Source organism: Saimiri boliviensis, chromosome 17 (assembly GCF_048565385.1).
Source record: "Saimiri boliviensis isolate mSaiBol1 chromosome 17, mSaiBol1.pri, whole genome shotgun sequence".
Lineage (NCBI taxonomy): Eukaryota > Metazoa > Chordata > Mammalia > Primates > Cebidae > Saimiri > Saimiri boliviensis.
Genome location: NC_133465.1, coordinates 48,115,102 through 48,224,518, shown reverse-complemented (window position 1 = coordinate 48,224,518; position 109,417 = coordinate 48,115,102). Strand labels below are relative to the sequence as shown.

The 109,417-nt window shown below is 49.5% G+C and overlaps 5 protein-coding genes and 1 pseudogene across 16 annotated transcripts; 3 read left to right on the top strand and 3 right to left on the bottom strand.

Moving 5' to 3' along the window:
* The first annotated feature begins 12,775 nt into the window (after window positions 1-12,775).
* Window positions 12,776-67,293, top strand: EZH1 (enhancer of zeste 1 polycomb repressive complex 2 subunit). Of its 6 annotated transcripts, XM_074388744.1 has the most exons (22): window positions 17,290-17,305; window positions 23,246-23,415; window positions 26,379-26,469; window positions 28,254-28,374; window positions 29,113-29,241; window positions 32,016-32,135; window positions 34,289-34,409; window positions 35,823-35,999; window positions 37,112-37,214; window positions 37,699-37,862; window positions 38,246-38,337; window positions 44,483-44,663; window positions 45,394-45,590; window positions 48,339-48,430; window positions 49,386-49,426; window positions 50,227-50,352; window positions 52,131-52,309; window positions 53,129-53,224; window positions 53,628-53,709; window positions 54,463-54,543; window positions 55,615-55,699; window positions 55,981-58,280. In XM_074388744.1, exons 3-22 carry the CDS (start codon window positions 26,465-26,467, stop codon window positions 56,039-56,041), a joined length of 2,253 nt encoding a protein of 750 aa, XP_074244845.1. In that variant the 5' UTR covers window positions 17,290-17,305; window positions 23,246-23,415; window positions 26,379-26,464; the 3' UTR covers window positions 56,042-58,280. The 6 variants fall into 6 exon arrangements, with proteins under 6 accessions (XP_074244846.1, XP_010328897.1, XP_010328898.1 ...); XM_074388745.1 differs by lacking the exons at window positions 17,290-17,305; window positions 23,246-23,415 and adding an exon at window positions 12,776-12,861; XM_010330595.3 differs by lacking the exons at window positions 23,246-23,415; window positions 55,981-58,280 and adding an exon at window positions 67,237-67,293 and having other exon boundaries at window positions 17,258-17,305.
* CNTNAP1 (contactin associated protein 1) lies at window positions 58,639-75,374 on the bottom strand. 3 transcript variants are annotated; one of them, XM_003942745.4, is made up of 24 exons: window positions 74,782-75,374; window positions 73,792-73,893; window positions 73,485-73,678; window positions 72,901-73,048; window positions 72,616-72,819; window positions 71,883-72,067; window positions 70,973-71,116; window positions 70,042-70,303; window positions 69,413-69,562; window positions 68,974-69,145; window positions 68,408-68,514; window positions 67,823-67,942; window positions 67,290-67,493; window positions 66,939-67,095; window positions 66,727-66,854; window positions 66,241-66,426; window positions 65,506-65,727; window positions 65,008-65,247; window positions 62,902-63,255; window positions 62,627-62,754; window positions 61,150-61,243; window positions 60,716-60,961; window positions 60,563-60,610; window positions 58,639-59,990 (listed from the first exon to the last, which is right to left on the bottom strand). In XM_003942745.4, the coding sequence occupies exons 1-24, from the start codon at window positions 74,843-74,845 to the stop codon at window positions 59,722-59,724; spliced, it is 4,128 nt and encodes a 1,375-aa protein (XP_003942794.1). In that variant the 5' UTR covers window positions 74,846-75,374; the 3' UTR covers window positions 58,639-59,721. The 3 variants fall into 3 exon arrangements, with proteins under 3 accessions (XP_003942794.1, XP_074244844.1, XP_074244843.1); XM_074388743.1 differs by lacking the exon at window positions 74,782-75,374 and adding an exon at window positions 74,293-74,733; XM_074388742.1 differs by lacking the exon at window positions 74,782-75,374 and adding an exon at window positions 74,020-74,286.
* Window positions 75,375-75,395: 21 nt separating this feature from the next.
* Window positions 75,396-78,773, top strand: CCR10 (C-C motif chemokine receptor 10). The gene is made up of 2 exons (XM_003942748.4): window positions 75,396-75,870; window positions 77,041-78,773. Exons 1-2 carry the CDS (start codon window positions 75,847-75,849, stop codon window positions 78,103-78,105), a joined length of 1,089 nt encoding a protein of 362 aa, XP_003942797.1. The 5' UTR covers window positions 75,396-75,846; the 3' UTR covers window positions 78,106-78,773.
* Window positions 78,774-80,626: 1,853 nt separating this feature from the next.
* PLEKHH3 (pleckstrin homology, MyTH4 and FERM domain containing H3) lies at window positions 80,627-96,644 on the top strand. 4 transcript variants are annotated; one of them, XR_005581347.2, is made up of 13 exons: window positions 80,627-81,270; window positions 83,246-83,301; window positions 83,642-83,721; window positions 83,821-84,012; window positions 84,108-84,265; window positions 84,373-84,493; window positions 85,260-85,566; window positions 86,147-86,354; window positions 86,582-86,718; window positions 86,985-87,117; window positions 87,314-87,750; window positions 88,072-88,263; window positions 88,759-96,644. XR_005581347.2 is itself a non-coding variant. In XM_039476008.2 (13 exons), the coding sequence occupies exons 1-13, from the start codon at window positions 81,109-81,111 to the stop codon at window positions 88,933-88,935; spliced, it is 2,376 nt and encodes a 791-aa protein (XP_039331942.2). In that variant the 5' UTR covers window positions 80,627-81,108; the 3' UTR covers window positions 88,936-96,644. The 4 variants fall into 4 exon arrangements, 2 of the variants coding, with proteins under 2 accessions (XP_039331942.2, XP_039331940.2); XR_005581348.2 differs by having other exon boundaries at window positions 86,582-86,709; window positions 88,759-88,846; XM_039476008.2 differs by having other exon boundaries at window positions 86,582-86,709; window positions 87,314-87,775.
* On the bottom strand, window positions 90,044-97,821 carry LOC101039363 (tubulin gamma-2 chain). Of its 2 annotated transcripts, XM_003942751.4 has the most exons (12): window positions 97,531-97,821; window positions 97,139-97,251; window positions 96,769-96,936; window positions 96,379-96,447; window positions 95,856-95,882; window positions 93,734-93,813; window positions 93,288-93,414; window positions 91,473-91,559; window positions 91,208-91,357; window positions 90,797-90,949; window positions 90,552-90,713; window positions 90,044-90,437 (listed from the first exon to the last, which is right to left on the bottom strand). In XM_003942751.4, the coding sequence occupies exons 1-12, from the start codon at window positions 97,577-97,579 to the stop codon at window positions 90,240-90,242; spliced, it is 1,383 nt and encodes a 460-aa protein (XP_003942800.1). In that variant the 5' UTR covers window positions 97,580-97,821; the 3' UTR covers window positions 90,044-90,239. The 2 variants fall into 2 exon arrangements, with proteins under 2 accessions (XP_003942800.1, XP_003942799.1); XM_003942750.4 differs by lacking the exon at window positions 95,856-95,882 and having other exon boundaries at window positions 97,531-97,820.
* A 10,664-nt stretch (window positions 97,822-108,485) lies between these two features.
* Window positions 108,486-108,792, bottom strand: LOC120366823 (ATP synthase F(0) complex subunit g, mitochondrial pseudogene; annotated as a pseudogene).
* Window positions 108,793-109,417: the final 625 nt, after the last annotated feature.

Below are 109,417 nucleotides of genomic sequence, written 5' to 3'. Positions count from 1 at the left end.
AGGAGGGAGCAAGGAGGTGCAGAAAGCAAAACAAGCCATTTTCACTGGGTTAGGGCTAGATTAAAGGAGCCCACTATGGGTTAGGACTGGGTTTGGGGTCAAGATTAAAGGGGACAAAGGCAAATGTTGGATTTAAAATAGAGCCTGGGCAATATAGTGAAACCCTGTCTCTACAAGAGAAAAAAAAAAGCCGGGCGCAGTGGCTCACGCCTGTAATCCCAACACTTTGGGAGGCCGAAGCCGGTGGATCATGAGGTCAAGAGATCGAGACCATCCTGGTCAACATGGTGAAACCCTGTCTCTACTAGAAATACAAAAAAACTAGCTGGGCATGGTGGCACACGCCTGTAATCCCAGCTACTCAGGAGGCTGAGGCAGGAGAATTGCCTGAACCCAGGAGGCGGAGGTTGCGGTTACCCGAGATCGCGCCATTGCACTCCAGCCTGGGTAACAAGAGCGAAACTCTGTCTCAAAAAAGAAAAAAAAGCTACAAAAAATTTTTAAAATTAACCTGACATAGTGGTGTGCACCTGTAGTGCCAGCTACTCGTGGGGTTGAGGCAGGCGGATCACTTGAGCTCCAGAGGTTGAGGCTGCAGAGAGCTGTGATTGTCTTCAAGAAAAATAAAAGGACAGTATAGCATTTTATAATAGATAAAAGAAGAAAAAATTGATGCAGATTCTGAAGGTAGGTTCTGCCTCTGTCTTACTGCACTTGGGCAGGATATTTCACATCACTGGAGCTTAACATTTTCATATATAAAATGACCTTAAGATCAAAAAAGAAAATATAGATACTTTGGTAGGAAGTTCCTATTTATTTTATTTTTATCTTATTTTACTTTTTAGGAACAGGGGCTCACTCTCTTGCCCACACTGGAGTGCAGTGGAGGTATCATGGCACACTGCAGTCTTGAGCTTCTGGGCTCAAGAGATACTCCTGCTTCAGTCTCCCCGGTAGCTAGGACAACAGGCATTTTTTTTTTTTTTTTTTATAGATATGGGGTTTTGTTTTGTTGCTGAAGCTGGTCTCAAACTCCTAGCTTCAAGCAATCTTCCTGCCTCAGGCTCTTAAAGTGTTGGGATTCCAGGTGTGAGCCCATTACACCTGGCCCTCAGGAAGCTTTTTTTCTGAGACGGAGTTTTGCTCTGTCACCAGGCTGGAGTGCAGTGGCATGATCTCAGCTCACTGCAACCTCTGCCTCCCAGGTTCAAGCGATTCTCCTGCCCCAGCCTCCCAAGTAGCTGGGATTACAGGCATTTGCCACCATACCTGGCTAATTTTTTGTATTTTTAGTAGAGACGGGATTTCACCATGTTGGCCAGGATGGTCTCCATTGCCTGACCTCGTGATCCGCCTGCCTCGGCTTCCCAAAATGCTGGGATTACAGGCATGAGCCGCTGTGCCCAGCCAGGAAGTTTTCTTTTTAGCCTAGGGTTGGGGTTGAATTTGCATCATGATGTGGAGACCTCCAAAGGAGAGCTTATTGTAGTCATTCCTGAGCTCGGGTATCTAAACTGTCTAGTTGGAGAATCTGGGAATTTTCTCTTGTTTTGATTTTCCTCTTCCACTTTTCCATGTGAGTTGGATGTTTGAATGTTTTTATTGGCCTCTGAGGGCATCCTGGTAACTGAGGGTCTTTAGGGTAACTGAGGGTCTTTTAGGTAACTGAGGTAACTTTAGGGGTCTTTGGAACTGAATAGGGACAGGAGAGCTCATCTTCCTTTTCCATGTAGCCATAGGAGATAGTCCCATGATCTGATGATCTGTAGCAATGGGTGGAGGAAGGGCTGTATTATGAACAGAGGCTGGTTTTGTCATGGGAAGTCCCTTGTTTTTCACTCCTGAGGGCCCTCACTTTCCCTTTTTAAATCCCTTTGTGCTTTTGCTATTAAAAAATGCACTTTTTTGGACCGGGTGTGGTGGCTCACACTTGTAATCCCAGCACTTTGGGAAGCCAAGGTGGGTGGTCAGATCAAGACCACCTTGGCCAACATGGTGAAACCCCGTCTCCACTAAAAATACAAAAATTAGCTGGGCATGGTGTCGCTTGCCGGTAGTCTAAGCAACTTGGGAGGCTGAGGCAGGAGAATCCTTGAACCTGGGAGGCAGAAGTTGCAGTGAGCCGAGATCATGCCACTGCATTCCAGCCTGGGTGACAGAGGAGACTCCGTCTAAAATATATATATACACTTTTTGTCTGGGCGCTGTGGCTCACACCTGTAATCTCAGCACTTTGGGAGTCCAAGGTGGGTGGATCACCTGAGGTCAGGAGTTCAAGACCATCCAGTTTGATTAACATGGTGAAACCCCATCTCTACTAAAATTACAAAAATGATCTGGGTGTGGTGGCACATGCCTATAATCCCAGCTACTTGGGAGGCTGAGGCAGGAGAATTGCTTGCACCTGGGAGGTGGAGGTTGCAGTGAGCCAAGATTGTGCCATTGCACTTCAGCCTGGGCAACAAGAGTGATACTCCGTTTTTAAAAATATATACACTTTTTATCCCAGCACTTTGGGAGGCCAAGGCTGGCGGATCACCTGAGGTCAGGAGTTAGAGAACCAGCCTGATCAGCCTGGAGAAACCCCATTTCTACAAAAATACCCAAACAATAAAAACACTTTTTTTTTTTTTTTTTTTGAGACAGAGTTTCGCTCTTGTTACCCAGGCTGGAGTGCAATGGCGCGATCTCGGCTCACCACAACCTCCACCTCCTGGGTTCAGGCAATTCTCCTGCCTCAGCCTCCTGAGTAGCTGGGATTACAGGCACGTGCCACCATGCCCAGCTAATTTTTTGTATCTTTAGTAGAGACGGGGTTTCACCATGTTGACCAGGATGGTCTCGATCTCTTGACCTCGTGATCCACCTGCCTCGGCCTCCCAAAGTGCTGGGATTACAGGCTTGAGCCACCGCGCCCGGCTAAAAACACTTTTTAAACCACAAGTATTAATAAGTATATACTAGTTGTGAAATATTTAACCCAGAAAACTTTGTATCCTCACTCCTAGCTCATTTCCCAAATATTTTGGATTTTTTTTAAAGCATAAATGTGATTTTATATCATTATTCAGTGACTTTTTTTCTTCTCTTGAGACAGAGTTTGGCTCTGTTGCCCTGGCTTGAGTACAGTGGAGCAATCTTGGCTCACTGCAACCTCCGCCTCCCAGGTTCAAGTGATTCTCCTGCCTCAACCTCCTGAGAAGCTGGGATTACAGGTGCACGCCACCATGCCCAGCTGATTTTTGTATTTTAGTAGAGACAGGGTTTCACCATGTTGGCCAGGCTGGCCTCGAACTCCTGATGTCAAGTGATCCACCTGCTTCGACCTCCCAAAGCACTGGGATTACAGTCATGAGCCACCACACCTGCCCTCAATGACTTTTAAAAACCGTGATACTATTGCTGGGTACGTAGCTCATGCCTGTAGTCCCAGTTACTCAGGAAACTTGAGCCCAGGAATTGGAGACTAGCCTGGTGATATAGCAAGACTCTGTCTAAAAAATTAATAATAACAACAAAAATAAAGACGCCAGGCACAGTGGCTCACACCTGTAAACCCAACACTTTGGGAGACTAAGGCAGGAGGATCACTTGAAGTCAGGAGTGCGAGAGCAGCCTGGGCAACATGGCAAGACCCTGTCTCTACAAAAAATAAAAATAAATTAGCCAGGCTTGGTGGCGCACATTTGTAGTCCCAGCTACAGCAAGCTGAGACAGGAGGATCCCTTGAGCCCAGAATTTCAATTGAGCCATAATCATTCCACTGCACTCCAGCAGGGGCTACAGAGTGAGATCTTGTCTCAAAATAGAAAAAGAAGAAAGAAAGGGGAAGGAAAAGCGGGGGGAAAGGAAGGAAGACTTAGTAACATGTCTTGGATATTTTTCCATGATACTATATATATATACATGCCTCTTTCTTTTTAACTGTACATAGTATTGCCTTTAGTCTTTTCTTCCTTATACCCAGTGAAATCTAATTTTTTTGTTATTTATTTATTTACTTATTTATTTTTGAGACAGAGTCTTGCTGTCACACAGGGTGAGGCACAGTGGTGTGATCTCAGCTCACTGCAACCTCTGCCTCCCAGGTTCACGTGATTCTCCCGCCTTAGCCTTAGCCTCCCAAGTAGCTGGGATTACAGGCGCCCCCCCACAAGGCCCAACCAATTTTTGTATTTTTAGTAGAGGCGGGGTTTCACCATGTTGGCCAGGCTGGTATCAAACTGCTAACCTCAAGTGATTCCCCCCACCTCGGCCTCCCAAAGTTCTGGGATTACAGGCATGAGCCACCACACCTGGTTCAGAAATCTAGTTTGGTTTTTTGTTTTTTGTAGTTTGTAGTTTTTTTTAGACAAGAGTTTTGCTTTTGTTGCCCACGCTGGAGTGCAATGGTGCTATCTTGGTTCACTGCAACCTCTGCCTCCCGGGTTCAAGCAATTCTCCTGCTTCAGCCTCCCGAGTAGCTGGGATTACAGGCACCCACCACCACGCCTGGCTAATTTTTATATTTTTAGTAGAAACAGAGTTTCACCATGTTGGTCAGGCTGGTCTCAAACTCCTGACCTCAAGTAACCCACCGGCCTTGGCCTCCCAAAATGCAGGGATTACAGGTGTGAGCCACTATGCCTAGCTGGAGATCTATCTAGTTTTTAAGGTTCTTACACATTTCCTTATTCTTCTGCCTCCACCACTTAGTGCTTGGAAAGAGAAGGATCGGTTCTTGTCCAGCTGGACATTGTCCTGAGACTTCTGGCCCCAAAGTAGGATAATTCCTCATGAGCAGGGATCCTACTACTGTCCTACTTCCATTTCCCTTCTTGCTACAGGGCCATCCTGCCTGGAGCAGGGCAACAGGTGACTTGACCCTTCGAAAGAGTGGCATCTCTAATCTTGAACCTCCACCCCTACCACACACACAAATTCAGAGCCACCCAGGAGGAAGAAAAAGTGCTAGGACCGTCTACATTCTGAAGCTATATGTGGGGCATCCTGGAATAAGCATCTCTGTGGTGCACCGACATTCATTCATGCTGGTTTCTCCCCCAGCTGTCTGAAAAATGAAGAGCAGAGCACAAAAGAAGATGTGAGAAAGAGTCAGGGTCGGGGAAGCCAGAAGTCCTGGCTGGTAGGGGCTGGTCCTTCCTAACTAGAGAGAAGAGACCGACTTCCTGAGAGGGAAAGGAGACAGCAGGGAGAACTAGAGGAGCTATAGCCATGGAGCCAGTGAAGGGAGAGAAGAGGAAGGATTGGAGTCACAACTGCTCCATCTGTCCCCAGACTCCCAATCTTCAGAGCCATCGCTCCCACACCTGGGAGGAGCCTGACTACATTTCAAGGGGGAAGATGATCACTGGGCCGGGAGTGGTGGCTCACGCCTGTCATCCCAGCACTTTGGGAGGCCCAGGCAGGTGAATCACCTGAGGTCAGGCATTCGAGACCAGCCAGACCAACATGATGAAAATCTCTACTCAAAATACAAAAAATTTGCTGGGTGTGGTGGCTGTGCCTGCCTGTAATCCAGCTACTTGGGGGGCTGAGGCAGGAGGAATCACTTGAACGCGGGAGGGAGAGGTTGCAGTGAGCCGAGATTGTGCCATTGCACTCCAGCCTAGGCAACAAGAGTGAAACTCTGTCAGAAAAAAAGGCCGTTGGAAAAAACAGGCTCTTTCCAGAGAAATTAATCAAGTCATATTACTCATCAGCTGCTGGGTATCTAACAGTCACTACCATTTATTGAACACTTACTACAGGCTACACAGTGTGTCTACTGACACGTGCTGAAAGCTTTGCATATCTCTTTTTTTTTTTTTTTTTTTTTTTTGAGACGGAGTTCCGCTCTTGTTACCCAGGCTGGAGTGCAATGGCGCGATCTCGGCTTACTGCAACCTCCGCCTCCTGGGTTCAGGCAGTTCTCCTGCCTCAGCCTCCTGAGTAGCTGGGATTACAGGCACATGCCACCATGCCCAGCTAATATTTGTATTTTTAGGAGAGACGGGGTTTCACCATGTTGACCTTGATGGTCTCGATCTCTTGACCTCGTGATCCACCGGCCTCGGCCTCCCAAAGTGCTGGGATTACAGGCTTGAGCCACCGCGCCCGGCCTGCATATATCTCTTAAAGCCACACCACTATAACATCAGAATTATCTTCTCCATGTGTGAAATGGGGAAACAGGTGGAGAAAGTTTTACGGTCCCAGAGCTAGTAATTGGCAGAGCCAGGGTTTAAACCCAGGATAGCTTGATGTTAAGGTTCATTTCTTAACCATTCTGATTTATTACCTCCTCTCACTCCAGATCAGAATACTAATTTCTTACTGGATCTGGAAAGGAGGAGAGAAGGATAGAGAGTTTCTCCCAGGACCAGATGGACTCCTTGACAAATAGGAAGATCCCCAGACTATGTGCACACACCCTTCTCCTCCTTCCTTCTCCAACCCTGGCTGGACCATGACATCACATGGCAGAGGCTGTTTTGAAAAAGAATCCAGGCCAGATTTACAAGAACGATGCTCAGGCAGTGTGACTGTCAAGGACCGTGGCCAAATGACCCACAGCACACACCCAGCAGTGCTGAGAACATAGCTAGTCCCTTGGCACCTAGGGCTGACTCATGGTTGCTGTAGGACCCAATGCCAGCTGCCAGGATTGCTTTCTTCCTCCATGTATTAGGACTGTCCTGTGAAACCCTCCTCAGGAACCTTTCTACCCCATCTCAGGACCCTAGGACCCTGGATACTGTATAGCACAGGGTACTCACGTTTTGTTTACCAAGCCTTGAAGATGACAAGCAATATGCTCATATGCTCAATGCATCAGACAAATTGTTTTATTTAAAACTGAAGTATTAAATTAAGTATTGGGCTGGGCACAGTGGCTCATGCCTGTAATCCCAGCACTTTGGGAGGCCAAGCGGGGTGGGGGGGGTGGATCACGAGGTCAGGAGTTCGAGACCAGTCTGACCAAAATGGTGAAACCCCCGTCTCTACTAAAAATACAAAAATTAGCTGGGTGTGGTGGCAGGTGTCTATAATCTCAGATACTCAGGAGGCTGGGGCAGAGAATTGCTTAAACCCTGGAGGTGGAGGTTGCAGTGAGCTGAGATTGTGCCACTACACTCCAGCCTGAGCGATAGAACGAGACTCAATCTAAAAAAAAAAAAAATTATTATTATAGCAACTCACTTTACAGACAGAAAACTGAGGCTCAAAGATTAAGGGCCAGACATGGTGGCTCACTCCTGTAATACCAACAGTTTGGGAGGCTGAGGTGAAAGGAGCATTGCTTAAGCCCAGGGGCTTGAGACCAGCCTAGGCAATATAGAGAGACCCCATCTCTACAAAAAATTATCTGGGCCCAGTGGTGTGTGCCTGTAGTCCCAGCTACTTGAGAGGCTGAGGTGGAAGGATTGCTCGAGCCCAGAAGTTGAGGCTGCAATGAGCATGATCATGCCATGGTACTCCAGCCTGGGCAGCAGAGCAAAACCCCACATCAAAAACAAACAGGACAGGTGTGATGGCTCACGCCTGTAACCCCAGCACTTTGGGAGGCCAAGGCAGGTGGATCACCTGAGATCAGGAGTTCCAGACCAGCTTGGCCAACATGGTGAAACTTAAAATACAAAAATTAAAAATTTTTGTATTTTACTAAATACAATTTTTGTATTCTACAATTTTTGTATTCTAGTAAAAATACAAAAATTAGCTGGGCGTCGTCGCAGGTACCTGTAATCCCAGCTACTTAGGAGGCTGAGGCAGGAGACTTGCTTGAACCCGGTAGGCGGAGGTTGCAGTGAGCTGAGATTGCGCCACTGCACTCCAGCTTGGGCCACAAGAGTGAGACTCCGTAGGGAAAAAAATGAAACAAAAAAACAAACAGAATTAAGTTAACCTCTTCACTGCATCCCGGAGGAAAATACATTTCTCTTGTGCTTGAACAGCCATCAATCAACCCACATTAAAAAAAAAATGAACACAAATCCCATAAGAAATTCTACTGAGGGCCTGGCGCAGTGGCTCAGGCCTGTAATCCCAGCACTTTGGGAGGCTGAGGCAGGTGGATCACCTGAGGTTAGGAGTTCAAGACCAGCCTGGCCAACATGGTGAAATTCTGCATCTACTAAAATACAAAAATTACCCAGGTATGGTGGTGCATGCCTATAATTCCAGCTACTTGAGAGGTTGAGGCAGGAAAATAGTTTGAAACCAGGAGGCGGAAGTTGCAGTGAGCCGAGATTGCACCACTGCACTCCAGCCTGAGTAAAAGAGCAAGACTCAGTCTCAAAAAAAAAAGAAAAGAAAGAAAGAAAAGAAAAAGACATTCTATTGAGAACCCTCTAACTGATAAGCCACCCGAGGACATTAAAAAAAAAAAAAAAAAAGAGGCTGGGCAAGGTGGCTCATGCCTGTAATCCCAGCACTTTGGGAGACCGAGGTGGGCAGATCATCTGAGGTCAGGAGTTTGAGAAAAGCCTGGCCAACATGGTGAAACCCTGTCTCTATATAAAAAAATAAAATAAAGATTAAGTAACTCATCCAAGCTAAAGCCTAAGCACCTAACCTCTGCTACACAATACCTGATAGAAGTCAACCTGCTAGAGAGAATTGAATAGGAAAGAAAAAGGAAGATTGGCCAGACAGGCAACCTGACAGGGCTCCTCATGGCACAGACAGCTTTCCCCATGCACTACTGCTCTCTCCTGATTATGCTTACTTTGTCTATAGACAGTACTTTTCCACATTCTTTCCTGCAAGACTCTAACACATTAGATGGACAGTTGAAAAAGTAATACATTATTTTCTAGCTCATAAGCAAGGATCTAACATGTTAAGCAAACATAGCACTAATAACACGTGTGTTTAATGTATGATGTCTGTAATATGAGCATAAGTAATACTATAAAAGGCAATATTTTTCTCATCTGGAAAACGGAGGTGATAATTTCTGTAAGTTACAAGATATAAAGCATAAAGCACTTAAAGCACAACTTGGCCCATAGTTAATACTACATTATTCCTTTTATTTTTAGATGGAGTTTTGCTCTTGTTGCCTAGGCTAACATGCAGTGGCACAATCTTGGCTCACTGCAACCTCCACCTCCCGGTTCAAGCGATTCTCCTGCCTCAGGCTCCCAAGTGGCTGAGATTACAGGCATGCACCACCACACCCAGCAAATTTTGTATTTTTAGTAAAGACGGGGTTTCTCCCGTTTTGGTCAGGATGGTCTCAAACTCCCAACCTCAGGTGATCCACCCACCTCAGCCTCCCAAGGTGCTGGGTGGGATTATAGGTGTGAGCCACCACATTTGACCAATGCTACATTATTCTTATTACTGCCTTAGTGCTTAGGAGCACACACTTTGGAGTCAAGTAAATCTGGGTCTGCATTCCAGCTCCATCGCTTATTTGGCTGTATCAGACTTTGTGCGGCCAGGCGAGGTGCCTCACACCTCAATCACAGCACTTTGGGAGGCCGAGGCAGGCAGATAATCCGAGGTGAGGAGTTCAAGACCAGCATGGTCAATGTGGTGTAATCCTGTCTCTACTAAAAATACAAAAAATTAGTCAGGAGCAGTGGCGCATGCCTGTAATCCCAGCTACTGGGAGGCTGAGGCAGGAGAATCACTTGAACCTGAGAGGCGGAGGTTGCAGTGAGCCAAAATTGCACTACTGCACTCCAGCTTGGGCGACAGAGTGAGACTTTGTATTAAAAAAAAAAAAAGCAAACTTTGGTGCACGTTACTTAACTCCTCTGAGCTTGGCTTCTTATCTGCAAAATGAGATTACTATCATGTATCTGGCTGAGCAGTAGAGAAAAAATACGTGAAGTATTTGGCCCAATGCCTGGCACTCCTAAGCATGCGATAAATGGAAGTTACTATCATATTATTATTATTATCATATTATTATGACAACTATATTTCCATGATATTCTGGGATCTTTACAGTTTCATAATTTTGCTCTTTTTACTATAAAACACTCCTTTTATTGAAAAGAACATAGACTTTGGAGTCAGACAGGCTTAGCCTGGATTTGAATTGCAGCTCTCCTTCTTACCAGCCTACGGCCATGGAAAATGTTGTCAATTTCCCTAAGCCTCAGTGTCCTTCTCTGTAAAGTGGGGATAATACCTGACTCCCAGGCATTTTGCCAGGATTACATGAGATTCCTACCCAGTGCAATGTCTAGCGATAATATAAATGCTAAAAGCCACTTGTTAAATGTATAGATATATGTGATTTATGTGATTTGGTTTTGTTCCTTTACATACAGTATCGTGGATATAGTTTGTAGATGTGTGTACTGTGAATACAATGGTCACTTCTCTTGTTCCCAAAGTATCTGTGTAGGCTGGTGTTTCAGCCTAGACACAGAAGGGTTCAAAAGGCCATAGCATCAGCAGCGTGGGACCCTGCTGATAGGGAAGAGAGAAAGGGAAGTCACAGAACCAGGGGAAACTCCCTTTTCCTGTCTGGCCGGGATTTGTTTGTCTTCCACACAGGCTGTATGTTCCCTGTTGATACGGGGGTCTGCCGAGTGTCCAGCTTTGATTGGCATCTCCAGTACAGAGAAAGTAAGGAGCCCCTTAACTTTCAGGAGTTCTTTTCCTCCTGACTTGCAGACTAGAGTCCCAAACACGTTCTCTTTCTGGCACCACTGGTGAGAGCAGAAAGCATTGGAGAAAATCCAGAATCATGATGTCAGAGCGAGAAGACCTCAGGGAAGAGAGGCGGTATAGAGGAGTGGTTCAGAGCATTGACTAGGGGGGTCAGAATGACCGAACCCAAATCCTGGCCATACCACTTACCAGCTGGATGACCTGGGGAAGGTTATAGGATCTCTCTAAACCTTAGTTTTCCCAGCTGTAAACGGGATAAGAACATTCCTGATTCATATGAAATCAGATGATTTGTATAAAGCTCTCAGGACAGTGTCAGGCACACAGTAAGTACTCAGTATTTGAAAGCCATTACCATTTTCTCTTGTTCTGCCAGTTCATTTTCACAGTTGAGGACCCTAATGGCCAGAAAGGAAGCACAGCTCATTAGCTGTCCACCCGATCAGAGCTACTTCCCAGGCAGGGCTGTGCCAAAGGCGTGTTCTGAGGGATCAAGACCCTGCATTAACTGTGCTGAGAGCAAGGACCGGCAGCACCACCCTAGCTGTGGGGTTGGAGCTTTGAGTGTATGTGCATTAATAGGCACATACCCCATGACTCCCACCCAAATGAGTGCCCAGAAGAGAAAGTCCCTTCCTGCTGGAATTATTTATTTTGTAATTCACAAAGACTAAGGAAGCCCTTTCTGATATTTTGGCTTGGAGGCTCAGAGTTTAAATTTGTAACAGCCATGGACAAGGGTTTATTGTGGGCCTGTTCTTACTTGCTGAATTGAATTCATTATTATGATCCCTAAGCAACTAGGGGTCAGGAGCTAAGTACCTAAGGCAGAAAGCTAGGATTTTGCGATCAGAGGACAAAGTGTCCAGGAATGGAGAGGCTTCAGAAACTGAGCCCTGTTTCCAGGCTCTGTTATGTCCAGACCTCAACTTGCTTTGGAGCCGCCTTCACCTCTAAGTGTTCAGGGAGGGGTCTGGCACTTCAACGGGCCCCACCAAATCCTGGGCAGCAGCCCCAGTTTCTGGTGACCTTCGTGCAGCTTTTGGGTTGTGCTTCGCTTTGTTTTCTTGTTTGTTTCTTCACGGCAGGGTGGCCTTTCCCTGCTTCTGGGTGGGAACTGGGGGGAGGGAGGATGGTTTGCTCCCATCTCCACAGCTGTGTTTACACTTCCCTATGAGGGACTGTCTGGGGCCCAGCCTTTCCTCAGTCCTCCGTGTCCCCTCCGAAAACTGCTATTTGATATCTCTGTGGGCATTACAAGGGAGAAGCACAACAGGCCAAGGGGTCACCATCCGAAGGGGGCTCAGGTTGGAAGGCGGGAATGCTAGTGCAGAGAGCTCTGTTTGAACTCTGAGAAGCATCATCTCCTTCCCTTTCTACCAGTGACCTGAGGACCAGCAGGGGCCGAAAGTACACTTAGAACTTGCCCGTCCCAGAAGGACTAGGACATGTGACCTGTTGTTTCTAATCATGGGCTTAAACAGAATCTTGCTTTGTGATGGGGATGTGAGTGCACAGAGCGGAGCGGCCTTCCCTAAGGCTTCGCTGGGGCCGGTGGTCAAAGATACAGCCTGTTAAAGCCAAGAAGATCATGCTAAAATATAAGCAAATTAAAAAGGATTTAAGAAAATGGTCAAGTAAATAATGCTCTTCTTCTCCAGGGACCAAGTTGAGCTGGTATTAATCAGTATACTAGGGTTGCTGGACTCTGGGCCAAGCCCAGGAGAGTAGCTGCCAGGGCAAATCAGGCATCGGGTTTCAAAAATTAAACACATAATTTTATTTTTCTGCAGTAGGGAACTTTCAGAAAAAGAACCAGCCCTATTAGGCTATTCAGCACACTTTGTCCAGTTGCTTTTAGCCCCAGAGGCCTCCAATTTAAGAGCAACATGAGCAACTGGAAGCCAGGAGTGACACAGTTATTCCCTTCTGCCATTAACTGCCTGGGGGCGGGGCCGGGAGGAGTGGGGCAGGGGTGGTTGTACTGTTTTTCAAAGGTCCAGTTGCTGACCACTTGCCAGCAGTTTTTCTACGAATTTACAGGACAAAGACCTGAAGGGCTGAAAAAAAAAAAAAAAAAAAAAAAAAGATTTGTAGAGGAAGAGCTAGCCAAAGGTTGGCTGGCAGTATCTCAGGAAATGTCAGCTAAGAAAGGGTCTGGTCTCAGGAAAAACTGTCCCATCACAATGAGGAAGAACCAACCGGCAAACAAATTTTCCTCCAAGAACCTCATGCTTATTGGTAATGTGAAAAGTTGTTATTATTATTATTGTTATTATTATTGAGACAGGTTCTTATTCTGTTGCCCAAGCTGGACTGCAGTGGTGCAATCACGGCTCACTGTAGCCTTGACTTCCCAGGCTCAGGCCCACGCAACCATGCCTGGTTAATTTTTTTGTATTCTTTGTAGAGATGGGATTTCACCATGTTGCCCAGGCTGGTCTCGAATTCCTGAGCTCAAGTGATCTGTCCGCCTAATTCTCCCAAAGTGCTGGGATTATAAGTGTGATCCACTGCACCCAGCCGAAAAAGTTGTGATTTTTGTTGTTGTTTTTGTTGTTGTTTTTGTTTTAGAGATGGGGTCTTGCTATGTTGCCCAGGCTGGAGTGCAGTGATTATTCATAGGTGCCATCCTACTACTGATCAGCACGGGAGTTTTGACCTGCTCCGATTCCGACCTGAGCTAGTTTACCCCTCCTTAGGCAACCTGATGGTCCCCTGCTCCCGGGAGGTCACCATGTTGATGCTGAACTTAGTGCGCCATAGCGCACTACAGCCCAGAACTCCTGGACTCAAGCAATCCTCCCACCTCAGCCTCCCAAGTAGCTGGGACTATGGGACTACAGGCATGTGCCACCACACCCGGCTTTTTTTTTTTTTTTTTTTGGAGACACAGTTTCACTCTTGTTACCCAGGCTGGAGTGCAATGGCATGATCTCGGCTCACCAAAATCTCTGCCTCCCGGGTTCAAGCGATTTTCCTGCCTGAGCCTCCCCAGTAGCTGGGGTTACAGGCATGTGCCACCATGCCTGGCTAATTTTTGTATTTTTAGTAGAGACAGGATTTCTCCATGTTGGTCAGGCTGGTCTCAAACTCCCACCTCAGGTGATCCCCCACACCTCAGCTTCCCAAATTGCTGGGATGATAGCCGTGAGTGACTGTGCCCAGCCCGGAAGTTGTTTTTATAATTCTTCAGTGAATGAGGGTTATGAAGCCCTGTGTGTAGTCCTATCATGGTGGAGGTGAAAGAGGTTTACAGTGTAGCAGTGAGTGTAAAGTGATACTGAAGTTGAAGGGCTGGGAAATCCAGGAGGGCTGGAAGGCTTAAAGAGGAGGGGGGGCTTAGGTTGGGCTGTACATCAGATTCTGATCTACAGCTTTAGCATAAACCCCTTCAACTTCCTTTCCACCTCAAAATATTTCTGGAACCAAACTTTGGTAGGTCAAAATGTCTTTGTGATTATTCTCTTGTTACTTGGCAACCTCTCTTAAGGCCGTGTTGTCCAATCCTGTGGCTTCAGTTACCATCAATATATTGATGGTTTCCAAATCTCTCACTAGTCTCTCTCCTGACATTCAGATCTTCTGAACATCTCTCCTTAGTTAAAACACTTTCTTTCTTGGGAGGCCGAGGCAGGTGGATCACGAGGTCAAGAGATCGAGACCATCCTGGTCAACATGGTGAAACCCCGTCTCTACTAAAAATACAAAAAGTTAGCTGGGCATGGCGGCGCGTGCCTGTAATCCTAGCTGCTCAGGAAGCTGAGGCAGGAGAATTGCCTGAACCCAGGAGGTGGAGGTTGCGGTGAGCCGAGATTGCGCCATTGCACTCCAGCCTGGGTAACAAGAGCGAAACTCCGTCTCAAAAAAAAAAAAAAAAAAAAAAAAAAACACATTCTTTCTTCCAACAACTATTAATATACAATGGCTCTCAAACTTCACTACACATTGTAATCACCTGGATGCTTTAAAAACTCTTGAAGTTTTGTACTGATCTGGCAAGAAAAACAAAAACAAAACAAAACAAAAAAACTCTTGAAGCTCAGGCCATGCCCTAGACCAATTAATCAGACTTTTGGGTGTAGGAAATGGGCATCAGTAGTTATTAAAGCTCCTCAAGCTCCCCAGTTGTGAGCCAAGTTTGAGAACGACTTATCTAGAAGGCAGTGGGAATAGAAAGGAATGTCACTGCAAATTCCAAGTATAAAGGAATATTTGCCTGACTTAGTAGTTAAATGGATAGCGGCAAGGGAAAAACAGCAAAGTTAAAGTTTTTTATAGGAGGGAAAAGAACACTAAATCTGGATGGAATCCAGCGACCTGAGTTTAAAACCTAACAGGATTATTCATCTGTGTAAGGCAAGTCTTTTTTTTTTTTTTTTTTTTTTTTTTTTTTTTTGTGACGGAGTTTAGCTCTTATTGCCCAGGCTGGAGTGCAATGGCGCAATCTTGGCTCACCGCAACATCTGCCTCCGCTTCCTGGGTTCAAGCAATTCTCCTGCCTCAGCTTCCCAAGTAGCTGAGACTACAGACGCCTGCCACCACGCCCAGTTAATTTTTGTATTTTTAGTAGAGACGGGGTTTCATCATGTTGGCCAGGCTGGTCTAGAACTCCTGACCTCAGGTGATCTGCCTGGGCCTCCCGAAGTGTGAGCCACCCACCACACCCGGCAAGACAAGTCTTTTAACTCCTTTATGCCAGAATAACCTTATGTGTAAACTGAAGTTGTCCTATGTATACTTCACAGGGTTGTTATGAAGATTACTTGAAAAAAATGAGTATTATAAGCTTTTCTAATTATACGCTTTGAGACAAAATCAAGATGTTATTTTGCATTTTTAATTTTTGATTGTAAAAATTTGTATTTTGAAATAATTTCAGATTTACTAGAGTTGCAAATATGGTAGCATTCCTATATGTCCATCAAACTTCCTGAATTACAATGATTAAAACCAGGAATAAGATTGATAAGATACTATTAACTAATCTAGGACTTTACTCTAATTTCATCAACTTATCCCACTGGTGTTCTTTTTCTCCACCAGGACTCAATCCAGGATCACACATTACATTTAGTTGTTATATCTCCTCAGCCTCCCAATCTGAGATGTTTCCTCACCCTTTGTCTTTCATGACCTTGACACTTGAAGATACTGGCCAGTTATTTTGTAGATTGTCACTCATTTTGAATTTGTCTGATGTTTCCTCATAATTAAATTAAGCTTATGCAGGCAGGGCATGATGGCTCATGCCTTTAATCCCAGCACTTTGGAAGGCTGAGGTGGGTAGATCACCTGAGGTCCAGAGTTCGAGACCAGCCTGGCCAACATGGAGAAACCCCATCTCTACTAAAAATACTGTTAGCCAGGTTTGGTGGTGCATGTCTGTAATCCCAGCTACTTGGGAGGCTGAGGCAGGAGAATTGCTTGAACCTGGGAGGCAGAGGTTGCTGTGAGCTGAGATTGCACCTTTGTACTCCAGCCTGGGCAACAAGAGTGAAACTCCGACTCAAAACAAACAAACAAACAAACAAAAAACAAAAAAAATCAGCTTATGCTTGTTTGTCAAGAATACCACAGAAATAATTTTGTGTGCTTCTCATTGCATCATGTTGAGAGGGTCCTGGTAAGAATACCTTTCAGCCGGGAGCAATGGCTCGTGACTGTAATCCTAGCACTTTGGGAAGCCAAGGCAGGAGGATGGCTTGAGCCCTGGCGTTCAAGACCAGCCTGGGCAACACAGCAAGACCCTGTCTCCTGAAAAAAGAAGAGGGAGGCGGGGCGTGGTTGCTCACACCTGCAATCTCAGCACTTTGGGAGGCCGAGGTGAGAGAATCACCTGAGGTCAGGAGTTCCAGAGCAGCCTGGCCAACTTGGTGAAACCACATCTCTACTAAAAATACAAAAATTAGTCTGGCGTGGTGGCATGGGCCTGTATTCTCAGCTACCCCAGAGGCTGAGGCAGGAGAATGGCTTGAGCCCAGAAGATGGAGGTTGCAGTGAGCCGAGATTGCACCACTGCACTCCAGCCTGGGCGACAGAGCTAGACTCTGTCCCCCGCCCCCCCTCCCCGCAAAAAAAAAGGAGAGGAAGAAGAAAACAGTACCTCTCACCATTAGTGATGTTAACTTTGATCACTTGGTTAAGGTGATGTCTTTTAACTAGTAGGTGTCTTGTGGGGATTTATTTTTATACAAGGCTATAATTTTGATTCTAAGTGACTAGAACAACTATGGACAGAAATAGGGAGATAAGACATAAATAAAGGACTTACAGCCCATAGGCCGGTGTCTGGGGAACTGGTAGGGGTGGAGCATTGGTATGAAGCGTCGGTATGAAGGTGCTCTAGGTTGGCGTCAAACGCTAGAGTGAGATGTGGCTTGTCACCAGCATGTGGGGATGGCGCATCTGCTGAATGGGGTCTTCCGGAAGATATTAATGCGAAAGTTTCCCCAGAGCCCTTCCTCTCCCCTCCCAGCGCCGTTTTGTAAGCCGTCGGGCTGGCTGAACCCGCCAAGACTCCTGAGTGCGGGTTTTTGGTGGCAAACGACAGACGTGCGTCCTCGTGGCACGAGTGGGTCAACGCGCACGCGCCGGGAGGAGGCGCGGGGCGGGGCGCGGCGCAGGGGTGGGAGCGCGGCGCGCATGCGTCTTAGCGGCGGGTCCCTGCGGCTCGGGATGGAGGGTGAGTGAGTAAACAAGCCTGGGCCGGGCGGTGGGGCCGGGCCTCCTCCCCTCGCCGCCCGGGGCCTGAGAGAGGGAGAGGCGGAGGGATCAAGGAATTGGAAGGAACCCGAAGGACACACTGCCTGCCTGGCCCGGGGTAGCAGGCGCCTCTCCCCGTTCCGAGGGCTGAGGGAATTGGGGGCGACAGGGCGAGGGAGCCCCAGGCGAGGACGGCGTCTGAGGCTGCGAGGGCTGTGTGCCCGGGAGGAGGAGCAGCGGGGGCGGGCTCCGGGACGGGGAATCCCGTTGGACAGCGGGGTGGGCCGGTGGGCGGGAGACCCAGCGCCCAAAGGGCGAGGGTGGGCGGTGGCACCTGCGGGGGCCTTTAATAGGGTGGACTCTGGGGACCTGGAGCTGCGCTTGGTGAGGGCTAGAGACCGGAACTGAGCTTGCGATGGCTTTCGGGGATGTTGAGGAAGGGGTAGTAGTAAAAACAGGGCCGGGACTAGGGCGAGGTGAGTAAGGCTCCCAAGGCACGAAGTGTAAAGGAGTACTGACTCAGGGTCGTGCTAGTGCAGTGAGCGCCTCCTCACGTGCGTCCTGGCCCTGAGCAAGAATCTCCTTCACTCCAGACTTTCGGTCTCACCCAATGATCGCTTATCCCCACCTTTCTCCCGAGATTCAAATGATATAAATAAAAGTGCCTTGAAGCAAAGACAAGGTGTTGTATTTGGGACAGCCTGTTAGGAAATGTGGGGCAAACTTTTATTTCAATAAAAAGTGACTACTGAGGAATTGTTTGTTGACCAGGGAAGGAAAGGGGTGCGGAAGGATATTAGTGCCCTCCGTGGAATGTGGAGGCATATGTAGGGTGAAATAGGGTTGTAAATGGTGTAGCCCAGCTCGGTAGGAACCTGAGGCTTGGCAGGGGGAGAAGGACGGCAGAGAACTCAGGTAGACTGGCAGTTAGCTGTGTGCAAGGATGGCGCTGAAAACGTGAGTCTCTTTCTCCATGTTTGCTGCCATGCTGCCGTTGAAAAGAAGAATTCCCACACCCAGTGCATTTTAAGTTTAGGAAACTGATATGGAAAGAGGTTTCCAGCCTGAGAAGGTGCTAATTCTATTAGAGGTTTCTATGAAAGCTTGTCTATTTTAAGCCCTGGAATCCCCAGATATGCCTTTAATAAAAGAGATTACTTACATAGGAGAGAGTGTGTGTTAATTAGGAGATAAGGACTTTAGGCTGGGCCTGGTGGCTCACATCTGTAATCTCAGCATTCAGGAGGTTGAGGCAGGAGAACAGCTTGGGCCCAGCAGTTTGGGACCAGCCCGGGCAACAATAGTGAGACCTCATTTCTACAAAAAAAAAAACTAGCCAGCAGTGGTGGTCTGCTTCTATAGTCCCAGATACTTGAGCCTGGGAGGTCAAGGTTGCAATGAGCTCTGATCCTGCCATTGCACTCCAGGCTGGGTGACAACTTGTGAGACTCTGTCTCAAGAAAAAAAAAAACCAAAAGCCCGGGAGCAGTGCTTCACGCCTGTAATCCCAGCACTTTGGGAGGTGGAGGTGGACGGATCACTTGAGGCCAGGAGTTTGAGACCAGCTTGGGCAACGTGGCAAAACTCCATCTCTACTAAAAATACAAAAATTAACCAAATGTAGTGGCACACGCCTGTAGTCCCAGCTACTCGGGAGGGCTGAGGTATAAGAAGCGCTTGAACCTGGGAGGTGGAGGTTGCAGTTAGCTGAGATTGCCCCACTGCACACCAGCCTGGGCAACAGAGTGAGATGCTGTCTTTAAGAAAAACAAAGAGGCCAGGTGTGGTGGCTCAGGCCTGTAATCCCGGCACTTTGAGAGGCCAAGGCAGGCAGATCACTTGAGGTCAGGAGTTCGAGACGAGTCTGGACAACATGGCGAAATTCATCTCTACAAAAAATACAAAAATTAACTGGGCATGGTGGTGGGCACCTGTAAGGCCAGCTACTCAGAGGGCTGAAGCATGAGAATCGCTTGAACTGGGGAGGCGGAGGTTGCAGTGAGCCCAGATTGCACCACTGCACTCCAGCCTGGGTGACAGAGCAAGACTCTGTCTCAAAAAAAAAAAAAAAAAGGTTGGGGTGTGGGAGAGAGAAGTACTTAAAAACACACATAGATAATAGGAGAAAGGTCCATGTATAAAACTGTAATAATGTTATCATTGTCAAGGTTTATGCTTAGTGTTGTATATCACAAACATAATGAATCAACTCCAAAGGCAGGGAGGTATGTTTTATTCACTGATGTACTCCAAACACCTAAAACAGTACCTAACACATAGTAGGTACTACTATTGAGTATAATAATAGGTGCTCAACATGTGTTAGTGGAATAAATAGTGGGGAAATTTCTGGCACTGGGAGTCAGGTGATTCAGATGCTAGTATTACCAGTAACTGGCAGAATACTTGTATGCCAATCATGGAACTTGATGCTAAGGCCCAGCTTAAACCTCCTTAAAGTGTAAATGACTTCTTCATTATGATGGTTACATTAGTGCTCTTTGAAACAGCACTAGAATAAGCAGGCTGGAACTAAAAATGAAATTTTACTCCCAAGAAGACATTTGGAGAAGGGAAAGGTGAGAAAAATGTAGTCGGGCTTGTTTCTTAGATATTTGCCTTTGAATTATGCCTTTAAACAACCAATTTAAGGCTGGGCACTGTGGTTTACGCCTGTAATCCCAGTACTTTGGGAGGCCAAGGTGGAAGGATCACTTGAGTTCAGGAGTTCAAGACCAGCCTGGCCAGCATGGCAAAACTCTGTCTCTACAAAAACATTAAAAAATTAGCTGGGCGTGGTGGTGTGGGCCTATAGTCCTAGCTACTCAGAAGGCTGAGTTGGGAGGATTGCTTAAGCCCAGGAGGCAGAGGTTGCAGTGAGCCAATATCAAGCCACTGCATTCTAGCCTGGGCAACAGAGCAAGACCCTGTCTTAAAAACAAAACAAAATAAAAACCTGATTAAGAATATTTTCTTTATTTTTAATTCTTTTTTTTTTTTTTTTTTTTTTTTTTTGAGACAGAGTCTTGCCTTATTGCCCAGTCTGGAGTGCAGTGGCACGATCTCAACTCACCACAGCCTCTGCCTCCCGGGTTCAAGTGATTTTCCTGCCTCAACCTCCTGAGTAGCTGGGACTACAGGCGTGTGTCACCATGCCTGGCTAATTTTTATATTTTTAGAGTAGAGATGAGGTTTCAGTATGTTGGCCAGGCTGGTCTCAAATTCCTGACCTCGTGATCCACCTGTCTTGGCCTCCCAAAGTGCTGGGATTACAGGTGTGAGCCACTGCGCCTGACCTATTTTTAATTCTTAGGATCTGAAACCTGGCTTCCTTGCTCCTTTACGTAGTAGTTCCTGCCCTTTGATTTGCTCTTTATATGAACATGTTGGCCAGGCGCTATAATCCCAGCACTCTGGGAGGCTGAGGCAGGTAGATCATGAGGTCAGGAGATCAAAACCATCCTGGTCAACAAGGTGAAACCCTGTCTCTACTAAAAATACAAAAATTGGCCGGGCGCGGTGGCTCAAGCCTGTAATCCCAGCACTTTGGGAGGCCGAGGCGGGTGGATCACAAGGTCGAGAGATCGAGACCATCCTGGTCAACATGGTGAAACCCCGTCTCTACTAAAAATACAAAAAATTCGCTGGGCATGGTGGCGCGTGCCTGCAATCCCAGCTACTCAGGAGGCTGAGGCAGGAGAATTGCCTGAACCCAGGAAGCAGAGGTTGCGGTGAGCCGAGATAGCGCCATTGCACTCCAGCCTGGGTAACAAGAGCAAAACTCCGTCTCAAAAAAAAAAAAAAAAAAAATTATCTGGGTGTGGTGGTGTGCACCGGTAGTACCAGCTACTTGGGAGGCTAAGGCAGGAGAATTTCTTGAACCCCAGAGGCGGAGGTTGCAGTGAGCTGAGATCATGCCACTGCACTCCAGCCTGGCAATAGAGTGAGACAATGTCTCAAAAAAGAAAAAAAAAAAATACCATGTAACAATTCATGTTATTAAGTATATCTTTTTCTAGTCTTGGATTAGGTTTAAAAAGTTTCCACTTTAGGCCCCTGTGCTGTGGCTCGCCTGTAATCCTAGCACTTTGGGAGGAGGCCAAGGGATGGATCACTTGAAGCCAGGAGTTCAGGACCAGCCTGGCCAACATGGTGAAACCCCATTTCTATTAAAAATACCAAAAAATTAGCCAGGCATAGTGGCACACCCCTGTCATCCCAGCTACTTGGGAGGCTGAGGAACGAGAATCTCTTTAACCTGGGAGGTAGAGGTTGCAGTGAGCCAAGATTGTCTAGCCTGGGCGACAAAGCAAGACTCTGTCTGAGAAAGAAAAGTTTCCACTTTGTTCACTATTTCTTTCTTTCTTTCTTTTTTTAAAGATGGGGTTTCACCATGTTGGTCAGGCTGGTTTTGAACTCCCAACCTCAGGTCATCTGCCCGCCTTGGCCTCCAAAGTGCTTGGGTTACAGGCATGAGCCACTACACCTGGCCTTGTTCACTATTTCTACTCTGTTCACTAGTAGCTTCCCAGAAAAGATTTGAGGTAGCAACACTAAAAACACACTAAGTCCATTTCTACATAGGATAAACTAAAGAGAAAAAGAAAAAGAACATGTGGAGAAAAGTGAAGATAATTATATCAGATAGGTTGGGATTGAGTGGGAGGGTTAAAAGTTAAAAAAAGAATTGTGCTTCTCCATTCTGGAAAGTCCCTCGCTTTTTTTTGTTTGTTTGTTTGTTTTATGTCCAAACTGTGTACACATTGGATTCTTCCCTACCTCTTTAGTCTGTCAGTCAGTCATCAGTTGGGACTTGAGTACACTACACCCTAAAGTCATGAGTTACTTAATGGGTAGTTGAGTTCACTACCTTTGGTGTGTTTTATTCTGTAACTCACCTACCCTAATAATCTGATTCAAAATAAACTAAAAAATCTATTTTTATTGGATGATATAAGCAGTCACTAAATACAGTACAGGATTAAACTTTGGGCTGACATAGTACAGAGCCAGTCAAGATAGGGCTCTGGCCTGTTGGGAGTTTGTTTTTACTCTTCTGAGCCGGCATTCTGGCTGGGCATAGTGGCTTACATCTGTAATCTCAATGCTTTGGGAGGCTAAGGGCAGGGGGATTGCTTCATGTCAGGAATTCAAGTCCAGCCTGGGAAACATAGCAAGATCTTGTCTCCACTAAAAATTTTAAAAATTAGCCAGGCATGGTGGCATGTGCTTGTAGTCCCAGCTACTAGGGAGGCTGGGACCAGAGGATCTCTTGAGGCTGGGAGGTCGAGGCTACAGAAAGCTATGATCATGCCATTGCACTCCAGCCTGGTCAGCACAGCGAGACCCTTTCTCAAAAAAAAGTATTAAAAAATTAAAAATTTTAAAAAATTAAACCAGCATTGTAAATCCTAGGAGCCAGCATTTTCCTCTGGGTCTCTTAAAAACTAATCTGTCTTCTCACATCAGCCTCCCAAGTAGCTGGGACTGGAGGCACACGCCACCACGCTCAACTCATTTTTGTCTTTTTTGTAGAAATGGGGGTCTCACCATGTTGCCCAGGCTGGTCTCAAACAACTGGGTCCAAGAGATCCACCTGCCTTGGCCTCCCGAAGTGTTGGGATTTCAGGCTTCAGCCACCATGCCTGTCCTAGATTTTAGATTTATTTTAAAAATTGTAAAGCTAGTATAGGGAGTTCCTATAAATCCACATCCAGTTTCCCCTATTAATAACATCTTATATTACTATACATGTAACATTTGTCACAGTTAATGAACTACTATTGATTATATTATTATACTTATTCTTAAGTCACTTGAGTTAAAAAAATAAAAAATTTAAAAAATTAAAAAAAAAAAAGGTGGAATTGCCTGCAGATTTTTCTTTCTTTTTTTTTTTTTTTTTTTTTGATTGAGACAGAGTCTCACTCTGTCGCCCAGGCTGGAGTACAGTGGTATGATCTCGGCTCACTATAACCTCTGCCTCCGTAACCTCTGCCTCCCAAGTTCAAGCAATTCTCCTGCCTGAGCCTCCTGAGTAGCTGGGATTACAGGCCCATCTCGGACTCTCAAAGTGCTGGGATTAAACGGGTGAGCCACTGCACCTGGCCCTCATTGTAATTTTCATCTGCATTTTTCCAGTGACTAATGGTATGGAACAACTTTCTATGTGCTCATTTGCCATTCCTGTTATCTTTTCTGGTGAAATATCTGTCCAAATTTCTGCTCACTTTTTATTGGTGGTTTATTTTACAGAGCTATAGGACTTGATTATATAAATTTTTTAATTTCTTGATCAAAACAGCATATGTTTTGGTGTTTATCTTCAATGTGTAAATGAACATGTTGAAAGGGTCGTAAGTACTAAGTACCTAAGTGGAATGTAAGTGCTGTTTTGCGTGTGTAAGCAACTAAGTAATAGATCTAGTAGAATTATAAAGTATTTTTTTTGCCCAACATGAATGAATTCATCTCTCCAAATCTGCTTGTTCTAGTGAATGCTGAGATATTTATTTGTTCACTTTCTTAAAAACTTTGAAATGATAATTGTTGGTTAGGATCCAGCTGCTGTGAAAACTCATCTTATGGCTGTGTTTCAGGCGTTTATTTTAATCATATCTGTCTGTTTCAAATAGTATTCTCATCTTTCTATGCACTCTGTGGGGACTGACCAACTGCCAAATAAACTTTTAGAGACATTGAAGACCCATAGAAAAGCCAAGTAAGATAAATATTGGCTCGTGGACAAATGAGAGTCAAATATCACTTTAACTGTAGAAGGAGGAAGTGTGGCTTACTTTACATTGTGATTGGTTAAAACTTAATGGCATTTTTGTGTATATGTATGTATTCCTCTGGCCAAATAAAACAGTTGAGTAAAACTAGAAATGGTGCCATTAATCATTGTATTATTATGATATGTTTAACTGTCATCTCTTGATAGTCGATAGATCATATTTCAGCTATAGCTCTTTAATTTAAAAAATATACATATTTTTGACTCTGCCTCCCAGTTTCAAGCAATTCTTCTGCCTCAGCCTCCCAAGTAATGGGATTTACAGGCATGTGCCACCACAACTGGCTAATTTTGTATTTTTAGTAGAGACCGGGTTTCTCCATGTTGGTCAGGCTGGTCTCAAACTCCCAACCTCAGGTGATCCACCCACCTTGGCCTCTCACAGTGCTGGATTACAGGTGTGAGCCACCATGCCTGGCCTTATTTATTTACTGTAGAGATGGTGTCTCACTTTGTTGCCCAGTCTGGTCTCAAAGTTCCAAAGTGTTGGAGTTATAGGCATGAGCCACTGAACCTGGCCTGATCATTTCATTTTCTTTTTCTTTTTCTTTGAGACAGGGTGTCACTCTGTTGCCCAGGCTGGAGTGAAGTAGTGAGATCTCAGTAGCTCACTGCAGCCTTGATCTCCTGGGCTCAAGTGATCCTCCTGCGTCAGCCTCTTGAGTAGGTAGAACTATAGGCACACACTACCATGCCCAGATGATGTTTTTGAATTTAAGTAGAAGTGAGGTCTCACTGTTACCCAGGCTTGTATCAAACTCCTGAGCGCAAGCTATCATCTCACCTTGGCCTCCCAAAGTGCTGAGATTATAGATGTGAGCCACTGCACCCAGCCTCTTTTCCTTTAAAAAATGATAACAACAACAAACTTTAAAATATACAGATAGGATCTCACTGTGTTGGCCAGTCTGATCTCAAACTCCTTGCCTCTTAGCAGTCCTCCCGCCTTGGCCTCCCATTGTGTTGGAATTACAGGCATGAACCACTACACAATGCCTGATCAGTTCTTTTTATTTTCTTTTCCTTTTGTTTTTGCTTTTGAGACAGGGTCTTTCTCTGTTGCTCAGGCTGGATGCAGTGGTGCGATCATGGCTCACTGCAGCCTCAATCTTCTGGGCTTAAGCGATCCTCTCACCTCAGGAAAAAAAAAAAATTTTTAGGAAAATTTTTAAAATAGGGTGTGAAACTTTAGTTTCTGTTTCACATTTTGGCTCTTTGTATTTCCTAGCAATGTTTTGTTTTGTTTTGTTTGAGGCAGAGTCTTACTCTTGTCGCCCAGACTGGAGTGCAATGGCATGATCTCGGCTCACTGCAACCTCTGTCTCCTGGGTTCAAGCAGTTCTCCTGCTTCAGCCTCCGAAGGAGCTGGGATTACAGGCGCACACCACTATGCCTGGATAATTTTTTTTTTTTTTTTTTTTTTTTTTTTTTTTTCAGTAGAGACAGGGTTTGACCATGTTGACTAGGCTCACCATGTTGACCAGGCTGATCTTGAACTCCTGACCTCCACCTCCCAAAGTGCTGGGTTTACAGGCATGAGCCACCGTGCCTGGCCAGCTCCTTGTAATGTTTTTAAAATTTTTTAATGTTAAATAGAACTAGTTATCTAAGACACGCAGGTAGTTATAGAGTAAAAGCATCCTCCTGTGGATTTTATTGAATTTTCACATGTATTTAGTGTTTGTTCTTTCTCTAAAATAATTGACAGCCCTGTTGGCTGAGCCTAGAAATTGTTTCAGAAAAGCATTATGGGCTGGATGCCATGGCACACACCTGTGACACCTGTAATCCCAGCACTTTGAGAGGCCGAGGCGGGTGGATCACTTGAGATCAGGAGTTCGAGACCAGCCTGGCCAACATGGTGAAACCTCGTCTCTACCACAAATACAAAAAAAATTGGCTGAGTATTCTGGTGTGTGCCTGTAATCCCAGCTACTTGGGAGGCTGAGGCAGGAGAATCGCTTGAACCCAGGAGGCAGAAGTTGCAGTGAGCCGAGATCGTGCCACTACACTCCAGATTGGGCAACAAATCTGTCTCAAAAAAGGAAAAAAAGCATCATGGGAAAATAGAATTTAGTAAAGTAAAGGCCTCTTCCCAATGGCATCAAGTATTATTGAGACCTAACTTAGACATGCAAAAATAGTGTAGGAGAGACCTTTAAGTTTTCCTGCCTTTGGGGAAAATCCTACTGAGGGTGTCAGGGTCTAACTTGCCACAGCAACTTGATGGAACCACTGTCTATTCTGTTTTGAAAAGCTGGACACCTGTTCTGCTGTTGTGTCTTGCCATTCTCCTGAAGAACAGAGGCACACCACAAAACCCAGTACTTCCCCTTGTGTTCTATGAGGTAGGTAAAGTATATTACAATACATACTGCTTTAAAATGTTGAGCCTTAATTCAAATACCAAGAAAGGGGGGATTTGCATTGTTATCAATTTTCATATGTCTTGCTGCTGACTTGGAGATAAAATTACGCTGCTGTCATATCCTACTTTTATTGCTAGGCATGTGGTAGATATAGGCAATTTGGCAGTATGATTTTGTAACATGGGTGGGTCTTTCCATGAAACCCTTGGATGCAAGTTGGTTCTTGCTGACCACTCTTCTTACTCAAAGTAAAGAGTAGAGTTCTGGCCAGGCGCATTGGCTCACATCTGTAATCCCAACACTTTGGGAGGCCAAGGCAGGCGGATCATGAGGTCAAGAGATCAAGACCATCCTGGCCATCATGCTGAAACCCTGTCTCTACTAAAAATAGAAAAATTAGCTGGGCATGGTGGCGTGCGCCTGTAATCCCAGCTACTCGGGAGGCTGAGGCAGGAGAGTTGCTTGAACCGAGGACTTGGAGGTTGCAGTGAGCTGAGATCGTGCCACTGCATGCAGCCTGGCAAAAGAGCAAGACTCTGTCTCAAAAAAAAAAAAAGAAAGACAAGAGTTCCATTTTCTTGGAAGTAATCCAAGTTCCTAGTACCTGTGGGAGAACTTCCTGAGTGCTAAATTAAAAACAAGTTACCACAGGAGGACAAAGGCTAAGCTTTTTGATAACTGGACCAGAAATTGCTAATGTGAAATTTTATTGTTGTTGTTTTGGGGTTTTGTTTTGTTTTGTTTTGTTTTTTGAGATGGAGCCTTGCTCAGTTGCAGTGGGCCGAGATCCCACCTCTTCACTCAGGTGCACACCACCACGCCCAGCTAATTTTTGTATTTTTAGTACAGACAGGGTTTCAGCATCTTGGGCAGGCTGGTCTTGAACTCCCTACCTTGTGATCCACCTTGGCCTCCCAAAGTGCTGGGATTACAGGTGTGATCCACGGTGCCTGGCCTTGTTGTGTTTTGTTTTGTTTGGTTTTGTTTTTTGAGACAAAGTCTCACTCTGCCACCCCAGCTGGAGTACAGTAGCATGGTCATGGCTCACTCACTGCAGCCCTGACCTCCTGGGCTCAAGCAATCCTCCCACATCAGCCTCTGAGTAGCTGGGACTACAGGTGCTTGCCAACACACCTGACTAATTTTTATATTTTCTGTAGAGACAGTGTTTCACCATGTTGCCCAAGCTGGGCCCAAACCCCTGGGCTCAAGTTGTGCTCCCACCTCAGCCTCCAAGTGTTGGGATTACAGGTGTAAGCCATAATGCCTAGCCTCTTTTTTTAAAATTGAAACTTTCTGTTGAACGCACACATTTGAGTTCATTAAATTTATATTTTGCCGGGCGCGGTGGCTCAAGCCTGTAATCCCAGCACTTTGGGAGGCCGAGGCGGGTGGATCATAAGGTCAAGAGATCGAGACCATCCTGGTCAACATGGTGAAACCCCGTCTCTACTAAAAATACAAAAAATTAGCTGGACATGGTGGCGCGTGCCTGTAATCCCAGCTACTCAGGAGGCTGAGGCAGGAGAATTGCCTGAACCCAGGAGGCGGAGGTTGCGGTGAGCCGATATCGCGCCATTGCACTCCAGCCTGGGTAACAAGAGCGAAACTCCGTCTCAAAAAAAAAAAAAAAAAAATTTATATTTTTATGAGTAAGTTTAATGAGAATGAAAGCACAATTGACCATTTTTTTTTATTTGAGGAGTGCTTCATTCCCAGGCAGTAAAATGCCATTTCTCATCTCTGTCTCTTTTTGATTACAGCAAGATGGAAATACCAAATCCCCCAACCTCCAAATGTATCACTTACTGGAAAAGAAAAGTGAAATCTGAATACATGCGACTTCGACAACTTAAACGACTTCAGGCAAATATGGGTGCAAAGGTAAAAAAAAATAATTCCCAAGTGAAAGTTTATATATTTCAATATACTGATCCAATGTAAAGGAGTTGGAATTTTTTTTTAACTTTTGTTTTGAAATCTTAACAGGGCTGGGCATGGTGGCTTACACTTGTAATCCCAGCACTTTGGGAGGCTGAGGCAGGTAGATCACCTGGGGTCAGGAGTTTGAGACCAGCCTGGCCAACATGGCAAAACCTGTCTCTACTAAAAATACAAAAATGAGCCAGGCCTTGTGTCACACACCTGTAATCCCAGCTACTCAGGAGTCTGAGGCAGGAGAATTGCTTGAACCCAAGAGGTGGAGATTGCAGTGAGCCGAGGTGATGTCACTGCACTCCAGCCTGGGTGATAGAGCAGGACTCCGTCTCAAAAAAAAAAAAAAAATCCAGGCACAGTGGTTAATGCCTGTAATCCCAGCACTTTGGGAGGCTGAGACGGGCAGATCACTTGAGGCCAGCAGTTTGAAACCAGCCTGGCCAATATGGTGAAACCCCATCTCTACCAAAAATACAAAAATTACCTGGGTGTGGTGGAGTTTGCCTGTAATCCCAGCTGCTTGGGAGGCTGAGGCAGGAGAATCACTTGAACCTGGGAGGCAGAGGTTGTGGTCAGCTGCCACTACTCTCCAGCCTGGGCAACAGAATGAGACTCTATCTCAAAAAAAATTTAATCAGTTAATTAAATCACGGTATATCTTAATCTTTCCCATGACTTTACTAGGCTCTGTATGTGGCAAATTTTGCCAAGGTTCAAGAAAAAACCCAGATCCTCAATGAAGAATGGAAGAAGCTTCGTGTCCAACCTGTTCAGTCGATGAAGCCTGTGAGTGGACACCCTTTTCTCAAAAAGGTACTTTGGGAAGTTTAAGCTCAGTCTTCCTCTCTTCTGTGGGCTTAAAGCTTTTTCATATATATATATATATATATATATATATATATATATTTTTTTTTTTTTTTCCTTCTTAATTTTCTTCTTCTTTTTATTTTTATTTTTTTATAGAGACAGGGTTTCCCAGTGTTGGCCAGGCTGGTCTCAAACTCCTGACCTCAGGTGATCCACCCGCCTTGGCCTCCCAAAGTGCTGGGACTACAGGCATGAGCCACCGAGCCCAGCCCAACTTTTTCCTATATTTGTGATGGAATAAGTAAGACAAGGTTTGGTGGCTTACACCAGTACTCCCAGCTATTTGGGAGGCTGAGGCGAGAAGATTGCTTGAGGTAAGGAGTTTGAGATCAGCCTGGGCAACATAGACCCTGTCTCTAAATTTTTTAAAAAATATTAGCCAGACATGGTGGTGTGCACATGTAGTCCCAGCTACTTGGGAGGCTAAGGCGGAAGGATTGCTTGAGCCCAGAAGTTCAAAGTTGAAATAAACTATTATTATACCACAACACTCCAGGCTGGGTGACAGAGCAAGACCCTGTCTCTAAAAACAAAAACAAAAAATTCCCTGCAACATGCATGAAAACAAAGGAAAGAAAATAAATAAGTAAGGTTAACAGATACAGCTATTTTAGTCAACTTTGAATAATTAAGATAGTAAATCTGCAGCTCCAAGAGTAATCTTGGGGCCAGGTGCAATGTCTCACAACTATAATCCCAGCACTTTGGGAGGCTAAGATGGCAAGATCACTTGAGGCTAGGAGTTAGAAACCAGCCTGGCCAACATAGTGAAATACCGTTTCTCCTAAAAATACAAAAGTTAGCCAGGTATGGTGGTGCACACCTATAATCCCAGCTACTTGGGAGGCTTAGGCCTGAGAATCTCTTGAACCTAGGAAGCAGAAGTTGCAGTGAGATCACACCACTGCACTCCAGCCTGGGAGAAAGAGTGAAACTCTGTCTCAAATAAATAAATAATAAAAGAGTGTTCCAGTTAAGAAACTTTGACTGGACATGGTGGCTCATGGCTATAATCCCAGCACTTTGGGAGGTTGTGGTGTGTGGATCACCTCAGGAGTTTGAGACCAGCCTGGCCAACATGGTGAAACCCCATCTCTACTAATAATACAAAAAAATTAGCCAGGCGTGTGGTGCACTTCTATCCTAGCTACTAGGGTGGCTGAGGCATGAGAATTGCTTGAATCAGTAGGTGGAGGTTGCCGTGAGCCAAGATTGTGCCGTTGCACTCCAGCCTGGGTGACGAGTGAAACACCGTCTCTGAAAGAAAAAAAAAAGAAACTTTCTGGAAAGAAATTATTATTATTATTATTTAGAGATAAGATCTCACTGTGTCACCCAGACTGGAGTATAGTGGCATGATCATAGCTTACTGCAACCTTCAACACCTGGGAAATAGATAATATTTTTAAAATATAAAAAGTAAATATTATCTAGGCATGGTAGTGCATGCCTATAATCCCAGCTACTCAGGAGGCTGAGTGGGGAGAACCACTTGAATCCAGGAGTTTGAGGCTACAGTAAGCTGTGATCTCCAGCCTGGGTGACAGGGTGAGACTCTGTCTCTTAAAAAAAAAAATTAAAAAAAGCAAATAGTGTATTGAGGGCAAATATCTTTGCTAAAGCAGAGTGTTACTAGAATTTCTATACCACTTTGCTTCTCCATGTACTATCTCTTATCACCTATGCAGCTAAGTTGATGTCCACTGTCCTAAAGTTTAGGTCTTCAGAAAACTTCTTCATCTCTTAGGACTTTTAGAGGCTCTTTACTGTTGTGTACAACTCAAGGAGAGACCAACAGTTTGAGTTGAAGTAAACATCAGTTGAGTATGGGAAGTACTGTGCTGAACTCTATAGAGGATACAAAGGTGAATAGGAGTCCCTGCTTTTGTCCAGGCATAGTGGCTCACAACTGTAATCTCAGCACTTTGAGAGGCCGAGGCAGGATGATTGCTTGAGTCCAGGAGTTGGAGACCAGTGTTGTCAACATAGCGAGACTCTGTCGTTACAAAAAGAAAAACAATTAGCTGGATGTAGTAGTACATGCCTGTAGTCCCAGCTACTCAGGAGGCTGAGGGTGGGAGGATGGCTTGAGCCTGGGATATAGAGGCTACAGTGAGCTGCGATTGTGCAGCTGCGCTCAGCCTGGGCAACAGAGTGAGATCCTGTCTCAAAAAAAAGAGTTCCTGCTTTCCACAAGTTTGCAGTCGAGGGATTCCTTTTAGGAGATGATGTTATAAAACCCTCAATTTATTAATTTGTTTAAAGTTTTTTTAATAATTTTAAATGCCATCTGAATTTTTAAATTTTAATGTATTAATTTGTAAGAACTAAAGGCTACTAGGATCATTTTTTTCTTTCTTTTTTTTTTCTTAAGACAGGGTCTGGCTTTGTCGCCCAGGCTGGAGTATAGTGGCTCACTCAACCTCCACCTCCCAGGTTCAAGTGATTCTCATGCTTCAGCCTCCCAAGTAGCTGGGATTACGGGTGTGCACCACCACGCCCAGCTAATTTTTGTATTATATTTTTGTAGAGATGCGGTTTTACCATGTTGGCCTGGCTGGTCTTGAACTGACCTCAAGTGATCTGCCTGTCTTGGCCTCCTAAAGTGCTGGGATTACAGGCGTGAGCCACTGTGCCCGGCCAATTTTGGAAGGAAATTACATTTCTCTCTTGGGTTATATGCCCATCTTTCCCTCTCCATGTCGTTGCTTGTATTTCAGTGTACCATAGAGAGCATTTTCCCTGGATTTGCAAGCCAACATATGTTAATGAGGTCACTGAACACAGTTGCATTGGTTCCCATCATGTATTCCTGGTCCCCTCTCCAGCAGAACTTTATGGTATGTATTGAAAGCACTGTGGTGGTTATTTAAACTGTATGATTATCTTATGTTGATATGCCAGAGCTCCTCTTAAGTTAAAGATTGTCCAAGTACTTAACAAAGCTTGGACATGCAGGGCAGAACAAGATTGTAGTTATTTATTCTAAACAGCATATATTGCAAGTTGTTCTAACCTGTCAGATTTTATGCTCTCTGATGTGTATTTTGGAATTGATGCTGGTTTTTTTTTTTTTTTTTTTTTGAGATGGAGTCTTGCTTTATCCCCCAGGCTGGAGTGCAATGGTGCGATCTCGGCTCACTGCAACCTCCACCTCCTGGGATCAAGTGATTCTCCTGCCTCAGCCTCCTGACTAGCTGAAATTACAGGTGCCTCCCAAAATGCTGGGATTACAGGCATGAGCCACCTTGCCCCGCAGATGCTGGTTCTTTTTTAAATGAATAAGATTGGGCAAGACTTCAATTTTCTCTTACTATCTTGGCCCAATATTATGTACAGTTAAATGCAGCCTAAATCAGACTCTTGAGGCTTGAGCAGGTTGTCTGCTGTGTCGATGGAGTAATCCTTTCTGAATTCTCTAAATGCAGGATGCTACAAAAACAACTGAAACAACAGTTGTGTACATAGTCTTTTCATTTGGACCTTTGTGCTGACTCCTACTAGGATTATTTGTGGTTTTGATAATCAGTCCTCTCTAAATACTGCCATTGCTTGTCATCTGCCCGGTGACAGATAGCAGTACTACTGGTTGGAATGAGGTCCAGGTTTATAGAAGGGAATCATCTCTTAGGATAAAACTTCAGAATAATTTTACTTGCTACTCGGGGGTTTTAGAATGACTGTATTCTCTGCTGAGCACCCCATTCCTTCAAAATTATTTACTATTGTTTATTGCCAGAAAATATCCATAGCCTGGGCTGCAGTTGACCTTAAATTCTCATTGAGTGTGATTGGCATGAGTTATAATCATAATTTTTTTTTATTATGGGAGAATCTTAGTCTGTTTTATAGGCTACCCATCAGCCTTATGGTTGCCCAGTTTATTTTGTAGTTAAATTGCAGATTATAATCTGAGAAGCTTTCTTTCTTTTTTTTCTTTGAGACAGAATCTTGCTCTGTCACCAGGCACCAGGCTGGAGTGCAGTGGTGGGATCTCGGCTCACTGCAACCTCCGCCTCCCGAGTTCAAGCAGTTCTCCTGCCTCAGCCTCCTGAGTAGCTGGGACTACAGGCGTGTGCCACCATGATCAGCTAATTTTTGTATTTTTTTTAGTAAAGACAGTATTTCACCATGTTGGCTAGGATGGTCTCGATCTATTTACCTTGTGATCCGCCTGCCTCGGCCTCCCAAAGTGCTGGGATTACAGGCGTGAGCCACTGCGACCAGCAGAAGCTTTCATTTTTATTTATCCATTTATCTCTCTACTTATGAAAACAGTTAGAAACTTTTTACACTGTTGTTTGGGTGATGTTTGTACCTATTTCATAAAGATGTTTACTGAATAAAATAAGATTATAGATGAAAGCACTGCAAAAAATATGCTGTCAAATTCTCGGTGTTGGTGAAAATATCATTGTGACTATCAAGCTAAACATTTGGTAGTTAATATTATCAACCAAACAGAACTTTTTTTCTAAGCGTGACATTACTCCTACCATTTGAGTTTTTGTTTGTTTGTTTGTTTGTTTGTTGTTTTGGAGATGGAGTCTTGCTCCGATGCCAGGCTGGAGTGCAGTGGTGTGATCTCGGCTCACTGCAGTCTCCGCCTCCTGGGTTCAAGCGATTCCCCTGCCTCAGCCTCCTGAGTAGCTGGGACTATAGTTGCATGCCACCACACCTGAGTAATTTTTTGTATTTTAGTGGAGGCGAGGTTTCACTGTGTTCGCCAGGATGGTCTCCATCTCCTGACCTTGTGATCCACCTGTCTTGGCCTCCCAAAGTGCTTGGATTACAGGTGTGAGCCACTGCTCCCAGCCCCATTTGAGATTGTTTTGGCAAAACAAAATGGACAGTTCAATTCAGAAAACTTTTGAACAAAGGCATTTTTTAGGAGACTCAAGCAGCAAACAAAGCTCAGCAAAGATTCTACTAAATAGGAAAGAGGAGCTGCATCGTGGCTTCATGGAATGAATTACATCCGATTTGATTTCAGGTAGAAGATGAAACGGTTTTGTGCAATATTCCCTACATGGGAGATGAAGTGAAAGAAGAAGATGAGACTTTTATTGAGGAGCTGATCAATAACTACGATGGGAAAGTCCATGGTGAAGAAGGTAGTGGTGCTGAACTCTGGGAGAAAATTTTGTTAAAATCAGTCCTCTTTGGCACCTCATCATCTTGCCATTTTGCTTTTATCTTCTGTCCCATGGAGTACGCACTAAAGAATATTTCAATGTCATCACATGGCTGGGAGTTAATTTTTTTATTTTTATTTTTTTAGAGACAGGGTCTCACTTGGTCACCCAAGCTGGAAGACAGTGGCACAATCATAGCTCATTGTAGACTTGACCTCCTAGGCTTAAGTGATTTTCCTGCTTCAGCCTCCTGGGTGGCTGGGACTACAGGCATACTCCACCACACCTGGCTAAATTTTAAATTTTTTTGTAGAAATGGAGTCTTACCACATTGCCCAGGCTGGTCTTAAACTCCTGGCCTCAAGCAGTCTTCCCACGTTGGCCTCCCAAAGCTGTGGGATTACAGGCGTGAGCCACCAGCCTGGCCCAAAATACCCTAGTATTTTGATTATTTCCTTTTTTGCTTTTTGTTTTTTATTACCCTAGTTATTGCTGATTCCAGCAGCAGAAACAGAAATAAAAATTATTTAAAGTACTCTAGTTAAATTTTAAATGGAGTTGGGGCATGAAAGGATTATATAGTAATCAGTGGCTGGAGAGAAAGTTTATTATATAAATAAGTTTAATCTTAGAACTTAGGAGTTTTCCATAAGTACATCCAAGACCGTTTTGTTCTTTCTCTTTCTCTGAGAATGGTAACGAGCCTCTCCGTCATATTTCTTTGATCCAGGTATCCCCTGGATCTCCCAGAAGTTGGTTTTAATAATCTGAATTTCCTAAAAGCAAATTGTTTGGATTTAGTTGTAATTCTAGAAAAGTCTGTTCATGTCTAAGAAATGGAAGGAGAGACTCCCCATCAATTTGTAAACCAACAGCATCACCTGCTGTTTTGACAATTGTGGGGGCTGTTGTGATGCTGTTGAACTACATTATTTGTCCTCAGCGCCTCCTGGTGTTCAAAACTTATATTGTAGTAGATCTCCATAAAGTACAATTTTAGGAAAAAGTGCTGTCTTTTGATTTAGAGATGTCATTACTGACCCATCAGCTGCAAAGCCAAGAGAATTTTCATTTTGTTTTCTTTTTCTTTGCCCTACTGGAGATTGTTTGACACTTTTGTGAGATTTTGAACCGTAAATTCAGAGTTGACTTGTCACTGAGATGTGAAGTTCTTCAGTAAGAAAAAAGCCTATAACTGTATTCTTACTCTAGCCAGCTGAACCATTGCATGTGTAGGAGCCAGTCAAATGACTGTAACTTCCAGAAATCCCATATAAAAATGTACACCTGTTACTTATCTGGGCCTCTGGAGTGAGTACAAGAAAACCTGCCTAGGAGGACTCATGGAATGCAAAGTGATCACTGCTCATCCTTCTAATCCTTTTGCTTCAGAGATGATCCCTGGATCTGTCCTGATTAGTGATGCTGTTTTTCTGGAGTTGGTAGATGCCCTGAATCAGTACTCAGATGAGGAGGAGGAAGGGCACAATGATACCTCAGATGGAAAGCAGGATGACAGCAAAGAAGATCTGCCAGTAACAAGAAAGAGAAAGCGACATGCTATTGAAGGTATATAGCATGGGCTCCCTTATTCTGTTTTTAAAGTGATGGTGATAGGGAAGAAGGAAGAATGGAAAGGTTTGTTGCCTATTAAAGGCTGCTGGTGCTTCTTGTTGGTTTACTTAAAAGGAGACAACGATCATTAACTGATAGCTTCAGATAGCTGTGACTTAGGTGAAGAATAAAGCAGCAGAACTGATAGAATAATCATTGTTATTCATTTCTAATTATATGTGTTATGTGAAATGGGGATCATGCATATATATATATATATATATATATATATATATATTCAATTTTGTATCCCTTTTTACTCTTATGAACACTTTTCCATGTCACTAATGTTTAATTAATTTAAAATTTAATAGTTTAATTATACTCTATGTTATTTAATTATACTATATGTCCAGGGACATAGTGTATTTTCTCTTACTATATTATAATTATAGTATCAGTCAGTTCTTCAGCATCTACTTTATGATAAGATTCTTCTATGTTCAGATCTCTCCATGAACACTCTTTTCGCTTCCAAATTCTTATTTTTATTTTTTAAATTTATTATTTATTATTTTTTTGAGACAGAGTCTTGCTCTGTCACCCAGGGTGGAGTGCAGTGGCACAATCTCGGGTCACTGCAACCTCTGCCTCCCCAGTTCAAATGATTCTTGTGCGTCAGCCTTCCAAGTAACTGGGACTACAGGCATGCACCAACATGCCCAGCTAAGTTTTGTATTTTTAGTAGAGTTGGGGTTTCACCATGCTGGCCAGGCTGGTCTCAGACTCCTGGCCTCAAGTGATTCACTCCCCTCGGCCTCCCAAAGTACTGACTGGGATTACAGGTGTGAGCCACCTCATATCCAGATTCTAATTGGGACTGCGGATTTTATTGTTAATATGTAGACTCTAACTTCCTTATTTACTTGTAGCCTGTATCATTTACTTGTAGCCTGTATCAGTTAAGCCCAGATAGCACTGATGTTTATGTAACTCCAAACAATCAGTGGTTAGGTTAACAAAGCAGCTTTAATCAAAATGCTATGACAAAGGGAAAAAAGATCACACAGCTTTGTTTGCATGTTCTGATAATCACACTCAGGCACTTTTTATCATTTTCAATTTAGGCAACAAAAAGAGTTCCAAGAAACAGTTCCCCAATGACATGATCTTCAGTGCAATTGCCTCAATGTTCCCTGAGAATGGTGTCCCAGATGACATGAAGGAGAGGTAGGGAAAGCTGTCCCACTTAGGCTGTATACCGAGTGCTTAGATAAAACCTTTATTCCCTGCTAATTTTTGGTTAGTAAAAAACTTTGTTTATGGTAAGTGCATTATGATTTGCCCATACTTTGATTATTTCTTGCTTACTCAATTACATCTAAATGCCCCTTTGCTATATTAAGGGTCATTGTATACTGGCTTTTGAGTAAGTCTGACCAGAGAACTTTTACTCTGCCACTTTTCTGGAGAGTTACACCAGCACCATCTTATCAAATCTTTCCCTCCCTTTATTTTCCAACATTTGCCCAACCCAGCATAATTACAATGGTACACCACTTTTGTTATCTACCATTCTCTTATCAACCAGACCTATAAAAAACACCCATCTTCCCTTAGCAGACCGTAGGTAGGCTACTGTCAGTACCCAGTCTGTATTTCCTTGGTGGAGGCAGTCCCTCGGAGGAACTCTCATCTCTCTTTTCTTAAATAGGTATCGAGAGCTAACAGAGATGTCAGACCCCAATGCACTTCCCCCTCAGTGCACACCCAACATCGATGGCCCCAATGCCAAGTCTGTGCAGCGGGAGCAATCTCTGCACTCCTTCCACACACTTTTTTGCCGGCGCTGCTTTAAATACGACTGCTTCCTTCACCGTGAGTGGGGCTACTCTGTTTGAAATGCTCTCCTCTCTTCCATCCCCAGCCATCGTTTCCTTCTCTTTGTTCTGTTTCGTATAGAGTTCCTGGCTTCTGAGCTAATGTTTTATAAAGGGCCAGTTCTACTTTCCCTTGTTCAATGATAGTGCAACATGCTTTGCATGATAGGGACAGACTAACTAGCAACATATCTGTTCCTCAGTACCTCCTAGCTTTGAAAGCATTGTGTTGATGTCAGAAATTACTACATTTTATGCACCCTGATGGTACCTGTTTATATCGAATTCTGACTCTTAAAATAGCTCCCTAATTCAATTTTCTTCCTCCCCATCTTGTCAAGTGGATGGACCACTGGAAACAAGACAGTTTTTGTTTTCCAGCTTTTCATGCCACCCCTAATGTATATAAACGCAAGAATAAAGAAATCAAGATTGAACCAGAACCATGTGGCACAGACTGCTTCCTTTTGCTGGTATGTTCTTAAGCTGTTCTGGCATTGTTAACTTTGTTGAAGATTGAGCAGGAAATGGTCCTCAACTTTCTGCCTCTGGGAACACAAGCCAAGTGAGCCAGTACATAGTACTCTGGGGGTCATATAGCACAAATAAAACATGGCTTTTGCTCTTAAGGAGCTCCCCAGTTACTGTGGGACTGCTCTTAAGGAACTCCCCAGACATGATAGGACCCTAAAGTTAGTCTGATGGAGTGCAGATTCAAAGATCATTAAAGGCTTGCCTGTGCTAAGTACTCTCTGCTTAGATTTCAGAGCCTAAAACCGTATTGTTAGAATTGGAGCAAAGTATGTGCTGGGGGGGTGGGTACGCACTCTAGTTTCTTTGCTGTCTTCTTTTTTTTTTTGAGACGGAGTTTCACTCTTGTTACCCAGGCTGGAGTGCAATGGCGCGATCTCGGCTCACCGCAACCTCCGCCTCCTGGGTTCATGCAATTCTCCTGCCTCAGCCACCTGAGTAGCTGGGATTACAGGCACGCGCCACCATGCCCAGCTAATTTTTTTGTATTTTTAGTAGAGACGGGGTTTCACCATGTTGACCAGGATGGTCTCGATCTCTTGACCTCGTGATCCACCCGCCTCGGCCTCCCAAAGTGCTGGGATTACAGGCTTGAGCCACCGCGCTCGACCTGCTGTCTTCTTAAAATGCATGTAACTATGAGAGGAATAGCATGTGACGATGCTGATGTCTTGTTGTGATCAACCAGATGGACTCTTCCCTGATGGGCAGACCTTATGAAGCAGCATAAATGGTCTGGCATAGCTGCAGGGAGGCAGTATACTGAGAGCTAGAAAGAAATAGATCAGCTGGACTTGCCAAAGACACAGTTTGGCTCTCTACATAACAGGATGAGCCTAGGCGATGAATAAAATACCTTGATAAAATTTCTGCTACCTATTAAAATTATATAGGTAGCCAAGTGCTTTTGGAACCATCTTCAGTGGGATAATAGATGGAAAGATGGTAGAGAATGCTATTGGGGATGCCTGTGGAAAATGGGTCAAATTGTAAAAGCAAAAGAATTTTTTTTTTTTTTTGAGATGGAGTTTTGCTCTTGTTACCCAGGCTGGTGTGCAATGGCGCGATCTCGGCTCACCACAACTTCCGCCTCCTGGGTTCAGGCAATTCTCCTGCCTCAGCCTCCTGAGTAGCTGGGATTACAGGCACGTGCCACCATGCCCAGCTAATTTTTTTTGTATTTTTAGTAGAGACGGGGTTTCACCATGTTGACCAGGATGGTCTCGATCTCTTGACCTCGTGATCCACCTGCCTCGGCCTCCCAAAGTGCTGGGATTACAGGCTTAAGCCACTGTGCCCGGCCCGTAAAGCAAAAGAATTTTTATTGGGTTTATTTTTTCTCTAATGTGTATGGACTTCTTCCTATGTGCCAAGTACCATGGTAGGCCCTTAACATACCTTGTCTTATTTTCATCCTATAACAGTATCATGAGGTAGAGGAAACTATGGATTACAGAAGTTAATATATTTTGCCTAAAGTTTGTTGATAAGTCAGTGGTGTGGCAGTGATGAAATTCAAGCCCTGGTCTAACTCCACAGGTCATACTTTTAAAATTATGCCATGTTGGCTGGGCGTGGTGGGGTTCACGCCTGTAATCCCAGCACTTTGGGATGCCAAGGCGGGTAGTTCACAAGGTCATCAGTTCAAGACCAGGCTGGCCAAGATGGTGAAATCCCATCTCTACTAAAAATACAAAAATTAGCCGGGCGTGGTGGTGCATGCCTGTTATCCCAGCTACTCAGGAGGCTAAGGCAAATAATTGCTTGAACCTGGGAGGTAGAGGTTGCAGTGAGCTTAGTTCATGCCACTGCATTCCAGCCTGGGCGACAGAGTGAGACTCCATCTCAAAAAAAAAAAGCAAAAAACAATTACTCCATGATTTTTGGCCACGTGTGGTAGCTCACGCCTGTAATCCCAGTGCTATGGGAGGCCGAGGCAGGTGACCAGCCTGGTCAACATGGTGAAACCCTGTCTCCACTAAAAATACAAAATTAGCTGGGTGTGGTGGTGCATGCCTGTAGTCCCAGCTACTTGGGAGGCTGAGTCAGGAGAATTGCTTGAAACCAGGAGGTGGAGGCTACAGTGAGCTGAGATCGCCCCACTGCACTCCAGCCTGAGTGAGACAGCAAAACTCCATCTCAAAAAATATTAAGAATAAAATGAAATTACTCCACGCTTTAAAAAATATACCAGGAGCAGTGGCGCGTGCCTGTAGTCCCAGCTACTCGGGAGGCTGAGGTGGGAGGATCGCTTGAGTCCAGCAGTTCTGGGCTGTAGTGTGCTATGCCAATTAGGTGTTTGCACTAAGTTCAGCATACGGTGACCTTTCAGGAGTTGGGGACCACTAGGTTGCTTAAGGAAGGGTGAACCGGCCCAGGTTGGAAACAGAGCAGGTCAAAACTCCTGTGCTGATCAGTAGTGGGATCGTGCCTGTCAATAGCCACTGCACTCCAGCCTGGGCAACATGGCAAGACCTCGTCTCTTAAAAAACAAAAAACAAAAAAACTCCTATATATATATATAAACACACACACACACACACATACATACATACATACATACATACACATACATACATACATACACCATGCTTTGAAAACATACCAGCATTTATATAAGTCAAAAGGGCATTGCCCTTCTCATAGGAGTCACTCTGATACCCTGTACATGTATTACAAAGATACTGCCAATGCCTGAAATGTATGTATGTTTAGCTTACAGAGATAATGTATGCACAGTTTTTCTTTCATTGCTTTTTAGGTTTGAGTACATATTTAAATATAATGTTGGACTAGTTTCTCCCAACTGTTTGTTAAGAACATTATGAGGTCTGGGTGCAGTGGCTCATGCATGTAATCCCAGCACTTTGGGAGGCCGAGGTGGGCAGATCACCTGAGGTCGGGAGTTTGAGACCAACCTGACCAACATGGAGAAACCCCATCTTTACTAAAAATACAAACTTAGCCGGGCATGGTGGCGCATGCCTGTAATCTCAGCTACTCAGGAGGCTGAGGCAGGAGAATCACTTGAACCCAGGAGGCGGAGGTTACAGTGAGCCAAGATTGCACCACTGCACTTTAGCCTGTGTGACAAGAGCAAAACTCTGTCTCAAAGGAGGGGGAAAAAAAAGAACATTTTCAGTCACACAGAGAAGTTGAAAGATATCTTCTTCCTGGATTTGATTACATTTTTTTCTATATCTGCTTTTTCCATATATTATGTATGTATATCTTTTGCTGAACCATTTGATAATAAGTTGCAGACATTGTGATGCTCATTTGGTAAATGTTTCAGCATAACAACATTATCTTACATAAGCACATTATTACACATTGGACAATTAACAAGAATTATATAGTATACTATTCATTCTATTAATATATTTAAATTTTTTTAGCTGTACTAAGAATCGCTATTTTTGTCTTTTGTTTTGTTTCCAAACCAGGATCATCCACTCAGGTATCATATTTGGTTATTATATCTCTTTCTCTCTTGTCGAAATTCAATTCCAAAAAAAATGGAATGCAATGGTGCGATCCCGACTCACTGAAGCCTCCGCCCCCCAGGTTCAAACGATTCTCCTGCCTCAGCATCCAGAGTAGCTGGGATTACAGGCATGCACCAAGACACCTGGCTAATTTTTGTATTTTTAATGGAGATGGGGTTTCATCATGTTGGTCAGGCTGGTCTCGAATTCCTGACCTCAGGTGATCTGCCTGCCTCAGCCTCCCAAAGTGCTGGGATTACAGGCATGACCCACTGTGCCCGGCCTTATTATGTCTTTTTACTTGTCTTTAATCTCAAATAATTCTATCACTTTTTAAATCTTTTTAAAAGTTCTAGGCTGGTTGTCTCATAGGATGACCCACATCCTGGATTCATCTGTTGTTTTTTTTCGTGGTGTCATTTCCTTGTTCTTCCGTTCCCTCTTTCCTATAACCTAGAAATTAGGTTTGGAGACTTGATTTTATTTATGTTAAAATGTTTGGGGCTGGGCACAGTGGCTCATGCCTGTAATCCCAGCACTTTGGGAGGCCAAGGCGGGTGGATCACCTGAGGTCAGGAGTTCAAGAGCAGCCTGACCAATATGGTGAAACCCCATCTCTACTAAAAATACAAAAGTAGCCAAGCATGGTGACACCTGCCTGTAATCCCAGCTACTCAGGAGGCTGAGGCAGGAGAATCGCTTGAACCCGGGAGGTGGAGATTGCTGTGAGCTGAGATCATGCCATTGCACTCCAGCCTGGGCAACAAGCAAAACTCCATCTCAAAAAAAAAAAAAAAAAAAAATTTTTTTTTGGTCATTATATTAAAATGGTGGCTCATGCCTGTAATCCCAGTACTTTGGGGGACTGAGGTGGGTGGATAGTTTGATCCCAGGAGTTTGAGACCAGGCTGGGCAACATGGCAAAACCTCGTCTATACAAAAATAAAAAAATTAGCTGGGCATGGTGGCATGCACCTATAATCCCAGCTACTTGGGAAGCTGAGGTGGGAGGATCACTTGAGCCTAGGAAGTCAAGGCTGCAGTGAGCTGAGATTGTGCTACTGCACTTGCCTGGGCAACAGAGCAAGACCCTGTCTCAAAAAAAAACCTATAATTTTTAAACATATATATATATATATTTTAAACATATATATGTTTAAAAAATATAGGTGATGCTGTATACTTCACATGCAGTATAATATCAAGTTCAGTTAATTCAAAACTCTTTTGGAATTTCCTTTAGGCCCCACTATATATTATTCTTAATATCCTTAATAAGATATTTAGAGGTTAACCTTTATTTTATTATTATTTTTTACTTTTATTACTCAAAAAAGCTTCATTTTAAAATTGAGCTTTCTGACTCTGCTTGTGCCTTCAACACTTTTACAATTTTCTTCTCCTGGATAAGGAAAGCATGCTTGGTCCTGCACCAATACATTCAGCACACATGGACCCACCATAGGCCCTGCTGATGTGCTTTTTTGCTTTGGACAACCTCATAGAGACTTTAGGTCTCACAGCACAAACCCCTCGACGTCTGCCTGGGCACCTGCCACATGCAGATTTCAGTGCTTTCACAACCCTCTTGGTATAAAAGTAATCAATTCTATTACAGGGGATCAGGACAGCCTAGTTTTGTTAGAGGCTATATTGTAGGAAAGCCTGTGTGTATGTCAAATGCTGGACCATTCTGAGTGCCTCTAGATAATGTCCCTGGAAGATAAATCTTTATTTTGTAGAAGTAGATTTAGTTTTCAGAAACAGCTAGAAGTCTTTGAGAACCAAGTCTGATGAGAAAATATTGATGATCAAGCTGAGTGATAATTATTTCATTTTAAAAAGGGGGGGATAGCTGTAAAATAATGAAACAATATTCTGAGTTTCACACAGAGATTTGAGAGGAAGTGTCAAAATTAAGTAGTAAGATTGTACAGATTAAGCATTACACATTTTATTAAAGAAACAGAGAAAGCATGGTAGAATGGAAAGAACAGTGGCCTAGGGAGACAAGGAGCCCTGATTACTATACCCCTCTGGAACTATTAGCTGTGTAATCTCAAGCTAGTTTCTTCCCTTTTCTGAATCTCATTTCTTCATCTATAGGATAACATATTCTCAAATTCCAAACAACTAACATGCAAGTTAATTTTAGATACAACTCACTGGAAAATTGAAGACACAAATACCTAGATTATGTATTTTTTAAGATTACAGGACATTAGCTGGGTATGGTGGCATGTGCTTGTGGTCTAACTACTTGGGAGGCTGAGGCAGGAGAATCACTTGAGCCCAGGAATTTGAGGCTGCAGTGAGCCATGATCAGGCCACTGTACTCCAGCCTGGGCAACAGAGAGAGCCCCTGTCTCCAAAAAAGAAAGATTATAGGACAATCCTTTTGTGAAAAAGTATGTTACTGGGTTTTGTTAAGCAGCTCTCTCATTGTTATATGATCATACTTATATGGTACAGAAAAAAGAAAAGACAATATTACTGTATTTAAGCACAAATGTTGCGAAGATGAAGGTCTGTGATGATGAGATTAGTATGGTGACTCAGGGCCTGTTGCTATTTCCCATCTGTAATGTGTCCACTGCAGGAAGGAGCAAAAGAATATGCCATGCTCCACAACCCCCGCTCCAAGTGCTCTGGTCGTCGCCGGAGAAGGCACCACATGGTCAGTGCTTCCTGCTCCAACACCTCAGCCTCTGCTGCAGCTGAGACTAAAGAAGGAGACAGTGACAGGGACACAGGCAATGACTGGGCCTCCAGTTCTTCAGGTACGATGAACAGAAAATGAAGACTTTTTGTTTGCATGCAAGGACTCTGGAAAATCCAGGATCACTGCCTGACGCTTAACATTACTACCTCTTAAAAATGTAAATTCTTTCTAGTTTTGTAAACAATAAAGATGGGAATATTTTCTTTTATTTCTTTGTTTTTTTTTTTTTTTTGAGACAGAGTCTCACTCTGTCACCCAGGCTGGAGTGCAGTGGCGCCGTCTTGGCTCACTGCAACCTCTGCCTCCTGGGTTCAAGTGATTCTCCTGCCTCAGCCTCCCAAGTAGCTGGGATTACAGGCACCCACCACCACACCTGGCTAATTTTTGTATTTTTAGTAGAGACAGAGTTTCACCATGTTGGCCAGGCTGGTCTTAAACTGTTGACCTCAGGTGATCCGCCTGCCTTGGCTTCCTAAAGTGCTGGGATTACAGGCATGAGCCACCCCACCTGCCTAATTTTTGCATTTTTGGTAGAGATGGGGTTTTGCCATGTTGCCCAGGCTGGTCTTGAACTCCTGACCTCAAACAATCCCCCTACCTTGGCCTCCCAAAATGTGGGGATTACAGGCATGAGCCACTCACTGTGCCTGGCCTAAAGATGGGGAATATTTTCATTCCTAACTATTCTACCTTTTAAAGTAGAATGAAGTACTTCCACATTTGTGACAAACTATTAATGACAACTGCTTTCTACCTTCTTCTGATTCTGTTATTTCTTCCCCTCTCAGAGGCTAACTCTCGCTGTCAGACCCCCACAAAACAAAAGGCTAGTCCAGCCCCACCTCAGCTCTGTGTAGTGGAAGCGCCCTCAGAGCCTGTGGAATGGACTGGGGCTGAAGAATCTCTTTTTCGAGTCTTCCATGGCACCTACTTCAACAACTTCTGTTCAATAGCCAGGCTCCTGGGGACTAAGACGTGCAAGCAGGTACTGTCTGAAAGCAGCAGAACAAATGGGTCCTTTCATGCATTGCTCTGTCCAGCCTTTTGCCATCTTATCAGGCTGTGTGTCTGGAGAGAACTTGTCTTAAGTTCATTCCTGAATGAGCCTGTGTTTCTGGGCCATGAAGTAAGTTTCCCAAACATGGCCCTTCTGCAAGTACCAGGCCTAATGGTGCTTAGGGACCCTCCTCCTTGCTGAATGCTCACTTCTGTCTAGCCTCTAACGCTTCTGGGTCCTACAACCTTTTGCTTCTTTTTTTGGCTCTGACCTCCTTTCTAAATGTCTACCCCTTTCCTAGAAGGGACTCCCAGGTCTTACTGTGGCTCTTGTTAGTGAGCACACTCCTGCTGCTGCAGCTGCTGTTCCCTCCACCACTTTGCCAGCTCACTCAGTTGTTTATTCTCCACATTTTCTATCACTAGATTATCTTTATTTTATCTTTGAGACAGGGTTTCACTCGGTCACCCAGGCTGGAGTGCAGTGGGATGATCATAGTTCACTGCAACCTCTGCCTCCTGGGCTCAATCAATCTACTCACCTTATCCTCCTAAGTAACAGGAACTACAAATGCAGGCCACTACGCCTGCCTATTTTTTTTTTTTTTTTTTTTTTTTTTTTTTGAGACAGAGTCTCTCTCTGTTGCCCAGGCTGGCACAATCTTGGCTTACTGCAACCTCCACCTCCCAGGTTCAAGTGATTCTCCTGCCTTAGCCTCCTTAGCCTCTCAAGTAGCTGGGATTATGGGATTACAGGCATGCACCACCATGCCCGGCTGACTTTGTATTTTAGTAGAGATGGGATTTCACCATGTTTTCCAGGTCGGTCTCGAACTCCTGACCCCAGGTAATCTGCCTGCCTCGGCCTCCCAAGTGCTGGGATTACAGGCATGAGCCACTGTGCCCGGCCATTTTTTTTATTTTTTATTTTTAGTAGAGATGAGGTTTCACCATGTTGGCCAGGCTGGTCTTGAACTCCTGACTTCAAGTGATCCACCCGCCTTGGCCTCGCAAGCCCAGGTAATTTTTAAATCTTTTGTAGAGATGGGGGTTTCACCATGTTGCCCAGGCTGATCTTGAACTCTTAGGCTCAAGCCATCTACCTGCCATAGCCTTCCGAAGTGCTGGGATTACAGGTGTAGCCACCACTAGATTTTGCCCATCACTAGATTTTCTAATTATTACCCCCAGTAGCTGGGCCTGGACCTCCCCCTTCTCACTCATACCATCACAGGAAACAGTTGGCAGCAGCCACTGATGCTCTGGAGAAAGAAAAAGACTGCGGTGAGAAGACAGACTGAAGAACAAGGACAGGAAGGCAGATGTCAGGCCCAGCATGTCCAACAGGAAAGGAACCCTAATGCTTTGGCTTCCTAGCTTCTGGAGGAGACTCCGTGGCCTCTTCTTCATGCTTCCTGTACTGAGAACAATTAATAGAACCATGGACTGGATGAGGTGGCTCACATCTGTAATTCCAGTGCTTTGGGAGGCCATGGTGGAAGGATCATTTGAAGCCAGGATTTCAGGACCAGCGTGGGCAACAAAGTGAGACCCCATCTCTACAAAAAAAAAAACAAAAAAACATGCACCTGTAGTCCTAGTACTGAGAGGCTGAGGTGGGAAGACGGCTTGTGCCCAGGAGTTCTAGACTGCAGTGAGCTATGATGGCACCACTGCACTCCAGCCTGGCCAACAGAGTGAGACCCTCTCTCTAAAAAAGAAAAAATTAAATAAATAAAAAAAAAAGAATCATGAACTCAAGTACCCTTTGCTTTCATTTTGGAGCTCATACCTATTTCCCTGAGTCACAGGTTCTCAATGTGACTATCTATGGATTTATATGCAAAAATATTCTTCTCTGGATTTTCCTGAGAATATTTACAGTTTTCACAGACCTCCCTCCCCCTGCTGTTAAAGGGCCAGTAGCCAATAAGGAAAAGGAAAAACTAAAAACCAGTGCTTTAAGAGAATAAACACAGGCCAGGCGCGATGGCTCATGCCTCTAATCACAGCACTTTGGGAGGCTAAGACAGGTGGATCATGAGGTCAGGAGTTCGAGACCAGCCTGGCCAATATGGTGAAACCCTGTCTGTACTAAAAATACAAAAATTAGCTGGGCGTGGTGGCAGGTGCCTGTAATCCCAGCTACTCGGGAGGCCGAGGCAGGAGAATCACTTGAACTGGGGAGGTGGAAGTTACGGTGAACCAAGATCATGCCACTGCACTCCAGCCTCGGTGACAAAGCAAGAGTCCACCTCAAAAAAAAAAAGAAAGAAAGGAAATACATCCTATTGAAATGGCCAAGGCTCTGGTATCTTTATACCGACAGAGGGAGCTAATGTTTAGCCCAGTGAAACCATTCTTGTCCTGTCCCTTCCTTATACTCAGTTACACAAGGCACACAGAGTTGCCCTTCCTAAAAAGAAGTAGATACTGTTAGTCACCATCAGCCCACTCTTCTACCCATGGCTTGGTAGAAAGAGTAGTGAGTGACAGCTTCTGGCCAGGGGTGGTGTTACTGTGCTATTTCTCCTTCCCTGAATCAGGATAAATAATTAGGAATGAACTTCAGAACCAGTAACCTAATGTCCCACTGGCACTCTGTCTCTCCCTGACTTACAGCTTGGTGAGCTGCCTGTGAGCTCCTCAGAACCCTCCCAAGGCCAGCACCCAGCTGGGCCACTTACCTGACCCCTTTGCTGGAGGAGTGACAGGACCCGTTGGATTTCTCTTCCAGGTCTTTCAGTTTGCAGTCAAAGAATCACTTATCCTGAAGCTGCCAACTGATGAGCTCATGAACCCCTCACAGAAGAAGAAAAGAAAGCACAGGCAAGGGTTGGACAAAGTGTTTTGTTTTACAGCCAGGCTATTCCCTGCGCTCTGACCTCCCCTTGGAGTTCCCATCTGCCTCCCTCTTTAGCTGTCACACAGGCTATGTGAGCCCATCAGCCTGGGCTCACGTGACTGAGAGCCAGCCTTCTGAGTGCTCCCTGAGGGTCTGTGCCTTGGATCAGCCCTTTTCTTGTCCCCGGGTGCGGTGGACCATGACATAACCGGCTAGTTTTCTATTTAAGCTCCTGGCCAACAGGACACAAGCTGGCCTCATGGCTCCACCCCAAAGCCATTTCTTGTTGGTTTAGTTACTGCCTTACCCGTTTCTCAACTCTGACAAGAGTTTGTTTATTTTTTTTGGTTTATGTTGTTTTTCTGAGTTCTATAATAACACTGTCTTCTAGCTAACCTTTACTTAGGGTTGGAAGTTATAAAAAAAATTCTGCACCCTTCCTGGCTCCATTCCCTAATGACTATCACCTATCAGCAGAAGGCGCTGACACCAGTTCTAGATACAGAAGAAAGTTCTGTGGCTCCTCCCTTTCAGTTCTTTTGGAGAAGATTCCTGAAAGCCCTTTACACCTTTCCATCTTGAAATTCCCCCATATCTCTACCTCCACAAAGATGGAGGGAGAGATGGGAGAGAAACAACAGTTTGCAGTCAAAGAAGACAGATAGGCTTGGGCTTTCTTTTGTTTCTGTGTTGTGTTCTTTTATGTTACTTGCTTTTTTGGGAGGGGTTGTGTTTAAGTTTAAATCTTGTAGCACAGGCCAGCTGAATTTAGGGTGGACTCTAGCTTCTGTGTACCAAAGTCATCCTGTTGAGGGGTTTGGGAAGATAGTCCCCAGTCATCAAACCACAGTCCCGCAGAGCAAGTCACGTTGTCATTTACCTGCATTTACACAGCTCCCTACGGCCGTGACCAAGACCTGTCCTTCCTGTCTTTTTTAGGTTGTGGGCTGCACACTGCAGGAAGATTCAGCTGAAGAAAGGTACGTTCTATCAAGGCGTTCCTCAGCGGTTCAGCTGGAGGCCTCATCCTGTGGTCATCACCCTACCCCACCTGCAGCTGTACTTGTTGACCCTGTGCTGCTTCCGCAGATTGCAGAATTCTCTGCAGCAACCGAGAAGAGAGCCTCTTGCTGCAACCAAGAAGACCTCTTAGGAGATAGTGTTAGGGGCCTTGTGGTCTGTGACTTTACTTTTTTTTTTTTTTTTTTGGAGACAAAGTCTCACTCTTGTCCCCCAGGCTGGAGTACAGTGGCAGGATCTCAGCTCACTACAACTTCCCCCTCTGGGTTCAAGCAATTCTCCTGCCTCAGCCTCCCGGGTAGCTGGGACTACAGGCATGTACCACCATGCCCTGCTAATTTTTGTATTTTTAGTAGAGACAGGGTTTTACCATGTTGGCTAAGCTGTTCTCGAACTCCTGACCTCAAATGATTCACCTGCTTCAGCCTCCCAAAGTGTTGGGATTACAGGCATGAGCCGCCGCACCAGGCCAGTTTGTGACTTTTCTAGTATGCCATTTGCTAGGTTTCAGACCTCATTTAATGTTCAGAATAGCTTCCCTGATGTCTCAGAGCATCTCCACACCCTCCCCACAAAGCAGATCACCCCATCACAGCTTATGAACAACAGACATCCCTGCCTTCTCACTTTAGCTGCTAAGTGTGTGTCCAAGGAGATTGTTAGGACCAGCCTCCTCTGAATCAGGGCAGCTGGACACTTGGGAGGGAAGGCACCTGGAGGGTATGGTCACAGCATCGTCCTCCTCTGTTCTCTCTCCTAGATAACTCTTCCACACAAGTGTACAACTACCAACCCTGTGACCACCCAGACCGCCCCTGTGACAGCACCTGCCCCTGCATCATGACTCAGAATTTCTGTGAGAAGTTCTGCCAGTGCAACCCAGACTGTAAGTGTGCTATGTTTTCCCTGTAGTCTACCAAAACAGTCCGCCCCAGTGTGCCCGTGCTTCCCCCGTTCCTACGCCCCTTGCTGCTTATGGACCTTCTGATATTCTCTTTGCTGCATTTTAGGCATTCTATAAGTAAAATAAGTGCATGAGATCTAGGAGAGTCATTTTTGGAAAACGTTTAGGTTCATGATTCTAAAAGCAGCAATTACACAGAAATCAGATACTTTCCCAACTTTGTCTTCTAGGGGAGAATTAAGAAATGTGGGGAACAGCAGGCACAGTCACCCACACCTGTAATCCCAGTACTTTGGAAGGCCAAGTTGGGCGGATCACTTGAGGTCAGGAGTTCAAGACCCACCTGGCCAACATGGTGAAACCCATCTCTACTAAAAATACAAAAATTAGGCCAGGTGCAATGGCTCACGCCTGTAATCCCAGCACTTTGGAAGGCCAAGGCAAGCATATCACTTGAGGTCAGGAGTTCAAGACCAGCATGGCCAATTGGCAAAACCCCGTCTCTACTGAAAATACAAAAATTAGCCAGGCATGATGGTGCATGCCTGTAGTCCCAGTTATGTGGGAGGCTAAGTTACAAGAATCGCTTGAACCCAGGGACAGAGGCTGCAGTGAGCTGAGATTGTGCAGCTGCACTCCAGTCTGGGCAACAGAGCAACAGAGTGAGACTCTGTCTCAAAAAAAAAAATAAAATAAATGTGGGACTCTTTTTTTTCTTTTAAGTTACAACCCCAGTTTCCCTTTTCTGAATATTAATAATTTTTTTATTCACATATTTTTTGTTTGTGATTCTGTGTATATCTATTTTCATTTAATAGCTGGAGTTTTAATATCCGGTAGAAGACAGGCCTGGATGTCAGCTGAGGCATCCTGGTACTTACCTGTCACTTCTCATCACACCATGCCCTTCCCAACTCAAGGCTGGGCAGTTTGATGGCAGCCCCCAGAGCTTGCAGAACTTGGTGCCCAGGCAGTTTTGCTGGAAATACCTCCTAACCCATAGCAGATAGTGATCTTAGCCACAGCAGAGAAGTGGTTGTGCTGGGGAGGGCAGAGGGTGGAGGAGGATGGCATAGAACGGATGCATTCTGTTCTTAAAATGATACTTGTTTTGATGGTGATGATTTACCAGTGAAAAGCACTGATTTCATTTTCTCTCCACCTCAGTGGGAGGGAGAGCATTGTTGGGAAATCTCTAGGGGTACTTCTCGTTAGTATATCTGCTTTTTAAAGTTTTTAAATTTTTTTTGAGACAAGGTCTCAGCTCTGTTGTTCGGGCTAGAGAGCAGTGGCAGAATCATGGCTCACTGCAGCCTCAACGTCCCTGGCTCAAACAATTAATCTCCCCACATCAAGTAGCTGGGCCTACAGGCATGTGCCACCCACCACACATGGCTAATTTTTAATTTTTTTTTTTTTTTTTTGTGGAGACGGGGTCTCCCTGTGTTGCCCAGCCTGGTCTTGAACTCCTGGGCTCAGCTGATTCTCCTGCCTTGGCCTACTAAAATGCTGGGATTGCAGGCATGAGCCACCATGCCCGGCCACACCTGCTTTTTTGTCTCAAAGGCATGAATGTTGGGAAGTACTCAGTTTTCTATGGACAAAACTTGAGTATTTGATTATTGGGAAGGGAGCTTCCTCTTATTTCACCAAACATCCTTGAACACATAAAATTTACTTCTTTGCTGTCCCTTGAGTCAACCCCAAGCCCTAGCATTAGCTTATTTCCCTTCTAAACCTTCCCTGTCTTCCCTTCCCAGGTCAGAATCGTTTCCCTGGCTGTCGCTGTAAGACCCAGTGTAATACCAAGCAGTGTCCTTGCTATCTGGCAGTGCGAGAGTGTGATCCTGACCTTTGTCTCACCTGTGGGGCCTCAGAGCACTGGGACTGCAAGGTGGTTTCCTGTAAAAACTGCAGCATCCAGCGTGGCCTCAAGAAGGTGAGGCCTTTCCTCAGGACCCCACACCAGATAAAACGGAGTGGGAAAGAAGGAATAGTCCCAAGCATTCTCTTTCCACTGGTTCCTTTGAGGCTTTGTATATGAAAGTGCTTGATAACTCCTAAAAGACACACACTCACTGAATTAATAAAGGCTTCAGTCTCAGTAGGGATTAGAAAAGTGGTTCCTGGCTGGGTACAGTGGCTCATACCTGTAATCTCAGCACTTTGGGAGGCCAAGGCTGGTGGATCACAAGGTCAGGAGTTCGAGGCTAGCCTGGCCAACATGGTAAAACCCTGTCTCTACTAAAAATACAAATTTAGCCAGGTGTGGTGGCATGCACCTGTAATCCCAGCTACTTAGAAGGCTGAGGCAGGAGAATTGCTTAAACCCAGAGGTGGAGGTTGCAGCGAGCCAAGATTGCACCACTGTACTCCAGCCTGGGACAGAGTGAGACTCTGTCTCACAAAAAGAAAGAAAGTGATTCCTTGAACTGGCCAGACTAAAAAGAGCTCAGAAGTGAATGCACCATTGGCGATGTCTATTTTTACCTCACACATAGCACTGAATTCCTCTAGACTGAGGCACAGGAGGGCTCCATGGATAGAGGAAAAGGGATCCTATTTCTGTTCATCACCACCTCCCATTTTCTTTTCTCTCCTAACCAGAACAGAATGGCTTAGACCTTTTTCTGCTTTCAGATCCTCTTAAAAGTTGCTGGTTCTTTCCACCCTGCCCCCACCACATGCATGCACATCCAGCACAGACCCCCTACTCATGTATACCCTGTAGTCTGAGACTTGGCCCCTTTTTCCCCAGCACCTGCTGCTGGCCCCCTCAGATGTGGCTGGATGGGGCACCTTCATAAAGGAGTCTGTACAGAAGAACGAATTCATTTCTGAATATTGTGGTGAGGTGAGTGCTATAGTTTTGGCCCACATTCTTACTGGGGGAAGACTGATTCAAGACACTCTGATTTTCTGTGGGCCCAGCTTCTTTGAATTAATCTCTAAATAACTCAGCTAGGTTCCCATGTGGTCTCTTGGGGGAATCCCACAGAACTGTTTGCAGTACTGAAACCACTGTTCAACTCTTTGGCAACTCCAGATACAAGAGATGAGGGAGGCTCTCTTCAGCCTCAAAACTGGTTGGCCTGGGTGGGAACTGGAACAACATAACTTGAGCTTGCTCTCTTATGATTCTCATCGTGATACCCAGTAAGCACCGATGTGAGACACCACCCAGGCCTCTCTGGGGGCAGGACACTATGCCCTGAGCAGGCAGCCTAATACCCATGTTTATTTGTCTGTCTCTCTAGCTCATCTCTCAGGATGAGGCTGATCGACGAGGAAAGGTCTATGACAAATACATGTCCAGCTTCCTCTTCAACCTCAACAATGGTATGAAGTCTCTTTGTCTCATCCCAAGGTGGTCTTTCTTTTCTTTTTTTTTTTTTTGAGACCGAGTCTCATTTTGTCTCTCAGGCTGGAACAGTGGCACGATCTTGGGTCACTGCAACCTCTGCCTCCTGGGTTCAGGTGGTTCTCCTGCCTTAGCCTCCTGAGTAGCTGGGACTACAAGCACCTGCCACCATGCCCTGCTAATTTTTTTGTATTTTTAGTAGAGACTGGGTTTCATCATGTTGGCCAGGCTGGTATCGAACTCCTGGCCTCAAGTGATTCACCTGCCTCAGCCTCCCAAAGTGCTAGGATTACAGGCATGAGCTACCATGCCTGGCCCCAAGGTGGCCTTTCTACCAGATTGCCCTTGCTGTAGTCCAAGTTTAGATCAGCTCAGAATCTTCCAGCAGATGCATAGAGTGAGGGGGCAGGATCACACTCGGAGATTCCACAGGCCACAGTGCCCTTGCTTTGGGAGAACCTCCATTTCTGGGTTCTGTTTGTAATAGCACCAAGTGCCTTTACCTGAGAAATCTCACTGCCCAATAGATAAGAAGATCCATAACTCAAGGAGGGCGAGACCCAAAGGGAGTGCTCGCACACAAGGCTGAATTCTGAGGCTGCAAGCTTTCCTCAGCTCCTGTTAGCACATTGGACTAAAGTGTTTTTGTGACTATTTGATTTTAAATTCAGGCTGAGAAGCTGTGGAGTTGCCTGCTGTGTTCATGGTCTTCCTTGATTTACTTTATACAGATTTTGTAGTGGATGCTACTCGGAAAGGAAACAAAATTCGATTTGCAAATCATTCAGTGAATCCCAACTGTTACGCCAAAGGTGAGTCCCCGTGACTTGGGAAGTAGGGTGGGGGATGGATGCCTCTTTACTGTGATTTCCATCCATTGTTGAACCTTCCACAGCTGAGTTATTTTTTTTTGTCCAAAGATAGTCATGATTAATGTCTGGTGTAATTTTAGGCCCCTCTCGATCTCAGTTTCATAATCTGCTTTCTTCAGTGAATACATTATCAATGCTTTCCCATAAATATGATTTAACCAGTCTGAGCAACATAGTGAGACTCATATCAAAAAATAATAATAGGCTGGGCGCGGTGCCTCACGCCTGTAATCTCGGCACTTTGGGAGACCAAGGTGGACAGATCACTTGAGGCCAGAAGTTCAAGACCAGCCTGGCCAACATGATGAAACCCCATGTCTACTAAAAATACAAAAATTAGCCGGGCGCGGTGGCTCAAGCCTGTAATCCCAGCACTTTGGGAGGCCGAGGCGGGTGGATCACGAGGTCGAGAGATCGAGACCATCCTGGTCAACGTGGTGAAACCCCGTCTCTACTAAAAATACAAAAAATTAGCTGGGCATGGTGGCACGTGCCTGTAGTCCCAGCTACTCAGGAGGCTGAGGCAGGAGAATTGCCTGAACCCAGGAGGCGGAGGTTGCGGTGAGCCGAGATCGTGCCATTGCACTCCAGCCTGGGTAACAAGAGCGACACTCTGTCTCAAAAAAAAAAAAAAAAAAAATACAAAAATTAGCAGGGCATGGTGGTGTGCATCTGTTGTCCCAGCTACTCAGATGACTGAGGCACAAGAATCACTTGAACCTGGGAGGTGGAGGTTGCAGTGAGCCAAGATCGTGCCACTGCATTCAAGCCTGGGTGACAGAGTGAGACTGTCTTAAAAAAAAAAAGTAATAATAATAAAGATAATTCTTTCTGTATATCATCAGCTGGAATAACATCTAAAAGCATAGAGGCGACTACCATATTGACTACTTTCTAATTCCATTTGATTCATGTTTTCACTGGGAATTTGGAGATAATCAGCCCAGAAGCCTACTGGTTACTTACCTGCAGTTGGGTAGGAACCTAGCCTTGAGTTTATTCTGCTTACAGTGGTCATGGTGAATGGAGACCATCGAATTGGGATCTTTGCCAAGAGGGCAATTCAAGCTGGTGAAGAGCTCTTCTTTGATTACAGGTGAGGCGCCAGTAATGGTCCTTGGGATGTGGCCCTGGAATTGGAACGGTTGACTGTTGGAATAGATCTGGGGGCTCAGGGAGGGTAATGTGGATGGAGAGAGTCTCATGGTGAACAAGGCTGTGTCTCTTGTTCTGATATCTGGTGCCTTGCCATAGAAGTGGGAACTTTATAAACAGCCGTTAGGGAGTGGGAGGGGAAGTGAAACAGGAAGGGACTCCACCTTTTCAATCACAAAAGTCATGAGAGTAACCTGGTTCCTCCTCCCTGCCCTGGGACAGGTACAGCCAAGCCGATGCTCTCAAGTACGTGGGGATCGAGAGGGAGACCGACGTCCTTTAGCCCTTTCCCACCCCGTGGCAGCGCTTATGGTAGCGGCACTGTCTTGGCTTTCATGCTCACACCACTGCTGCTCGAGTCTCCTGCACTGTGTCTCCCACACTGAGAAACCCCCCACCCACTCCCTCTGTAGTGAGGCCTCTGCCATGTCCAGTGGGCACAAAACTGTCTCAATGAGAGGGGAGACCAAGAGAGCTAGGGCTTGGTCTTCCAGGAGAGAGGGTTGCAGAAATGGGAGACTGTTTTTCTGGCCTCAGTGGAAATGCGCACAGGCTGGGGTGGATGTCTTATGTGTGATTTCCATGTTGGCTCCCCAGGCTGTGAGCAGTCAACTTAGGCAGTTCCTAACAAGCACTAGCCTGTAATTGTAGCTTTCCCCATCAAGAGTCCTTATGTCACTGGGGTGCAGGCAAATCTCTGTGGTCCTAAGACCTGGAGAGGGCAGGCTAAGTGAAGCGTGGTCCCTGGAGCCTACCAAGTGGTCTGGGTTAGAGGCGAGCCTGGCAGGCAGCATAGACTGAACTCAGAGGTAGACGGGTCACCTTACCACCTACTCCCTCATGGCAGGGCTCGAACTGAAAGAGCCTGGGTTCTAAGTACAGGCATTCAAGGCCGGGGGACAGAACACTGCATCATCCTTCCTTGGCTGGAGAGGGAGAACCACTGGATGATACTAGTTAAATGGCTAAGCTTGGGCCCTGGAGGCTTGGAGAAAGTCTTCTCTGTGTACTCTGGAGATAGATGGAGAAGTGTTTTCAGATTCCTGGGAGCAGGTGCCAGTGCCCCGGCTCCGCCAAAGTTCTGGCCTGGCAGCTGCAGGCAGGCATGATGCTGCTATTGAAGAAGCATTAGGGGTGTGCCTGGCAGGGGTGAGCACCCTGGCTCGCTGGATTTGTGGGTATTTTCAGGCCTTCCATTCCCTGTAGAGGCAAGGCCCAATGGCCAGTGTTGCTTATCTCTTCAGGATAGGTGGGCACAGTCCTGGACTAGAGAGGAGAAAGATTGGTGTAATCTGCTTTCCTGTCTGTAGCGCCTGCTGTTTGGAAAGGGTGAGTTAGAATATGTGTTCCAAGGTGGGTGAGGGGCTAATTTGCACGTGTTTAGGCTGGCACCCTGTGTGCAGGGCATACTGGCAGAGGGTATCTGAAGTGGGAGAAGCAGGTAGACCACCTGTCCCAGGCTGTGGTGCCACCCTCTCTGGGATCCATGCAGAGCAAAGCACTTTAACCATTTCTTTTAGAAGGTCTATAGATTGGGGTAGAGTTTGGGCTAAGGTCTCTAGGGTCCCTGCCCAAATTCCACTCCTGAGGGAGGGGGAAGAAGGGAGTGGGAGATTCTCCTTCAGTCCTGTCTCATCTCCTGGGAGAGGCAGGAGGAGCGAGCTTCACACAGAAGAATTTCATGTGAATGGGGCCAGCAAGAGCTGCCCTGTGTCCACGGAGGGTGTGCCGGGCTGGCTGGAAACAAGGAGCAGTGTGCTGGGGAGAAAGGGCTTGGGCGGGTGTAGACAGGCCTGGGAATGTTACAGTAGGGAGCAGGCTTCTCCCTTCCTGGGAGTCAGAGCCCCCCTTCTTCCCACTCCACTGGTTGTCCCATGAAGGAAGAAGTGGGGTTCCCCTGGCCCAGCTGCCTCTTAGGGATTGGTGTGGGACATGCACACACACCTACCATGCTGGAGGGCACACATGCAGCCCGCACCCAGCAGCAGCTCCTGACAGAAAGCTCCTCCACCCCAACAGGCCAGGCCCCAGCATGATCCTGAAATCTGCATCCGCTGGGGTTTGTATTCATTGTACGTATCAGGGATACCCTCAAGCTGGACTGTGGGCTCCAAATTACAAATTAGAGGAAAAAACCAGAGACAGAGGAAGAGGAGGAATTAGGTGTGTCTGAAATGCCAGGGGCTGGCTGTGAGGAATAGGTGAAAAAATACTTCTCAGCAGCCTTTGAGGGACTAGACTGACCCCACCCTTCCCTCAGTGAGCAGAATCACTGGTCAGTCTCCTCCTGTCCAGCTTCAGACCATAAATATCCTGTTCCTCCAGCATCCCATCTTTTGTCCCTTCTGTCCCCCACTTTTAAAGATGGGTCTCAACCCCTTGTCACCACATCATGATGGATGGGGCAAGGTGGTGGAGACTGGGGGAGCCTGGTGTACATGCGGTTTCATTGCCAATGAATTTCACGCACTTTAAAGTCCTGTGGCTTGTGACCTCTTATCTGAATAAAGTGTTAGACTTCATTTTGGCAAGTTGTGTACTGTGTGCTTTGGGACTGGAAGGATCCAGGGATGGGGCCCAGGAGCAGGTCAGGCCGAAGCATCAACATTCTGATCCCCACGTACTCACTGAGATCTGGGAGAGGGGGAGGTGCGGGTGGGGGTCCGGCAAGAGCCAGTCAGGCCCCTGGCAGGTGATGCGAGGATTCTGAGAGCTCAGGAGGTCGGGGTGGGGGTGGGGGTCCGGCAAGAGCCAGTCAGGCCCCTGGCAGGTGATGCGAGGATTCTGAGAGCTCCCCTGAGAAACCCGAGCCCTCAGATTAGTTCCCTTAAAATCGCCCCACTTATCCCCTAACCACGACGCCAGCTACCACACACAGACTGGGGCTCTGCCACTCTGCTTTATTGGAATGGCTCCGCCTCTGAGAGCACAGCAGGCTCAACCCTGCTTCAGAGTGGAGGCCAGACCAGGCTGGGTGAGTGACCAGCAGGACTCACGAGACTTCCAACACAAGAGAGGCAAGCTACAGACTGTGGGCACAGCACAGCACAGCACAGGACAGCCAATTTAGTTTTTCTTTTATATATAAACAAATAATTTAAAAATTGAATAATATATAGAGTTTCTCTAGAGAGAGACTTTGCAACAAAAAATATATATAAAGAATATGACCTCCTGGGTAAATGAAGCAGCATCTCGAGCGGAGGAAAGAGGGCTCCTCATGCACTGGAGAGGGGGCTAAGCCTTTGGACAGGCACCAAGGCCATTGCATATCTTGGAAGAGGGTAGAGGAGTAGAGGGCTGGCTAGTCAGGGTGTCTGCATTATCTTCTCTATGTTGCAGGTTTTTTATGGCTTTGGCTAAAGCAAGTGAAGCAGCGGAGGTACTAAGGTGCTAAACTGAGGCCTCTTGGTCTCTGTGTAAAAAACAAAAGGAGGGGGACGGGAGACAGCCATCAAGCCCTCTCGAACCTCCAGCTGAGTGGAAGCAGATGGAAGACGTTCTTCAGGGCCGGGGGGAGGCTGGGGAATAGGGTTTAGCAGCCTCCTCCCCCCATACCCTCTGCAGCCCTGCACTCCCACACATCTGTCCCTGCTGATAGTATCTACTGGAAGGGAGGCAGTTAATCTCCCCTACACTCTGTTGTTAATCCCTGGCAGCAGCTGGGACAGAGATGGCAGGAAGGACCTGTGTCAACCCCATGAGCCTTCTCCTTTGGGGCAGACAAACAGCCAGGAGCCTGGGGAAACGGGGATGAGCAGGGCATTGGTTAGGCAGTGAGGCTCGGCCACTCCCTTAGGTCCCATCTGTAGCTCTGCCCACCAAACTTGGCAGGGGGCTGGGGGGTATCCTCTGGATGAGCAGAGCCAGCTAAGAGAAGCCAAATGTCCCTGACAGGGTAGGGGAGAGGCAGGACTTGGGGAATTCAGAGGAGTTGGAATTGGTCCCAGAAGCCCTTCTGACTCATTCAGACCTGGACTCCTCCAGGATCTGGGGTAGGTTCTGATCCCGGGGGCCAGGAGCTGGGGCTGGGGCTGGGGCTTGGGTGGGAGCTGGTGTAGGGGTGGGGGCCTGGGCAGGGCCTGCAGTAGGTAGGGGAGGTTTGCTGCCAGGATGGTACTCGTGGGCAGCCTTGGGCTCATTGGTATGGTAGGAGCCCTTGTAGCGATGATTTTGCAGATAGAAGAGCACCAACATTCCTACCAGCCCCAGCAGCAGAAAGGCCACCAAAACTGAAAGGAAGAAAAGGAACAATTCAGGGCAGATCTTTGGGATTTCACCTGTAAACACACACACACACACACACACACCACACACACCACACACACACACACACACACACACACACACACTTGGCCAGCACATACACATTCTTTTGGCCAGAAGCATAATGTATGACACTCAGCTAGTTGTTGGACCACAGTAAGCTCATCTCACGTGTCTGGCAGGTTTGACTTCCTGGCTTAAGCCCTGCCACCGTCTATTTCTAATATTCTCGTTCCACATCCCTGGTAGTTACCCCAGTTTCTCATCTCTCTAGGCGTTACTGTACCCCCATTTTCCCATCCCTTAGCTATAGCCCCATTTTAATATTTCATTTAAAAATCTGTAACATCCCCAAACATTTACAAATCTCCGCCTAGGTATATGGCACCTTCAGCATAGCCTCTCTCATCATCCTTTGTACCATCTGCATCTAGTGCCTTTGCCGCCCTGTAGCCTTGGGGTTTATAAGGGGTAGGGAGAGGATGCTGACAGGCCAGGGCAGCCTTGGGAGGTCAGGTTAGTGATCAGTGCTACTCACAGCCCAAAAGTATGGCAACCCATCCTTCATCATGGTAGTACGGGAAGTCTGGAGAGGAGGAAGCACCAGTTAGGAGATAACCTCCTCCATGTTAAGAATCATTTCCCTTCCCTGTCGTCCCTCCCTTCCGTCCTCTGTATCCTGGGAATGTACCTGGGGGCAGATACCAGGGATCAAGCTCAGGTGGCACCTCTGAAACAAGACGTGGCATGGCTCCACAGTTAGATTCGGATAGTTCTCCCTGAACTCGAAGGGCCTCAGCTAGCTCAGCAGTCATGGGTCGAGGGGTTCGGAAGTGGGTCTTGAGGGGAGCCACATTGTTGAATCGAACACCAGACAGGCAGCCTGAGAAACCTGGGGTGTTGTAGCGCTGGATCTCTGGGTCAATGACTCCTGTCTCTGAGGGAGAGGTGGACCCAGAAAGAGGGGCTTGGACCCAGAGGCCCTCCCCCTCTCACTGTCCACAGGTTTCCCACTCATCTTTCCCACCACCCTCACTGCCATTCCCAGTGCCTTCACTTTCCTTGAGGATCCAGGAACATATCCCACAGCTCCTTGCCTAAAACATATCCGCACCCACAGCTTACCCATCACACGCCCTAGATACAAGGCCTTGGGTGAGTCCAACTGGCTGTCCACCAACAGGGAGAACTTCTGCTCCGTCAGTGGGAAGTAGTCCACCTGAGGCGGGGAAGGGGAGGGTGATGAGGGAGCGGGGACCAGAGGCAGATGCCTGTGGGGTGGCCTGGAGCTGTGCAGATCCTGGGAATATACCTGGAGGCAGACACCGGAGATTTCTCATTCTGTCCAAACTGGTGGTGCCAGGTGGGTGAGTCCTAGTTCAATCTGAAGTGGGCAACTCCTGGGCCCAGATGTAGGATTTGGTATATATGTTTTTATTATTTTATTTTTATTTTATTTTATTTTATTTTGAGACAAAGTCTTGCTCTGTAGCCCAGGCTAGAGTGCAGTGGTGTGATCTCGGCTCACTGCAACCTCCACCTCCTGGGTTCAAGCAATTCTCCTGCCTCAGCCTCCTGAGTAGCTGGAATTACGGGTACATGCCACTGCACCCAGCTGATTTTTTTTGTATTTTCAGTAGAGATGGGGTTTCACCATGTTGGCCAGGCTGGTCTTGAACTCCCAACCTCAGGTAAACCACCGGCACGGCCTCCCAAAGTGCCAGGATTACAAGCATGACTCACCACACCTGGCCTTATTTTATTTATTAAATATTTTTCTTTGTGAAGACGAGGTCTCGCTGTGTTGTTGCTCAGGTTGGTCTCAAACTCCTGGCCTCAAGTGATCCTCCCACTTCAGCCTCCCAAAGTGTTGGGATTACAGGTGTGAGCCACTGCGCCTGGCCTATATATTTTTTAAAAGCCTGGCTTTGAGCCCCATCATTGCAGCTTACTAGCAGTTTGACTTTGGGTAAACCACTTTACTTTTTACTTCCTGTTTTTTTTTTTTTTTTTTGGTGTTTTTTTTTTTTTTGTTTTTTGTTTTAGATGGAATCTTGCTCTGTCACCTAGGCCTGGAGTGTGGTGGCATGATCTCAGCTCACTGCAACCTCCACCTCCCAGGTTCAAGCAAGTCTTCTGCCTTGGTCTCCCAAGTAGCTGAAACCACTTTACTTTCTGAGGCTGTTTACCGATTTGTAAAGCACTTAAATAAGAATGCCTGTTGTGCTAAACTACCTCTTGGAGCTAAGCCAGGCATGAGGGTTACATGAGGTGACACACATGAAAATCCTCTATACATTGAAATGTGCTCTACAAATGTTAAGCATTTGATGTTTTCCTGGATGCCACAGCTGAGATCACCAGGTTATGATCTGAATTGCCTCACCTTCCTCTATGCCAGGCATCCCCAAACTTTTTACACAGGGGGCCAGTTCACTGTCCCTCAGACCGTTGGAGGGCCGCCACATACTGTGCTCCTCTCACTGACCACCAATGAAAGAGGTGCCCCTTCCTGAAGTGTGGCGGGGGGCCGGATAAATGGCCTCAGGGGGCCGAATGCGGCCTGCGGGCCGTAGTTTGGGGACGCCTGCTCTATGCGCACCTGGATGAAGAGGTTGCGGTAGACACGGGTGATATTGACACTGTGGGGCTGGCCATCCGTCACTGGTCTAGTGGTTAGCTGGTACACGTAGGGACTGGTGCCCAGCTGATATCGAAGCTGAAGGGTCCCTGTGGGGTGGGGAGAAGAAATCCGGGGTCTCAGCCCCATGACCTTCATCTTCTAAGAGCATGTGGGTCCTTGTATTTGTGAATCAGGAAGAGAATTAGGGGCACCTGGTGAAGCTGGAGTTGGGTGCGAGAGCCGGGAGAGCTTACCATCATCCTTAATGAGCACAGCCATGTAGTCACGCACGAAGGAGCTGACGTAGAGCAGGACAGCGGGGGCGGAGCTGGTGCTGAAGCTGAAGGAGACCTCCTCTCCCGTAACATTGTAGACAGGCCCACGGTAACCAGGCACAGGCCTACCAGGCCGGGGGTAGTCAGGCAGGCGGTACCCGGGGCCATGGTAGCCAGGCACATAGCCCGGAGTGTCATAGCCCGGGATATAGCCAGGCTCATAGCCTGGCACTGGCCGGCTCAGCATGTGGGAGAACTCCCTGGCTGCAGAGCGCAGCGCTGACTGTAGGTTATAGCGCATCCAGGTGCCCGGCTCAAAGAAACCACCAATATCTGCAGGTAGAAGCAGGGAGGTCAGGGCCCCACACTGCTCACTCCCCAATTCAGAGGTTTTAATGTCATCCATACATACATCCTGAGCCTTGCTTCAGTTTCTGCCACCCTCACAACCCTCCATTTACTTTTAGGTCCCCTCGAGCCCCTCTGTCACAGAACAGAAACTTACAGCCATAGGAAACTCGAGATCATCTTATCCAACCCCTGCATTGTACAAATGGGGAAACAGGCTCAGAGATGAGTAGTGACTTGCTTAAAGACACACAGTAAGGCTGGGCGCAGTGGCTCATGCCTATAATCCCAGCACTTTGGGAGGCCAAGGCGGGTGGATCACGAGGTCAGGAGTTCAAGACCAGCGTGCCCAACATGACAAAACCCCATCTCTACTAAAAATACAAAAATTAGCTGGGCGTGGTAGTGCACGCCTGTAATCTCAGCTATTATAGGGAGGCTGAGACAGGAGAATTGCTTGAACCGGGGAGGGCAGAGGTTGCAGTGAGCCAAGATCACGCCACTGCACTCCAGCCTGGGTGACAGAGCGAGACTCCATCTCAAAAAAGACACAGTTAGGAGGAGAGCCAAGATTAGAATGGAGATATCCTGACCCCATGTAGTATATGTGCCACCACTCACACTTCTAAACCACCTCCAGCAATCTGTTGGTCCCTAAGTCTTGTATCTTGCTAGTCCCTGAGACTCCTCCCACCAATAACCCCCTGCCCATATATCCCTTCTGTAGACCAGCCTTAGGGAAGACGCAGTCTGGGTGTGTGTGTACAATCTTGTTATGTGGAATGTCAAGGCTCACCTTAACCAAGAAACAGGTCATAGACATGTTTTAAGAATACAGTAGTCATCATATACACTTACAAGGGAGTTTGCCTATGTTACCATGGCGATAGCAGGAAGATAGGGAAGTGATTTCCTTTTTTTTTTTTTTTTTTGTAGACACAGTACTTGCTGTGTCCCCCAGGCTGGAGTAGAGTGGCATGATCATAGCTCACTGCAGCCTTGACCTCCTAGGTACAAGTGATCCTGCCACCTCAGCTAGGCCTAAGTGTGCACCACCATGCCCCTAATTAAGAATTTTTCTTGGCCAGGCATGGTAGCTTACGTCTGTCTGTAATCCCAGCACTTTGGGAGGCCAAGGCGGGCAGATCACAAGGTCAGGAGTTTGAGACCAGCGTGGCCAATATGGTAAAACCCCATCTATACTAAAAATACAAAAATTAGCTGGGCGTGGTGGTGCACACCTGTAGTCCCAGCTACTCGGGAGGCTGAGGCAGAAGAATCACTTGAACCCAGAAAGTGGAGGTTTCAGTGAGCTGAGATCACACCACTGCACTCCAGCCTGAGCAACAGAGCAAGACTGTGTCTCAAAAAATAAATAAATACACAAAATATATATATATATTTTTTTTTTTTTTTTTTTTTTAGACAGGGTCTTGCCATTTTGCCCAGGCTGGTCTCAAGCTCTTGGCCTTAAGCAGTCCTCCTACCTTGGCCTCCCAAAACGTGCTTGATGATTTTGAGCTCTTTTTGCACAGCTAGCTGTACCATCCTTTCCTGGTCATGCCTTTGAAGTCACCTATCATCTTCAACTGCCTGGCTCCCCAACTCAGAGCCAGGAACCCAGAGACAACTCTAATTTTCCATGATGCAGGCTTTACATGATATTTCCTTCCCTGCCCTCCCTACTTCCCATTACACCCTATGGCTTCCTGTTGCCCCGTAACCAGCAACACTGACCGTGGTTGCAATATGGCCCATCAAAAGCTGTGAGGTCACAGTCACATGTGTAGTAGCTATAGCGCTCCACGCAGCGGCCTCCATGGAAACAGGGGAGCCGGGGGTGGGCGCAGTGGCCTGTGCAGTTGGGTGAGGTACCCTCAGAGGCATTGGCACGGCCCTCCAGGTTCAGAGTCACTCCGTTCAGACGCATGGCCCTCAAGCAACCCACAAAGGGGCGTCTCTTAAGCTCTGCAGATCCTGTGAAGGGTAGGCAAAAGGTCAAGAAATAGAGGTAGAGCCAGAGACAGGAGTAAGTATTGTAGTTGGAAAGGGAGCCAAGGGAGCTAGAAAAATAGAATGGGATACAAAGGCCTGGAGGGACAAGTGAAGCCCTAGCTTGCTCTGAAGCAAAGGGGACTGGCACCTCAGACATGAGGCTCCTGGAAACCAGGCGAGCGGACTTCGAGGGTGGGAAGGGAAAGGGGGCTTCAGACCTGCCTCTGGGTCGCTGCTCACCAACGTAGAGGGGCTGGTCATACTCCATCCAGATAAAGGTCTGCAGTGGCATAGGCCGCAGCACCCAAGGCCGGTGGTCTACTCGGAGCCGGGCCTGCTTCACGTTGATTTCAGCCCGGACCAGGTGCCACTCGTCGTCATTGAACTCAAAGTCATCTGAGTGTACTGTGAGGTTCTCATCCCCATTCCCCACATCAAAGGCGAAGACCACATCCCGGGATGCTGGACAACGTAACGGGGTGGGGAGGAGAGAAGGACTCAGGCCCACAAGACCCTTCATGGATTCCTTTCCCAGTACAATCTCTTTCCCTCACCTCTTCGGAGCTCCTTGAATATCCCTCCTATTTGTCTGTAGCTTGCGATGAAACTTACCAACTGCTTAAAACCTCATACCCTTAGTCTCTCCCCAAATCACAGATCCCTGAAGCCAGCCTCCCAGCCTCACCTCCCAGGCTAGAAGCCTGGCTAATCAGCAGTGATAGGGACTCGAAGGCCCAGCTTCCTTATGCACAAGGAAGGGCCTTAAGGCTCAGAGAAGCCAAGTAAGTGCCTAGGGTCACCTGACCAGCCATCAGGACCGAGTGAGGGCTAGAACCCAGGGTCATCTCAACCCTTCTCATACTGCCTGTCAAAAGGGCATCTGCCCTCGGCTCCAACCCCAGCCTGCACCTGCCCAGGTCTCCCCAGACAGCACCTTCATCTACCCCGAGGCCCTCCCGCAGTCTGCCTGCTCACTGTTGAGTTCCACCCGAACATAAGGTCGGCGCCACTGGCAGTAAGGGCCCCCCATATTCTCTAGAAAGACTCCTGAGGGAGCAGAGGTCCTGAAGTAGAAGGAGACATCCAGGCTGTGGTTGGCACGGATTGGGGGGAAGCGTAGTGCAGCCCCGGTGTGGAAGGAAATGGTGTTCCAGGAATTTCCTACAAAAGCAGATGGAGGAAGGTCTTGTCAGGGAGACTGGAGGGTGGAGGAGGAAGGGAACCTGGGGTTGGGGGCAGGGAAAGTCAGTCAAAGGGGGAGAGTTGGAGGTCATGGAGAGGAGACTAAGGAGTGGAATGAAAAAGGCGCCAGGTGCAGAGGGGCAGTGACAGAGGTGGCATCACAGCAGGAGCTGGGGGTCGGGCATCCCAGCTAGAGACCTCCAGTGACTCATGCGGCCTAGCTTTTGGAAACTGAAGAGTCAGCTCTGGGAGGGCACACAAAAGGGGATTGCCACTCACGATCACCATAGCAGCGCAGAGGCCTCAGGAAGAACTGGGCCTCGGAAGTGGAGCGGTTCGTATCCCCTATCACTATCTGAGTGACAGGCAGATGGTCCACAAAGGTCAGCAGTCCCTTGTCAGTTCTCCTGTGGGGGCAGGATGCCGTGGCTCAGCCCCAGCCACTCAGCTCCCCCTAGACTCCTAAAAACCCTGTCCCTTTGCCCCCTCACCACTGGGGCTGGTCGGCATCACAGTTGCAGTACAAGGCAGGGTCCACACAGCTCCGGTCCAGACCACAGGCACAGCGCTGGATCCCAGGCTGGGAGCCTCCCCAGTAGAAGTGCTGCTCCTCATTTCGGCCAATCCAAAAGCTATAGGGATAGCCTCCTGGGGAAGAGGTGCAGCAGCTTCCAGGTCCTGTCCCTCCAATAGCCTCTGGGCCCCTCTGGCCCTTCCGACCAGCCCAGACCCCTCCTTGAATCTTCCAGCCCAAGGCCCCAGCTGAACTCTCTGGCTTCCTTCTCCCAGGCCCCCATTGGTGTCTCCTCCAGCTCCGCCACCTCCCTGACCCCAGCCCTGACCTGCAGTGTTGAGCAGCCGGGAATTGTAGCAGGAGAACTCGATCCACTGTTCACAATGCTGGGAAGCATTGGCGAGGGCACTGACTTCCTCCCAGGATGCGTTCCAGTACTGGACAGCACCCAGGAATGGCCGCTCCATGCTGGAACCTGTCACCCGAGTTGTCCACAGCCTGTCATGCCGCACAACTGTCCACGCTCGATTCTCTGGGAGACAAGAGGGGACAGAGCTTTGGCTGGAGTTGGGCATTCTCTACCCATCTCCCGGCCTACCTCCACCACTGCTGCTGCAATTCAGAGCCACTGAACATGGCCAGCAGCTCCATTCCAGCTGTCCTGGGAACTCTGCATTGTAGGCTGGAAATGAGATAGCTGGAGTGGGTAAGGAAGCTGGGATTTACTTTGAAGGCTAGATTACAAATTCCTCAGTGTCCTCTCCCCCTCTGTCTTCTTTACCCCACCTGTTTAGTCTAACTGGCCCCCACCCACCACTCTTTCCTTCCCTGTTCCCCCTTCACCCACTCAGAGACACTTACCTCGGATATCACAGTACACTACAAATGGCTTCAGGGGGCCACTGCCATCAGGATCAATGGTGAAGTTTCCAGAAGTTTTCCCACTGAGCCGATAAGCCTCACAGGATTCCTTATACAAAGCTTGCAGATGGTAGGGTGAGACAAAGGCAGTTAGAGAGTTACAGGGCTGGCTGGGCGTGGTGGCTCAGGCCTGTAATCCCAGCACTTTGAGAGGCTGAGGCGATGGATCACCTGACATCAGGAGTTCAAAATCGCCCTGACCAACATGGTGAAAACCCTGTCTCTACTAAAAACACAAAAATTAGCTGGGTGTTGTGGTGCAAAGCTGTGGTCCCAGCTACTTGGGAGGCTGAGGCAGGAGAGTCGCTGGAACCCAGGAGGCGGAGGTTGCAGTGAACTGAGATGACACCACAGCACTCGAGCCTGGGCAACAGAGTGAGACTCCATCTCAAAAAAAAAAAGGAAAAAGAGAGAGTTAGAGGGCTGGAAGGGCCAGCCCCACTATCTCTAGCAGCCTCTGATCCCCAGCAACCTTCTCCTGACTCCCCTTGTCCCTGACTCTCCCCTATACTGCATCTGGCTTACGTGTGTGGCAGGTCTCTCCCTTGTAGCCCGTCAGCTCACAGTAGCAGATGAAGTCGTCCCAAGACTGGTAGCAGCGTCCATCATGCTCACACATGTTAGGGCTGCACCTAGGAAAGGGGTCAGCAGCAAGGGAAGGAGCCTTACTGGGGAGTTGGAGAGTGGGGTCTGATCTCTTAGAGCCCCAGAACCCGGTGAGACACACCTGCCTAGCTAGCTGGGTTAAAGCCCAGATGCAGGGGCACTAGACAGTCCTTGGGGCTCAAGTACTACTGGTCACCCTTCCCAAAAACATCAAAACATGCCTTATTCTACCCATCATCCACCCCCCCACAAAAAAAAAAAAAAAAAACCCTAGGATCAAAAGCATATGCATCATTTCCATCCTGAGAATGTATCACCTTAAGGGAAGAAATAGGAGGTAAGAGATCAAAGAAGAATCATCCCCAAGCAGGGGTCTAGGGAGCAGAGACAAGGAGAATGGAAATTATTGAGAAAGGCCATTCCCGCTGGGAGACCAGGGAAGAGGGCTTTGGAGGGGTCACTTCTTGTTGGGGGCTTCTGGGTACCTATCAGTGATGCCACATGTATCAAAGAGGACCTCAGCATAGAATCCAAGCCGCCGGCCCTCCACCAGGGTCAGGTTGACCAGTTGACCATCCACCTTGAGCAGCTCCATGCAGCCATGGAATGCCGTCTGGTTGGAGTGGCAGTCCCATCGACTGGCTGGCTTGGGACAACCTGGAGCAACCACCCCTGTGAGACCCTCCCCAGGGGAGACCGCAAAGACCCTCCCCCAGGGAGATACCAGTGGGGAGCCAGATATAAAGGAAGAAATAGGGCTAGGACCAAAGTATAGACTATGGCAATGGCCTTCCACTTCTGAGGCCCCAGAGGGGAAGGAGGGCTTGATCCCTCCAGAATTGTCCATGTGGCCCCATCTGGGTGGACTTAGATGAAGCCTTCCCACCCAGAAACAGAGGTCTGGTCAGGTTGGCCCCCACTTACCCCCAAAGAAGTATGAGGTCCCTGTGCGGATCAGCAGTGGGTATGAGACCCTGACCTCTGCCCCCTCCACATCATCAATGCTGATGACTGCATGGTTTTCCTGCGCCACAAAATTCACTTCGTGCCAAAAGCCGTCGTTTAGTCGGTACCCTGGACAAGAATGGATGATGGTGTGGGTAGCGGGAAGCAGCAACTAGCCTAGAAGAATGTCCTGAGTGGGGAAGGAGCAGCCCCACTATGTCCCCGTAGCAGCCTGTGTGCCCCCGTGATTACCCTTCTCACACCCAGTGGAGATCTCTCTGAATGTCTCTTCATTCTCCATGACCCAGCAACTGCCACAGAGTCTGCACGTTATAAATGAGTAACGAAATCTCCAGGGTCCCTCTGGAACTGGAGAATACCAGGACTCCCAAGCTTCCCTCTTCTCTAAGAATCCGCAGCCCCTGAGATCCGCCTCCTCGCTGCCTCCAGCCACTCCCACCTTTCCCAGTACCCTGGGACCTCCTGCCGGGCCCCCTTCACTCCCTCTCCCCTCTCCAGAATGTAAAGGCCTCCGTCCAGGCCTACAACATTCCCAGGCTCCCCTCCCCTTCTTTTCTCTGCTTGTGCCTCCCACGAAACGCCCTCACCAGCAGCGAACTGAAGCTTCTTCCGGCCGCTCTGCGCGATGGACACGTTGACCTGCCCTTCGCTGAGCATCAGCTCCACATGCCCTAGCCCATCTCCCAGGCGGGAGAAAAGGAGAAGCCCGGTCAGGTCCCAAGTGCGGAAGCGAAATGAGACTGCCAGGCGACCGCGACGCGGGAAACCGGGCACTTGCACGAAGTTGTGAGGGCCTCCGAAGTTGATGGGGTGCGGTACCGGGTCCAGGCAGCGAAACGCCACCTTACCCTAGGGGCAAAAGTGATGACGTATCAACACCCGCGAGCCGCCTCTGCCTCCGCTGGGAATTGTTTTCACACTGGTCTAAGACCCTGGTCACCGCCCTCCCTCGGTGTTGGCAGGGTGAGATCTCAAACCGTGACATGACCCCCTTCCCCTCCAAGCTCGTCCATCTGTGGAGGGGGCCCCCAACCCAGTCGGCCCTTGGAACTCTGCTCGCTTGCTCTCGCTAATCACCATCTGCAGCGCGACCACTTCTTTCCTTCCAGTATGGAGAGGCAATTTTGGGCCACAGACTTGGCTCCTGCCAGCTTCCCGGCAGAGCTCCAGGGTCGGAGAAGGGGTGAGGGGAGCATATCAAAGAAGCCATCGGTTCGAGTCCTACTCAGCCACTGCACAGTTGCGCGGCCCCTGGTCAAGCCACTCCCTGTGTCTGCGCCTTACGTTGCTTATCTATGAATTAAGCAGGTGATTGGACCCGCCCATGGCTTCTTAACCGGGAGGCTGCCTGGCTTGCGCACCTCAAGTGAGACCCGCCCCCGCGTCCAACTTGAGCATTTGGCTGGGGACAGAGGGATCCTCGGCTTTTATCTGATAACCATTCTCTCTTCCCGTTCCACCTCTTTGCTTTCCACGAGGCTTTCGTATCCTGTCCTCCCAGACCCCCTGCCCACTGGCCTCAAATGTGATCCGGGAATGGCGCCGGACGGCCAGGTCTGCGATGTTGACGCGGTTGAAGATTACGTTTTCTATGCAGCCGCGGAAGTTATGCCGATAGGCGAGGTTCTTCCGCGCGGCGCCCACCAGACCTCCGATGAACATCTGCGGGAGGGGTGGGGAATGAGGCCTCTCGGACACAGGAGCGCGCCTGCCTTTCTCGCTCGTCCCCGCCGGACGCTTTCCCAAGCACCAGGTGGGGCTTTGTAAAAGACTTGAAACCCATTTATTCAGTGTCGGTACTAAAGCTCCCTAGGCCTTTCAAGGCTTGGGTTCGAGCTCTGACTCCAACACAAATCGGCTGCACGCCCTTGGGCAAGTTAATTAGCCTGTCTGGGATTCTTCTCTGCAGTCGGGGTCAGGGTCTTTAATAACTCCAAAAACTTGTGGGAGGATCTAAGGGGACAATTTTCCACCTTGCCTAGTTCCCCAAATCTGGACTTCCAAACCCCGTCTCATTAGTTCTGAAATGGTGCCTGGGAGTCTGCATGCTAACAGCAACAACACCCACAAAGATAAACAAACAAAAACAGGCCTTTTTCTGGTGAGCAGCAAGTTTGCCAAGGGCTGCTAGGATATTCGAGAATTGGAATTCAACGTCTTAAAAAAAAAAAAAATAGCGGTGTGATGTCATTGTGTTGTCCAGGTCAGTCTTGTACACCTGGCCTCAAGCAATCTTCCCATCTCAACCTCCCAAAGTGCTGGGATTACAGGCATGAGCCATCACCCCCAACCTCAATGTGAGGTCTTACCTCAGAGAGAAAGAGAAAGAGACGAGAGAGAGACAAAGACAGAGAGAGACTGTCCTCCACTCACTTACCCAGCACTCCGCCCCGCCCCCCAACGAAATGGCATCTCCCGAATCTCTCACCTCATTGTCCAGATTCAGCCTCTCGAAGTCTCCATTGAGAATAAAGCGCTGCACATAGCCGTCCAAGGTGAAATTTACATCTCGGCCAAATCGGTCCACCCGCACATAGTGCCAGTGCTGGTCATTGAGGACACCGCCAGCGCTCACCGTTGTGTGACCTGGTCTTGGCTGGATGGGGCTGCTGCCTGAGGGTGGAGCAGGACAGAGTGAGACCTCAAGCCAGGAGAACTCCAGGGAGTCCCAAATCCTAGGCAGAACACAAAGCCCAGGGCAACCAGGGAGAGTGGGCGAATAGAGCAACAGCCATTGGTGGATGTTTGACAGGGTAAGCCATTTAGGCTCTGTTTCCTGTCTGTAAAACTTGGAACACATGAGCTACTTCTATCCCATCCCACCGGTGTTGTAAAGCTAACGAGATACAATGTGTGTGTGTGTGTGTGTGTGTGTGTGTGTGCATATGTATGGGTTTACAAGGGACCTGAGGCTGGGGAAGTGCCCCATCCAAGGTCACAGCGCCGGGTAGTGGCAGGACTGAGACTGGAATCCAGTTCCCCTGACTCCGACTCCAGTGTTTTGCTAGCACCAAATGCAACAAGAAAGGGGCAGTTTGGTCCAGGCCTTAGAGAAATGGAAGGCCAGGCGTGAGCGCGGCTGCGCGGAGGAGTGCCGCGAGGAGCGCGGTGACAGAACGTCAGGAGTTGGCCCCCGCATCGCACCCGGTCGCCGAGCTCACCCAGGCTCATGTGCAGCAGCAGGTGTGCCCCCTCCAGTTCCAGCGTCACGTAGTCGCCTTGGGCGCCCTCGGCGTGCAGCAGAAGCCCGTCCTTCTCCTCGGTCTTGAAGCTGAAGGCGAACACGTCCCACAGGCTTCGGCTGACCCCTCGCGGGAAGCGGTACGAGATGGCATCGTCGCCGTCGAAATAGAGTATGTCGGACTCTGCGGAAAGGACAGTGGGTGGGCCGGGGACTGGGGAGACTGTCTGTCTCCCGGGCCTCCTCGCGCTCTCTGCACACTTACTGTATGGGCAGCCGTAGAGACCGAGCCTCAGGCCGATCTTGCCACGTGGGTTCCAGGCCAGGGGCACGATGCGGATGTAGCGCGCAGTGAAGTGGTAGTGCAGATCGTGGCGCACCACCGCCGACTCGTTCACGTTACCGAAGAAAGTCTGCGGGGGTTGGGGAGAGGAGCAAGTAACCACCTCCCACCTTCTGCTGCTTTCTCCATAGCCTCCCAGCCCCAACTTTCATACCCAGCCAATCTCGACTTCTGGAAAGTAAAACACTCCTTGATCTCCCCTGCTGGGTGGCTTTGCCCCCAGTTTCCCTAAAGTGTCCTCTCCCACCATCCTATTATTTCCTCAAACCTGAAATCAAATGTTGCCTCCTTAGGACGCGCTGCCAGGTTTTACCCTAAAGTATGTTAAACCCTGTGAACCGAGCGTTTCGCGCACGTCCTAAGCTGACAGTCCTTCTGGAGAGAGCCACTGCTCCTCATCGGTGCCTTCACCCCCACCCCCTCCATTTTCCCAGAGGCTGGTGCCCAGCCCGGAGCCTGGAGCAGAGGACACTACCCAAGTATTCCCGCCTTGGCGTCCCGAGTACCGAGTTGTGGCCTCGCTGGTAGAACGGTGTCCAGCTGTCCACTCGGTCGCCGTAGAGCAGCATGTAACGTGTGACCCAGTCCCAAGAATTAAAGGAGCCCTGTGTGGCCACGGCCCGTATCCGGTGCTTCTTCATTAAGTCTATCTGGAGCCAGGGATTCGGATCCCCAATCCGTGGTGACCACCCGCTTATGCCTATAGAAGGGGCAGGAGCTTTAACCAGCTACCCCTCTTCCTGAAGCCCTCCGGAGTCCCCCACCCTGCCGAGATTCGCTGCCGGTTCGCAGCTGTTGCTCCGCGGAGCTCACCGTGCAGCCTGGCGAATCGCGGCGCAGTGAAGAGACTGTAATAGGAGGAGGCACCCAGGGAGCGTGCATACAGGGGACCCACCAGCTCCTCGTCGCAGCCGTCTAGGGTAAAGAAACTGACAAGTTAGTCGGCACTGGCCCCTCCCAAGCCCTTCCAAAGCCCAGCCCACTGAGCAACTGAAACTCTGAATTATCTGCCCCCACCCCCCACCCCCAGACACACACTACCTTAAAGTCATCTATTCAATCCTGGCTGCGGCAACAGCTGCATGCTCAGAGGAGGCTGCCTTCTCCTTCTAGGGAAACCCCTAGGCTACACCTATAGGCCCAAGGCCAGACCCTCCCTAGCTATCCCAGTACCTCCCCGAACTCAATCTTAAACATCAGCATCTTCCAGAACCTGAGTCAGTCCGAGACACAAATCCAGCTCCAACCCTAGCCTCAATCCCCACTCCGCCCCCAAAACATGCACCATCCCCAAATACAGGCCTTGCACCCAACCTCAGCCAGTGCTAGAACCGTCAACAGCTCCATGTCCAGCCTTAGCATCAGTCAGGGACACCAACTCCTGCTTGGATCCCAGCCACAAAACCCAGCCCCAGCCACAAACCCCAGCCCAGGCCACAAAACCTAGCCCTTGGCGGACTCCAAAGTCCAGCCTCAAGCCCTGGCGAAACCTTAATCCTAGTCTCGGTCACCAGTACTACACGTATCTCCCAACCCTAGCCTCAAACCCAGGCACCAGCTCCTGCTTGGATCCCATCCCCAAATCCCTGCCCGGCTGACTTCATCCTCGCCCGGGAGCCCAGCCCCAGCCCCGGGCGCGCGCGGCAGCCTCAGAGCTGCAATGCGGAGCGCGGGGGAGAGGCAGGAAAAGATGAGCCAGCGGGCGCGCGCCAGCCGGCCGGGAAGGATCCGCGACCACCCAGCCGCAATGCGGGCTCTGGACTCCTGGGCCCAACCCCACCTGCCTCCGAGCCCAACACTCACAGTAGCCCCAGCCCTCGGCTCCTGAGACCGCGGCGAGCAGAATGCAGAAGAGCCGGAGACGCATCGTGCAGGGCTGACGATCCCGGCAGCCGCCTCCCCGTGCCCAGCTCTAGCTAGGACTCGAGTTCTGGCTTGGGCTCCAAGCTCTCCTCCTGGGGTTTGCAGCAGACCGATCTCTCCTCCTCACCCACCCCACCCCTCCTCCCTCTCTCCTTTCGCCCCCAAGCTGGCGCTCTCTCTCTCTCTCTCTCTCTTTCTCTCTCTCTCTCTCTATCTCTCTCTCTCTCTCTCTGTCGTTCCTGGTCCTCCGCTCTTCTGTAGCCTCTCCTTTCCACCCTCTCTCCTCTCACCTCCCCCCTTCCCCAGCCTCTCTCTCCTGGCACGCGCCGGTTTCCCGGACCCCGCGCAAGCGCGTGCCTCAGCCCTGCTGCGAAAGGGCGGGGGTAGAGAGCTCTAGCCACCGGGAAAACCCCAAGTAACCCAAGGCTGGCAGGACTAAGGCCACAAGGGTGAGGACGGGGAAGCAAAGCCCAGAAGCATCCTGACAATTTCAAGAAAAGGGAAGTGGTGGAGGGGGTAGTGCCTGAAAATGGAATGAAGGGTAAGTAAAAGAATCTAACATTTTCTGAAGGCAAATTATACTCCAGGAGTGTTACTGGGCACTCTCTGGGCACTGTGAATTTAACATTTTTGCCTTACTCCACTTGGCAGATGAAAAACCTCAGACTCAGAGAGGTCAAGAAATTTAGTCAATATCACACAGCAAATCATTATATTCCTAAACCAATTTTTTCTCCACTGGCAAAATAGAGTATTCTTTTTTTCTCTGTCTCTCTCTGTCTCTCTCTGTCTCTCTCTCTCTTTCTCTCTCTCCCTTTTCCCATAAATTCCAGATCCTGCACAACAGAGTAAAGTCTTTTGGAGGAGGTGGAATGGGAAAGTGAGCCGACAGACCCTAATCTCCACCTCCCTCTTGGCCCCTCTCCCCGCCCCTTCCTTCCTGTCCTGCTAGAAGTTTAACTTCTACCCCCTGTGGCTACACCTCAGAAACCCGTGTAGCCAGAGATGGGGACGGAGGCCACAGAGCAGGTGGGAGTGGGGGCAGGGAGGGGGAGAAGGGTTACAGAGTGGGAGGAAACAGGGAAGGGATGGGACTCCCCACCTGGCAATAGGCCTTTGCCATCCTATGGCCTATTCAGAATTCTTGGCGTTATCTCAAACTACGGGTCCTCCAGATAGATGGGGCTGGTGGTGTGAGGCTAAGGGTCGTGGGACAGGGACTGGGGCTGAAGGGAAAGGTGGGTTGAAGCTAGAGGTCCCGGGTCCCACCTGGGCCCTGAAAACCTGAGCCCCAACCCTGGATACCCCCTTGGCATGAGTGGTTCGGTGTGCTGGTATTGGAGGTAGAGGGAAGGTGGGTAGGGAAGAGAAAGAAGACAAACAAAAACCAACCCACTCCAGGCGGAGGTTAGAGTCCAGGGCTCAGGTCTGAGGCAAAGCCTGCATATGGGCATCCTTCCAGGAGAGGGCGCTGCAAAGGGAACTGAAGCTCTAGGATTTACTAATAATACAAACTTTGGGCTGGGCGTGGTGTCTCACACCTGTAATCCCAGCACTCCAGAAGCAGGAGGATCACCTGAGGTCAGGAGTTTGAGACCATCCTGACCAACATGGTGAAACCCCGTCTCTACTAAAAATACAAAAATTAGGTGGGTGTGGTGGTGCGCACCTGTAGTCGCAACTACTCAGGAGGCTGAGGCAGGAGAATCGTTTGAACCCGGGAGGCAAAGGTTGCAGAGAGCCGAAATCACACCACTGCACTCCAACCTGGTCGACAGAGCAAGACTCTGTCTCCAAAAATAATAATAATACAAACTTTGTGTTATGGTCTTTGGAGAACACAGGTTTTTCTCATCGATTATCTTCCATATTGCTATCTTCACAGCAACATTGAGAAGTGGGCTGGTCAGGATTTATAATAATCTCAAATTACATGTTAGGTAACTGAGGTCCAGAAAGAGGAAGTGGCTTGCTCAAGGTCACCCAGGAAGCTGGAAGCAGAGGTAGGAGGGGTGCAAGGGAAACCAAGGCCTGCTGAAGGGGTGCTAGGAAGAGTCTGCAAAAGAGTTTATGTCTTCTCCCTGTATACTGTTACATCTGGCCACACAGGAGCTCTCAGCTTGGAAGGCATGTGTGGGAGGGGAAGCCGTGGGGTGAGATGTGTGTCATAAGATCCCGCCTCTCTTCTGACCTTCCCAGGTTTCCTGGGACCTCTACTCTGGGGATGAAGAGGAGGCATACTCGGCGGAGCCGCTGCCGGAGCTTTGCTACAAGGCCGATGTCCAGGCCTTCAGCCGGGTCTTCCAACCCAGTGTCTCCCTGACTGTGGCTACGCTGGGTCTGGCCGGCAATGGCCTGGTCCTGGCCACCCATCTGGCAGCCCGACGCGCAGCGGGCTCGCCCACCTCCGCCCACCTGTTCCAGCTGGCCCTGGCCGACCTCCTGCTGGCCCTGACCCTGCCCTTCGCGGCAGCAGGGGCTCTTCAGGGCTGGAGTCTGGGAAGTGCCACCTGCCGCACCATCTCTGGCCTCTACTCGGCTTCCTTCCACGCCGGCTTCCTCTTCCTGGCCTGTATCAGCGCCGACCGATACGTGGCCATCGCGCGAGCGCTCCCAGGAGGGCCGCGGCCCTCCACTCCCGGCCGCAAACACTTGGTCTCAGTCACCGTGTGGCTGCTGTCGCTGCTCCTGGCGCTGCCTGCGCTCCTCTTCAGCCGGGACGGGCAGCGGGAAGGCCAACGACGCTGTCGCCTCGTCTTCCCCGAGGGCCTCACACAGACGGTGAAGGGGGCGAGCGCCGTGGCGCAGGTGGTCCTGGGCTTCGCGCTGCCGCTGGGCGTCATGGTGGCCTGCTACACGCTCCTGGGCCGCACGCTGCTGGCCGCCAGGGGGCCGGAGCGCCGGCGTGCGCTGCGCGTCGTGGTGGCCCTGGTGGCGGCCTTCGTGGTGCTGCAGCTGCCCTACAGCCTCGCCCTGCTGCTGGATACGGCCGATCTACTGGCTGCGCGCGAGCAGAGCTGCCCTGCCAGCAAGCGCAAGGATCTGGCACTGCTGGTGACCAGCGGCTTGGCCCTCGCCCGCTGCGGCCTCAATCCCGTGCTCTACGCCTTCCTGGGCCTGCGCTTCCGCCAGGACCTGCGGAGGCTGCTACGGGGTGGGGGCTGCAGCTCACGGCCTCATCCCCGCCGCGGCTGCCCCCGCGGGCCCCGCCTTTCTTCCTGCTCAGCTCCCACGGAGACCCACAGTCTCTCCTGGGACAACTAGGGCTGCCAATCCAGAGGAGGGGGCAGGCTGAGGGTCGTGGGAAAGGGGAGTAGGTGGGCGAACGCTGAGAAAGAGACGGGGACCTGAAGGGACTACCTCTGTGCCTTTTCACATTAAATTGATAATATGGAAATGAGACGCAACCCAACAACTGTTACTATTTCTGAGTCACCGACTTGGAAGTGATTTGTCGCAGGGCAGAGCCGGTGGGTTATCACCCCGCCCCCACCCACCCCGCTCTATCCCCCACCCCCACCCCGCGGGCTTGGCTCTCCAAGTGGAAGGCGCTGAGGGCTTGGGTGGGAGTGGGGGGCTGCTGAGTCTGCTAAAGCTCTAGCCACTGACATCCCCTCCACTGTCACCCGGCCTCAGTCAACAGAGGTGAGGTGGGAAAGCTGCCAGGCAAGGAGGGGCAGGGGTTCCTCTTGCAATACTGTAAGGAAGAGCTTTCTAACAACCAGAGCGCTCTTCAGTAATGGCTGCCTTAGCGAATACGGAGTTCCCGCTACTGGCATGTTCAACCTGTCGGGGATGTCGTGTGCCTTTGCGTGGTGTGGGGGTGAGAGTAGGGACTGGAGATTCCCTTTTGGGGTGGGGTTTGGGTTACATTATCACTTTACAATCCCTTCCTACTGTCTGTGATGGAAAGAAAAAAATGAATTTTAGAAGTTGAGTTGAAGTTTTCACCTTGGAGAAAAACCCGTGTGTGTGGAGGGGGGATTGCAAGCTGCAAATTTCCAGAGTAGTTGTCATGGGTGTGGTGGGGGTAAGGGATACTTGCTGTTCTCCATCTTCTCTGGGGACTGGGTCAGAGGAAATGCACTGAGCTGGCCGGAAAGAGGGAGGTTGGATATGGGAAAAAAACTTCTCTGCAGGCAAGGGTCTGGGATCCAGACCGGGAAGATGGTTGTGGTATCTCCATTCCTAGGAAATCTCTCCGTACAGGCCACTCTCATCTGGAGAGAGGGCACGGCCGAGATGGCCTCCAGACCCGCTCGCATGGATTCCTGGCCTTTGTTTTACACAATCACAATGGGCAGGATGGTGTTCACGTGCGACAATTCTCGCGTTTTAATATTGGTCAGCAAAGCTGTCCCCACCGATCCAGCCTGGAGTCTAGGGGCGAGATGGGCGTGGCGTGGCGAGGCGGTCTCAAGGGAGGTGCTGGCCTGACGGCCCCGCCCTCCCCGCCCTCCGCGCCCTGCCCTGCCCTGCCCTGCCCCGCCCCGCCCCGCCCCGCCCAGTCCAGCCCAGCCCAGCAAGGGCTAGCCGTCCATCTCACGGCCTCCGGCGGCAGCGGCGAGAAGCCACGGCCTCTAGGGGCCAGGATCCAGGGAAGGCCAGGAGACGGCGCCGATCCTCAATGGGTGCCGCACGTCAGCCACTGGGGACCGACCTAGAACCCTGCATCGGAGACCTCGGGAATCGCCGCTGAGTCAGCAACGCGCGCGCGCGCGCGCCCGCGGAGGCCGCGGCCCCGCCCCGGCCGTCTAGCGCCTGGGTTAACCCCTTCCTACACAGAACCGCAGAATATTCGCCCTAAGAGGCCTCCACTCTATTCGGAGACCACAGAATTCCTTAGAATCCTAAGCCACTCTCCCGAGCGGAGTTCGGTGATTTTATTTCCGGCTTAGGTCTGCGCCTTCCCAGAGTCCCTGCCTCAGCTCCTTCACCTCAAAAAGGAGGTGAGGAGGAGTGCGGTGGCACACACCTGTAATCCCAGCACTTTGGGAATCCAAGGTGGCAGGATAGCGTGAGCCCAGGAGTTCGAGACCAGCCTGGGCAACATAGTGAGACTCTATTTCTACAAAAAAATAAATTTAAAAAATTAGCCAGGCATGGTGGTGTGTGCCTATAGTCCCTAGCTTCCGGAGAGGCTGAGGTGGGAGGATCCCTTGAGCCCAGAAGTTCGAGGCTGTAGTGAGTCATGATGGCTCCACCGCACCCCGACCTGGGCGAGAAGAATAAAAAAAAGGGTGGTGGTGGTGAGGGAGAGCTGAATCACACGGAGAAACTGGACTCCTTCACTCCAGACCTGTCGGGCCACGTCTAGAGCTGTGTCCTCGAAGGTCTGGACATCCTTTCAGTAGCCAAGGCTTTTCCCTTTCTCGGGATCCTGAGACGAGAGAGGGGTTTAGAGAGCGGCAGTTGGGTTTTCCTCTGCCCTGTGCCAAAGCTCTTTAACAGGGTTTTTAATTTGTTGGTTGGTGAGCCAAGAGTTAAAACAAGAGCCTGAAGGCGGGCTTCCGTGATGTCACTAGCACCCCGCGTCCGACCTCAGAGACTGGGGCGTGGCTAACATCGCCTCGTCCCCTCCCTCCCTATTTCCCCGCCCCTCCCCGCTGTCACGGAGCCAGGGGCACATGATGCAACCCGCCGCGGTTTCAGCCTTCTGATTGGTAGCCGCGCCCCGCGCCAGGCACAGGGATTGGACAGAGGAGGCTGTGACGAAACCAGGACCCTGCCTAGTAAAGAAGGGAGGAGAGAAAGAAGATAGAAGGGGGGGGTTCCCGGGAGGGAGGGGGCCGGGGGGGCGGGGTCCCAGCTCTGCGCTCTCGCCCCCAGCGCGCCAGTCCCGGGGCTGCAGGGAGCGCAGCGCGCGCGGCCCGGGCCCCGGCCACCGGACGCCCTACCGGACACGACCCTCCCTGGAGCTTGGACAACTGCCCACCTCGGACGCTGCACCGGACACTGCCCCCCACAGGGCTGGACGCTCCAACGGACACTACTTCCCAGCTCCGGACATTGCTCCCTCCTCTCCCCGGGCCCTGGACGCTTTTCCCCCTCCCCCCTCCGGGGGCCCAGACACCGAGCCCCCCTCAGCGTCTGGCTAGCGTCCCCTTGCACCCCAGCCCAGGACACTGCCTCCTCCCTGTCCCTTTCTCCCTCCTGCTCCTCCCACCTCATATTTCCCCTGCTTGGGTCGGAGCCCCGCCAGTTCCTCCGACCCCCTGCTGCTCGGCCGCGGCTGCCCGCGCCCCCATCCCCCGGCTCCTCTTCCGGATGCCTCTTCCCGGGGGATTGTGGTGGCTTCTCTGCTGCCGTCGAGGCTTCACTCTTCTGCACCGGGACTACGGGGACGGCGAGCTTAGCGGGGACGGGGACGAGGACGAGGACGAGGAAACCTTTGAGCTACGGACCCCGAGTCCAGCGGGCGGCGGGAGGGTAAGTCCCGGGTTCGGAGCCGCGTCTCAATCACGCTCGCTGTAACCGGCCGTCACGCTGATCCGCTCCAGCCTCTAGCCACACGCTGCGCGCTTGGCGAACTAGGGAAGTGGGGGAGGTTTTTGCCTGGGGGCCAAAGCCCCCGGGAGCTCTTGGAGCAGCAGCTCTACTCGGGATATGCCTTTGGGCCTCCCGCCGCAGGCTGGGCGCTGTCCACCTGCTGGGGGCCCTGAGGCAGGGGAGGCGTCACGCGTGGCCCGACCTGGCCCTGCCTCTCCCTTCCCCGCTGGGCCCGCGTCCCATCCCGTCTCCTTCCGCCTCCGCCAGCGCCGAGGAATGTGGCGAGGCCGGCTGGGCGGCTGGAACGCCTGGGTCCCCCTCAGCTCCCAGTTCTCGAGCTCCGAAGCCAGATGCGAGAGCTCCCGCTGCCGAGAACTGGGCGAAGGGGAGAAGTCATCCCGGGATTGCGGTCCGTGGCGGGGACCCCACGGCGAGGGAGCTGGGGGCTCTTTGAGGACCCCTCCTCATTACCCTGCCACTCAAGGCAGAACTCTCGGCTTTCCCCGGTGAGGCTCCTGGGAACCCCCTGAGGGATGGATGGATGGGGAGGGACACTTGGTTGCTGCCTGGTTTTGTCGAATCTCCCCGTGGGGAAACGGAGGCACAATTGGTGTGGAGATCTCCATGCCCTGACGTCTCCTCTCCCATCCCCCCTGCACACTGGCGGCCAGACTCCCGTGTGCTGTGGCCCGGGTCAGGCCCCCATCCTCCCCGCAGGGGTCCCTGGCAGGCCCAGTGGCTTGGTGCCCGGGTGGGGCCGGCTGCCCGCGGGGCCGGCGCCAGCACCTGGCGGAGGCGGAGGGTGGATAAATATAGAGGAGGGGAGGGAGGAAAGCAGGGCACTGGGATTAGGGGAGTTGGTCTAAGAGGGTGGTCAGTACCTGCCCCATGTGGTGTGGCTGACGGCCCCACTCAGACCCTCCAGAAAATAGGTGGAGCTTCAGGTGGGAAAAGGCACAGGACCCAGGCGTCCCCAAGCTCCCGGCCTGGGCAGGGTCGGCTTTATCAGGCCATTGCCGCTCTCACGCTCCACCTCCACTCCCCCCTTCCCGGAGCCTGGGGACAGGTGTCCCTGGCCCCCTCCCCCACCTCCTCCTCCTGGTTCTAGCAGTCTGGGCGCAATATGAGGATGGCAGGGTTCCCGCCTGGCTGGCCTCCGGCTTGGGTTTGTGGCCTTTCTCAGACCCCAGTCTACAGTTGAAGTTCCAGGACAGGGGGAAGGGAGGAGGAGGGGGAGGGAGAGGACAAAACCCTGATCTACACCTGCCTTAGGAGGTTGTGCCATTCCTCAGCCTGGCCCACCCTTCCTAAGCTCCAGCAAAGGAGCCGGGTCTCTGCTCAGTGCCGAGTCTCAGGAGTGCCTATGGGAGAATGCAAGACGCTTTTGGAGAAAGCTCTATCCCGAAAGGGTTCCTCTGCCCTTCCCCTCTGTGCCTACCACCTGCCCTGCCCTGCCCTGGCCAGGGAGGCAGTGTGGGAGAAGGGAAAACGAGGAGGAGAGGGTGCCTTGGAGCCTGGCAGAGTGAGCTCTTCTCTCCAGTTTCAGTGTTGGGGAAACTAAGGCCCCGAGACTTGCCCAAGGTTCCACAGTGAGTTCGTGGTGGGGCGGGAATTAGAACCCAGATCTCCTGACTCTCTGCCCAGTGCTCTTTCCACCCTACCCTACCCTTAATGGTATCTTCAAAAGGGTAATAGAGGGAGCCTTGGCTCCTTAGCTCCTGCTGTTCTGGAGAGCTTGTCGTGTTGAGATCGCGGAGGGGAAAGCCCAGAGGCTCCAGAACGCTCCACCCCAGTCACGACTCCACTCTGTGACGCTTTCTTCAATCCCCTGAGCAGCCCTGTCCTGAAGGCAGAAGGCCCAAACCTTGCGCAGGAAGGGCTCTGTTCCTGAGGGCTTCCCCGCCTGTCTCCCCAGGGTCCCCTGGAAGTGACACTGACTCAGCCAGTGAGGAGCGGGCCAGTCTCCCACAGGTGAGCTACGCCCCTACGTCCCATAGTCTCGAGACCCCAGCCTGTTCCGTGAACCTCCGTCCTCGCTGTCTTCCCTCTCCGTTGTGCAATAAGGGAGAGGCCCTACGCCGGACGCTGTGGTTTGGCTGGGGTCCCGGGGGGCGGTCCGGCTGGGGGCGCGGGGAGAAAGGCGGGGGTCGGGGCTATTTCTGGTGCAAGGTCAGAATGGCCCGATGGTTCCCACAGCCTGGGGGAGGGGTGCCCAGCTTGGGAGCAGATACCATTGCTGTCTGGGGAGCCCCTACTGAGGAGCCCCCTAGAGGCCGAGTGGAAGCCCAACCCTCCCTCCCCTCTGGCCCAGGCTGCAGAGCTGGGAGGAAACTTGGAGCCTCATCCCAGAGAAAGGGCTGCCGGAGGACGACCCGGACACCGTTGTGAAAGGTAGAGACCTCCTCAGTGCACTCTGGAGGCCTCCAGTCCCAACCCTCCAGGGGTTAATGTCTCCTACTGATGTCCCTTCCCTCCCTCTTCTGCCCCCAGGTTGGCTGTACCGGGAGCCCCGCGGAGGAGGGGCACGGCCCTGGCTACCACCACGCCGAGCCTGGTTCGTGCTCACGCGGGACTCCTTGGATCAGTTCAGCAGCAGCGGGAAGGGGGCGCGGCACCTCGGGAGTCTTGTGCTCACCAGCCTGTGCTCGGTGACAGGTCCAGAGCGCAGGCGTAAGGAGACGGGTGAGACCTCGTGGAGACACTCTCCTACCTTCCGAGGCAGGGGCCCCCCCGCAGATCCTAATTGCCCTCCCCGGCCTGGCCTCTCTTTTTCCCAGGTCTGTGGTCAGTGACTGTGTCTGGCCGGAAGCACAGTGTCCACCTCTGCTCCCCACGCCAGGCAGAGGCCGAGCGCTGGGGGGTGGCATTGCGGGAAGTGATTGCCTCCAAGGCACCCCTGGAGACCCCCACCCAGCTACTGCTCAGGGACATACAGGTAAGAGAGAACACCAGGGAGAGCCAGGAGAGTGGTGGACCCCAAAGCTTTCTGGGCTCATGGGGAACTCCCTTTCCCATCAAAGTGACCCTCTCCCTGGCCCCTAGGAAAGTTGTGGGGACCCAGAGGCCGTTGCCCTTATTTACCTGAGGAACCCAATTCTGAGACACACCAGTGGAGCCTTGTATGCCCCGCTCCTGCCCCTGCCCTATGGAGTCAGTGCCCCAGGTGAGTGGTCCCATGGTCCAAGTCTCCCTGGATGGAATGGGGTGGATCAGAGGTAAGAATTCGAATCCCTTAACTGGCAGGGACCTAAGCATCCTCCACGGGCCTGCCAGCTCCTTGCTTTTCAAAGAATGAAGATGAAATTGGAAGCTGGCCAGGGGGAGGGGAGGAAGCCAGCACCCACAAAAGGGTCCCCCCCTTTGACCACCTTCTCTATGGGTCTCATTCTGACTGCTGATGTTGCTTCAGGAGTTTGTACACACGCTCTTCTATTTTTCCGTTATACTCTTGAGACCATGTCATATTACCTTTATGAATGGTAGAAGAGCTACCACTTTGGTCGAATGTGCTGGCCTCATCCAACTGTACTTCTCCCTAAGTGGTGTAGTGACTGGCCCAGATCCTAAAGTTACAGGATTAAAGGGTGCTGGGAGAGGAATCCCGGTTTTCTAACTCCTAGTCCAGCTTGTTTTCTGACCTATGGTGATGAGCCTCAGTATCTAGTTACAGAATCTGGGGTATGAACCAATAGCCCCTTTCCCATCCCTTTCCCTAAATCCAAATCCAGGCTTAGTGGGATTGGAAAGGGGATTCCCGGGAGGCAGGGACCACTGCTTTCCCTTCACTCTTCCTGTCGTTCGTACCCTCCCCTACCTACCACCCCATCCCCTTATATTCCCTCTGACCTTCCCCTGGTTCTTGCCTTCCTCCCAGGGTGCAGCTCTGTGTTCCCTCTCCAAACCGTCCCTCCGCCCTCACCCTCCCACAGGTCCGGGCTATGCACCCCTGCGCGAGGAGGCGGTGCGGCTGTTCCTGGCGCTGCAGGCGCTGGAGGGGGCGCGGCGCCCCGGGCCCTTAATGCAGGGTGTGCTCCAAACTTGCCGGGACTTGCCCGCTCTCCGGGATGAACTCTTCCTGCAGCTGGCTAAGCAGACCTCGGGCCCTGCAGGCCCCCCCGGGCTCCCGGCTACCCGAGACCCTGCGGCCCTGCGGTACTGGCAACTCCTTACCTGCATGAGCTGCACCTTCCGGCCTGGAGTAGCTGTACGGGGACACCTCCTGGGGCACTTGGAGAGGTGAGAGGGGCGGGGCGGGGATTGCGGTTTAGTGGAGGAGCTACTGGGCTGGGAGAGAATGAGAAGTCTTTTGCAAAAGGTTTGGTCGATAAAGAACCTAGATCCTGAAAAGGGAAAGGACTTGCCCAAGGTCAGGGCTGCTGGTAATACATACAGTGCCTTTGTGGGAGATACAGGATCCTATCTCACTTGGGAGCAGATGAATTACAACAGAATTGTAATTTTTCTGTCCCCCTTGGGCCGAGGAATTACGAAAAGGCTGCTTTTCCTCGAGCTGATGCAGGCTAGCGCCAGGGGTTAGAAAAGTGTAGTAAAGTGGCTGGATTTCGATTTCAGCCAGAAGGAAGTTCATGGAGACTTTGGAACTGGTGGGGGCGGTTGGGAGAAAGCTGCAGGGGACTGGAAAGTAATTCAGCTCTATGCAAAGCACCGGGGACAGTGTTAGGAGAGCCTTCGAAGAACCTGAGTTGGGGCAGGGAGGAAATCGGCCAGATAAAATAAACTATAATAGAAGAAGGCAAGAGGGAGGGGAAGAAGGAACGTCCTTGGAGCATTGATCCCTGGGTTCCTCCTAACCCAGGACCGAGCAGGCACTCCCGGACTCGGAACTGGCGGAATATGCGCGCTTCATCCGGAAAGCGCTGGGCCGGACTCGTGGCCGCGAGCTGGTGCCTTCGTTGGCGGAGATTTCCGCGCTGAGCCGACGGCAGGAGCTGCTATGCACCGTGCACTGTCCGGGGGCTGGTGCCTGTGCCGTGACCATCGACTCCCACACCACGGCGGGCGAGGTGAGGCCAGAGAAAGGCCCCATGACCTCCAACCCACCTTGTCAGCTTCTCACGCCTGCCTCTCCCGCTTCCTGGGCCCTAGGTTTGCCCCGAGTGTCAGATTATTTTGGTAAGGGATGGAGTGGTGGTGACAGGACTAAGAGGCCCCTTCCAATTGAATCAGCCCCTCCCATAATCCTGGCAAGATCCCTGAGTGGTCTTACTTCCCCCTCACTCTCCTGTTCTAGGTGGCTCGAGAGCTGGTGGGGCGGCTGGGCTTGGCCCGGAGTCGCAACGCATTCGCGCTGTACGAGCAGCGAGGGGCTCAGGAGCGAGCCCTGGCTGGGGGGACCCTCGTGGCCGACGTGCTCACCAGGTTTGAGAAGTAAATGTCCAGCCCCAGCCCTGCTCTCTACTAGCCCATTCACTTCTCAGCTTTGGTCAGTCTCTAAGCGGACGTTAGCCAGTGCTTGCCCCTGGCCCCGCGCTGTGGCGTTGGCTGGTTTACGGATGGACCTGTCCGCCGCAGGTTTGCAGTCCGACTCTAGCATCACCTCTGCGGTCAGCTCTGCCCAGGCCCCGCCCCCCCCCCCAGCCGCGGCGCAGTGGGGGCCCTGCTTCTCCAAAGCATTGCCCGCTCTTCTTCTGCAGCTTGGCAGCGGAGGAAGCTGGGCTGGAGGACTCCCCCGATTCCGGGTGGAGACTGTGTCTGCGTCTTCACGGACCTCTGCACCCTGAGGGGCTGTCCCCAGACGGTCACGAACTGCCTTTCCTCTTTGAGCAGGTGAGGCTCCCCGGAGTTCATGCCTCCAAATAGACCCCCAAGCCTGAGCCCCTGGTTTTTTGGGCCATCTCATTTCATCACTGTGGCAGCCCCGCGGGAGGCTCGACTGGAACCTCGACCTCCTCAGATTCCACAAGGCGTATTCGCGACGGTCCCGCCACCGCTCGTGCACTGACGCGGGGTGCCTCCCCTGCAGGCTCACGCTCTGCTGCTGCGGGGCCGGCCGCCCCCGCCCGACGACACGCTGCGTGCCCTGGCGGCGCTACGCCTGCAGAGCTTGCACCGGGACTTCTCCCCGCGAGTGCCCCTGCCCCGCCTGGACCGCCTGCTACCGCCTCCGGCCCCGCGGCGTGAAGACCCGCCCCGCCAGGCCCCCAGGCCGCCCCCCTCCGCCGCCGCCCTGCTGGCCGGGGCGCTCTGGAGCCCGGGCCTGGCCAAGAGGCGGGCGGAGCGGGCCCGGCGCAGCGGGGCCGGCCGCTTGGCGGGAACCACCGCCCGCGAGGGAGGCGGCAGCGCCAGCACTGCAGCTGCGGTGCTGGGCAGCTGGAAGCGGCTACGGGGCATGGGCCGAGCTGAGGCCATGGCCGCCTACCTGACCCTGGCGGCGCAGTGTCCGGGGTTCGGCGCTGCTCGGTATGACGTTCTGGAGCTGAGCACGGTGAGGGGGAGAAGGGAGAAGGGGACTCTGGTGGCCCAAGCCCCACACCTTTGCCCCAGAGCCACAGATCCCCATGGAGGGTCACTTCATTCCCCACATCCAGAATAGCTGCCCATCTCAAACCCCAGGAATCACCAGCCCTTGGGCCCTCACATCCCCGGAGCCTGAGCCCCTCCACACACGTGCTGTGAATCACAGGGGATCAGGAAACTCCTGCTCACAGCCACCCATATCCCCCTCCCCAAAATAACACTGGTCTCCTCCTTCCACCCTGACTCTGCCCCCTCTGTCTGCAGGAGCCTGGCGGGGGTGCTCCACAAAAGCTATGCCTGGGCTTGGGAGCCAAGGCCATGTCCCTCTCCCGGCCAGGGGAGACAGAGCCCATCCACAGTGTCAGCTATGGCCATGTGGCCTCCTGCCAGCTAATGGGTCCCCACACCCTGGCATTGAGGGTGGGGGAGAGTCAGCTCGTCCTGCAGAGCCCCCAGGTGAGTAGGAAGAGGGGTTGTGGGAGGAGAGAAGGAAGGGATGTCAGGAAACATTTACTGAACATCAAGCCTGGGCCAGGTAGAGTCTAAGCACTGGGATCCAGCAGTGATCACAGGCAAGCTCAAGAAGCTTACACTAGAGTTGGGGAGTCAGACAATAAACAAGGAATCCCAGGCTATTAAGACAGTGAGAAATGCTACAAAGGAAAGAGTAATGTGACAGGAAGTCAGGGAAGCGTTCTCAAAGAGGGTGCCATTTAAGCGAGCCAAGGAAGACCTGGGGACAGCATTTTAGGTAGAAAGAATTGCAAGGCAAAGGCCCTGAGATGAGAGTAAACTTGGCTTGTTAGAGGAGCAGAAATAAGCAAGTACGATTGGCACACAGAAATGAGGGAGAGAGTGGAGATAAGGAAGGAAAAGTTGCAGGGACATAGAGGATGAGAAAAAGTAGAGAACCAGGCGGCTCCTGTTGCACGCTGACCTCTGCCCTCTTAGGTAGAAGAGATCATGCAGCTGGTGAATGCCTACTTGGCCAACCCCTCCCCCGAGAAGCCCTGCAGCAGCTCTTCTCCTCCATGCCAAGACCTGCCAGACACCTCCCCTCCCAGCCAGCACCCGGGCCTGGACGAGCCCCAGGGACAGTCTGGCTGCTTGGGGCAGCTGCAGGACTGAGCCTGCCAAGAGGTCACGACCTCCAGCCTGGGCCAGGACTGCTCTGAGATTTGGGGGAAACATGGACCCTTTTGGCCCTGCAGGGACAGGGCACATCCTACACCCAAGGGGTACAGTGGGTGTGGGCAATTTTCTAGTTTGTTTCTTAATTTATTTGTAGAAGAGAAGCAAAAAAAAAAAAAAAAGTTTCTTATTTACACAAACCCTTCCTGTGGGAGTGTTATTCAGTGGCACAAGTTGGAACCCCATAATGCAGAGCCCCGCCTCCGGGGACGCCCACACTCTGGGCTTTTACCAGGCTCTGGGGAAAGTCTGGACACCAAAGTGCTTCACCCTCCCCATCCCTGACCTTCAAGACTTAACCTCCTCCTGGCCAGTATGCTACCACAGGCTTGTGGGTAGAGCAGGCAAACAGTCCTCATTGGAAGCTGACAGTTACTCACCCTCCCTTCTCCATTGAGTGGCATATGGATGGCCTCCTGGCATCCCTCAGGCTGGAGGGCAGTGAGTCATCAGATCTGGTACTGCCCAGTTCTTACTCTGGTGTCCAGCTCTGGGCCCATCATTGGTGTGCCTAATGCTTTGGGCCTAGAATGGAGAGAAGCTTGGGGCAGATAACAAACCCACGAATTTCTCTGGCACAGAAAAGTAACTCAGGATGTGCTCAGCCCCACTCTTGAATTCTGCTTCTACTTACCAGGTTGGGTTGAACTAGAGTGAGTTCCTGGGACTCTCATAGCTCTGGGCACTGGGATTCCAGAGTCCTGGCTTTCCTGGCCTGCTGGGAATGCAGTGTGCCCTCCTTCAGTAGACCCCACCTCCTCTGCTCTGAGTGGAAGAGGCTGGGGCAACACTGATCTTCACTGGGGCAAAAGCTTAGGCACTGAGGAGACAGCAGACCTCAGTAAAGCTCTGTAATCTTGACACAAGGGCTGCTGCCTCTAGTAAAACAGCCCAGTTCAAGGTGAGGGATGCCAGTGGAAACAGTGAACACACTAAAATCTGGACTAAGGGGTAAGACATTGGAGGAGGTGAAGGCCACCCTATGCCAGATGCCTAGAAACTGGACCCCTTGACCACCCCCCGTATTCACAGATCAAGCCCTGGCTATACTGACAACCAAGCTTTATTACTTTAGTAGAGCTTAAGCAGCATATCAAGAGTCAGGGCATGGAGGGAAGAAGCAGGACCAGCTCATGGGCTGGAGGTAAGCCAAGAAGGGTTGTCCATGAGGTGAAGTTGGGTCAGAGGGTGCAGGCATGGTTGAGGCTGTGCTTCCCGTCCAGGAGTAGTGGGGAGGGAAATCACTGCTCCTGGGTGCCCCAGGAGATGTAGTCTGGCTGTGTGGCGGCATGGTACTCATCAATGAGCTCCTGAACAACCTCCCTAGACCTGTCCATCTCGTCAAAGTTGTCCTTGAACATGTCCTCCTTGCGGAACTGCTCGAGGAAGGCATCCCGTTTCCGCAGCTTGTCAAACTGCTGGCAGGAACTTTCAAAGAGCTGAAAGAGATGAAAATCTCCAAAATGCGAGCCAGGGGTTAGGAACGAACTTGAGGGAGATGATGAAGGTGGCCAGTGGAACAGACTGTCCTAAGAACAGAAACCCAGACTCACCGAGGAGATGCTGGTGTGGTTGGCCATCATGAGCCCGCTGACCCGGTGGGCCGAGGGCAGGTAGGGAGACTTCCTCGACAGGGCCACCTGGATGCTGGCGGGGCCCCATGGGATGAAGTTGGCCAACTTCCGTTCCCGGATCCTCTGCAGGCTCTTGTGGACCTGGGGTAGGCACAGGAGCAGTGGAAGTGGCCTCTCCTCTACCCCTGTGGGTCCAGGGTGCGGGATGAAGGGGCCTCCCCTACCTGTGTGGGGTCCACCTCTCCCTGGATGATGTTGAGGATGGCGATGTAGCAGTGGTTGGTCTGGCGGTCTCGCCCTGTGGACACCATCACATTCTTGGGCTGCAGGAGCCGCCTCATGACATCCAGGACCGTGGTCTTCCTCACGCTGGCCACCTGATGGACAGTGAAACGGGGCCCCAGCCAGGGCTCAGGACACAGTCCCCCTTTGGCTTCTCTTTGGCAGAAGCCAAAGACAGAGGGAGGATGAAGAGAAAGTTACAAGAAAGTGGCCTGCTCTGTGCTAGTCCCTGAGTACAGTGCCTCGGGGCATGCAAAGGGCAGCTCCTGGGGCAGAGGGGAGGAGAGAAAGGCTAGGGCAGGGCCTGCTGGGCCCAGGGCTGGCCTGGCCTGGGACACTGAGGCTGCTCTTACTGACTGGTCCGTAGTGAGTGGGGTATAGCCGGTCATGAGGAAGTGGAGCCGCGGAGTGGGGATGAGTGAGGCGATGAGGCCGATGAGGTCATTGTTCATGTAGCCGGGGTAGCGCAGGGTGGTGGTGCTGGCAGACATGATGGTGGACACCTGGGGACAGGGGTGCCACGTCATGGGCCTCGGCCTGAGTGGGACCTCCCTTCCCCAGATGACCCTCCAGCAAGGAGGGCTTCCAGTCCAAAGGAGTCCAGCAGTGGGGGCCCACCAGCTGGTTGATCTGGGAGAAGGATGGGTTCTGGATGTGCAGGCGGTCTGTGGCAATCCGGTTCAGGGCTGTGTTGTCCAGCACCACCTGCGGGGACAGCAGAGGGTCACAGCCTCTTGAGGAGAAAATGGGCATAGAAATAAGATATTGGCTTAACCCCTGCTGAACTCCAAAGCCAGGAAGAGGTTTGTTAGTTTAAAACAAAAACTGCTGGGCATGGTGGCTCGCGCCTATCATCTCAGCCCTTTGGGAGGCCAAGGTGGCAGGATCACTCAAGGCCAGGAGTTGGACACCAGCCTAAGCAACACAGCAAGATGCCATCTCCGTAAAAAATATAAATAAAAAATAAAAAGAGACACAAGTACTGTCTCTGGGGCATCATGAGATACTCTCGGACCATTGCAAGGTAGTAAACAAACACGTGAGTACCCACATGTACCATACACTGTGCCTGGCTCTGGGGAGACCACAGAGAGGAACAGGCACCATCTTTCCCTTCATTAGGCCTACAGTCTAGTATGGAGGGAGGTGCACTAAATATAAAACAGAAAAGTATAGTTAACTCCCAGAAATACACACAAAGGAATCTGATCTTGACTGAGTAGTCAGGAAAGGTTTTGCTAAGAAAGTTATCCTTGAGCTGAGGGTTCAAGCATGAGTGGGCATTAAGTAGGCAAAGGTGGGGTACGTGGTGATAGGGGGAGGTATATTCACTTTGTTGAGAGTCTTGCTGCCTAAGAGGATTCTAAGAAACTTAGAGATCAGGACCTTATTTCCTAATTTGGCCCACAGGTATGGCTTTGTTGGGCCTCTGTTCTGCGTGGAGAGGGCTGGGGAAGGGCAGGGTGAATGAGACTCACTGGCCTGGGAAGATAGACCAAAATCCCTACTCTTTTTTTTTTTCCTTTTTCTTCAGACAGAGTTTTGTTCTTGTTGCCCAGGCTGGAGTGCAATGGCTTGATCTTGGCTCACTGCAACCTACGCTTCATGGGTTCAAGCGATTATCCTGCCTCAGCCTCCCGAGTAGCTGGGCTTACAAGCATGTACCACCACCCCTGGCTAATTTTGTATTTTTAGTAGAGACAGGGTTTCTCCATGTTGGTCAGGCTGGTCTCGACCTCAGGTGATCTGTCCACCTCAGCCTCTCAAAGTGCTAAGATTACAGGTGTGAGCCACTGCGCCAGGCTCTTTTTTTTTTTTTTTTTTTTTAAATACAAGGTCTTGTTCTGTTGCCCAGACTGGAGTGCAGTGGTGTGATCACAACTCACTACAGCCTCGACTTCCTGGACTCGAGCGATCCCCCCAGCTCAGCCTCCTGAGTAGCTAGGACTATAGACACACACCACCATGCCCAGCTTTTCGTTTTGTTTAGTTTTGAGATGGAGTTTTGCTCTTGTTGCCCAGGCTGGAGTGCAATGGCGCAGTCTCGGCTCACGAAACCTCCAGCTTCCAGGTTCAAGCAATTCTCCTGCTTCAGCCTCACGAGTAGCTGGGATTACAGCCATGCACCACCACGCCTCGCTAATTATGTATTTTTAGTAGAGATGGGGTTTCTCCATGTTGGTCTAGCTGGTCTCAAACTCCCAACCTCAGGTGATCCGCCCACCTTGACCTCCCAAAGTGCTGGGATTACAGGCGTGAGCCACTGCACCCAGCCCTAATATTTGTATTTTCTGTGGAGATAGGGTTTCACAAGTTGCCCAGGCTAGTATCGAACTCCTGAGCTCAAGAGATCCACCCACCTCAGCTTCCCAAAGTGCTAGACTTACAGGCATCAGCCACCGCACCCACCCCCTCAACTCTTAATTTGCTCACCACACAGTCTGCATTCTGTGTCAGCCTCTTGAGTGTGAGGAGTGAATTGTAGGGCTGGACCACCACATCGCTCATCTCATCCTGGTAGGGAAACACTGAATAAGTCTGCACCAGCTTCTTGGGGTACCTGAGAGAAAAGAGGGTGGTGGCATAGTGAACTGGAAGGAACCCCATCACTGCCCATCTGTACCATTTTGTACAAAAGGGGTGAGGGCAGACTGTGTCTTCAGAGCCAAAAAGGAGAAGCCTGAAAGCATCAAACTCTGTAGATCCCCTCCTCTCCCTAGGTAAATCCCCCCACCCCAATATAGCTTCCAACATGGCCCTTGGGTGAGTCTATCCCTATGACTCAAAAGGGTAATGGCAGACTTTCTAACTCAAGAAAAAAAGCAATGATATTACCCAGGGAACCAGGGTTAATGCCCTCTCCCCAAACACAGGCTTGCCTGTCATTCAGTCGCTCCAGGAGGTAGGAGCCCAGGCCAGAACCCGTACCCCCAGCGATGGAGTGACACAGCACGAAGCCCTGTGTGTATACAGGAATAAACAAACTCAGTTTCTCCTGCCACACTCTCACAATACGCTTCTGATACCAGATGGGTGGGGGTTTTACCACACACATCAAGTAAGCACTCAATTCTACAGCAGATGCCAGCTGGGTATCCACTAATTCACTTCAATTCTGGACTACCTACAGCCTGTCCCTGACGTAGGATGGTTCAATTTAAGATGTTTTGGCTTTACAATGGGTTTATCAGGACATAATCCCATCTTAAATCAAGAAGCATCTGAATTACAGTGGTTCAATACACAATTTTTCAATGTCACGATGGGCTTACTGGGTTGTAACCTGATGCATTTCTACTTATGATATTTTTTTTCCTTTTTTTTTTTTTTTTTTTTTTTTGCGATGAAGTCTTGCACCGTCGCCTAGGCTGTAGTGCAATGGTGAGATCTTGGCTCACTGCAACATCTGCCTCCTGGGTTCAAGCCATTCTCCTGCCCCAGCCTCCCAAGTAGCTGGGACTACAGGCATGTACCACCATGCCCGGCTAATTTTTGTATTTTTAGTAGAGATGGGGTTTCACTATGTTGGCCAGGCTGGTCTTGAACCCCTGACGTCAAGTGATCTGCCCACCTCGGCCTCCCAAAGTGCTGAGATTATAGGTGTAAGCCACTGTGCCTGGACTCAAATTTGTTTTGTTTTGTTTGCTTTGTCTTTTGAGATGGAGTCTCACTCTGTTGCCCAGGCTGGAATGCAGTGGTGCAATCTTGGCTCACTGCAATCTCCGCCTCCTGGGTTCAAGCAATTCTCCTGGTCAGCCTCCTGAATAGCTGGGACTATAGGCACATGCCACCATGCCTGGCTAATTTTCTTTATTTTTAGTAGAGACAGGGTTTCACTGTGTTAGCCAGGATGGTCTCAATCTCCCGACCTTGTGATCTGCCTACCTCGGCCTCCCAAAGTGCTGGGATTACAGGCATGAGCCTAAATTTGTTTTTAGAGACAGGATCTCACTCAGTTCCCCAGACTGCAGTGCAGTGGTGTGATCATAGCTCCCTGCAGCCTTGAACTTCTGGGCTCAAAGCATCTTCCCATCTCAGCCTCCAAGTAGCTAGGACTACAGGCATGCACCACCATGCCTGGATAATTTTTCTATTTTTTGCAGATATGGGGTTTCACCATGTTGTCCAGACTGGTTTGGAACTCCTGGGCTCAGGTGATACACCTGCTTTGGCCTCCCAAAGTGCTGAGATTGCAGGCATGAGCCACTATGCCTAGTCAACATTTTCAATTTGTGATGGGTTTACATCCTGATAAAGCCATTGTAAGTTGAGGAGTATCTGTACCTGAAGAGAGCATCAGATCCCACAGAGTGAAGGCTCAGTCCCACAAGATTCTCCTACTCTCAATGCCAATAGAAGCTTCAGGTTGTGTTAGCTGTGCCTCTGACCAACCAGCTATAAATCAGCGTTCCCAGGACTGCTCCTTGGGTTCAATTCATTTGTTAGAGTAGCTCACAGAACTCAAGGAGACACTTATGTTTCCCCGTTTGTTATAAAGGATATTTTAAAGGATACAAATAAACAGCCAGATGAAGACACCGAGAGGAGGCTCTGGAAAGGTCCGGAGCACAGGAACTTCTGCCCTGTGCCTTGGGTTTGCACCCTCCCAGCATGTGGATGTGTTCTTGCTCACCTTCCCGGAAGCCCCCGAACTCAGTCCTTTTGGATTTTTATGGAGGCTTCATTACACAGGCATGATTGATTAAATCATTGGCAATTGGTGCTCAACTCAACCTTCATCCCTTCTCCCCTCCCCAGAGGTGAGGGGTGAGCCTGTAAATTCCAACTCTCAGAGCACCAGGCTTGTTTCCCTGGCAACCAGCCCCCCATCCAGTGGCTATCTGGGACTTTCCAAACATCACCTCAATGGCATAAGCTCAGATTCAGTTGAAAGGTACTTGTTCCTCCTTAGTACAGTGGTTAGTAAAATTAACTAATTAAAATAAAATGAAAGATTGAAAGAAAGGGGCTTGTTATAAGTAACAAAAGACTGTCTTTCACCTTTATCACTCTGGAGCTGTTCTGCAGCTGTTTCAGAAACCAAGGACAAAAGGTCAAATATTTTAACAAAACATACCCTTATTGCTCAAGTCCCTTAGGAAATTACATGGGTTATAAGAACTGTGAGCCGGGAACATATTGCACCCAGCATGGGGAGAGATGGAGAAGCAGTTTCCAAGGATCTGGGGGAGAGACTTCGGCATGACTCATTCCCCATTCCCAAAACGCCCATGTCTCAAAGCTTCCTCTTATGCATCCAGGCTGAGGCTCCTTGGGAAGGTTTGGAGCTGGAGAAGAAGCTGAATGACTCATGCCTAAGGGGCTGGTGCCATCCCCATTTATGACTTCCTTGAGAACAAAGACTATATCTTATTTCCTCAATATTCCACATCTGATGCTCCATAAATGGGTTTTGAATTGAATTGCTCCCCTCACATCACCTATTCAGGTCACCTCCTGACCTTTCCCCAGCACTCTTGAGCCTAGCCTCCTTCCCATTCCTTCCCCTGCTCCATAACTTCACCTCTAAACTGTCACTTCCATCTGCTTCTCGGTCTATGATGTCAAAGATGTCTTCATGGATTTTCTCACCCTGTATAGAGATATGGAAAAGGAGAGTCAGGACAAGGTTCCGGAGCTCATCTTTTCTCAGCACAGCACCAAGAATTCTGTCTTCCCTGGGATATTGTTGCCACCCTGAAGCAGACCCGGGGCTGTAGCCCTCAACCCAGAAGTGCTACTTTTGCAAATGATTTGCACAAAATTTGCATAAACCTCTCCCTGACTGTCTCTCTTGTTCTGGGTATCCTTTTCTCTCTTATTTTCTGTCAGTCCGGTCAAATTCCTAGTAGCTTGAGCCTGCCTTGCCTCTGGATGGGAATATCAAAGGTCTCTGGAATGGTGGCCTGGACACCTGGGAGAATCCACTGGCCCAGTTGTTGCCAGCCCCTCCTCCGTGCTCCGACAGGTAGATGTTCTCTGGGTTGTAGAGCTTGGCATAGGGGGAGTTGAGGATGGAGTGGATCACCCGGGGCTCCAGGTCCAGCAGCACGGCCCGCGGGATGTAGTGCTCGTCATCTGCCTGTCAGGGAGAGTCCAGGAGGCAGCCCAGTCAGCCAGGGCGGCCCAAGTCCTAGGGCCTCCCAACTCTGGCTCCCTCTGGCCCTCCCTCCTCGAGCCAGCCGCCTGGCCCCTTTGCCCAGCGGGGCTCCCAGTACCAGGCCACTCCCTTCCCTTCCGGTCCCTTGGGCCACTGCCGCCCCCGGCCAAGTCGCTGGCGGCACCTGGTAGAAAAAGACGTCCTTGCGGTCAGTGCCCTCGGTGGCAAACTCCTCCACGATGCCCTCGGGGCTGATACCATGCTCGGCGCACAGCTGTTTCCAGAACTCGAACCCAACTGGGGGAGGAGGGAGATGCCTGGGTCTGCTAGAGCCTTAAGGCCTGAGGAGCCCAGTTTTAGTCTCAGAGGCTGACACGATCAGAGGGTGGACCCAAGATGCGGGGGTCTGGGATCTGCCCCAGCTCCGGGCTGGAGGCGCAGCTCTGGTCGGGTTATACAGAGCAGCAGGGCAGGGGGTTCACGGATGGGAAAGGGGGACTGGTGGAAGCCAGGCACTTGGGTGGGACCCGAAGGGGCAGAACCAGAGACCGGCGGGGCCGGCGCTCGCTTGCTCACTCTGGTTGCCGCACTGGCCCAGCTGCAGGGTGATGATCTCCCGGGGCATCACTCTTCAGACGTGGGCGCACCAGCCCCGGCCTGGCGAGAGTCACGGCTGAGACGAACGCCTGGCAGCCAGGCGCGCAGGACGTGGGGAGCGCGCGCTCTCTTTCCCTCTTGACGCGGATGCTCGGTCTGCGCGTGTGCAACGCAGGCCTTTCGTCGGCCGGCGGGCCGCGGAGCCCAACCTGGGCATCATTTTCTCCCTCCGCAGCCGCAGCTGGAATTCGGCACAGGCGCAGAGTCAGGCCACGCCCGCTCCTACCCACCGCTCCGCGCCTGCGCAGTGAGACTCGTTGGGGGTGGCAGGGTCGGAACCTGGATGTGTGGGGGGAGGCGAGGGGAGGAGAGGGGAGGCGAGGGGAGGGGAGAGACGGGGAGGGGAAGAAAGGGGCGGAGCAACCAGGTGGATGTGGTTGTCCAGGTATAGCGTCACCTGCCTCTATTGGTAAGTGAGTGACTGCCAGCTTTGCTAGTTCCAGGCGCTAGAAGCCAACTTTTCTTCTTTTAAATTTCTGTTTTCTAATGGTGTCACAATACATACATACACATGTATGTAACCTTTTTATTTTTTATTTTTTAGAGAGGTCTCCCTCTGTCACCCAGGCTGGAATACAGTGGCGCGATCATAGCTCACTGTAGTCTCGAACTTCTGGCTTAAGTGATCCTCCCACCTCAGCCTCCCGAGTAGCTGGGACTACAGACATGTGCCACCAGGCCTAGTTAATATATATATATATATATGGTTTTTGTTTGTTTGTTTGTTTGAGACACAGTCTCACTCTGTCGCCCAGGCTGGAGTTCAGTGGCACGGTCTCAGGTCACTGAAACCTCCGCCTCCTGGGTTGAAACAATTCTCCTGCCTCAGCCTCCCGAGTAGCTGGGATTACAGGTGCCCGCGACCACACCCGGCTAATTTTTGTACTTTTGGTAGAGACAGGATTTCACCACGTTGGCCAGGCTGGTCTCAAACTCCTGAACTCAAGCGATCCACCCGCCTCGGCCTCCCAAAGTGCTGGGATTACAGGCTTGAGCCACTGTGCCTGGCCGTTTAATTTTGTTGTTGTTGTTGTTGTTTTGTTTTGTTTTGTTTTGAGACAGAGTCTCCCTCTGTTGCCCAGGGTGGAGTTCAATGGCGCTATCTCAGCTCACTGCAGCCTCGGCCTCCTGGATTCAAGTTATTCTTCTGCCTCAGCCTCCCAAGTAGCTGGGACTACAGACACGTGCCACCACGCCTGGCTAATTTTTTTGTATTTTTAGTAGAGACGGGGTTTCACCATATTGGCCAGGCTGGTCTCGAACTCCTGACCTCATAATCCACCGGCCTCAGTCTCCCAAAGGGCTGGGATTACAGGTGTGAGCCACCATGCCTGACCTAAAATGTATTTTTATAAAGATGGGGATCTCACCCCATCGTGTTGCCCAGGATGGTCTTGAACTTCTGGCTTCAATCAATCCTCTTGCCTCGGCCTCCCAAAATGCTGGGATTACAGGCATGAGCCACCACTCCTGGCTAAAATTTACCATTGTAACCATTTGTAAGCACTGTATACAGTTCTGTGGCTTCAAGTATACTCACACTGTTATGCAACCATCACCACCATTCATTTCCAGAACTTTCTCATCTTCCCAGACTGAAACTCTATAGCAGTTAAACGGTTAACTTCCCCTTGACTAGGCACCTGATATGAGTGGAATCACACAGTATTTGTCTTTTTGTGTCTGGCTTCTTTCACTTAACATAATATCTTCAGGATCCTTCCATTTTGTAGCAAGTGTCAGAATTCCCTTCCTTTTTACAGCTGAATGATTGTATAGATGTACCACCTTTTGCATAACCACGCTCAGCTAGTTTTTGTATTTTTAGTAGAAATGGGGTTTCACTATGTTGGCCAGGATGGTCTCAATCTCTAGACCTCATGATCCACCCGCCTCAGCCTCCCAAAGTGTTGGGATTAGGATTACAGGTATGAGCCATCGTGTCTAGCCAATTTTTTTTTTACTTTTTTTTTAGACAGAGTCTTACTCTGTTGCCCAGATGGGAGTGCAGTGGCATGATTCTGGCTCACTGCAACCTCTACCTCCCAGGTTCAAGCAATTCTCCTGCCTCCACCTCTCAAGTAGCTAGGATTATAGGCATGCACCACCACACCTGGCTAATTTTTGTATTTTTAGTAGAGACGGGGTTTCACCATGTTGGCCCGGCTGGTCTTGAACTCCTGACCTCAGGTGATCTACCTGCCTCAGCCTCCCAAAGTCTTGGGATTACAGGCATGAGCCACTGTGGCCAGCCTTTACATGACTTCTATACATTCCACCAGACTTGCCATTCCCTCCAGAATAACCTCCTGTGTGTCTGCATCGTGTATACCCATCTGTGACTAGAATAGTGCACTGTGAGTCCATCAACCCAAACACGCTCTTTCACTCTTCATACTGCTCCTAAATTAGTTACTCTCAGAATCCCTTTTAATAAAGGTTCTCTGGAAGCTGATGATACTGATCTACAAACTGGAACAATTCCTTCACACTCTACTCTCTTGTTTCGATAGTTACTTGTTTCCTTCACACTGACTACTGTCTTGGTAACCACAGGTCTCCGAGGTACTTTCTGTTGTCCCTGCATAATTTTCTCCTTTGTGGGTAACTCTGAGGCGAGTGGCCTGAGCTCAGCCAGATGCACATCTGTGCTTGGTCCAGCCTCAATTCCTAACCCAGCACCCTCTTTTCCTTTCATTTTGACCATTTTCGATAACAATAATCAAGGGATTGAATATTTTGTGTTTTTCTTATTAATTTGCATTTCCTTATGTATTCAGTGAACCAATTCATGGGGAGTTGGATCCATCTCTAAATTCCACTGGTTAAATTTTACCTTTACTAACTGATCTCAACAGAGTTGCGGCTTCACACCACGGTGACCATGTGGTTACTCAGGAATCAAAGATTCCTCTTCCCCAACACGTTTTTTTTTTGTTGTTTTTCTTTTTGTTTTTTAGCTCTGTTGCCCAGGCTGGAGTGCAGTGGTACAATCTCAGCTCACTGCAAACTTCGCCTCCTGGGTTCAAGCGAGTCTCCTGCCTCAGCCTCCTGAGTAGCTGGGATTACAGGCACCCACCACTACACCCGGCTAATTTTGTATTTTTAGTACAGAGTTTCACCATGTTGGCCAGGCTGGTCTCAAACTTCTGACCTAGTGATTCGCCTGCCTCGGGCTCCCAAAGTGCTGAGATTACAGGTGTGAGCTACTTACTGCACCTTGGCCTTCTCCCACCCTTTTATCCTTTTTCTTCTCAAACCACGTTTATGTGAGTCAGGGCCATTCCTGCAAATCCCACTTCACTGACATCAGTTGTGTAGAAAAACCTCTCTCTAATCACTTCCTCTACTCTCACACCATAACAATCATCAACACAGAAGACTTCTGTGACCATATACATGGGGCTTTTTTCCCCCACCTAGCAGTGGACACCAGCTGGGTGTCCTTTAATTCAGCTCCAACATCATCTACCCAGAGATGGTGTCAGATATGGTTGAGGGCTTAAGTCAGGCGTCCCCAAACTACGGCCCGAGGGCCGCATGCAGCCCCCTGAGGCTGTTTATACGCCTCCCCCCCCCGCCCCCGCCGCCCCCGCCGCACTTCAGGAAGGGGCACCTCTTTCATTGGTGGTCAGTGAGAGGAGCACAGTATGTAGTGGCCCTCCAACGGTCTGAGGGACAGTGAACTGGCCCCCTGTGTAAAAAGTCTGGGGACGCCTGGCTTAAGTCCCCAAAACTCCTCCCTGCCCTGCACCAGTCCCAAGTCTTGGTCAGAACTTCTGACTGGCAAGTTTCAAGTTGGGGTTCTCATGACCTCCTCTTTGGGTCCAATTAATTTGTGGGAGCAGCTCACAGAACTTGGGGAAACACTGACAATTACTGGTTTATTAGAAACCATATTGCAAGGGTGGTGTGCCTATAATCTCAGCACTTTGGGAGGCTGAGGCAGGTGGATCACTTGAAGTCAGGAGTTAGAGACCAGCTTGGCCAACATGATGAAAATCCATCTCTACTAAACAACAGCAACAACAACACAAACATTAGCTGGGCGTGGTGGCAGGCGCCTGTAATTCCAGCTACAAGGAAGGGAGGCTAAGGCAATGAAAATTTCTTGAACCCTAGAGGTGAAGGTTGCAGTGAGCCAAGATGGCGCCACTGCACTCCAGCCTGGGTGACAGAGTGAGACCAGGTCTCGGGGGTTGAGGGGGAAGCAAGCATATTGCAAAGGATACAGATGAGAGGCACAGAGGACGAGGTATGAGGGAAGGGGTGTGGAGCTTACATGCCCTCTCTGGGCGCTTCACCCTCCAGGAACCTCCAGGTGTTCATGCACCTGGAAGCTACCGAACTCTTTTCTCTTGGGTTTTCATGAGAGCTTTATGCAACGGTCTTAAGGCCCACAGTCAGAAAAGACCCTGGAACGTTAAAGTGAAAGGAGAGCAGGAGAAGGTCAGATACTGCCCCTGAGGGCTAACAAGGGCTATGGGAGTCAGGAGTCAGGAGCCAGGAGCTGTGGACGAAAACCGATATATATCATAACACTGCACCATCTTTATTTTTTTATTTTTTTTTTTGAGACGGAGTTTCGCTTTTTGTTGGCCAGCCCGGAGTGGTTTTGTTTCGTTTTGTTTTAAGAGACAGGGTTTCACTGTGTTAGCCAGGATGGTCTCCATCTCCTGACCTCATGATCTGCCCACCTCGGCCTCCCAAACAAAGTGTTGGGGTTACAGGCGTGAGCCACTGTGCCCGGCATTTTTTTTTTTCTTTCTTTCTTTTTTTTAAAAAAAAAGGAGAGAGAGAGAGAGGACCGGGCTTGGTGGCTCATGCCTGTAATCCAAGCACTTTGGAAGCCAAGACGGGCAGATCACCTGAGTTCATCGGGAGTTCAAGACCAGCCTGACCAACATGGTGAAACCTTGTCTTTAAAAAGAAGTAAATTTTTTTTTTTTTTTTGAGACGGAGTTTCGCTCTTGTTACCCAGGCTGGAGTGCAATGGCGCGATCTCGGCTCACCGCAACCTCCGCCTCCTGGGTTCAGGCAATTCTCCTGCCTCAGCCTCCTGAGTAGCTGGGATTATAGGCACGCGCCACCATGCCCAGCTAATTTTTTGTATTTTTAGAAGAGACGGGGTTTCACCATGTTGACCAGGTTGGTCTCGATCTCTCGACCTCTTGATCCACCCGCCTCGGCCTCCCAAAGTGCTGGGATTACAGGCTTGAGCCACCGTGCCCGGCCAAAAGAAGTAAATTTTTAACTGTTTTTTTTAATAATCTAAAAAAAGAGAGAGAGCAAGAGAGTGAGATAGATCTCACTATGTTGCCCAGGCTGTCTCGAACTCCTGGGCTCCCTGGGCACAGTGGCATAGGCTGTAATCCCAGCACTTTGGGAGGTCTAGGCAAGAGAATAATTTGAGGCCAGGAGTTTGAGACCAGCCTGGGCAATATAGTGAGGCGTCATCTCCGCAAAAAAGCAATTTTTAATTAGCCAATGTGGTGGTGGTGCCTGTAGCCCCACCCAGCTCCTTGGGAGACGGAGATTGCAGTGAATGGAGATCCCGCTGCCCCTGCACTCCAGCCTGGTCAAGAGCAAGAGGCCTTGTCTCAAAAAAAAAAAACAAAAACAGAAACTCCTGGGCTCAAGCAATCCTCCCTCCTCGGCCTCCCAAAGTGCTGGAGTTACAGGCGTGAGTCGCTGCGCCCAGTCCATACCATCCTTTCTTTTATGTTTTGCACGTTATACGTTGTTCGAGAAAACATCCCCTATCCCAGTGTCATACAGCTATCTTTCCGTTTTCTTCCCAAAGTTCTATAACAGCTTGCTTGTTCCCTGTAGGTCTCTAGTTCATCTGGAATTTATTTGGAAGCCTGCTGTCAGATAGGGATCGACTTTATCTTTTCCATATGGATGGCCAATTGTCTCCAAACCCACTACCGGAGAGTCGGAGCGGCCTCCCCCACCCCCTGGGTGGGGCGTTCCAAGCCCGCGCTAGGACTGGGCCACTCCCGGCCTTGAGTATTCCGAGTCTTCCGCTTCGTGGGTCTGTCCGTCTGTCCCTGCCTGGCGGGCTTCTCTGGGACCCGCTGCAGAGGCGCTGATGAAACCACCACCGCCAAGAGTCATGCTCAGATGAGATATTTTGTTTTCTTCTCTCTCTCTCTCTCTCTCTCTTTTTTTTTTTTTTTTAAAAAAAGAGAACTCGGCCGCTTTCCAGTCCCCAGAATCCTCTGGGCTTCTTGAGAAGGCTCGGGCTCGCCCCACGCCCGCCCTCTACCCGGCCTCGGCTCAGTTTCCCTCCCCGGACACCGCCGGGCCTCCCAGCTTCCTCTCGCTCTGGCCAGGAGGATCTCCAGCGTTCCCCAAGAGGACCCAGTAGTCTCGCCCTTTCAGGGAAGGTTTGATTGCTCCCTTTGAAGATGGAGGGTGGGGTCGGAGCGCCTTCGTTAGCCTTGAGGCTCCCTTCCCCGGACAGAACCGCTCCTTAGGAGCTGGTTGTCTTCAGAGGACAGTCTCTGAGTCGTCCCAGGTGAAGCGCATGGCTTCAAAGATGACAGTAAACCGACTCCCAGCCACGTGAGTCTGGCAGGGCTTTAATATAGCAACTAAAGCCGGGCGCGGTGGCGCCACCTGGAGTCCCAGGTACTTGGGAGGCCCAGGAGAGAAGATTGGTTAAGCCCAGGAGTTTAAGCAATGAGCCCAGTCTGGGTAACATAGCAAGACCCCCATCTCTAAAAATAACAATAATAATAATTAGCCGGGAGTGGTGGCTCACGCCTGTAATCCCAGCACTTTGGGAGGCGGAGGCAGGCGGATCACTTCAGGTTGGGAGTTCGAGATCAGCCTGGCCAACACGGTGAAACCCCGCCTCTACTAAGAATACAAAAATTAGTTGGATATGGTGGTGGGCATGCCTGTAATCCCAGCACGCCTGTAATCCCAGGAGGCTGAGGCAGGAGAATCGCTTGAACCCGGGAAGTGAAGGTTTCAGTAAGCCAAGACCGTGCCATTATAGTCCAGCCTGGGCAACAAGAGCAAAACTCCATCTCAAAAAATAGATTAATTAATTAATTAATAATAATAACAGGCCGGGTGTCTTGGCTCACACCTGTAATTCCAGTACTTTGTGAGGCCAAGGCGGGCAGATCACCTAAGGTCAGGAGTTCGAGACCAGCCTGACCAACATGAAGAACCGCCCCCTGACCCCCGTTTCTACTAAAAATACAAAATTAGCTGGGCATGGTGGCACTTGCCTGTAGTTGCAGCTATTGGGAGGCTGAGGCAGGAGAATTGTTTGAATCCAGGAGGTGAAGGTTGCAGTGAGCCAAGATTGTGCCATTGCACTCCATCCTGGGCAACAAGAGTGAAACTACATCTCAAAATAATAATAATAATAATAATGATAGTAATTAGTTAATGAACTGTTGGGAAACTGGAGAGTTAAATTTCTCCATTTCTTGTGATTCATAACAGTGCCTTACTCAAAACATATAGTCTCCCAGAAGTTGAAGGATGAGTTTAAGTTTCCCAGAAGCTGGAAAACTGTCTTCAAAGCCCAGGTTGTGGGCAAGCAGGTTAGAAAATGTGAATCTGAGTTGGAGAAGTTGCATAGCACAGTTCCTCTCGGAAGCCATCTCTAACACACTAAAGGCACCTCTCTTCCTGGTCTTGTAGAAATGGGTTGGAAACGGAAATGCACTAGCAGAACTGACCATAGATCTCCCAGTCCTTAGCAGGATATGCTTTCCATTTCCCCTGAGAACGGACCAATTGATATGGGTTAAATGAGATGATACATGAGCACCTAGCACAGTGACTGACTCATCATAAGCACTTCACAAATATTAGCCACCGTTATAATATCACTAGATGCAGTCGGAACTGAAGTATAGCTTGGCTGCTGCTGCATATGAAAGTTGTTTTTTTTTTTTTTCTTTTTGAGACAAGGTATTTTCTTGACATCCAGGCTGGAGTGCACTTACACAATCATGGCTCACTGCAGCCTCAATCTCCTGGGTCCTGGGCTCAATTGATCCTCCCGCCTCAGCCTCCTGAGAAGCTGGAACTACAGGCACATACCGCCACATGTCTAATTTTTTTTTTTGAGACAATCTCAGTCTGTCACCCAGGTTGGAGCGCAGTGGCATGATCTCTGCTCACTGCAATGCCCCGCTCTCGGTTTAAGTGATTCTCCCACCTCAGCCTCTCAAGTAGCTGGGATTACAGGCAGCAGCCACCATGCCCAGCTAATTTTGTATTTTTAGTAGAGACGAAGTTTCACCATGTTGGCTAGGCTGGTCTCGAACTCCTGACCTCAGGAGATCCGCCTGCCTTGTCCTCCAGGCTGATCTTGAACACCCAAGTACTTATGATCCCACCAATTCAGTTTTAGATCGAACTTTCATGAAGTTGAGCAGAAAGCCCAGATTCATGGTCCTTCTCATAGGTTTCACATTCAGAGCCTCAAGGTCATTTACCCAAGGCTTGATTGTTGAATGCTGACTTTAATCTGCTTGCCTCCAAGTTTTCTGGTCTGGGTTATGATAATGCAGTGGGATGTGCTGTTCCATAGTCTGAGGCCTTGGTCTGCCTCTGATAATAAATGTGGCATTTGTAAACTAACAAGTTTTGTTAAATATCCAGAGCCGTTCTTGGACATCCCAGGTGGAATAAAACATGTTTTGGGATGCACTTTCATTTCTGACCCTTCCTGAATGCCTGGCCTGCAGTATGCCAGGAGCACAGGTATCTTGTCAAGGTGAAGAGGTAGAGGTGTGAGGTGGGCAAATGAGGCTGTGGCAGGGACTGGGAAGAAGAGCAGCTAAGAAGGGTTGCTTCTGGTCATGAAACTGGACTCTTACCCCAGGGAGTTTAACTGTCAAAATAAAGAAGAGGAAAAATTAAAACAATGAAGGCAAAGAGCCGACACTCTTTATGCAAAGGGAGTTGTACTAAATTCATGTTTCAGTTGTGAAATAGAACAAAACAGACTGTTTCTGTATTGTTTTCTCAAGGAATAGGAAAAAGAAAATAGGTCTAAAAGTAATCCTGTTTGTAGATCGTTTGATTATACTTTTTTTAGTATGCACCTATAGTATACTGGCACACTGGTATTCTTTTTCTTGATAGATTTATTTGCCATATCTGTTTCTTTTTTCTTTCCAACTCTTATTTTAGGTTCAGTGCAGTGGGTACATGTGCAAGTTTGCACACTGTTTTTTGTTTGTTCGTTTGTTTTTTAAGACACAGTCTTGCTCTGTTGCCCAGGATGGAGTGCCATGGCGCGATCTCAGCTCACTGGAACTTCTGCCTCCCGGGTTCAAGCGATTCTCCTGCCTCAGCCTCCTGAGTAGCTGGGACTACAGGTGTGAGCCACCATACCCAGCTAATTTTTGTATTTTTAGTAGAGACAGAGTTTCATCATGTTGGTCAAGCTGATCTTGAACTCCTGACCTTATAATCTGCCCCCCGCCTTGGCCTTCCAAAGTGCTGGGATTATAGTTGTGAGCCACTGCACCCAGCCTGCACACGGTTTTAAGCTGAGAAAATAGAAATAGGAAATCAAAGTCTCATGGTTTTGTGAAGGAGATAAACATGCCAAAAAGCACTAAGCGTAGAAAAGGGAACTGAACTGGCGGCGGGGTGCAGGGAGAGGCCAGAGAATTAGAAGACTGTTTGGAGGAGGTGGCACCTGGCCCAGGTCTGAAAGATCTGGTAGGAATTAGCCAGGCGGAGAGAATGGAGGGCGATACAAATCAATAGATGAAAACACTCAGAAAACTAATGGGCAAAGAGAATAAACAGCCAGGCATGGAGGCTCACACCTGTAATCACAGCACTTTGAGGAGTTAAGGTGGATGGATTGCATGTGCCCAGGAGTTTGAGACCAGCCTAAGCAACATGGCAAAACCCTGTCTCTACAAAAAAACTCACAAATTATCCAGGTGTGGTGACAGATGCTTATAATCCCAGTTACTTGGGCAACTGAGGTGGGAGGATCACTTAGGCCAGGGGGAGGTCAAGGCTGCAGTGAGCTGTGATCATGCCCCTGTACTCCAGCCTGGGCAACACAACAAGACCCTGTCTCAAAAAAAAAAAAAAAAAAAAAAAAAAGGAATAAACAGTTCACAATAAATAAAAAAATGTTAAAAGTGTTCAATCTCACTGGTAACCAGAAAAATACAAATTTAAAGCAAAAAATTAGATGAGCACAAATTTAAGAGATTGATAGGCCAGGCACGGTGGCTCACACCTGTAATCCCTGTACTTTGGGAGGCTGAGGTGGGTGGATCACAAGGTCAAGAAATCGAGACCATCCTGGCCAAGATGGTGTCTGTGTGTCTTTGTGTGTGTGTGTCTGTCTTTGTGTGTTGGGGGAGCTGATGGTGTGTAAAAAACAGATGTGTCCAGGCATGGTGGCTCACACCTGTTATCCTAGCACTTGGGGAGGCCAAGGCGAGCAGATCACTTGAGCTCAGGAGTTCGAGATCAGCCTGAGCAGAATAACGAAACCCCATCTCCACAAAAAATACAAAACTTAGCTGGCCTGATTGTCCAGGCCGGCTTGTCCAGATTGCGCAGTGGCACAATCTTGGCTCACTGAAGCCTTGACCTCACTGGGCTCCGGCCATCCTCCTACCTCAGGCTCCTGTACAGATGGGGTCTCACTATGTTGCCCAGGCTGGTCTTGAACTCCTGGTTTCCAGCAATCCTCCCACCTTAGCCTCCCAAAGTGTTGGGATTATAAGCATGAACCATCATGCCCGGCCAATTTTATGTTGACAAATCTTCTTATTTTATTCAGATAGCAGTCAGATCACTCATGGTCCAAGAGCATTCAAATAATAAATCAAATATAACCAGGTGGTAAAGACTGTTCTTCAAATATCATAGCCAGTCTTGCCACTCTTGCCTATGATCTCTCCAACATAAAACCACATCCACACCTCAGTGGCCACCAAACTATTCATCACAGCTTCCTTAACTGTGAGAAGTTTGAAGCTACCAGAGTGAGCTCTAGTGACTTTTCTTCCCCCAGGCTTTGGATAGTTCTAGGGATCTCAACAGGGGTGGAGAAACCAGCTCAACTTTGGCATAGTACCAACATGTGGCCAGTTGAGCTTTTGCATAAGTCACAGCAGCATTGTTCACTAGTGCCAGAGTCTTTTCTGCGAGGTTACAGACAAATTAGGCTGTGGTTCTAGGCTGGAAAGCATGTCACCCCAAACAGGCAGCTGAACATCCAAAACACTGGGTTTTGTTGTTGTTGTTGTTGTTGTTGTTGTTATTGTTTTGAGACAGAGTCTCACTCTGATGCCCAGGCTGGAGTGCAGTGGCGCAATCTCAGCTCCCTGCAACCTTCACTTCCCAGGTTCAATCGATTCTCCTGCCTCAGCCTCCTGAGTATCTGGGATTACAGGTGCATACCACCACACCCAGCTCATTTTTGTGTTTTCAGTAGAGATGGGGTTTCGCCATGTTGGCCAAGCTGGTCTCAAACTCCTGACCTCAAGTGATCCACCTGCCTCAGTCTCCCAAAGTGCTGAGATTATAGGCGTGAGGCGCCCGGCCTTTGTTTTTTTTTAATAGGCCTATTTCACAGTTCAGTTTGATGATGTAACATCTAGCATGAGTGACTCCGTTCTGGTTTGGTCTGGATTGCTAGCGCCTAGGACAGGAAGCTAGTCGAAAGCAATGGCCTCCTGTGAATTGTAGGTAACAGCATGCATAGGGTCTTCCAGGGAGATCACATGGTGTGGGAACATCCCAGGTTGGAAGAGGACTGAACTAGGACCTGATAGTGAACGGCAAG

Bases quoted from the DNA above. Each gene is read 5' to 3' on its own strand.
- CCR10 (XM_003942748.4), top strand. From the start codon at position 75,847: ATGGGGACGGAGGCCACAGAGCAG. The intron at 75,871-77,040 runs GTGGGAGTGGGG...TGACCTTCCCAG, and splicing joins GGACGGAGGCCACAGAGCAG to GTTTCCTGGGACCTCTACTC.
- PLEKHH3 (XM_039476006.2), top strand. From the start codon at position 81,109: ATGCCTCTTCCCGGGGGATTGTGGTGGCTTCTCTGCTGCCGTCGAGGC. The intron at 81,271-83,245 runs GTAAGTCCCGGG...CTGTCTCCCCAG, and splicing joins GTCCAGCGGGCGGCGGGAGG to GGTCCCCTGGAAGTGACACT. The intron at 86,355-86,581 runs GTGAGGCCAGAG...CTCCTGTTCTAG, and splicing joins CCCACACCACGGCGGGCGAG to GTGGCTCGAGAGCTGGTGGG.
- CNTNAP1 (XM_003942745.4), bottom strand. From the start codon at position 74,845: ATGCGTCTCCGGCTCTTCTGCATTCTGCTCGCCGCGGTCTCAGGAGCC. The intron at 73,049-73,484 runs GTACTCGGGACG...CAACCCCCGCAG, and splicing joins ACCAGCGAGGCCACAACTCG to ACTTTCTTCGGTAACGTGAA. The intron at 61,244-62,626 runs GTGCGCATAGAG...TCCCCGCCTCAG, and splicing joins ACCGCAACCTCTTCATCCAG to GTGGACTACTTCCCACTGAC.
- EZH1 (XM_074388745.1), top strand. The intron at 36,000-37,111 runs GTATATAGCATG...TTTTCAATTTAG, and splicing joins AAAGCGACATGCTATTGAAG to GCAACAAAAAGAGTTCCAAG. The intron at 44,664-45,393 runs GTACGATGAACA...TTCCCCTCTCAG, and splicing joins CTGGGCCTCCAGTTCTTCAG to AGGCTAACTCTCGCTGTCAG.
- LOC101039363 (XM_003942751.4), bottom strand. From the start codon at position 97,579: ATGCCCCGGGAGATCATCACCCTGCAGCTGGGCCAGTGCGGCAACCAG. The intron at 96,448-96,768 runs GTGTCCAGGCCA...ATCTCTATACAG, and splicing joins GGGCCAGTGGATTCTCCCAG to GGTGAGAAAATCCATGAAGA. The intron at 90,438-90,551 runs GTGAGTCTGGGT...CATCTCTTTCAG, and splicing joins ACCACACCAGCATCTCCTCG to CTCTTTGAAAGTTCCTGCCA.